This window comes from Poromitra crassiceps (genome assembly GCF_964638095.1).
Source record: "Poromitra crassiceps genome assembly, chromosome: 20".
Lineage (NCBI taxonomy): Eukaryota > Metazoa > Chordata > Actinopteri > Beryciformes > Melamphaidae > Poromitra > Poromitra crassiceps.
In genome coordinates, this window is record NC_139637.1 from 8,282,178 (window position 1) to 8,412,177 (window position 130,000).

The 130,000-nt window shown below is 43.9% G+C and overlaps 3 protein-coding genes across 3 annotated transcripts in view; all 3 read right to left on the reverse strand.

The window, feature by feature from the left end:
- Window positions 1-12,967, reverse strand: part of LOC310794824 (NLR family CARD domain-containing protein 3-like) — a gene marked incomplete at its 5' end in the record, with an annotated part of 18,061 nt that extends 5,094 nt beyond the window's left edge. Inside the window, 3 exons of the mRNA XM_083656878.1 lie at window positions 6,181-6,227; window positions 6,383-6,474; window positions 11,474-12,967. Coding sequence (XP_083513004.1) covers window positions 6,181-6,227; window positions 6,383-6,474; window positions 11,474-12,967 — 1,633 coding nt within the window. The remainder of the gene's footprint in view (window positions 1-6,180; window positions 6,228-6,382; window positions 6,475-11,473) is intronic.
- A 43,086-nt stretch (window positions 12,968-56,053) lies between these two features.
- Window positions 56,054-111,117, reverse strand: LOC310794825 (NLR family CARD domain-containing protein 3-like; the record flags this gene model as incomplete). Its single annotated transcript, XM_083656879.1, has 12 exons — window positions 56,054-56,563; window positions 73,616-73,775; window positions 89,942-90,115; window positions 90,652-90,788; window positions 91,373-91,456; window positions 92,070-92,132; window positions 92,765-92,812; window positions 93,445-93,610; window positions 93,706-95,503; window positions 95,892-96,075; window positions 97,151-97,165; window positions 111,097-111,117. The coding sequence occupies 12 exons, from the start codon at window positions 111,115-111,117 to the stop codon at window positions 56,054-56,056; spliced, it is 3,360 nt and encodes a 1,119-aa protein (XP_083513005.1).
- Window positions 111,118-129,811: 18,694 nt separating this feature from the next.
- The window catches only part of LOC310794826 (protein NLRC3-like), a gene marked incomplete at its 5' end in the record, with an annotated part of 55,096 nt that continues 54,907 nt past the window's right edge, over window positions 129,812-130,000 (reverse strand). The window contains one exon of the mRNA XM_083656880.1: window positions 129,812-130,000. This exon is cut by the window's right edge and continues 332 nt beyond it. Within this exon, the coding sequence (XP_083513006.1) occupies window positions 129,815-130,000 (186 nt within the window). The 3' untranslated portion in view covers window positions 129,812-129,814.

Consider the following 130,000-nt stretch of genomic DNA (forward strand, 5'->3'; position numbering starts at 1 on the left):
GGTTACAATTTGTTATCTTTTATTTGTCACTTAGCATTAATTGTAATAGAATGGCACTGTTACTTGTATTCTATCATGATTGATTGAGCATTAATGAGTTGTTGTAAGTGGGTAGGTTACCATAAGCCTATGGCTTCTCACCTATCCTTTTCGGTTGTTTTTTGTTAAACACTCGAAATAAAATCATTCATTCATTCATTCATTCAAGGTGGGGAAGGCCGCTGGACCGGACGGCATTCCTCCCTGAGTTGCCAGGTCCTGCTCTGAGCAGCTTGCCCCTGTGATGACAGATATTTTTAATATGTCACTGCAGCGTCGCATTGTTCCAAAAAGTTTCAAGGAGTCCATTGTAGTCCCAGTCCCAAAGAAATCTCCTGTTACATGTCACAATGATTACAGACCCATTGCATCAACATCAGTGTTTATGAAATGTCTGGAGCGTTTAGTGCTGGACTACATTAAATGTCAGATTCCTTCTACTCTTGATCCTTGGCAGTTTGCTTATAGGAAAAACAGATCAGTTGAGGATGCAGTCTCTATAGCTTTGAACTCTGTATATGAACATCTGGATAAAAGTAAAAGGAGTTCACCCACAACAGCCAGATCCTTGTTAACTTTTATTGCTGTATTATTGAGTGCACTTTATTCCTGCACTTTAAAAGTGAGCTGGATGACTCGGGCTTTTATCCACAGATGTACCTGTCTAATTTTATTGTTTTATTCTCTTATTTTACCTTACTTACTTTTTAAACTTTTTTATTGTTTGTCTTTTTATGTGCTCTTTTATGTTGTCATGACTTGTCATATATGTGTCTATGTTTTAAGATCTTGCACCCCAATTCCAATGTAGTTTCGACTGCAAATGGTAAATAAACTGACTGACTCTGACTCTGGCGCCACTTGGGCTCCGTTCGGAGCCCAAGTGGCGCGTGGGTCGGACTCCGTTTCAGACTGAAAACATAACTTGTCTGAGATGACAGGTTGAGAGGCGGGTCATAGTAGCATGTTGATGATTTTATTTGACAATTATGGGGACTGGATTGGGCTTTGGCCAATCCTGGCGTGTTCCACCCCCAAATCGAGTGGGATTCAGGGTGTTGTGGCGCTCTCCTCGGGAAGAGCCAGGTGACGCCAGGTTTAGTGGTTGAGTGGAGCTCAGCGAGCCGCAGGCAGCCAGCTGCCGGAGCGGAGAGTGCAGACCGTCGGCCTGGAATCTCCGAGGTGCGACCCCTGACAACCAGGCTCTCAGGCACGTGCCATTAACGCTATTGTGGTAAATACAATATTCCTGGAATGCGAGTTTTAACGAGCCAGTTACATTTCTTTGCATTCTTAGGCATAACCGTTTTCTTTATTGTGTATATCAACATACAAATGGCCAAGTTAGTAGTTAGTTTATGGGATAGGAATTCTGCCAGATGACAGGCACTAGGTGCCATTTTCTCCTTCATTTAGAAGAGAAAATTATGCTGAAATTAAGATTTGATTGACAGCTGCCATGTCGTGATATGATTGGATGAAATGGGGTAGAAATTGTATAGTACTATGTGACTTCAGCAAACTTTAGTTTACGGTTATGAATGAAATCTTGAAAAATGAACTTTTGATGTGAAAGTGTGAAAAACTAAAGAAATTCGATTTTTGAGATTTTCTTTGGCATACATAGGTGCACTGCATACCCAGGTATTTGAGCTAAAATAAAATAAAAGTTATTTTTGGGTTCAGCTCGACTTTAAAGCCCCATTCAGCAACTTCTCCAAGTTTTGCTATTGGGGAAACTGCGCCCTCTGGGTGCAATAGTCTGTATCAGTATCGCCATTCAAAGTCAACAAAACACAGCGCCAGAAAGCTCTATGTACATGTGGTGACATTGAGTACTCACCACATGATGAAATAATAATCCATAGTTACGTGAAACATCATTTTCGTATCAAATCCGCACCGAGTTACTTCCTTGTTTTACTGAACACAGCGCTTCCGCTGTACAGCGCATGCGCGGTATGCCGCTCATGCTGTCTACGGGACGCAGGCACAAAATGCTTAGTGCCAGGAGAGGCCTTTGGAGGGCGCTGTGTGACCAATAGAGGCGTCATTTTCCCTCTTAGAATACACAGGACCATCTTATATTAAGGTGAAAAAGTTACTGATGGGGGTTTTAAAGCTCCCCTCCTGTCAGTTACTCCTCCCTGTTTCACCTTTTATGTTCTATGAAAACGTACACGTGCACACGCTGTAACAACACTCATCACCATTTGTGCCAAAGAGCTTACATTGATAAGAAGCAAAGACTAACAGTTTGTTCCACTGCAACATAATGACTGGAGGCGCTGTTGTAAAAGAAGCAGAACAGTCCTCGATAGGTCCTCTGACAGATCAGGTCGTTAAGTTTATTATGTCTGAGGAGTCTATTTAATGAGCAACTTTCAAGTGATATAGGACAAAAGCTGGTTATGACAACTATGATGTCACTCAGTGGTGATGGCTAAGTAGGTGGGCCTGAGTAATGTCATCAGTGATGTCACTCAGTGGTGATGGCTAAGTAGGTGGGCCTGAGTAATATCATCAGTGATGTCACTCAGTGGTGATGGCTAAGTAGGTGGGCCTGAGTAATATCATCAGTAATGTCACTCAGTGGTGATGGCTAAGTAGGTGGGCCTGAGTAATATCATCAGTGATGTCACTCAGTGGTGATGGCTAAGTAGGTGGGCCTGAGTAATATCATCAGTAATGTCACTCAGTGGTGATGGCTGAGCAGGTGGGCCTGAGTAATATCATCAGTGATGTCACTCAGTGGTGATGGCTAAGTAGGTGGGCCTGAGTAATATCATCAGTGATGTCACTCAGTGGTGATGGCTGAGTAGGTGGGCCTGAGTAATATCATCAGTGATGTCACTCAGTGGTGATGGCTAAGTAGGTGGGCCTGAGTAATGTCATCAGTGATGTCACTCAGTGGTGATGGCTAAGTAGGTGGGCCTGAGTAATATCATCAGTAATGTCACTCAGTGGTGATGGCTAAGTAGGTGGGCCTGAGTAATATCATCAGTGATGTCACTCAGTGGTGATGGCTAAGTAGGTGGGCCTGAGTAATATCATCAGTGATGTCACTCAGTGGTGATGGCTAAGTAGGTGGGCCTGAGTAATATCATCAGTGATGTCACTCGAAATGTTCACAACAGCATGGGCTTCAGGAAAGCCCTTTGAGCCTGTATGACATGACACATTTAGTTCAGCTTCTCCTTATATTTACGCATCTACTTCTTCCTTTCTTCTTTCACAAGCAAAAGACCAGGCAAGGCCCGACAACAGCAGGGCCATTTGCAACTATTTTTTATCAGATATTGGCAAACACTGCTTTGTTTCATGTATCTGGTTTATATGCACAGTCCTATGGTCAGTTAGGGAAGCTGGCTCTATTGAAATCTTCAAAACTACACTCAAAACCCATTTATTTTCCCAATCATATGGTTGTGTTTGATGGTGTCATTCTCTGGAAACATTTATTAGCGGTTGAGTATATATAATCCTGAATTGCTGAGCGGGCTGTCTCAAGCCAGCAATATCAGTATAAACTTAGACTTAGACCTAATTTAATAATATGGCATCAGTCGACCCAGTAGCTTAGATAGAAAATCTAATAGCTGGTGAATAAACTTAGTCCTGAACTGCTGAGCGGGCTATCACAAGCCAGCAGTATCAGTCTAAACTTAGACCTAGACTACCTAGACCTGAATTAGCAGTATAGTATTAGTCATCCTAGTAGTATGGACAGAATATCTAATATCCGCTGAATAAACTTAGTCCTGAACTGCTGAGCGGGCTGTCTCAAGCCAGCAGTATCAGTATAAATCTAGACTTGATTTTGTAGTATAGTATCAGTTGTCCCAGCAGTATAGGCAGAAAATTATTAGCTGCCAAACTTAGTTCCACCTCTGCGCAGATTCCTTCGTACTGGCTCTGCCCTCTTCTCTCTGTCCTCCTCAGGTGTCCTTCACTGGCCTGACTTGCACCCCCGCCCGCCCGTTGACAGCCACCGCAGCCCTCGATCCGATCGCCATCGTCCTGGCCACCTGTTGTCACTCTGGCCCATCTACCCACTACTCCTTCGCTCCCCTCCTTCCCCGGCCTCATCATCACCACCGACCCCTATCCTCCCCTCCTCTCATCTCGGTCGATGCCACCAATGCGGACTCATGGATCCCTCAGATCACCCTCGTGGAACTCCTGATCATTTTCCCCCTTTTCAGCTAGCTAATTAGCTAGTATTCCCTGAACGTACTAACACTTAAAGAGTCAATTTTCTATTTCTTTTTGGAATCTACCTTTTTACACTTTCAACTTTCTTCCCTGATCTTAGGATCATTTAAAGACTACATTTTCATATTGCTTTTGTTGGACACCTATTTACATTTTCAATTTTCTGTTCTTTTGTAAATTTTATTTCTATAATGTGAAACTCTGTAAATGGTTAGCCCGGCATCTTCTTGGCCTGTCCCGGAGGGGGGTCCCCAGAGGGGGTCCATAGTTGGGCCCTTACAGTACATCGGCCCTCACAAGGTTCCTCCTCAGCCAACAAGTCACTGAGGCAATCCATGTGGTGCGCACTAGACCTGAATTAGCAGTATAGTATTAGTCATCCTAGTAGTATGGACAGAATACTACTAGGGGGGGGGGGGGGGGCATCGGTGCTCTGCATCACTAGTAGAGGGATGCCGGTAGGTTAGAATAGCTTAGGTTAGGCGATAGATTAGCTACAGCCTAACTGTAGGCTGTAGACCTAGTGTTCAGGCTAAAATCAGACTAGAGCAGAATAGGACAGGGCAGACTAGGCTGTAGATTAGCTAGATTCCCTGAGTTCTAGTTAGTTCTGGTTAATGGCTAGAGTAGTCAGATTGTCTGATTTGCTCCCCCCTTTTCCTGCTCTCTCCTCTCTCACACTCTAAAGCATGCCACTCATTCTACTCTAAAGCATGGCATCCCCTCCTTTCCCTGTTCTCTCCTCATACTCTCTCTCATACTCCCCCTGCTCTCCCTCCCCACCTCCTCCCTTTCCTGAACTATCCTCCCCCACTATTCTAAAGCATGGCACCCATTCTATTCTATACCATGGCACCCATTATCTTTCCCCCGTCCCCTGCTCCTTCCACACCTCTCCTTCCCTGCTCTCTCCTCCCCCACATTTCCCATTCCCTCCCCACCTCCTCCCTTTCCCTGCTCTCTCCGCCCCCACATCTCCCGCTCTACCTCCCTCCTCCCCTCTTCTGCTCTCTCCTCTTTCTCCCTTCCCCACCTCCTCCCCTTCCCTGCTCTCTCCTCCCCTTCCCTGCTCTCTCCTCCCCCACATTTCCCATTCATGTGGGAAATTGACCTCATCACTTTCCTGCTCTCTCCTCTCACATTCCCCCTGCTCTCCCTCCCCTGCACACTCCCCACCTCCTCCCTCTCCTGATCTCTCCTCCCCCACTATTCTAAAGCATAGCACCCATTCTACCCTAAAGCATGGCACCCTTTCTATTCTATATTTCTATATTTCTCTATCATATGATTGTTCAATGTGTTTTCCTTACTACGGTAATTGCTACTGTTGTGTCAGCTAGAATTAGCTAGACATATTTTCTGTGAAGTCCTCTGAGACATGCTTGTGAATTAGGGCTATACAAATAAACTTGACTTGACTATGGTCTCATGCAGTTACAGTAACATATGTGCTATACTAGTTGACTGTTGTCTTTGCAATGTGTTCAAGTGCACATTTTTGGCCGCGACACAGGAGACGTGAGGTGATGCAACAGTCGGCATTCTTTGTCTTTTGAAGTTTTGGTGGTGTGTTGCAGCCTTAAGATATCCGCTGGAGAAAATAAAATCCATGCACAGATTTACCTCCTATAGGTCCACAAATTTCACATATATTATTAAGCTCCGCCAGCGCCACACAGCTTCCGGCTCGCCGGTTGCCAGCGCATCCCAGAGGGGCGGTGCTTATAGTAAAAATCTTTTCTAAAAGTATTAATATTGAACATGTCACGTGTCTAATTTGCACTATTCAACACTGCATTTTCTCAGTGTCTCAGAAACACACTCGCCAAGTTTGAAGTCGATCGGACAAATGGCTCTCGAGATGTGTGATAAACAGAGAACATACAGACAGATGGTCGTGCATTTATTAAGGAGATAAACACTTACACTTCCTCACTCCTGGTTTCAACCTCTGGACTCCACCATGGTCCACACTGTGGGGCAAACAAAGTCAGACCAGAGTATTCTATTTGAGGACAGAAACAAAACCTTCCCTATGAAGGGTTTTCCATATAATGGGAACCGTTCATTATTTATGGAAGGGGTCACTGGAGGAAATAGGGGAGGGTGATGCTTTTTAAATATATACCTGAGAGAGTCCAGTCTCCAATGTGGATCCTCCAGTCCAGCAGAGATCAGCTCCACTCCTGGGCCTCCTGGATGATTGTAGCTCAGGTCCAGCTCTCTCAGATGGGAGGGGTTGGAGCTCAGAGCTGAGGCCAGAGAAGCACAGCCTTCCTCTGTAAGCAGACAGCCTGACAAACTGCACACACACACACACACACACACACACACACACACACACACACACACACACACCCCCCCCACACACACACACACACACACACGCACACGCACACACACACACACACACACACACACACACAAATGAATCCATGTCAGATTTGATTAGTAGCCTACTGTGAAATTAGTTGTGATAATGCCGTCAAATTCTAGCAAAACGGTTACTGCCTCATACAGTTGGCTGGTCAGCTCTGTGGTTATGTGCTGCAGTTTGAGAGTTCTCTACTCACTGTCTGACAGAATATTAGAAGTCCTTTCTACTTTTTCAGGTTTCAACAACTGAGGCAGCTCAGAGAGGAAAGAATGAAATGCCCTCATGGAAAGTCATTCAGAGGGGCTATGAAGGGCTAAATGTTGGTATCACGGCCTGGTTTAAAAAATACATGGACAGAGAAAATCACCCACAGGTGTTTGTCTGCTGATAGTAATCTGTATGTAAAGCAGGATGTAAATGGCCATCTGTTGATCAGGTTAAAGAACAACAACAATGCTGGCAGTTGTTTGGGAATGTTTGATTGGTGTGCTATGGGCTAAAGCAGGGATACTCAACTGGCTTTGCCCTGGGGCCACTTTTTGAACCACCAAGCAGAATGTTAACAAGCATTATACCATGGTCTGGGTGAATACTCGATTCTGATTGGCTGCAAGGTGTCCATTAAGTAAGGGTTAATGTACGACGAGGTGTACATTATCACTTTTTAAGGGACGACGCGAGAGGCGTGAACCGTCCGAGGCGAAGCCGAGGATGGTTGCCTCCGCGAAGTCCCTTAAAAAGTGATAATGTACACCTCGAAGTGCATTAACCCGCTTATACCATGGTCACTTGCCAACAAAACAATAAGACCAGTCATTTATATTTCCATGTGTAATAAATAAAGCAATCTAAATGGCTAAATGTCTGTTATTCATACTGTAAATCAGTCTTCCACGAAATAAAATAGTCCCTCCCACTATTCCACCACCCTCCGTTTTAAAGCCGACTCAAACGTTAACTTTATCACAGGAATGCGGGTTTAACGATGTTTTGCGTTCTACATTAAATGAAGACATTACCGTTTGGCAGCTTGCTTTATTTTGTATGATAGATACGTATTGGCCAAGTATATTAACATTTAAGAGCGATCGAGTTTCAGGAAGTAACACAGAGCAGCGGGGGCTGTATGTGGTGACATGCAGAGAGAACTCTCTGCGTTAACGTCTGCGGGTCTTATAAGACGTAAATGGCGCGAGGCAGGAGTAGAGTGAAAACTATCTGCTTTCAGTATGTTGGAGTCCAGGTATGTTTTGTACAAGGACGTCTCTCAGTGTGTTGCTGTTAACTGCCCATTGCGTTGTTTTCTTTTTGTTGATCTCGTCTTTTTCCTCTTTGACTTGATTTGTGCATAGCGGGTGGACCCCTTGATTTGTATCAGTGATAAGAGGCAGCGCGCGCTCTCCCAGAGCGCCTGGCTGCTGGTTGCTGCAAGTTGTAAACAGGAGGTTTGACAGTTGACAGCTGAGAGCCCGGTTTCTGTCAGCTGACCAGAACAGAGCCGGCTTCTCTCAGGAGAGGGAATCTCCGAAACGAAAATTCTCTCTCTCTCTCTCTCTCTCTCTCTCTCTCTCTCTCTCTCTCTCTCTCTCTCTCTCTCTCTGTGTCAAAGGCCGGGCTCGTGCACGAGCGAGGGAAATCTCCTCTTTCTCGCCGAGAAGAGCCTGATGACGCGAGGTTAAAAAATCTCCGAAACGAAAATCAAAATTGTAAATAAGAGTTATTTTTGATAAACTGAGCACACAGGGGTGATTTAAATACTTACTTTGACCGACTCAATTTTTTTCTCAAGTTCCAAAATTGTCATATTAACCCTTAACGGGGGTATAGAGCTCAAACTGCTCTCCTGACACTGATGAAACTATGGCGCATTGATATGAACGGTGAACAGACCATTTAGCTAGGTGTCCATTATCACTGTACAATATCACTTTTTAATGGACACCTTGCAGCCAATCAGAATCGAGTATTCACCCAGACCATGGTATAATTTGTGATAATGTACAGTGATAATGTACACCTAGCTAAATGTTCTGTTCACCGTTCATATCAATGCGGCAGGATTACGACCACGACAGAGCCGTTTGAGCTCTATACCACCGTTAACGCTTAATATGGCACTTTTATAAGTTTAGAAAAAACATTAGTCGGTCAAAGTTAGCTTGACTCTAGAATTGTGCCAGGTGCAGGCACTAAGCGGCCATTTTATCCAATGATAGCCTAATCTTGAGCAGCCGAGGGGACTATTTTGTCTCGCCGGGTCTCAACTCATATTCAAGGTTATGAAAACTAGATTTTGATTGCAAAATGCATGGAAATATAAATGAATGGTCTTGTTTTGTTTCTTTGCCAAGTGACCATGGTATAAGCGGGTTAATGCACTTCGAGGTGTCCATTATCCGAAATTATTGGAATTCGCGGCTTCGCCTCGGACGGTTTACGCCTCCACGTCGTCCAATAACTTCTGATAATGGACACCTCATCGTGCACTAACACTTACATAATCAGAGTGAGAATGCAAACCCAATATCCAGTGTATTGGAGGTACTGTACAGCAAAAGGTAGAAATTCAGTTTCTTCAATTCCGTTCAGTTCTCAAATTTGTTCAGAGTAAACCCTCTTCCCAAACAAATCAATAAAGGATCTATCACCAAAAGAAAATTAACCTACGTATCCTGTGTGCACAAAGCCGACCTGTTTGGTTACATTTATATCATATAAATTAAGTAGGCTACATATAGTAAGTGCCTGGGTGGCAAGCAGGCTGCAATACTTGACAATTTAGCTGGAGCTCAGTCAAACTTTATTTAACAGAAGGGATGAGGAACCGCTGCGTGGGTCCTTAGTAAAATCACTGAAACAGGTGCTCTTTGGTGAGGGTGGAGAGAAGCATGAGAAAAAGTTCAAGTTGGATCCTTGTAAAAGTCAAAAAATGGAGTAGAGTACAGGAAAAACTTGAAAAATCCAAGGCCACTCTGTTTCAGGTAGAAAAGTTAAAAAGCCTTGATTGTGGCATGGCTAAATCTTACACAATTAAACAGACCAACGCGTTCAGCTACAGAGAGCCTTCATCAGGGTAGAGGCCCAACACTGAAATGCATGGCATTTCATGACAATAGAAGTCATCCCCAAATCTGCCAGAGGAGGGGATAGACTCAAACATCTCCTCCAAAGAGAAACTTTTTGGATTGTAACCCTAAAATCAACCACCTTCCCTGGTTTGAATGATGATATTGATTTCTCTCCATTTCTCTGAGTCAGACATTGTTTTTTGTTATTGAGATATTTTGCTCAGTTAAATTTATTTGGTTCCTCATCCTGTAGCTTCCTGGGAGGTCTCTATGGCCTCAAATGTGTAGGCTGCACAATTGTTGCTGGTACTGTATTTAGTTCCTCCTGTCAGGTTGGAGTGTTATTCCTCCAATTCCCTTGCCCTGAGCCTGACCCGGGGGATATGTGAAGTGTACCCTTTCAGACATGAGGCATGTTGCTTTCATACATGTGGAGCATGTAAAGTAGGGTGTAAAGTAGAGAGGGGGCGGGGGTGGGGGGAATTTGGACATGACCACACAATGGGGAGTTGTGAAAACTGACCACACAGCTGTACTTCACTGTCTGAGCATAGCCTTAAAGCAGCTACGAGCAAGGTTTTCGATTGTTATTAAACAGTCTAATTTTAATATCGGGCGAACCTGTCCCTGATACAAGGGCTCGAGGTTGTCTCACCGCCAGATAGTAGGAGGGTCACGTGAGCTCGCATAGCTCACCAAAATGTGTTCATACATACATACACCGCCATCTGGATGCCCTCTAGATACTGTAACTTCCGAATTCCAAGGCATGTCTGAAAGCGGCTTATGGTATCGCCGTTCAGTCACCCAAAATACAAATTCTAACAGCGCCAGAAACACTCACATGTACATGTTTTGACTTGTGTACTCACCACGCGATGAAATATAAACAGTGTTGGGCGTGTTACTGTAATTACTTACTTTTTCAATAACAAAGTAATATAAGGCGTTACAATTTCCAAAACAGTAATTATATTACAGTTACTAATCCAAGAAAGGCTGCATTACTGCGTTAGATCATTGCCCGCCAGAATGCAGTGTTTTCTATGTAAAAAGAGAAGAAAAGAAAAAGTAATCCTCACAATCTCAGGTAGACCTGTCACGCAAACGCACACATACGTCAGAGCGTGGTTGTGCACAACACGGGATGCCGGCTACTTCACAGGCAGGAATTATTTCCTGTGCCTCTCTGTGGTGTATCTGAGTGGGATCAGGGACCCGACCCGAGACCCGTACGGGTCCGGGTCCATATTTATTATGATCAATTAGGGTCCGGGTCGGGTCCGATTCTATCACTATCTATTCTATCATTATGTGTAATACCCGAGTAGACCTGTGAAGACCTCTATAAAGGATTGAACATGTTGAATCTGACCAAACATCTCCAAACAATTCCAAACAACGGGGCACCAAACAAACATCTGTGTTTGTGTTTGTTGGAGATGGTTTGATTGGTGTACCATGGGCTTAAAGGATACTGACCTGAGACTCTCCAGTCTACAGTGTGGACTCTTCAGTCCAGCAGAGAGCAGCTTCACACCTGGATCTTCCAAGTCGTTGTTACTCAGGTCCAGCTCTCGCAGACTAGAGGACTGGGAGCTGAGAACTGAGGCCAGAGCTTCACAGCTTCTCTTTGACAGCTTACAGCCACTCAACCTGGGGAAGAATTAGCCATGAACAAGAAATTTGAAAATAGTTTTTTCTGTATATTGCATTTCATATTGAAGACATCAAGTTATGCATGCACCTACAGAGATATATTGGAGGCTTTGACCAGCGGCAGCAGCCCCAGGAGAGCCTCCTCTGAAGCAGAGTATTTCTTCAGGTCAAACACATCGAGCTCTTTTTCTGATGACAGTAAGATGAAGACCAGAGCTGACCACTGAGCAGGGGAGAGTCTGGCTGTGGAGAGACTTCCTGAACTCAGGTGCTGTTGGATCTCCTTCACTAGAGAACGGTCATTCAGCTCATTCAGACAGTGGAACAGATTGATGCTTTTCTCTGAAGAGGGATTCACCTTGATCTTCTTCTGGATGTACTGGACCGTTTTCTGATTGGTCTTCAAACTACTTCCTATCTGTGTCAGCAGGCCTCTTAGGAGAGTCTGATTGGTCTCTAGTGAAAGACCCAGGAGGAAGCGGAGGAACAAGTCCAGGTGTCCATTTGGACTCTGTAAGGCCTTGTCCACAGCACTCTGGTAGAGGCGTGTTAGTTTAGATTTGTCTCTTGATAGTGTTGACCACCAGGATGTTGATTGACTTTCTGACAGGAGATTGACACCAGTGTTGATGAAGGACAGAAAGACATAAACTGCAGCCAGAAACTCCTGAATGCTCAGATGGACAAAGCAGAACACAGTGTCCTCGTTCAGCCCACGCTCCTCTTTAAAGATCTGTGTGAACACTCCTGAGTACACTGAGGCTGCTCTGATATCAATGTTACACTTTCTCAGGTCGGCTTCATAGAAGATTAGGTTGCCTCTCTCTAGCTCCTCAAAAGCCAGTTTTCCCAGAGAGAGAATCATCTTGCTGCTCTCTGTATTCCAGATTGGATCTGTTTCAGCACTCCCATGATACTTGACATCCGCCTGTTTGGACTGAACCAGCAGGAAGTGGATGTACATCTCAGTCAGGGTCTTGGGCATGTCTCTTCTCTTTCTGGTTTTCAACACAAGCTCCAGAACTGTAGCAGTGATCCAACAAAACACTGGTATGTGGCACATGATGTGGAGGGTTCGTGAAGTCTTGATGTGGGAGATGATTCTTCTGGCTTGCTTCTCATCTCTGAATCTCTTCCTGAAGTACTCATCCTTCTGTGAGTCAGTGAAGCCTCTCACCTCTGTTACCATGTCAATGCACTCAGGAGGGATCTGCTTGGCTGCTGCCGGTCGTGTGGTCATCCAGAGGCGAGCAGCGGGAAGCAGTTTCCCCTTGATAAGGTTTGTCAGCAGCACGTCCACCGAGGTTGACTCTGTAACATCAGTCACAATCCTGTTGTTCTGGAAGTCCAGAGGAAGTCGACACTCATCCACACCGTCAAAGATGAACACAACTTGAAACTTGTCAAATCTGAAGATTACTTTGGTCTCAGGAAAGAAGTGATGAAGAAGTTCCACCAAGCTGAACTTTTTCCCTTTCAGCAGATTCAGCTCTCGGAAAGTGAATGGAAATGTGAACTGTATATCCTGGTTGGCTTTGTCTTCAGCCCAGTCCAGAGTGAACTTCTGTGTTAAGACTGTTTTCCCAATGCCAGCCACTCCCTTTGTCATCAATGTTCTGGTTGGTTCATCTCTTCCAGGTAAGGGTTTAAAGATGTCTTCACTTTTGATTATTGTTTCCGGTCTCACTGGTTTCCTGGATGCTGCTTCAATCTGTCTCACCTCATGTTCATCATTGACATCTCCACTCCCTCCCTCTGTGAGGTAATGCTCTGTGTAGGTCTGATTCAGAAGTGTTGGGTTTCCTGCTTTAGCAATCCCCTCAAACAGACACTGGAACTTCTCCTTCAGACTGGATTTGTGATTACGTTGGCACACTCCAGCAAGAGTTTCTGAAAGGACAAATTACATCAATCAGTGGATGTTGCTGTACATATGAGAAGTGTAAATATTAATATGTGAATGCATACTTTTCCTAACCACATGGCATCTATTCTGCTCATCACTGGTGGACAAACAGGTCCTGACTGTGTGTGCTACCCATTGACAGTAAATATAGTGGACCACCTTAGCTATATGTTTTTGACACGGCAAAATGAAGCTCACTTCCCGATATTGTTTGATTTCGTTTGATTGGATGAATGGATTTTCCTGTTGCATTGTGGGAAATCTGTTCAAGCCTGGAGCCGGGAAAACAGGAAGGGGCGTGAGCGTGGACGGGACTTGGGGGAGGGTTTCCTCCTAGCCACGGCATCCATCTTGTTCAAGTTGTTTTCCCAGCTAGTCGTTAGCTTGGCTAACAAATGTTGCTAACGTTAGTTGCTATTGCTAGCCTTGCTCCATTGCTCTCACAGTGAATACAGTAGCCCGAAGAAAAACCAGAGTATTATTTCCTCCAGACATCGCGCGGCGTCACCAGCCTGCCGCTTGCATCTTCCTATCTTCCACAAAATCGAGGTAATTTTATTTTCTAACATAACACTAATTGCATAGCATGACATTAACGCTAGCTACATGTCCATTTGTCATTACAGGAGGACTAACGTTAGAGTAGCAGAAGTTAACATTATAAAACAGTAAACGTTAAACAGTATTGCATGCTGCACAGATTCGGACGTAGACGGAAAACAAACGCAGTTCTGTTTACCAATACCTACCTCTTTGAGATGAGGCAGAGCATATACTCATCTATATCTATCTAGCTAACGTTAAATCAACTGTATCAATCAAGAGGGGGAACAAGGGGGTTAAACTCCTCTGGATAGTTTATCCACCTCTGCATTTACAGTATTTACCAATCTCACGTAGTGTTGGGTAAGCAAACGTTAACGTTATACAGTGATTAACAGTGTCATTCGTTTCTTCAAGGGGTGGCCGTCCAGTACCAGTGATGGGACACAACAGAGGATCAAATGATTTGTGAAGATTAAAGCTATGATATTCTGTTCTCCTGAGATTATAACGCCAAACTACATGTTACTGCTGATCAGTTGTTTCGACATAGAAAATTGCAATAACACACAAGCCAAATGCTGACATGAGAGATTTGCTTTGAACAAGTTGTAGCTAGTAGCCTATCTCCCAGTGACCGGAGAATATTGTTATATTTGCTTGTTTTAATGCTTTTGTCAATAAACATTGTCAACAAAGATAGCCTTGTTGTATATTATCATGTATCTGAATGTCGCAAATATGATCGCGCAGAATGATCCCTTAGTTGTCTGGTCGGAGGCAGGTTGGATAAAATGATCAGATGTGATATAAAGATTGTTGATGTCGAGTGAACACGAACTACGAACCGAAGATTCGACCAGAGGACATGACGATGGAGAAACAACCGATCAGCAGTCTGCTTCAATCAACGAATGCTTTATATTTATTGAAATGAAATATGGTGATATCTGGTGGTCTGAAATTACTCTCTCTAGCTAGGCTAACTGGCTCATATTATGTCATATTATTGTAACATCTGAATCAGCGTTTCATAACTTTATAATAGCCTAACGTTACTGTATAGCCTGGACGACGTTAGCTAATGCTACCCATCCCTCCATTGGTGTATGCTGCCTTTAGCTTGTGGTATTATGGTACAGTAATATTGTCTAGCTGTCTAGCTAGACAGACAAGTTTATCTGAATTCAGGGTGACAAGATCCCTGCTGCTAGCTCATCTGCCTTTCTGTGTCACAGAGTATCGATACTCGATCTAGCATGTTTACAGTATCTTAACAGACTGCATTGCTACACCATGCAAATATATTTCGATATAATTCAAACAGTTCCTTTCCTATACCATGGTGGGCTGGACTGTATGTATTGCTGTGAAAAAGTTACATTTGATTGTTTCAAGTGTTACACGTTATATTTTTAACTGAGCTTTGCGGAATTACCTCAACACAATTGTGTATCAGCTTTAAATGTCCAATATATACAGCATTAAACAAACGACCAGCAGCATTCAAATGTGCAAAAACGTTATATTTATTGAAATGTGGTGATCATGTCACAAGTCACATTACATAACAACTGGCTCATATTATGTCATATTATTGTAACGTCTGAATCAGCGTTTCATAACAGCCTTACGTTTATAGCCTGGATGACGTTAGCTAATGCTACCCATCCTTCCATTGGTGTTACACGTTATATTTTTAACTGAGCTTTGCGGAATTACCTCAACACAATTGTGTATCAGCTTTAAATGTCCAATATATACAGCGTTAGACAAACGACCAGCAGCATTCAAATGTGCAAAAACGTTATATTTATTGAAATGTGGTGATCATGTCACAAGTCACATTACATAACGATATAGCGTTAGGTGTTCTTTTGATCAACAGACCTCGGGGGCTCTATACTGTTGCTACGTTGCTAGCTAGCTAGCCGCAGATCAGCTCTGAAGCCCCAACTTCAGAGCTGCCCGTCCACTAAAACCCGATTTTGATATAGCGTTTTAGGTGTTCTTTTGATCAACATACCTCATCACGGGGATCTATACTGTTACGTGTGTCTACTAACATCATTAAAATATCATAAGGGTAACGCTGTTTCTGTTATTTTACTTTTAATATCTGGCTACGTTGCTAGCTAGCTAGCTAGCCTGCCTTGGCAACTGGTTGGAATCATCTGGTTTCCTGTGGCTGGTGTGAATCAAAGAAAATCCCGCCCCCAAAGTTATAATTTTTATCGGCTCTTTTACTCGAAATGGGACCATAATTTAGAAAACGGAGCCCAGGAGAGCATGAAAAAGACTTGAAATTGTTTATTCAGACCATAAGCTCATTCGGAAAATGTTTATTTAAGACACAGAACGAGAGAGAAGTCGGCTCATTTTTACATTGGAGCCAATGTACGTGTCGTCACTTCCGGACCTGACGTGCGCCCCCCTGCGGACTTTTCGAATTAATGGAATTCCAGAACTGGCTTCATACATTCCCTAGTTCACTTGCCCACTGGTGCTACCCAATGTGAAATGCATCTGTGGTGGCATTTGTTCTTAAATAATACTGTGTTCAGCATTATACACCCACATGAATAAATCAATAATTTTAGCTGATGATTCATGAGGATTGTGAATATTATTTTGCAATCTGGAATTGAATCAATCTTTCTTGAGAAATGTCTATATTTAAATACCGGAATCATATATCTCCCATTTTGCCACCACTTCCTCCCTCCATCATGTTAAAGCTGTTAAAGCCTCTTACTGCTCTGCAGAGAGTCAGCCAGCTCCTCCTGCTTCATTCTCCTCAGGAAGAGCAGTGTGATGTTTAGAAAAGCCTCCTCCTCCTCCCTCGGACACTCTAAGCATTCTGGGTAATCTGGACTCAGAACCAGCTGGACTCTCTTCAGCTCCTTCTTCACAAAAGTGACAATGTTCTGCTCAAGCAGCTGCAACAGAATAACATTTGAATTAAACATTCTGAAAAATAATAATAATACTGTAATAACATCAGATACACTTGTCTAAAGAGTGCAGCTTGAAGACCTCATCAACCAACAATCTTTATTTTACCAGGCAAGAAGTTAGTTAAGAACAAATTCTTATCTACAATAATGACCAGGAAGTAGGCAAAAGACCTCCTGATGGAACAGGGTTTGGGGAGAAATAGTCTCAACGCCAGACCCATGAGAGTTGCTACGCTGATACACTACGTTACTGCATGCTGCAGATCTCTCTCTGGGTCTGGGACACTCCCCTCAGCCAGCTGGGGACGGAAGTGAACCGTTCACTTGGCCAGTGATTGGCCAGTGGTGGATTCAGTCTCCACCACTCAGTAACGACTTTGCAATCTGCCATCAGACGACACAGGAGTAGTGTCCTCTAGACTAGAGAGAGTGGCGTCAGCGGAGGACCAAAATGTGAGACTCATTAGCCAATGACCAAAATGTGAGACTCATTAGCCAATGAACAGCCAGGAATGGGTCTCGCGCTACTTTTGCATGCTAAAATAAAGCTGATAATGTACAATTTGATTCAAGGGGGGGAAAACCCTTTCAGAGTACAACACAAACTGTTTATTTTGCTGCAACTCGACAGTGCTGCTTAATCCAGGACCTTAATTCCTGGAACTCTTGAGAGTAAGAAACTGGTCCATTGGAGTGAATGGAGATGTCGGGACTCTTCTATCTAAATGGCTCTGCACGGGAGGCGCAGCCCATTTTTCAAACCGCTCTCTCATTGGTCCTATGACCTGTCACTCATTCAATTTCAACCCGCCTAGACCCGCCCTCAAACCCCAGCAGTGGCTGTGAAGTGGCACAGACTCATTTGTGTAGTATGCGAAGCGCAGCGATTCAACGTAATATTTGAGTCTTGGGAGAGACTAGAGGAGAAACAACAACAACAACAACAACAACAACAGACTGTTATAAGACCAGAGTAGTTGTTTTGTAATTCAGTAGCTGCAGTAAAATGTGTTGTACATTTACACACCATAAATATGGAGTCTAGGTCTGTTTGAAGCTCCTGGACAGACTGACCACTGGGAACCTCTGACCTCTCCTGGTGGACTCTGGAGAACACATGAAGTATTAGGTCATATAATGTCACACACGCACACACACACACACGCACACACACCCAGATGCACGCACACACACACAGATGCACGCACACGCACGCACGCGCACACACACACACACACACACACACACACACACACACACACACACACACACACAGCCGATACGATAACCGATAAATATCTGCTTCTCCTGGCCGATAACGGATACAATAACCGATAATTATTTAACATCTTTGTATTTAAAGAAATACGTTCTTAACCTGTATTTTATGCAAAACTGGGGTGACAAAAGACAGATGTGTTGAGCAAAGATGGATGATTTAAAAGACTATTCCATAGCTCTGACCTAACCAAATCTAACTGACATCACTACTGTGAACACAAAACAAAGAGCACTTCTGATATAATATATATGATTGTTTTAGTAAAGTATCACTCAATTAAACAATACAAAAAATAAAGGCTTTTATTGAACTGAACCGCTTAGTCTGCAGATAAAACACAATGACAAAAGGCATGCCTAGTAATTTAGACTTTTATTGTCATGTTACTGATCTGTTTGAATTTTGCATTGGGGCCAGTTCTATTGAAGTGAATGGGGAAGACATGGAAAGATTAAAGATGAAAGAAAAGACACTATGTGATGTTGACATATTTTTTTAATGTAATGTGTGTGTTTGTTTTCCTTATTATTGGTCTCCAAACAGATGATGGCTCTGTCCAGTTCTGCATATATAGCTACCCTACTTAACCTTGTCTTTAAGCACTTAGAAGGCAGTGGAAACCATGCCAGGCTGCTCTTTGTAGACTTTTCTTCAGCGTTCAATACGATCCAGCCTCACATTTTGGTTGAGAAACTTGTACACCTTTTTTGTTTAGACGCGGGTCTTGTTGGATGGATTCTAGACTTTCTTACAAATAGATCACAACAAGTAAGAGTAAACGGAACTCTGTCCAGCTTCTTAACATCCTCGACCGGCTCACCACAGGGTTGTGTCTTGTCTGCCTTCTTGTATATTCTGTATACAAATGACTGTTTTAGTCGTCATGCCGACAGATTCATCATCAAGTATGCTGATGATTCCATCATTGTCAGCTTGCTTGATGAGGATGAGTATTAGGCGTGTTTATGCCCAAAAGTATTGTGGAGGTGTGGTAATGCCTGTGGCATGTGGTCTCCTACCTAAAGTAATCTAATGTTACACCACAGACCTGTATGGTCGGGAATTATGTAGCCTAATAAAACCATGACAAACAAATTCTCATTTCTAAATCAAGGTGTGTTTTTTCTGGAATGCAGGCTATAGTTGAAACTCAACGTGGCATTCCGAGGAGAGAAGAGTGTGTGCAGGCGCGAGGAGAGTGACATCCAGGCCATGAGTAAATGTATCCAAGCAAGGACTTCCTGCACTGCACGGAGATGTAGAGACTGTCTGCGCTCAGGCGTACGTCTGCGTTTGCGCTAAGACCAGCTATTTCCTGGCGTTAAAATTGAGAGCACCCAAGGCGATTTCTTATTTCTTATAGGTGTTATTGTAAGTCGCTTTGGATAAAAGTGTCTGCCAAATGACGTAATGTAATGTAATGCGATTTTTTTCGAACACATTGCGCTGTAACGCCTATTTTGGAACGGACAACTCCCAAACCTCTCTTTGTGCTCGGCACATACCGACGGTATCTTCCCCACAGCGCTAAATGACACTTGCGCGAGACACATGATAGGGTAGAGGCCCACCGACATGCCCGGGCCACGCCTACACCTGTGTCATCACAGCGCAAAACTGGACGGTGGAGGCAGACAATAGCTTAAGACGCTGGGAAGATAGCAATAAGAGGCGCGCAAACGCAGCGTAAAGGCAGCGCAAACCATAGTGCCGTACAACGATAGGGCCCTAAGGGTCTGATCTATATGTATTTTTACCCTGTATATATACTTGATGGTTATGTAAACATAATTTGTCTACTGTGTGTCTGTTGTTGTGCATCTGTGGCTTTTATGTAACTTTTATGTATCTTTTCTGGAGTCATGTGACTATCACATGACGGGTGTATTTAAACATGGCGTCTTTGTAACAATTTTTATGTCTGACGGCGGGGACACACCGGTACGCGGAACTTGCGCGCATGCGCCGCGCAGCGCACCTCCGCGCAGAAGTCGCTTAAAGTGTCCACACAGAGAGCACAGCTCACTTTGCGCACTCTGCTCGTCCGTTATATATTTTGCCCCAGATCTACTGTCTTCGTTATCATGGGTAGTAAATGACGACATAAATATACAAAGTAATATGTTTGGGATAACTGTTAATGGCTACCTTCGATGTTATAAAATGCAATTGCATCATATTAAGTCTGTTCTCCTCCCGTTTTCCCAGTGCGTGCTGTTGTAGAGAGAAGGCGAGTCCTAGCTCTCTACTTGTTGCTCCACAGACAACGAGCCCCTAGAAGCCGCTCCCCCTCTCCAACTGCTCTTTCTCTCTTTGCACACTTCCAAAGGGGCAATCGTAAATAAACATTATTTCACTTTGAAATTGGTTTTATTTGACGAATGTCCGGTTTGGAAGTTCCTGTCTGCCCTGATCTGATTTGTTCTGCTTGACAGAGTCGCTCACGGGCGCAGATGGCCGCGCAGGAAAATAGAAATCCAGGCTGAGTTGCGCGGCATGAGCGTCCGCTGAGCTGAGCGTGAGCTGCGCGGTGCGCGCTGCACGCAATTCGGTGTGGACTGACAGATCTGTTAACATGGTGTCCTAATGAAAACTGGCTGTTTACAAGGTCGCGCCACTCAGCTTATGTGCAGGAGTCGCGTGCGGTGTGTTTTCACCGTGAGGAAGAGCAGTAGCTCGAAACGTCAATGTTGGATGGCTAAATAAAAAGGTAATTGGAGCTCCAGTGTTTCACTTTGTACTGTTTTTTGGTTCCTGCACCTGCTTTACGTTTTTTGGATGTGCGCGACTGCCTCCAATACTTTTTGGTTTAACGTAATGCCAGCTCAGATGTTTCCCCTCAATAGTGCAATAGTGTTGTTATTAGGGCTGTCAGCGTTGCGATTAAGGGCCGACCGTAACGCGTTATTTATTTTTAATCGTGTTAATCGCCTGACGCTATTTTGTCCCTTCATCGCACCCGTACTTGTAGTCAAGCTGGTCGCAGCCGTTTCCTGTCTCCTGCCTGTGCAGGCATGGAGGATAAAGACAGCAATATGCTTCTAAATGGCTCATTTTACTTAAAAAACTCCCAAATGGCACAGTGGACAAGTCAACAGTAGTTTGCACCTTGTGTAAAACGGAATTAAAATATCACCGAAGTACATTGAGTTTGAGCTATCACCTAAAAGCTAAGCATACCGGAGCAGCTAGCGGCCAGCTAGCAGCCAGCTAGCTAGCGCGAGACTCATCACTCATTCCTTCTTCAGAGTCTCGGATGCGCGGGTCCTCTAACCACTGGGAGGTCGGCTCCAATGGCTTCACGCGATATACACATTATCAATACACAGTTTCCAATACCGAGCCATTATTCACATGGAAGTGCCAAAGTTTTTAGCTCAGACACACCCTTCTTCGGCTGTGTCTCAGCCGTTTACATTTAATAAAGGTTTAAAGTTATGCATAATTAAGGGCGTGGCCCGGTTGAGTGACAGGCGGCCATACTGCCACTGGATAGTGCTTTATGGTTAGTTGTTGTCTGAGCTCTGGTCGTGTTTGTGGTGTTGCAGTCTTTTTGTCCATTTGATCCTGCAGCTGTAGCCTTGTCTCCTGCATACAAAACCATTGTCTGACACATTTTAATCTCATCTGTTTTGGAGTCTGGTCCATCTGGTTATGCCAGCGAGCTAATCCAGCGCAGACCGCACTGACCGGCTGCACTCCTGTGTTAGTTAGCGATAATAACAATACGACGTCCAGTCGGATATTCTCAAAATAAAACGATTCTGCACAAGTATAAAGCACACAGAAGCCATTGAAAACATTTTATTTTGCTATTTCCCTGCCTTTCTGTGTGTGCATGATGCGGGGGGAGAGATTGACAGCACGCTGTGGCACACACACTCAGTCATAGCGTGATCAGTGTGAATCTGTTTTTGACAACTCAGAAGTCAGCGCCAGACAGCGCCCGGCACATCCCCCCCCACCCCACCACCCCAATTTCAAACACTCAACAGATCTACATGAATCACACAAATGATCTATTTTGGATTAAAAACTGCGAATTTCGCCGAAAGGTGACAAGTTTGCTGCACCCCTGCTTACCTTTGCTCAGTAGGCTGCTGTCCATCTTTGAAATGCATAGGATGATGCATAGACCAGTCACTCTTCATGGACACACAGCTGGGTACAGGGGAGTCTGCTCTCTCCTGCTGGATCCTGCTAAGGATGGGGGGACAACAAAATCTAGGTTTTAAAAGGTGGGGGGACATGTCCCTCGAAACCCTAGTGAAAATTTCGCCTATGTGATGCTTTTAAATGTCTATTTTATCCTCTTCTTTTATTCTCTTATTTTCTTGTGTCGACCATCTTATGTGAAGCACTTTGAATTGCCTCTATCTGATTTGATGCAAACCCAATGCTGTGGCATGTACGGGTAACAGAAGATGCAAGGTACCAGTAGAGGGTATGCTTGGTGTCCAAACTACAGTATAAAGACAAAGCTGTTATGAAATGTCTATTTTATCCTCTTTTTTTTTTTTTATTATGTCATCCTCATCATCATTTTATGTGAAGCACTTTGAACTGCATCTGTGTATGAAATGTGCTATACAAATAAACTTGACTTGACTTGACTATGTCTGTTCAGTAGAATCAAATAATAAACTTCTGTTTATTATTCGTCTGTTTTCAGTTCTTACCTTTGCTCAGTAGGCTGCTGTCCATCTTTGAACACAGGAGGATGACCCATAGACCAGTCACTCTTCATGGACACACAGCTGGGTACAGGGGAGTCTGCTCTCTTCTGCTGGATCCTGCTAAGGAAGATAAAACAGCTTGGTGGCAGTGAACATGTTAGAGAAGCAGGGTTTTGACCAGTAGGTTGCCAGTTTGAATCCCAGTACCAACTTTCAAAGTCAGAGTGAATGATTCTTTCTCCACCCTGTGCAACTACCACCACTCGACCTTGAGCAAAGATCTCAACCCCCAGACGGATCTGGTAGCTGCTCAGTGACCACCAGGGGGCTAGCTCAGGGTTTGACCAAGGGGCAAGCCTACCACCTTTCCCCTGAAGATGCGGAAGTCTTTGTTTAAGCTGTAATTCCTCGAATGGCCACTTGAGGCAGCACTCAGAAGTCCCGTCGTTCCTGTTAAAATGCCCCAACAGTAATTAAACATCTTTACAGCCTGGACCGAAACATGGTTTTGGTCTATATAGCTAATTTCACCTTTTCATAACAACTGTAGGGGGGTCAATTTTTGCATAACTCAGCCGTTTACATTTAACTCATTGAGTGCCAATGACGACTATAGTCGTCAATTCAAATAGTAACGTTGAGTGCCAATGACGACTAAAGTCGTCAATTGCGTTTTTTGACGGTGGGACGTGGATCAAAGCCTGATCCATCTCCTGTGAAAGTATGGTGGATGTTGAATGTGTAAAAGCTATTTTACGGACCCATTAGGTGGCGACAGTGCTCTCCAGATTACAGAAAGGCGAGGAAAAAACAGAGAAGAAGTCATGGGGAAACGGAAATCGCAACGGTATGCATCGATATGCATGAAGCATAACGTTAGCTGTGCCTGCAGCAGCCAATCTGCTGCCACAATTGAGCCCCTCCGTGTCCGCTGCGATAGCCCATCCGCATGATTAGTTGTGGAGTTGTTATTATTCTCAACTGGAAGCGATGGGAGCCGGTGACAAATACACGCGAACGCTGTAAAAAAGCTGGATGTAGCGCACTTTTCAGTACAGAGCAAACGCAGCAGAGAGCCACCAGAGACACTCCCACGGAGGTGGGGTTTGCAGTTGAGCGGGGTGGGGCACGCAGGGCAGGATACAACACTGACCCAGACAGACCCAGACAGCAGGACAGGATTGGCAAACACAAGCTAGAATATCTGATGCCCACCAGCAGTAAATCAAGACCAGCAAGAAGCTGCAACCAGCAGCGCACGCAGGGGCCAGCGCTGCTGGTTGCAGCTAAAAAATATTATTTTGCCAAACAAAATTCCTTTGTTTTCACTGTTTTATTGAAGGAAATTATTTTTGAGGTGTGACTACATCAGAAAATATTAGCTTCAGAGTCAGTCATGTGCTTGAAATGCTTCATTTCACAAAAGGCTAATTATCTCAGCTTCTAGTTTGAAACATCTCTTTTTGGTGAAATCAACCTATCTTCTCCGGCTCATAACTAAAGAACGGAAAATGATATCAATAAACTTTTTTTTGCTGATGATAGAAGAGAGTCTCATCGTTCTTTGGGCGTGTGCGGTGTTTACATAGTATTATAAAACGGCTCTCTCAAATCAAGCAATCTGATTGGTTCACAGCCATGGTATAAATACCGTATACCACTCTCATAACCCATGGCCATTGATTATTATTTGAAGAGCCATGACGCATGATGGCGCAACTCTCTTACTAAAAGGCTTTGGTTACCTCAAATGACAATGTAGAAAAAACAAAATGGCGGAGACAGCTGTCAGATCCTTGTGAATCGATCTTCGCTTATAACTTTACTAATACTTCGCAGAAAATTATGTTTTGTACAAGAATAGACGCGGGCTAATGTCTTCTTTGCAAAAAAAAGGCTGTTAACCCCGCATTTCTAAATAAGACGTAACGTTAGTTGGTGTCGGGCTTTGCAGAAAGCTCTCAGCTTCTCAGCAAGCGCCAGGATTGGCCAATGTCAACTTCAGTCTCCAGAACGATCCAATCAAATCACCCACACGTCTATCTTCTTGCTAGAGGTCCCGCCTTACAGTAGTGTTTCAACTGACTCTATCAGAATGCCATGCCAGTCGGACTTATAGTATTATTATTATTATTATATTATCATACTTGGAAACCGTTCTATAAGATACGGCCTGCGGCCTCGTGGGATAACAGCTGATCAGCGGGATATATATGCCACATGGCCACACTGGCTCTCATGCTATATTGCTTAAATATCACACAATATTCTGTGGGCCTCGAGAAATCACTGAAAACGTTCTGAAACTCTGGCACTGGGAGCATCCGTTTTCCAAAAGTGGCTGGCACTCAATGAGTTAATAAAGGTTTAAAGTTATGCATAATTAAGGGCGTGGCCCGGTTGAGTGACAGGCGGCCATACTGCCACTGGATAGTGCTTTATCGTTAGTTGTTGTCTGATGAGCTCTGGTCGTGTTTGTGGTGTTGCAGTCTTTTTGTCCATTTGATCCTGCAGCTGTAGCCTTGTCTCCTGCATACAAAACCATTGTCTGACACATTTTAATCTCATCTGTTTTGGAGTCTGGTCCGTCTGGTTATGCCAGCGAGCTAATCCAGCTCACGAAGCAGAGACGCAGACCGCACTGACCGGCTGCACTCGTGTGTTAGCGATAATAACAATACGACGTCCAGTCGGATATTTTCAAAATAAAACGATTCTGCACAATTATAAAGCACACAGAAGCCATTGAAAACGTTTTATTTTGCTATTTCCCTCCCTTTCTGTGTGTGCATGATGCGGGGGGAGAGATTGACAGCACGCTGTGGCACACACACTCAGTCATAGCGTGATCAGTGTGAATCTGTTTTTGACAACTTGGAGGTCAGCGCCAGACAGCGCCAGGCACATCCCCCCCCCACCCCCACCCCAATTTCAAAAACTCAACAGATCTACACGCAGGCCCGCCGCACGCCATTACGCAGAGTACGCAGACTGCGTAGGGCATCATGTGACTGAGGGCACCAATTTTTTTTTTTTTTTTTTTTTTTTGGTGCCCTCAGTCAGGCCACTCACTGAACAGCAGGACAGGCGCCGCCTACTGGTTTACTAGTGTTTTTATTACTTTATTCAGGGTTAAAGTGGGTGCATCTCATTGTAAAATTGGACTCGGCCCAAATTGGGCTTCAAACGGCCCAAATCTGTCTTCAACCGGCCCAAATCTGGCTTCAACTGGCCCAAATCTGGCTTCAAACGACCCAAATCGGGCTTCAAACGGCCCAAATCTGGCTTCAAACAGCCCAAATCTGGCTTCAAACGGTCCAAATTGGGCTTCAAACGGCCCAAATTGGGCTTCAAACAGCCCAAATTTTTCGCCGCCGCCCTTCGGACGCCGGCACGCACGTTGGCCCGTATCGGCCTGGCCTCCTTGGTATCTAATGCCCGGCCTAAATTATGATCCCAGTCCGCCCCTGCTTGCATGTACAGTTTAACAATCGCTTGTTTGCTGACATGTACAGTAATTCTAACAATTGTTTGTTTGCCACATGTAATGTAATGTGAGATACACTAGTATCCTTCATAATTAATGAATTTGCAGTCTTTCGTTTGACAGTTATTGAAAGTTTTGCGGGGGGGGGGGGGGGGGCACCACAAAACAATTACGCTTAGGGCACCCAAATGGCCAGCAGCGGCCCTGTCTACACGAATCACACAAATGACCTATTTTGGATTAAAAACTGCGAATTTCGCCGAAAGGTGACAAGTTTGCACCCCTGCTTACCTTTGCTCAGTAGGCTGCTGTCCATCTTTGAAATGCATAGGATGAGTCATAGACCAGTCACTCTTCATGGACACACAGCTGGGTACAGGGGAGTCTGCTCTCTCCTGCTGGATCCTGCTAAGGATGGGGGGACAACAACATCTAGGTTTTAAAAGGTGGGGGGACATGTCCCTCGAAACCCTAGTGAAGATTTCGCCTATGTGATGCTTTTAAATGTCTATTTTATCCTCTTCTTTTATTCTCTTATTTTCTTGTATCAACCATCTTATGTGAAGCACTTTGAATTGCCTCCATCTGATTTTATGCAAACCCAATGCTGTGGCATGTATGGGCAACAGAAGATGCAAGGTACCAGTAGAGGGTATGCTTGGCGTCCAAACTACAGTATAAAGACAAAGCTGTTATGAAATGTCTATTTTATCCTCTTTTTTTATTTTCTTATGTCATCCTCATCATCATTTTATGTGAAGCACTTTGAACTGCATCTGTGTATGAAATGTGCTATACAAATAAACTTGACTTGACTTGACTATGTCTGTTCAGTAGAATCAAATAATAAACTTGTCTGTTTTCAGTTCTTACCTTTGCTCAGTAGGCTGCTGTCCATCTTTGAACACAGGAGGATGATGCATAGACCAGTCACTCTTCATGGACACACAGCTGGGTACAGGGGAGTCTGCTCTCTTCTGCTGGATCCTGCTAAGGATTGATAAAACAGGGTGGTGGCAGTGAAACTGTTAGAGAAGCAGGGTTTTGACCACCAGTAGGTTGCCGGTTTGAATCCCTGTAACAACTTTGAAAGTCAACTTTGAATATGTAACTCTTTCTCCACCCTGTGAAACTACCAACAATTAGACCTTGAGCAAAGATCTCAACCCCCAGACTGTTCTGGTAGCTGCTCAGTGACCAACAGCAGAAGGCTGTTGGTCACTGAGCAGCTCTGGTATGAATATATATAACTATGGATGTGAGGCAGAGCAATGCTGCAAAAGAAAATATGTTCAGCAAAACCCTTCTGGAATCTGGATAGTTAATTGTAATAAAAGAAGAAACTAAATCAACAGAGTATCATGACTTATTTCCTCTGTTCAGTAGAATCAAATAAACTCATCTGCTTTCCGTTCTTACCTTTGCTCAGTAGACTGCTGTCCATCTTTGAAGTGAAGAGGAGGATCCATAGACCAGTCACTCTTCATGGACACACAGCTGGGTACAGGGGAGTCTGCTCTCTCCTGCTGAACTGGCCTTCAACACAACAGAGACAGACAGAGCTTTGACTCTGGATAATGAAGGGTTAATGATGTCACTGCTGAGCTGTAATGATGTCACTGCTGAGCTGTAATGATGTCACTGCTGAGCTGTAATGATGTCACTGCTGAGCTGTAATGATGTCACTGATGTCACTGCTGAGATGTAATGATGTTACTGCTGATCTGTAATGATGTCACTGCTGAGCTGTAATGATGTCACTGTTGAGATGTAATGTCAGTGCTGAGCTGTAATGATGTAATTGCTAAGCTGTAATGATGTCACTGCTGAGTTGTAATGATGTCACTGCTGAGCTGTAATGATGTCACTGCTGAGCTGTAATGATGTCACTGCTAAGCTGTAATGATGTCACTGCTGAGTTGTAATGATGTCACTGCTGAGCTGTAATGATGTCACTGCTGAGCTATAATGCTGTCACTGCTGAGCTGTAATGATGTCACTGCTGAGCTGTAATGATGTCACTGCTGAGCTGTAATGATGTCACTGCTGAGCTGTAATGATGTCACTGCTGTGCTGTAATGATGTCACTGCTGTGCTGTAATGATGTCACTGCTGAGCTGTGAGATAGAGAACAGTTATCTCATCTTACCTCTTAGCTTTGGTCCGGCTGTCATGTTCCTCAGACAGAGAGAGCCCCTCCTCTCTCTCCTCACACTGACTCATAGTGGAGCCAACAACACCTTCACACAAACACACCAACATGCTGTTAGCCGCATTCAGTCATTACTACAAGCTTTTATTACAGGATACATTTACAAAAACATACACAGCTAACTTCATCTAGCTAATTTCATTGGTAAAATAGCTGTTGAATTCAACATTGCTATAATCAGAGCGAAATATAAACACATATTGCATAATTGCACCTCAAATTAGGTCAACAAACACTTTGATGATGTCAACTCGGACAAACTGGAGATCTGAAATGATACCCGAATTTCTGACATGTAATTCCGACCTCGAACAAGCGTTCAAATCATTTTTTACAGGTCAAAACTAATTTTTCCAGTGTTCCAAGTTGTCTTGAATGCGGTATTAGACTCAGGGGATTGGCAGCCATCTTGGATTTGAGGTCAAATCTGACTTCCCTCCAGATCTGAAAATAAACCTTATGGTAGGATATTCACTCACTATGTGAGAAATGTCATGCTTTTCTCAAAAAGTGCACAACTGTTATGAGCACATTTGAACATTAGACCCATGGGATCAGCGGCCATCTTGGATTTGAGGTCAAATCTTACTTCCCTTCCCTCCACATCTGAAAATAAGCATTATGGTATTCAATAACTATGTGAGAAATGTCATGCTTCTCTAAAAAAAAAACAGTGCAAAATTATTGTGGTTATCCACTGTACTATTTTTATTTACCTTCAACTACCAACCAACTCTTTTTTGTGGCAATTTCATCTCCATATTTGCAACAGTCAAATGTTTAGCCGAACATCGATTGCATCTCAGCCTGTCCCAGAGGAGGGTCCCCAGTTGGGCTCTATGTTTGGCCTCTAAGCTGCATCGGCCCTCACAAGGTTCCTCCTCTCCTTTAAGGTGAGGCAATCCAGGGGCTATACATTCACAGGTGGAAAGGTTAGGCTGCAGATTAGCCGTGATCGTATAGTGTTCAGGCTAAGATTAGACTAGATTAGAGTAGGACAGGACAGGGCAGACTAGGCGGTAGATTAGTTCGATTTCTTCTGTGCTAGTTAGTTCTGGTTAAGGTTAGACTAGTCAGAATGTCTACAGTTGACTGATTGAGTAGCAGCTGTGCCAAAGGGCGATAATCCAGTACTATCGTTTGTCGTCTATTCAGTGGCATCATAACGCCAGGTAATTATAATATATGATAATATGATAATTGGCAGTACCAAATTTTAATTTTGCTTAATATATGACCCATATTGTGATATACATTATGTTTCTAAATTCTAAACTGACCCCTGTGACTATTCGTGATACTGATTTCAACCATATCGCCCAGCCCCAGACAGTATACCCTGTCTATAATATACCCTGTCTATTCTGCTCTCTCTCAGCTCAGCTATGTATTTATCTATGTGTTTGCCAGTGTAGGAATTTAGCCAGGGGCCACACACACACACACACACACACACACACACACACACACACACACACACACACACACACACACACACACACACACACAGGGCAAAAATGCCCCCAAGAAATCTCAGATTAATTCCCCTAAGAAACATGATCATGAGGCAAAAATTGCCCCCAATATTTTGATAATTGTATTTTCATTCAATAGATTTAAATCCCATCTGTATCAGACACTCAGCACCTGCAAGCTGGATGCCAGAAGACAACGATGAAGAACACACACAAACAGCGCTGTTGTTCACACTACACTTTAGCAACTTTATGCATTAATTACTATTTTTAAAGTGCCCCCAAAATGTTGTTAAAGCCCCCAATTTTTAGACCGTGAGGGCAAAAGTTGCCCCCAATATATTTCTTTAGAGAGTGAGAAGACAGACGCTGCTTATTCTCCTCTGTCAGTTCTGGGTGTGCTCATGTGATATGAGGGTGTGGCCTCATAACTTCGTGTCTAGTCTACTCTAACATCATAATGGTCTACCTGAAAGAGTACTACTGTCTGTCCACTAGATGGAGACATTAACCACATCATCTACAGTGAAGTAAACTGCAGAGCAGCACACAATAATGCATGGAGGAGTAATTTAGATGTTATATCATTATATTATATACTATATGTAGATGATTTGATAATCGCATGTCATGTTTGTCTACTGTGGGCCACCGTAGTGTTTACATGCTAAGCCTATCAGCGTGCCTCTAGCCCGGTGTGTGTCTGAGTACCGGTAGCGTGTAGCCAGTTCGATATCACATGCCAATGTGTCTGCACGCAACTCTCGCTATTAAAACTAGTAATCAGTTCACAGTGTGATCCTTGACTCACACACCACACATGAAGAAGAGTTTACATGGTGTCAGAATAGGTACGAACTCATCGCCTGTGTGAGTATTTTTTTCGCCTGACAACCTGTTTCTTTTTGCCGGGGAGAGACAAGACGATAGTCAGACAACATGGCGGACGGCTTTCGCAGACTGGACCCCGTTGTTTTTGATGAAAACGTTGCAGAAAGCTGGCGAAACTTCGAGACGGAATATGATATTTTTGTTGCAGCAGCACATTACTTACTTTTAAAAATAGACTAAAGACTTTTATGTTTACCGTCGCTTTTAACTGCTGACAGCTACTATGCAAACCCAATGAGTCCTCTATAAGTTTTAGCTCTTTCTGCAACTGCAGCCTGTTGCTTATTGCACTTTTTATACTCTTTTTTTTTTAAGTTTTGTTGTGATGCTTTTAAATGTCCATTTTATTTCTTAATGAAGTTGCTTAATGCACTTTTTATACTCTTTTTTTTTAGTTTTGTTGTGATGCTTTTAAATGTCCGTTTTACTCTCTTCTTTTCTTTTCTTTTCCTGTCAACCATTTTATGTGAAGCACTTTGAATTGCCTCTGTGTATGAAATGTGCTATACAAATAAACTTGACTTGACTTGACTTGACATTATGACAAGCCTGCGAAGACAAAGGCTTATATACTCCTTAACCTCACTGGACCAGAAGCAGTTGAGCGGGAGTGTTCATTTGTTTATGCAGCGGAGGTGCGTGCACCCGGGGACGGCAGAGCAGTGCTTGCCCGTGCGGAGTCCAGGGAGGACCCCGGAGTGTTTGAAGAGGAAGTTTCGAGAGATCTGCAATCCCCAAAGCAACAGGACAATGGAAAGACACAAATTCCACTCGAGAAACCAGAAGCAAGGAGAGAGTATCGAGTCATTTTTCACTGATCTGAAGATGAAAGCAAAAAGGTGCCACTTTGGAGATTTGACTGACGAGCTAATCTGTGACCGGATTGTGTGTGGCATTATTAGTGACTCTTTAAGAAAATCTCTGCTGAGAGATAGTGAACTAACACTTGCCAAAGCAATCTCACTCTGTCGAATCCATGAGATGACAGAAGAAAATAGCAAGACGCTAGCCACACAAGCCACCAGTGTCGATGCAGTGAGGCCATTTCAAGGCAGAAAGCACCAGTCAAAACCACAGCCATTCTCCCAGGCCATCACAAGATGCAACAACTGTGGAGGTAGTCATGCTGCTAAGCGGGAAAAGTGTCCAGCTTTCGGACAACAGTGTCATCATTGCAACAAGCTAAACCACTACAAGAGCTGCTGCAAGTCTAAACCACGCAGCCAAAGCAGTACAAACAGAAAGCCTTACAGACAGTCTGTGCATGAAGTGACAGTGGAGCAGCCCACATATGAAGATGAAACGTTTTATGTGGACGGTGTCGAGGTCGATAACTGTGTTGACTGTGTCAATTCATATGCAAATGAGAAGGACGAAGGATTCGTCACAATACATATAAATGGCAGGTCAACAGAAATGAAAGTGGACACAGGAGCAAAATGCAACGTTATGTCACAAGAGACGTTCAAACATGTGGCTGACGGCGAGCAGCTTGTAAAGCAGAGGAAAGCTACAAACCTCGTTGCTTTATGGTGGAACCAGAATTGAAACACACCACACATGAAGAAGAGTTTACACTATATAATTCAATGACGAGTGATAATAGACCCTTTTCACGTGGGCCATTTTGTGTGAAAAAGGCAGAATAAACACAGGTGCAAGCAAAACACTAATGAGGGTTTCCAAATTCCAATGGAAGTTTGAAACCCTCATTAGTGTTTTGCTTGCACCTGTGTTTACCCTGCCTTTTCCACACAAAATGGGCCCCGTGAGAAGGGTCTATGAGAGTGCATCTAAAATCTGTCTGACGTCACAGTCTGCAATATCAAAATGGTGTCTGACTGAAGAGCGACATGTGACAAGAAGTTCTTCCATTTTACAATAGCAAGAGATGATATATATAGCCTCAACGCATTGAGGCTAACTGACAGCAAACTCACAGGAGTCCATCAACAGCCACTTGAACCACAATCAACTAGTTTCCTAGCACGAGCGCATTGTTCTAATTGTGTTCACTGTAATGCTATGATCAGATGTGAGTTTCCACACTGGAAAAAAAAATCTTTTTTTCTCAAGAGTAGGATTTATTCAAAACCAACATTTTGTTGTCTATCTTTGAGAGAGAGAGAGAGAGAGAGAGAGAGAGAGAGAGAGAGAGAGAGAGAGAGAGAGAGAGAGAGAGAGAGAGAGAGAGAAGACAGACTGCTTATTCTCCTCTGTCAGTTCTAGGTGTGTTCATTTGATAGTCTAAATAAGCAAATAGGCTAACAGTTTTAACAGTGTTAACAGTCTCATTAAAGAGTTAAATTAGAGTAAAAGTGTCAGTAAAGTACTGTTACAACAGCCTACCTTTACCTGGAGAAGATAATCTGCGCCACACCGAACAAGGAAATGATGAACTCGCGGAGGGCGGAGAGAGAGAGAGAGAGAGAGAGAGAGAGAGAGAGAGAGAGAGAGAGAGAGAGAGAGAGAGAGAGAGAGAGAGAGAGAGAGAGAGAGAGAGAGACTAGCAAAAGGTTTGTGAGCGGTTGTGACAGGAAAAGGATATGGAACACAACCACAAGCTTAGGCTCCGCCCTCTGCACATCTTGTACATCAGACACTATAGCCTTAACCTTGCTTGCAAGATGAATAACCTCGCGAGATCAAAAGAGATTCTCTCGACGTTTAGTGAAATGTGGAGCTAAACCGTCCATCTGGCAGCGTCAGGTTAACATAGCCTAGGCCAGTGGTTCTCAAACGGGGGTCCGGGGACCCCCAGGGGTCCGTGGCACTTTGCCAGGGGGTCCACGAAAGGTTTTCAGGAAAATAAAAAAAATATTTATATATTTTTTTGCAAAAGCTTCATAGTTCAACAAAAATATTTTATGCTTTAAATTTAAAATGGTTCATGGATTAAATTCTAATCTAACAAACCTATCAATTTAAAAGTCAAGCACGTTACCATGGAAACAATTAAGCTTAGCCCAAAATCACAAATCAGAATGGGGGGGTCCCCAGTATATTTTCTATCTTGTAAGGGGTCCTTCGCTGAAAAACATTTGAGAACCTCTGGCCTAGGCTACTGTACAGATATCTTCAACTCCTTTTATCCTATTTTTAAACTTTTAAACTTTTGTCACCTAGCCTATGTACATATTTGTTTGCAAGACCGAAATGTTTACATATCTCTCTATTATAACAGGCTAACATTATAGTTTATATTATTGTTATTATTGTTACTATTATAGTGTAGCGAATCGATAATTCGCCAAGGAACCGGAGACTTGAAGTTGGTACAAGGCTTTTATTCTCTGGCTTCACAATAGCTCCTAGCAGCTAGCTTCGCTGCTAGCTCTACATGCAACCACTCCAACTCCCTCTCATAGTTAGACTGACTTCCGCCCCGGCCGCTGGTCACATATACACCCCTCACCCTAGGAACACACCCACACATATCAGTTCCTAGCTACACACGGAAACACCACAATACCTGCAATTACCTGGATCGCTACATTTCCCCCACCCAACTTTAATGTCGCTCCCACGCGACACCCACAACCCACACATATCCCCCTGTACCAAAACACAACACCCCACAACATTTTTCCATCACCACATCAATTTCCCCACATAGTCTCTTATTTTTCAGCACACTTCTTTTCGCATTCCACCACCACCGTTTACATTTCTTACTTCCCAACAACAGTCTTTTCTTTTTTCCACACCCCCCATAATGTCTAGTTTCCCATTAGGCACTCCATAATGTCTAGTTTTTCATTATTTCCTTTCTTTTCCCCCATTCATTTAACACAACCCCAACATTTACATCATTTCTTTCTGACCTTTTCCCACTTCACTTCAACCACCATTTCCATCACCCCTTTTTACAGCTTCTGTCCCACCTGAAGCACATTACAGTCAACACAGCGAAGACAGTAGTCCCGCACATCCTCCTTGTGTTTGCCCCAGTAGTAAAGTTCACTAACCCGGCGGAGTGTCACTTCAGGCCCGAAATGACCCTTCCAGCCGCAGCCCCCGTGCGTCCCCCGTAGCACCAACCCCCGCAGGTAGCTGGGTACAACCCTCTGGAACCCCCTTTCCCCTTGGCCCCCTCTCCGGGGGCGCGCGCAGCAGCAGCTGGGCTCTCTCGGACTCGGCCAGAGCAGAGAGAGCACAGTCTGACATTTCCGCGGCTATCAGTCCGACTTGGAAGCACTTTCTCTCGGCCAGTCAAACGGGAGAGTCTGCTCTCTCATGCACCCGCGGGGGCGCGCGCAGCAGCAGCACACAGCAGCAGTGAGAGGCGGGGGCTTTCAACAGTCTGACATTTCAGCAAACAAATCTCGTCGCAGTTTAGCGGACATGTAAAATATAACGCTATACTACGACGTGACAACGTGACAAAGCTTCTCTAAACATATCGGCTAATATAATATCGTCACTGTGTACAAGCAATGCCAACTTTTCAGGAAATCAAGTCAGCAGAGCAGAGCAACTGGCTCTGTCTGTGTGTGTGTGCTCCTCGGGGGGATTTGCATTGGAACAGTCTGTGAGGAGGAGAAGAGCTCTGCCCTGCATTGCCTGCGCCCTGAGAGGAAAAATCAGAGGTGCTGCAACTTTTAACAAGAATCACGAAAAGCCCCAAAACGCAAATTAAAAACGGATTTCATTGCGCGGTTTATCTCTAGTTAGACGAGGGAATTACGTGGAGAAATCTTGCATTGTGTTACCCCAGAGCGAGAGGTTTGTCCTCACTGTGCTGTGTGCTGCGAGCAGCGAGCCTCTTTTAACGTAAGTTTAGACAAGCCACGCACACACACATGGGACAAAATGGGACAAAAATAATAAAATTTCTAGTTCGCCACTGAATGGCCAAATTGATATCACTTTCAACCATTTTGAGCAACACTCTTTCCATACAGACCACCAGCGTTGGCTAGTTGTTGATATTTATAAAAGATATTGCCCCTCAAATAAATTATTTTTGAGGCGGTAGGCAAACTGTAATGGCGTCCATTTCCGAAAAAAAATCTTGACTTGAACACAGCCAAAGAGTTTAGTATAGACAAGAGCATATGTCATTTCTTGGTTTTTTCCATAGGTATTTTCAAATCACTGTTCTGATACATATCTGGGGGGTTAGTCCCCCTTTAACCTCGCTGGACCAGAAGCAGTTGAGCAGGAGTGTTCATTTGTTTATGCAGCGGAGGTGCGTGCACCCGGGGACGACGGAGCAGTGCTTGCCCGTGCGGAGTCCAGGGAGGACCCGGAGTGTTTGAAGAGGAAGTTTCGAGAGGTCTGCAATCCCCAAAGCAACAGGACAATGGAAAGACACAAATTCCACTCTTGTAAAGCAGAGGAAAGCTACAAACCTCGTTGCTTATGGTGGAACCAGAATTGAAACACACCACACATGAAGAAGAGTTTACACTATATAATTCAATGACGAGTGAGAATAGACCCTTTTCACGTGGGCCATTTTGTGTGAAAAAGGCAGAATAAACACAGGTGCAAGCAAAACACTAATGAGGGTTTCCAAATTCCAATGGAAGTTTGAAACCCTCATTAGTGTTTTGCTTGCACCTGTGTTTACCCTGCCTTTTCCACACAAAATGGGCCCCGTGAGAAGGGTCTATGAGAGTGCATCTAAAATCTGTCTGACGTCACAGTCTGCAATATCAAAATGGTGTCTGACTGAAGAGCGACATGTGACAAGAAGTTCTTCAATTTTACAAGAGATGATATAGCCTCAACGCATTGAGGCTAACTGACAGCAAACTCACAGGAGTCCATCAACAGTCACTTCAGACTGAGCTTGAACCACAATCAACTAGTTTCCTAGCACGAGCGCATTGTTCTAATTGTGTTCACTGTAATGCTATGATCAGATGTGAGTTTCCACACTGGGAAAAAAAATATTTTTTTCTCAAGAGTAGGATTTATTAAAAACCAACATTTTGTTGTCTATCTTTTAGAGAGAGAGAGAGAGAGAGAGAGAGAGAGAGAGAGAGAGAGAGAGAAGACAGACTGCTTATTCTCCTCTGTCAGTTCTAGGTGTGTTCATTTGATAGTCTAAATAAGCAAATAGGCTAACAGTTTTAACAGTGTTAACAGTCTCATTAAAGAGTCAAGTTAGAGTAAAAGTGTCAATAAAGTACTGTTACAATAGCCTACCTACCTTTACCTGGAGAAGATAATCTGCGCCACACCGAACAAGGAAATGATGAGAGAGAGAGAGAGAGAGAGAGAGAGAAAGAGAGAGAGAGAGAGAGAGCGCGCGAGAGCGAGAGAGAGAGAGAGCGCGAGAGCGAGAGAGCGAGAGAGCAAGAGAGAGAGAGAGAGAGAGAGAGAGAGAGAGAGAGCAAGAGAGAGAGAGAGAGAGAGAGAGAGAGAGAGAGAGAGCAAGAGAGAGAGAGAGAGAGAGAGAGAGAGCAAGAGAGAGAGAGAGAGAGAGAGAGAGACTAGCGAAAGGTTTGTGAGCGGTTGTGACAGGAAAAGGATATGGAACACAACCACAAGCTTAGGCTCCGCCCTCTGCACATCTTGTACATCAGACACTATAGCCTTAACCTTGCTTGCAAGATGAATAACCTCGCGAGATCAAAAGAGATTCTCTCGACGTTTAGTGAAATGTGGAGCTAAACCGTCCATCTGGCAGTGTCAGGTTAACATAGCCTAGGGCTAGGCTACTGTACAGATATCTTCAACTCCTTTTATCCTATTTTTAAACTTTTGTCACCTAGCCTATGTACATATTTGTTTGCAAGACCGAAATGTTTACATATCTCTCTATTATAACAGGCTAACATTATAGTTTATATTATTGTTATTATTGTTACTATTATAGTTTTGTGCTAACCTTTCGGTTATAAATTGTGTTACTTTTTGTTTTGTTGCACACTTGCTTTGGCAATGTAAACTTATGTTCTCCATGCCAATAAAGCCTTTTGAATTGAATTGAATTGAATTGAGAGACTAGCGTCAAATGAGTAAAAGCTTCAAAGTAAAAGCATGATAAAGTTAGAGAGAGAGAGCGAGAGCGAGAGACAGAGCGCGCGAGAGAGAGAGAGAGAGACACTAGCGTCAAATGAGCATGATTGTTTTGCTTCAGCAGGAATTGCACTTCCGGTTTAGTGATTTTGCCTTCAAAGTAAAAGCATGATAAAGTTGTTGTTTTTTTACCATAAAAATTGAAGTAGAAATTGAACTATGTCCAACATAATGAACATAAGAACACTAAGATGAACCTCTAGTTTAATGTTTGAATGAAAATAGACCTACAAAGGAGACGGTGTGTTATTTGTTGAAATGCTTTCTACACTAATAACAACATTTTGGCAAGTGTAAAAAAAATTAAATGAGAATTATATGGTCGATTCATAGTATAGGACGAATCAGCGTGACGTCACTTGCCACCCAGAAATGCGGAACCCCACGGCAGTTAATAGTATGAGTTGTGCCAAACAAACATTAAAGGAACACTCCGCCCATTTTCAACCAGCTTTGTATCATTAGAACATCAGTAGTATATCAGAAAACTGTAAACGGTTTTGAAGTCTGTCATTTAATTTGACAGTTATTGAGTGTTAAGGTCCACACTAACTCAAATTAATTACTCATTAACTCAAATCAACTCTCAATAACTGTCAAACTATTCATAATTCATCTAGTTTGACAGTTATTGAGAGTTGATTTGAGTTAATTAGTTATTAATTTGAGTTAGTGTGGACCAGTGATGTCACTGGTCCACACTTTAACACTCAATAACTGTCAAATTTAATGACAGACTTCAAAGCCGTTTACAGTTTTCTGATATACTACTGATGTTCTAATGATACAAAGCTGGTTGAAAATGGGCGGAGTGTTCCTTTAATATCTCAAAAACTATAGTGGGCATTAGGGATGCAGGGGTTAACCGGTTTGACTATTAACCACGATTTAAAACGTCACGGTTATATAACCGCAGAGGCTCCGCTACACCGAGTGTTTTGTTTCACAACAGTTCGTCAGTTTAAAACTCCCGTGAAGAACCTGTCTCTCTCGCTTCGTTTCCCGCACGGACTATTTAGCGGAGGCACCAAACACAGGCAGCTGCCATGCCATGTCTCCCAGTAGTAGTCAGTCGGTAGCCTAGCCATGGACGCCAGCACCAAAATAAATGTTGCAATACATGTCCCGCAAGGTTTCTGAGATTAGGGGAAAGTCTGAGCTGGTGTTACGTTAAACCAAACATGGGGAGGAGGCAGCGGATTTGTTTACCGTTAACATACAGTCAATGACGTTAACGTTAGCTGTTGTGGCTAATGTTAGCTAGCTGGCCATGGCCTAGCGTACATAGTTCAACAGGCAGCGGTCCTCGAGCTCGTTGTGACCAAACATCCCCGCATTTAAAGCACTTCATGCTCCCAGAGCTGGCGTAAACCATAGAGAACCTCATGCTTTACACAAAAAGAAACATCAAGGGTTTGTGTCAACTCCAAAAGCAACCCGCTAACGTTACATGTAGGCCTAATAACGTGAAGCTAACGTAGCTAGCTGCTTGGCAGTCATGATCTGACTGAGACAACGAAAACAAATGCGCACATTTACATAACAAACACCAGTCAACACCACAGAGTGTCCTTTCTTTAATCTAGAGGGAGCATTTTCCAGTAAAAAGTGAAATGACACATGATGGCTTATAGTGAGGCTTTCCATGCCTGCCCCATCATCACTTCAATAGAACTGACCCCAATGCAACATTCAGACGGCCCATTTAGTTGCCAGTAATGGCTCAATTCCACCACATTTTACAGCCCTGCACAGCCCGTCACCACTCGGCTCTACTTGCTTCAACCCGATGGACGTTCTGCTTCGACCGCCCTTCATCTGCCCCCGCCCACACCTGGTCGTCACAGCGACCGCATATCTGCCCTCCACCCATGTTCTGAAATAGGCTATAACATAACGTTACAATTAAATCCATACACAGAACTTTTAAACTGTTTATGAAATACTGGTGCCTCTAAATCACCTACAGTGTGTGTGTGTGTGTGTGTGTGTGTGTGTGTGTGTGTGTGTGTGAGAGAGAGAGAGAGCAGTGCTGGCATGATCACAGTCCTTGATCCTGGCCTGAGCAGCCAGCTCATAGCATCACAGCATGTTGGGCGGGTGTTACAGTGTACATGGGCAAAAGTGACAATCGACCAGGAGAATGGATATCACTTTGTTGTTAGTCAAAACTCACACGCGCTGCACGAGGGACGGGCGCGAGGGACGGGGGTTGCACTAGAGTGAAGCCTCTACCCCCGCGGCCTCTCACCAGGCAAAACCGCGGCTTCACCAGGCGCCTGCGGCCTAGCGGAGCCGACGCAGCACTAACTACACAAGCGCTTCAGAGCAGCGGACTTTTGGACAATTGAAACCACCGCGCCGATTTTATTTCACCAGAGGCGAAGGCAGCAAAACAAAAGACTGATAGAAAAGCATAATAGAAGAGAAAAGAAGGTAAACTGGTATGCAGCGCTGCATTGACAGTCAGTAGGATATAGAGAGTAAACACGATTCTGCCTGACCAATCAGTCGCCTACAATGTTTTCACGTCACGGTATGGACCCGGGTTGGCAGAATAGAACCCCGACGAGGCAGGTACTAAAAGTAGCCCAGCTCAGCCCCAAATCAAACCGAGCTGGGCCGGTTTATACCGGTGGGATGAGACCAAAAGTCGAGTCGAGCGGAGCGGGACCGCGCTACTAGCTGCGGTGGGATTGGGCCATTAGATGCCAATAAGTTACTATGCCTTTTGTGTTTTTTCTGCAGACTAAGCAGCTATAGACTTTCGCTTCTATAAAATAATAATAAAATATTTTTTGTATTGACTATTGAGTGATACACTTTACTAAAACAATCATATATCAGAAATGTTGTTTGTTTTATGTTCACAATAGTGATGTCAGTTAGATTTGATTAGGTCAGAGCCACATCTGAGTACATCTGCCCTTTCTTTCTTCTTTTTTTAATCCGAAGGCAGCAACTGTTAACACATTGACTGCCAGCCGTTTTTTTTTTGCTGTAGGTAGCTTCTGCCAGGCCGTTTTTTGAGGATTCTGGCTCATTTTAAAAGAGCCGAGGATTCTTTTCTGCTTGGAGTTTGTGAACACAAAGTTCAGAAAAGTACTAATAGAATGTGTGCTTTCTCTGTCTAAAAGAGTTAGTTTGTAGAGTTAGTAGTTATGTAGATATTAGCCGTTGAGTACAGCATGGTTTCAGCTGTCTGAGAGTGAAAGCTGAGATAATCGCAGTTTTGTGAAATTCAATCAAACAGGCAGAACAGTCACTTTAACCATTTATTTTTGGCATCAGTGAGAGATCAGACATCCAAACAATATAGTTCCGAACGCCCTCTCCTTCAACTCCTCCCTCCGTGGGCGTGTCTAGTGGCTTTCAGCCTGCGTTTGTCACAAGCGAGTGCTCTGCTGCTGCAGCTGCTGCAGCGAGTTCGAGCAGCCTCCCTCCCTGGCAGCGAGTTTGAGCAGCCTCCCTCCCTGGCAGCGAGTGTGGATAGGGCTCACTCGTCTCTTGGGTTTGAGAGCCCCGATGAAGCCCCGTGCGACTCTAGGCTTATGCAAATTTGCAATCCCCCGTGTGCTGCTGCTGGCGCGGCCCGAGAGCGGCGAGTCTGGTGACTGATGACTGTAAAATCGGCAAGCCATTTACTTGAGAATGGAGGAAGCAGCCGCGGGAGGCGGCTGCTTTTGGTTGACTTTCTCTCTGTCGGGAGGGCACCGTCGCCACCTAGCTGGTCGGTAAAATAGATTATACACATTCAATACTTCCAATATCTCCATAGGAGACGCGGGGGGCATTGATCCACGTAGCACCGTCAAAATTTTTTTTTTTTTTTTTTTGACGACTCAACTCGTCGTTGGCAGTGAACAGCTGGATTGTGTTTGACGACTCAACTCGTTGTTGGCAGTCAACGTGTTAAGATTGTGGGGGAAATACAATAAAACCTCTATTTAAAGAATGCTCATGTGATTTTTATACGTCCATAACAATAATCGTGAAACCGTGATAATCGTGGTTTTTTCTCAGACTATAATCGTACATCAAAATTTATAATCGATGCATCCCTAGTGGGCATAGTGGGTAGGCTATATTAATGCATGGTCAGTGCATGGTCAGTGTCAGACGCTCTGACCATGGTCCGGATCACTTAGTGTGTGGTCGGTCAGGTGGTCAGTGTGGTCTGTCACGTGGTCTGTCAGTGTTCCTTCTTGTCTTAATGCATGGTCAGTGTACAGACGCACTGACCATGGACCACTTGATGTGTCATATAGAGATTATAGAGATTGGAAACATCTTGATAGATAACATTATTACATTCCCTCAAATAAGTCGTCAAACGACTGTTATTTCTTTGTGACAAGCAACTTTTTTTCACAGAGTTTGATGAGGAAATGCGCAGAGCACGAGCGCCGCCCGCAGGCAGACCCTCGGCCAAGTAGGCTACATTACCCAGCTGCATCAGTCACGTTCTACACCGGACCTTGCACCCATAATCATTTCAGCCGGGCTTCAAAAATAAGGTGGATAAAAAGTAAAAATGTAAAAAAAAAGACATTCATGAGTGAAACAACAACAACAACACTGGCAGGTGTTGGACGGCAGGCGGACAGGAGAGGCATCGCAGCCCTCTGGGATACCAATCAACCAGCCAGACAACCAACCAACCAACCAACCAACCACACAGCGAGCCAGTCAGCCAATCAGTAGGTCAGTCAGGCGGGCAGAGAGTCAGACAAAACCCAAAACAAAGATGGCCACCACCACAGGAAGCCGCGTTTTGGAACGGTTTGGTGTTTTTTGATTGAGTTAGCGGGACAGGAAGGAAGGAGCAAGAGACACAGAGGGACAAGTGTTACCAAAGGTTACCATGGTTCACCAAACGTTACCAAGCAATTTCATCTCCATATTTGCAACAGTCAAATGTTTAGCCGAACATCGATTGCATCTCAGCCTGTCCTGGAGGAGGGTCCCCAGTTGGGGTCTATGTTTGGCCTCTAAGCTGCATCGGCCCTCACAAGGTTCCTCCTCTCCTTTAAGGTGAGGCAATCCAGGGGCTATAAATTCACAGGTGGAAAGGTTAGGCTGCAGATTAGCCGTGATCATATAGTGTTCAGGCTAAGATTAGACTAGATTAGAGTAGGTCAGGACAGGGCAGACTAGGCGGTAGATTAGTTAGATTTCTTCTGTGCTTGTTAGTTCTGGTTAAGGTTAGACTAGTCAGAATGTCTACAGCTGACTGATTGAGTAGCAGCTGTGCCAAAGGGCGATAATCCAGTACTATCGTTTGTCGTCTATTCAGTGGCATCATAACGCCAGGTAATTATAATATATGATAATACGATAATTGGAGTACCAAATTTTAATTTTGCTTAATATATGACCCATATTGTGATATACATTATGTTTCTAAACTGACCCCTGTGACTATTCGTGATACTGATTTCAACCATATCGCCCAGCCCCAGACAGTATACCCTGTCTATAATATACCCTGTCTATTCTGCTCTCTCACAGCTGTATTTATCTATGTGTTTGCCAGTGTAGGAATTTAGCCAGGGGCCACACACACACACACACACACACACACACACACACACACACACACACACACACACACACGCACACACACACACACACACACACACACACGGCAAAAATGCCCCCAGGAAATCTCAGATTAATTGCCCTAAAAAACATGATCATGAGGCAGAAATTGCCCCCAATATTTTGATAATTGTATTTTCATTCAATAGATTTAAATCCCATCTGTATCACACTCAGCACCTGCAAGCTGGATGCCAGAAGACAACGATGAAGAACACACACAAACAGCACTGTTGTTCACACTACACTTTAGCAACTTTATGCATTAATTACTATTTTTAAAGTGCCCCCAAAATGTTGTTAAAGCCTCCAATTTTTAGACTGTGAGGGCAAAAGTTGCCCCCAATATATTTCTTTAGAGAGTGAGAAGACAGACGCTGCTTATTCTCCTCTGTCAGTTCTGGGTGTGTTCATGTGATATGAGGGTGTGGCCTCATAACTTCATGTCTAGTCTAGTCTAACATCATAATGGTCTACCTGAAAGAGTACTACTGTCTGTCCACTAGATGGAGACATTAACCACATCATCTACAGTGAAGTAAACTGCAGAGCAGCACACAATAATGCATGGAGGAGTAATTTAGATGTTATATCATTATATTATATACTATATGTAGATGATTTGATAATCGCATGTCATGTTTGTCTACTGTGGGCCACCGTAGTGTTTACATGCTAAGCCTATCAGCGTGCCTCTAGCCCGGTGTGTGTCTGAGTACCGGTAGCGTGTAGCCAGTTCGATATCACATGCCAATGTATCTGCACGCAACTCTCGCTATTAAAACTAGTAATCAGTTCACAGTGTGATCCTTGACTCACACACCACACATGAAGAAGAGTTTACATGGTGTCAGAATTAGGTACGAACTCATCGCCTGTGTGAGTATTTTTTTCGCCTGACAACCTGTTTATTTTTGCCGGGGAGAGACGAGACGATAGTCAGACAACATGGCGGACGGCTTTCGCAGACCGGACCCCGTTGTTTTTGATGAAAACGTTGCAGAAAGCTGGCGAAACTTCGAGAGGGAGTATGATATTTTTGTTGCAGCAGCACATTATGACAAGCCTGCGAAGACAAAGGCGTATATACTCCTTAACCTCGCTGGACCAGAAGCAGTTGAGCGGGAGTGTTCATTTGTTTATGCAGCGGAGGTGCGTGCACCCGGGGACGGCGGAGCAGTGCTTGCCCGTGCGGAGTCCAGGGAGGACCCGGAGTGTTTGAAGAGGAAGATTCAAGATTCAAGATTCAAGATTCAAGATTTTTATTGTCACTCCATGGTACAAGTATCACGTGTGAAATTCTTGTGCTGTGGACTCCGTTTACAACATAGTGCAAATAGTACAAATATAACAAATATAACAGGGCATATGGGTGCAAAAACAACAAGAGACACAACAAGCATAAGGCAGTATAGTGATAAGACAAGTCAGAGACAGTGGCATATTCACTGCACATAGGTGCACGTGTCGGGTGCATACTTTAGACGTGCTTAAACATTTTAAATTCTGCGTATTTGACATACAGGTGCAAATAACATATTCCTTATTAAACATACAATTAAACTCTGCATTTTAAATTCGGCGTATTTGACATACAGGTGCAAATAGCATATTCCTTATTAAACATACAATTAAACGTTAGACATACGTAATGGTAGCAGCTACAGTACGGTACAGTGCGGCTACTACACTATTTGTGTATGTTAAGGAGTCTCGTGGCCTGCGGGAAGAAACTGTTCCTCAAGCGATTTGTGCGTGCTTTCGGAACCCTGTATCTTCTCCCTGAGGGTAGCAGGGAGAACAGGCTGCTGGAAGTTTCGAGAGGTCTGCAATCCCCAAAGCAACAGGACAATGGAAAGACACAAATTCCACTCGAGAAACCAGAAGCAAGGTGAGAGTATCGAGTCATTTTTCAGTGATCTGAAGATGAAAGCAAAAAGGTGCCACTTTGGAGATTTGACTGACGAGCTAATCTGTGACCGGAGTGTGTGTGGCATTATTAGTGACTCTTTAAGAAAATCTCTGCTGAGAGATAGTGAACTAACACTTGCCAAAGCAATCTCACTCTGTCGAATCCATGAGATGACAGAAGACACACAAGCCACCAGTGTCGATGCAGTGAGGCCATTTCAAGGCAGAAAGCACCAGTCAAAACCACAGCCATTCTCCCAGGCCATCACAAGATGCAACAACTGTGGAGGTAGTCATGCTGCTAAGCGGGAAAAGTGTCCAGCTTTCGGACAACAGTGTCATCATTGCAACAAGCTAAACCACTACAAGAGCTGCTGCAAGTCTGAACCACGCAGCCAAAGCAGTACAAACAGAAAGCCTTACAGACAGTCTGTGCATGAAGTGACAGTGGAGCAGCCCACATATGAAGATGAAACGTTTTATGTGGACGGTGTCGAGGTCGATAACTGTGTTGACTGTGTCAATTCATATGCAAATGAGAAGGACGAAGGATTCGTCACAATACATATAAATGGCAGGTCAACAGAAATGAAAGTTGACACATCAGGAGCAAAATGCAACGTTATGTCACAAGAGACGTTCAAACATGTGGCTGACGGCGAGCAGCTTGTAAAGCAGAGGAAAGCTACAAACCTCGTTGCTTTATGGTGGAACCAGAATTGAAACACACCACACACGAAGAAGAGTTTACACTATATAATTCAATGACGAGTGAGAATAGACCCTTTTCACGTGGGCCATTTTGTGTGAAAAAGGCAGAATAAACACAGGTGCAAGCAAAACACTAATGAGGGTTTCCAAATTCCAATGGAAGTTTGAAACCCTCATTAGTGTTTTGCTTGCACCTGTGTTTACCCTGCCTTTTCCACACAAAATGGGCCCCGTGAGAAGGGTCTATGAGAGTGCATCTAAAATCTGTCTGACGTCACAGTCTGCAATATCAAAATGGTGTCTGACTGAAGAGCGACATGTGACAAGAAGTTCTTCCATTTTACTATAGCAAGAGATGATATAGCCTCAACGCATTGAGGCTAACTGACAGCAAACTCACAGGAGTCCATCAACAGTCACTTCAGACTGAGCTTGAACCACAATCAACTAGTTTCCTAGCACGAGCGCATTGTTCTAATTGTGTTCACTGTAATGCTATGATCAGATGTGAGTTTCCACACTGGAAAAAAAATAATAAAAAAAAATCTCAAGAGTAGGATTTATTAAAAACCAACATTTTGTTGTCTATCTTTTAGAGAGAGAGAGAGAGAGAGAGAGAGAGAGAGAGAGAGAGAGAGAGAGAGAGAGAGAGAGAGAGAGAGAAGACAGACTGCTTATTCTCCTCTGTCAGTTCTAGGTGTGTTCATTTGATAGTCTAAATAAGCAAAAAGGCTAACAGTTTTAACGGTGTTAACAGTCTCATTAAAGAGTTAAATTAGAGTAAAAGTGTCAGTAAAGTACTGTTACAATAGCCTACCTTCAGCTGGAGAAGATAATCTGCGCCACACCGAACAAGGAAATGATGAAGTCGGAGGGCGGAGAGAGAGAGAGAGCGCGAGAGCGAGAGAGAGAGCAAGAGAGAGAGAGAGAGCAAGAGAGAGAGAGAGAGAGAGAGAGAGAGAGAGAGAGAGCAAGAGAGAGAGAGAGAGAGAGCGAGAGAGAGAGAGACAGAGAGAGAGAGAGAGAGAGAGAGAGAGACTAGCGAAAGGTTTGTGAGCGGTTGTGACAGGAAATGGATATGGGACACAACCACAAGCTTAGGCTCCGCCCTCTGCACATCTTGTACATCAGACACTATAGCCTTAACCTTGCTTGCAAGATGAATAACCTCGCGAGATCAAAAGAGATTCTCTCGACGTTTAGTGAAATGTGGAGCTAAACCGTCCATCTGGCAGCGTCAGGTTAACATAGCCTAGGCCAGTGGTTCTCAAATGGGGGTCCGGGGACCCCCAGGGGTCCGTGGCACTTTGCCAGGGGGTCCACGAAAGGTTTTCAGGAAAATAAAAAAAATATTTATATATTTTTTTGTAAAAGCTTCATAGTTCAACAAAAATATTTTATGCTTTAAATTTAAAATGGTTCATGGATTAAATTCTAATCTAATAAACCTATCAATTTAAAAGTCAAGCACGTTACCATGGAAACAATTAAGCTTAGCCCAAAATCACAAATCAGAATGGGGGGGTCCCCAGTATATTTTCTATCTTGTAAGGGGTCCTTCGCTGAAAAACATTTGAGAACCTCTGGCCTAGGCTACTGTACAGATATCTTCAACTCCTTTTATCCTATTTTTAAACTTTTAAACTTTTGTCACCTAGCCTATGTACATATTTGTTTGCAAGACCGAAATGTTTACATATCTCTCTATTATAACAGGCTAACATTATAGTTTATATTATTGTTATTATTGTTACTATTATAGTTTTGTGCTAACCTTTCGGTTATAAATTGTGTTACTTTTTGTTTTGTTGCACACTTGCTTTGGCAATGTAAACTTATGTTCTCCATGCCAATAAAGCCTTTTGAATTGAATTGAATTGAATTGAGAGACTAGCGTCAAATGAGTAAAAGCTTCAAAGTAAAAGCATGATAAAGTTAGTAGAGAGAGAGATCGAGAGACAGAGACAGAGCGAGAGACAGAGCGCGAGCGTGAGCAGGATTGTTTTGCTTCAGCAGGAATTGCACTTCCGGTTTAGTGATTTTGCCTTCAAAGTAAAAGCATGATAAAGTTATTTTTTTTTTACCATAAAAATTGAAGTAGAAATTGAACTATGTCCAACATAATGAACATAAGAACACTAAGATGAACCTCTAGTTTAATGTTTGAATGAAAATAGACCTACAAAGGAGACGGTGTGTTATTTGTTGAAATGCTTTCTACACTAATAACAACATTTTGGCAAGTGTAAAAAGAATTAAATGACAATTATATGGTCGATTCATAGTATAGGACGAATCAGCGTGACGTCACTTGCCACCCAGAAATGCGGAACCCCACGGCAGTTAATAGTATGAGTTGTGCCAAACAAACGTTAAATAAAGGAACACTCCGCCCATTTTCAACCAGCTTTGTATCATTAGAACATCAGTAGTATATCAGAAAACTGTAAACGGTTTTGAAGTCTGTCATTTAATTTGACAGTTATTGAGTGTTAAGGTCCACACTAACTCAAATTAATTACTCATTAACTCAAATCAACTCTCAATAACTGTCAAACTATTCATCATTCATCTAGTTTGACAGTTATTGAGAGTTGATTTGAGTTAATGAGTTATTAATTTGAGTTAGTGTGGACCAGTGATGTCACTGGTCCACACTTTAACACTCAATAACTGTCAAATTTAATGACAGACTTCAAAACCGTTTACAGTTTTCTGATATACTACTGATGTTCTAATGATACAAAGCTGGTTGAAAATGGGCAGAGTGTTCCTTTAATATCTCAAAAACTATAGTGGGCATAGTGGGTAGGCTATATTAATGCATGGTCAGTGCATGGTCAGTGTCAGACGCTCTGACCATGGTCCGGATCACTTAGTGTGTGGTCGGTCAGGTGGTCAGTGTGGTCTGTCACGTGGTCCATCAGTGTTCCTTCTTGTCTTAATGCATAGTCAGTGTACAGACGCACTGACCATGGTCCGGACCACTTGATGTGTCATATAGAGATTATAGAGATTGGAAACATCTTGATAGATAACATTATTACATTCCCTCAAATAAGTCGTCAAACGACTGTTATTTCTTTGTGACAAGCAACTTTTTTTTCACAGAGTTTGATGAGGAAATGCGCAGAGCACGAGCGCCGCCCGCAGGCAGACCCTCGGCCAAGTAGGCTACATTACCCAGCTGCATCAGTCACGTTCTACACCGGACCTTGCACCCATAATCATTTGACAGCCGGGCTTCAAAAATAAGGTGGATAAAAAGTAAAAATGTAAAAAGAAAAGACATTCATGAGTGAAACAACAACAACAACACTGGCAGGTGTTGGACGGCAGGCGGACAGGAGAGACATCGCCCCCCTCTGGGATACCAATCAACCAGCCAGACAACCAACCAACCAACCAACCAACCAACCACACAGCGAGCCAGTCAGCCAATCAGTAGGTCAGTCAGGCGGGCAGAGAGTCAGACAAAACCCCAAAACAAAGATGGCCACCACCACAGGAAGCCGCGTTTTGGAACAGTTTGGTGTTTTTTGATTGAGTTAGCGGGACAGGAAGGAAGGAGCTAGAGACAGAGAGGGACAAGTGTTACCAAAGGTTACCATCCCTTAGCAAAAAGAAGTTTATACAAGTGTACAATTAGTATACTTTAGTATACTTCTTTTAAACTTAAAATGAGAGAGTATACTTTCAGTTTACTTTTTATATACTTATCAAATATATACTTATAAAAATGTTACTTAAGTATACTTACACTTGAGTATACTTATACTTAAGTGTACTTACACATTATCAAGTATACTTACATTTAAGTATACTTATACTTAAGTATACTTACACAGTACACAGTATACTTACACCCAAGTATACTTACACCCAAGTATACTTACACCCAAGTATACTTATACTTAAGTATACTTACACCTAAGTATACTTATACTTAAGTGCACTTACACAGCACACAGTATACTTACACTTAAGTATACTTATACTTAAGTGTACTTACACAGTATACAGAAAAGTCTAAGTATACTTGGCTTGTACTTGTACTTAAACTTGTGATTGAGATACACACAAGAAAAGTATAAATAAGTATTCTTGCCTTATACAGAAAGTATAAGTATACTTGGCTTGTAGTTGATTTGTTTTATTTGAAGTAGGCTACAGCAGTTCTGCATATAAAATGGAAAAATCAGGATATCACAATAAATCCCAGAGGCTTATTTCCATGTGGTCCCTTATAGTCGATAGATTATAGCCGATTAAATACTTTTTCAGACATATCGGTTTCTTTGAGGTAGTATACACCATACACATTTGGCTGATTTTATTGACAATTCTCCCATATATGAGAGTAGCAGACTTGATGTATACTGGCTGCTAAGGCTACCAGAATATATGGAGTGCTTGAGTGATGTCACTCAGCACACAATTGCTCAACATCACATCACTGATGACATCACTCACTGATGACCACCACTGATGATGTCATAGATGTGATGATGCCATAGAGATTGTGACATCATCAGTGATGATGTCATAGACATTAATTCATGAATGAAATCATCAGAGGGACAATTGAAACAGAGAAACAAACAGACAAACAGAGCCCATGCTCCCTTTTATAGGCACAATTAAAGCAATACAACTGTGACTTTTGCTTCGCTGGAAATTATGGTGGTGTCCAGACATGGTTTCCAGAAGTACACAACCTGCCTATGACCATCCCCTGATCACAACCCACCGCCATGCAAATATTCAGTACAATGCCACCTGGGATGTGGGTGTCAGGTGTTTTCCAGGACTTTCCAAGTGGTTCCAGGACTTGATGAAGTGCCCATGACCTTCTCTGGATCATAACCCCCTGCCATGCAAGATTTCAGCCCAATCTGACCTGGGGTGTGGATGTGAAGTATTTTCCAGGTGGTTTCCAGGATTTTCCAGGACTTTCCAGGTGGTTCAAGGACTTGGTGATGGACCCATGACCTTCCCCAGATCCTAACACCCCGCCATGCAAAATTTCAGCACAATCCGTCCTGGGGTGTGGGCGTAACGTGTTTTCCAGGTGTTTTCCAGGATTTTCCAGGTCTTTCCAGGTGGTCCCAGGACTTGATGACATGCCCATGACCTTCCCCAGATCACTACCCCCCTCCATGCAAAATTTCAGCCCAATCCGAACTGGGCTGTGGGCATGAGGTGTTTTCCAGGTCGTTTCCAGGATTTCCCAGGACTTTCCAGGTGATTCCAGGACTTTCCAATCTGCTCATGACCTTCCCCAGATCATAACCCACCTCCATGCAAATTTTCAGCCCAATCCGACCCATAGTGTTAGAATAGAGACAGATACACATATAGTGGTATGGTCAACATTCACTACTTTACTCAGCTGAACGGATAGCTGAGTGGATAAGACACAGGACAATGTGCTGAAAGGAAGGGGCCCTGAATTCGAATCTCACATGGTCATACTTTTTCCTTAAACTTAAAGTATACTAGTAGTATACTTACTTAGTATACTACTAGTATACTGAATTAGGCCGATTTAGTGCCAATTTAGTGTCAAGAAGTATTAGGCAAGTACACTTGGAGTATACTACTAGTATATTTATATTAGTATACTTGGTGCATAAAGTATACTGAATTGGGCCAATTTAGTGCCAATTAAGTTCTAGAAGTATTAGGCAAGTACACTTGGAGTATACTACTAGTATATTGATATTAGTATACTTGGTGCATAAAGTATACTTGGGTATATAAGTATACTTGCATAAAAGTACACTTGGTCTTTACTTAAGTTTACTTAATAAAATAAACTTGAAGTATACTTCTTTTTGCTAAGGGATGGTTCACCAAACGTTACCAAGGGTTACCATTCATTACCAATATGTTTACCAACAATTACCATGGCTTACCATTGATAGCCAAGGATTACCATGGTTACAGAGTGACAACATTAAGAGCAGAGTTAAAAGGAAGGTTAGGTTTTGGATATACAGCCGCTAGTTCAAATGAACAGCAACGTTTAAGTTTAATGGTGAGAAATGAGTTGTCACTCATTAGGTTTGTTGTGTGTAAACTCATATTCCAATTGTTCTAACATATGAAGTAATCCACTGTCTTCAATTGGTATTGTAAAAAGAAGCTATCTGGATATTTATGATTAAACAGCGTGTAGAAGTTGAGTTATATGAGGAAGCCATCGTGCAGAAGATGAGCTTCTACCAGCTCAGATCTCTTTACATGGTAATGGTAAGTAATGGAGTCACTGCGTTTGGCTAGAGCTGCTGGTCAGTCCTCGGCTCTATTGCTGCTAGATCTGTCAGACACAGTTAGCCACCTAATCCTCCTCTCCACACTCACTGAGCTTGGTATCTCAGGATCTGCCCTCTGCTGGTTGAGGTCCTACCTCTTCTCATATCACTGTTATGCTGAAGACACCCAGCTCTCCCTATCATTCCTGCCTGCATGAGGCCACTCACATTACAGGCAAATCCAATTTGGTGATAAAGTCATTAATCATCATTATCTTGATTGGTTTCCCAAATCTGATTTGGGAGTGTGACTGCACTGCCACAAATCAGCCTATCTGCATGGGTTGCTATGGTAACGACGTGGGCGTCAGTAAATACGTATGTTGGTGATGTGGTTTTCCTGCGCAGAAGCATTTGATGACGAGTTGCGAGTGACGTTCAAATCAGATTTGGTGGATCTGCGCGTCCGCACTGAAGACACATCAGTCAAAAGCACATTTAAAGCAGATTGGAAACTACCTCCATATGTGGTTTGGGACAAGTGACACAAATCAGACTTGAGGCGTCCAGACTCATAAAACCAATCTGGATAAAGTCATTAATAGGTCACTAAAGTTCACAAATCAGATTTGGCCTCCTAGTCTGAACATGGCCTAGCTCTCTATCTTTAAGAAGAGACTCCAGACCCTGCAGCTCTTTAACCAACACCTTCACACTTGATGAGCATGAATGATGAAAGGATGAAAAAGGGATGATAGATACATGAATGTTAATAGCATGAATGGTGATGAATGAGGGACATGAATGATAAATAAATCCTCTGCACTCTGTGCTGCCTGGTGACACCTGGGTCCATTCAGACTCAAGCTTGGCCTCATGGCACTTCCTCATGTTGTTGTCTTCTGACTAGATCATTGCTTGTGTTGTATAAAGCTCAGATGTACGTCTCTTTGGATAAAAGTGTCTGCTAAGTGAATTTTTAACCTTGTAACATTGTAACACTGTAAATTGTAACCTTGTAACACTGTAAATTGTAAGATTGTAACATAGGAGTGTAAACAGAGCTCTTATTATTGAGTCACTAAAGCTCCTGGTTTAAAAAAAGAGGCAGAGCTTCATCTTAATCTAGGGGGAAATCAGGAGACAGTGATGTCAGGGTGAGCTGAACCTGGAAGCATGGCACAGGGTCAAGGGTCAATTCACTTTCTATTCAGCCAGTTAAGCTGCTGGATTCAATCCACAAACTGAGAACAAAATCTTGAAAAAGGTTCATACATGCTGTCTTGAAAGAAATCAATGAGATATTTGACATGACATGATATGACTGAAGGAAGGCAGAAAGCAGCTTGATTAGTTGATGCAGTCGTAGCACTTCATTGCTACTGTGCAGCCTTTTGCACTAAATTATCAACTGAACACTCAGCACTTTGTATTGTTTTTATAACTTTGAATCATGCAGGGAAGTTTTGCTGATCGTGCCTCTTTAACAGCAACACTCTTCATATTCCTCGTCTGCTGACTTGCTTTGTGTTGAGTGTGAAGTCTTCAAACTAAATAATCAATTATAGATTTATCGGTTAAAATTAGACCTTTGCAGCTCGGACTCAGCAGGGAAATAAAACAGAATATGAGCACATCAAATATGAAATAAAAATAAAGTTTCCTCAGTTGTCAGCAGCAGAGGGAGCCAGAGAGCTGTTGAAGAAGATGAGAGACTGTGATGCTGACAGACAGACATCACATAACTACACATTTACTCATTTACTGTGTAGTCATGTGTTGTTATTTTAGTTTCCCTAATTAAGGTTTCTCTTTTAATTTAATTTAATCCAGAGCAGTGGTTCTCAATGTGAGGTATATATTTTACCGCACTGGACTCTGTCAGTTCTCTATCAGATATAGGGGTGTCCAGATATGGAACAATATTTATCATCTTGTATCCCAGTCCAAATCTCTCAATCATTTCAAACACAAATTTAAGATCTATCTGATGAACCTAACTTAATTCTACTGCCCACATACACCCTTTCACACACAGCACACCCACACTTTTTTATGTTTTTCTTTTATTCAGTTTTATTTCTGTTTTTAATTTATTGATTGTGTATTGATAAGAGGTGACATCATGTTTACAAGCTCTCTCGGGTTTTTTAGATGTTCACCTGCACAATATGTAGGCAAATGTTTATGTTTGTTATATTATGTTTTAAATGAGTGCAAATAAATAAACTAAAAAAAAAAAGGTCCGGGGGGACCACCAGGGGTCTTTGAGGAGGTTCCAGGTGGTCCCAAGCAAACTGATAAATTAAATTTCCAAGAAGTGAACACAAATAGATGTAGAAGAATGACTGTTTTGATGACAGTTTCTATATATCTCTACAATACAGACACACATACATCAATGGGTCCAGAGAAACAACTGACTAGATCTTTATACAAAACCAAGATGCAGGAAACTTTGATTCCAACTGTGTAGTTTACCACGCCCATTGTTCCATTGTTATTGTCACATGACCCCACAGCTTCACTTCTCCCTCCCTAGAGAGCTCTCACACACACACACACACACACACAAACACACACACACACACACACACACACACACACACACACACACACACACACACACACACACACACACACACACACACACACACACACACACACACACACACACACACACACACACACACACACACACACACACACACACACACACACACACACACACACACCTCCATAGAGAGTTGCGCGCTGCAGTTTAATCTGCCGAGTGTGGGAAAAAAACAGAGTGGATGGACCAAACCACTTTGGCGCACATTGCGGGGGTGGGGGGTGTCAACAGCCTATCAGAATGCGGTTTGTGTGGTGGCCACGTGGGTCACTTGTAAATCTGACCAATCAACAACCACACACGTGAATATCAAGCGCTAGACAGAAGAATGGACGCATTGCAAAACGTTGTAAAATGTGTCTCTAATCTTGATATGAAACAGTTAGAGATGAGGTGTAGAGGCTCTGCTGTGCTGTGGCAACATGTTGGAAGTTAACTGAAATCATTTGACTCCTCAAATCATCAAACTCACAGTTTTTACCACAACAATCAGCAAATGAATCAGGATGATTTCAGCCACAGCTGCACACGCACACACACACACACACACACAGACGAGCGCGCGCAGACACACGCAGACACACACAGACGAGCGCGCGCAGACGCACGCATGCACACACACACACACACACACACACACACACACACACACACACACACACACACACACACACACACACACACACACGTTTTGTATTAAATAATAGTGAAATAAGCAGAATGGGTCAGATTTGTTTAATAGCAGATGTTGATACTTATATGCACACTACACACTCATCTCTTCATGACCTCATATCAACAAGATATGATTTGATTTGAGGAACATTGTAATCACATGTTAAGTCAAAGTTACCGAATATAAAAAGTATAGAATCAAATGTTTGAAACCAACACGATCAAACAATGTGAATTTAACCTTAAATTGTTGGAAACATGAGAGATGTTTAGTTTGGTGACATGAATAAAATACAAACATAACAAAGGTCCAAAAGAAAGAGATTTTAACCTGTCAATCATCAACAACAGACTGTGTGTGTGTGTGTGTGTGTGTGTGTGTGTGTGTGTGTGTGTGAGATCCTGTACAGAGTGAAGCATCATGTCAGCAGCTGTGTTTGGTCACAGTGTTTCTCTCTCACTCCTCTAACACAGAGACACTGAGGCTTCATAAGGCCAGTCTAACCTAAACCCAGGGTACAGAGGTTCAGTGAAGGTGCAGTTGAACGTGTGGAGATGAATCAGTTTGTCAGAGGAAACTTTGTAGAAGGACAGAGAGCCAGCAGGCCAGTCAAGATACACTGCGACTCTGTTAGAGCGAGAGGAGGGTAGAGGTATGTCTGTGCCTCTCTTATTGTGACAGGCTCTGTAACCATCATCACAGCAGTACAGACTCCAGGACTTTTCATTCCCTCCAAGCATGCTGTCACCACCCTCTCCTCTCCTGCTGATTCCTCTGTAAGTCACTCCTATATCAACCGATCCTTCCCTCTTCACCTCCCAATAACAGCGACCAGTCAAACCATCTCTACACAGCAGCTGAGGCCTGCTGTCAAATCTCTCTGGGTGATCAGGATATGGCTGCTTCTCTCCCCTCGTCACCTTTCTGTTGTCTTCAGACAGGAGGAGGTGTCTCTCTGCTGTGTTTGGGTCCAGTGTGAGTTCACAGGCATCTGATGAGACAACAAGACTCAATACAGAATCTCTTTTGATTCTAATAGAGCTGTTTATTATCTGTTGATTTATGAACACTTTGACCTTTAATTTCTTCACACTTTCATGGTGACACATTCTATCAGCCATCATCTTCATTCACAGCAGGACTGAATGAAGAGATGTCACAAGCTGCTGTGAGGGACTTTCCATGTCAGCAGTTGACTGTTTAATACTTTATTTAGCTGAAACAAAGGAGGCTATTCTGATGTCTCTGTCAAAGCATAACACTGCTTTTAACACCATTGATATCATTTATATAGTCAAACATGTTCAAGTCCAAACTCTACTTCAATCTGCCTTTTCTCATGTTGATACCAGAGTAGGACACACACACACACACACACACACACACACACACACACACACACACACACACACACACACACACACACACACACACACACACCACATACACACACACACCTCACATCACCCCCCACATACACAGACACCTCACCTCACCCCCCACACACACACACACCTCAGCCCCCCCCACATACACACACACACACACACACACACACACACACACACACACACACACACACCTCACCTCACCCCCCACACACACAGACACCTCACCCCCCCCCCACATACATACACACACACACACACACACACACACACACACACACACACACACACACACACACACACACACACACACACAAACACACACACCTCACCTCACCCCCCACATACACAGACACCTCACCCCCCCCCACACACACACACCTCACCCCCCCACATACACACACCTCACCCCCCCACATACACACACACCTCAGCCCCCCCACACACACACAGACACCTCACCCCCCCCCACATACACAGACACCTCACCCCCCCCACACACACACAGACACCTCACCCCCCCCCACATACACAGACACCTCACCCCCCCCCACACACACACAGACACCTCACCCCACCACATACACACATACACCTCACCCCCCCACACACACACAGACACCTCACCCCCCCACACACACAGACACCTCACCCCCCCACACACACACAGACACCTCACCCCCCCCCACACACACAGACACCTCACCCCCCCCCACACACACAGACACCTCACCCCCCCCACACACACAGACACCTCACCCCCCCCACATACACGGACACCTCACCTCACCCCCCCCACACACACAGACACCTCACCCCCCCACACACACAGACACCTCACCCCCCCACACACACACAGACACCTCACCCCCCCCCCACACACACAGACACCTCACCCCCCCCACACACACAGACACCTCACCTCCCCCCCCACACACACACCTCACCCCCCCCCCCCACATACACAGACACCTCACCTCCCCCACACACACACACACAGACACCTCACACACACACAGACACCTCACCCCCCCCCCCACATACACAGACACCTCACCTCACCCCCCCCCACACACACACCTCACCCCCCCCCACATACACAGACACCTCACCCCCCCCCCCCACACACACACACACACAGACACCTCACCCCCCCCCCCACATACACAGACACCTCGCCCCCCCACCTCACACAGACACCTCACCCCACACACACACATCACCCCCCCCCACACACACACAGACAGCTCACCCCCCCCCCCACACACACACACCTCACCCCCCCCACACACACACACAGACACCTCACCCCCCACACACACACACACACACAGCTCACCCCCCCCACACACACACACAGACAGCTCACCCCCCCACACACCTCACCCCCCCCCCACACACACACACAGACAGCTCACCCCCCCACACACAGACACCTCACCCCACCCACCCACACACACACCTCACCACCCCCCCATACACACACACACACACAGACAGCTCACCCCCCCCCCACACACAGACACCTCACCTCACCCCACACACCTCACCCCCCACACACAGACAGCTCACCCCCCCCCCCCAACACACACAGACACCTCACCCCCCCCACACACACCTCACCCCCCCACACACACACACCTTACGTCAAGTTTCATGCTATTCGGCATAGCACCACCTACTGGCAAACACAGAAAGCGCTTTATCTCGATAACCGTTAGTCCGATCAACTTCAAACTTGGGGAAAGCGCTTGGGGCAGGGGTGGGCAACATGTTTTTCCTGAGGGCCATACTGACTTACATCAAGTAAGTGAAGGGCCACACATTGGAGACCATACCTGCCAACACTCCTGATTTTCACGGGAGTCACCCTATTTTTAACCATCTCTCCTGTTGTGATTGGTAATTTCTTGTTAATCTCCTGATATAATAGTGATACAAATCCAATGGCTGTAGCAGATGAGTTTTATTAACATAATTCTGCCTTTTATTGAGTTTTTGGGGGTCGTTTTGTTTTTCTTTGAGTCCGGGCCTGGGGCCAAATGTGGCCCCAGGCCCGCTAGAAATGAACTGTTATAACAGAAGTGGAGTATTGGCCAGAATGACATGAACATTTGGACACTTATTCAGCAGGTATCTTGTATGTTGTGTTCAGGTGCAGTGTAAAAAAAAAAAAAAAAAAAAAAAAATGCAATTCCATCGTGGGCCACACCGCATGCGTGGGCTGTATTTTGCCCATGTGTGGCTTAGGGGGACCTGATAGAGTGCAGTGCTGAATTTGTGCAATTGGCATAGCGCCACCTACTGGCAACACAAATTTTGTTTATCTCGAGAACCATTCGGCGGATCGACTTCACACTCGGGGAATGCGCTGAGGGGGACATCACGGATTTCAGTGCCGGATTTCATGCAATTCGGCATAGTGCCACCTACCGATACCTTACACACACACACACACACACACACACACACACACACACACACACACACACACACACACACAGACACACACACACACACAGCATAATACCAGCAAACTAGATTATCAGGCCGCATAGCGGCCTGATAATCAAGTATGTTATATATCCTATAATAAAATTGCCTAGATGGATGGGCGATTTGATTTAGTTTTGTGTCACGAAAGTGACATCGCCCGATGTCACTTTGGTGACGTTCAGTTCCCAAAAAATACCCTTAGACCTCAGGGGCCGGTTGCACCAAATGGTCTTAACTATGCCTGGTCGTAACTCCTACGTCGGTCTTAGTTAAGACCAGTCTTTAGAGTGGATTTACGCCTGTTGCACCAACAGGGCTTACGTCTGGTCTTAACTATGCTGGTCGTAGCAATGCGCGTCCATGTGAATTGCCAGGGAATGCCCCCTGATTGGATGATGTTGCAAAAATGTGCCTCGCGACCTGCTTGGAGCGCACTGTGCCACTACGCTCTATCAGCCACTACTGTATGTGCATCACTACACTACACTCCTCCCACCCTCCCTCGCTCCGGGGGAAAAATGGCGGCGATTGAGCCAGACAGACAGTCTGAATGAAATTGAATGTAACATTCCCAATTCTATGTATTAAATTCAAAAAAATTAACGGCAACATTTGGGAAGGCTAAGCCACACAACTAGTTTGTTGTAATCTAACATCATGCTTCAAAGACGGAGAACTGGCTGTGTTACGACGATGACGGTAAGGACTCAAAAAGATCTCCGCTGATAAGACACGGAGATCTCTGTTACAGGCAGGCGCTACGCCTCCTTCTGACCAGGCGTAAGAGTTACGCCTGGTCGTAGTGAAAAGAAGGCTTAAGCCGTCTTGGTGCAACCGGCGTAGCTGTTAGGTCGTAAAGTTACGACCAACTTAGCTTAAGACCAGTGTAAGACCAGTTGGTGCAACTGGCCCCAGGGTGTTAATATCCCTATAATATTCCTATAGGGGTTGACAGTGTGTCTGTGACCTGAGGGTGTTAATATCCATATAATATTCATATAGGGGTTGACAGTGTGTCTGTGACCTGAGGGTGTTAATATCCCTATAATATTCCTATAGGGGTTGACAGTGTGTCTGTGACCTGAGGGTGTTAATATCCATATAATATTCCTATAGGGGTTGACAGTGTGTCTGTGACCTGAGGGTGTTAATATCCCTATAATATTCCTATAGGGGTTGACAGTGTGTCTGTGACCTGAGGGTGTTAATATCCATATAATATTCCTATAGGGGTTGACAGTGTGTCTGTGACCTGAGGGTGTTAATATCCCTATAATATTCATATAGGGGTTGACAGTGTGTCTGTGACCTGAGGGTGTTAATATCCCTATAATATTCATATAGGGGTTGACAGTGTGTCTGTGACCTGAGGGTGTTAATATCCCTATAATATTCATATAGGGGTTGACAGTGTGTCTGTGACCTGAGGGTGTTAATATCCATATAATATTCCTATAGGGGTTGACAGTGTGTCTGTGACCTGAGGGTGTTAATATCCATATAATATTCCTATAGGGGTTGACAGTGTGTCTGTGACCTGAGGGTGTTAATATCCATATAATATTCCTATAGGGGTTGACAGTGTGTCTGTGACCTGGGGGTGTTAATATCCCTATAATATTCCTATAGGGGTTGACAGTGTGTCTGTGACCTGGGGGTGTTAATATCCCTATACTATTCCTATAGGGGTTGACAGTGTGTCTGTGACCTGAGGGTGTTAATATCCCTATAATATTCCTATAGGGGTTGACAGTGTGTCTGTGACCTGAGGGTGTTAATATCCCTATAATATTCCTATAGGGGTTGACAGTGTGTCTGTGACCTGAGGGTGTTAATATCCCTATAATATTCCTATAGGGGTTGACAGTGTGTCTGTGACCTGAGGGTGTTAATATCTATAATATTCCTATAGGGGTTGACAGTGTGTCTGTGACCTGAGGGTGTTAATATCCCTATAATATTCCTATAGGGGTTGACAGTGTGTCTGTGACCTGAGGGTGTTAATATCCCTATAATTTTCCTATAGGGGTTGACAGTGTGTCTGTGATCTGAGGGTGTTAATATCCCTATAATATTCCTATAGGGGTTGACAGTGTGTCTGTGATCTGAGGGTGTTAATATCCCTATAATATTCCTATAGGGGTTGACAGTGTGTCTGTGACCTGAGGGTGTTAATATCCCTATAATATTCCTATAGGGGTTGACAGTGTGTCTGTGACCTGAGGGTGTTAATATCCCTATAATATTCCTATAGGGGTTGACAGTGTGTCTGTGACCTGAGGGTGTTAATATCCCTATAATTTTCCTATAGGGGTTGACAGTGTGTCTGTGATCTGAGGGTGTTAATATCCCTATAATATTCCTATAGGGGTTGACAGTGTGTCTGTGATCTGAGGGTGTTAATATCCCTATAATATTCCTATAGGGGTTGACAGTGTGTCTGTGACCTGAGGGTGTTAATATCCCTATAATATTCCTATAGGGGTTGACAGTGTGTCTGTGGTGCTTAAACCCAAACCCGTTCGGAGCCCAAGTGGCGCGTGGGTCAGAGTCCGTTTCAGACTGAAAACATAACTGAGATGACAGGTTGAGAGGCGGGTCATAGTAGCATGTCGATGATTTTATTTGACAATTCTGGGGACTGGATTGGGCTTTGACCAATCCTGGCGTGTTCCACCCCCAAATCGAGTGGGATTCAGCGTGTTGTGGCGCTCTCCTCGGGAAGAGCCTGGTGATGTGAGGTTTAGTGGCTGAGTGGAGCTCAGCGAGCCGCAGGCAGCCAGCTGCCGGAGCGGAGAGTGCAGCCTGTCGGCCTGGAATCTCCGAGGTGCGACCCCTGACAACCAGGCTCTCAGGCACGCGCCATTAACGCTATTGTGGTAAATACAATATTCCTGGAATGCGAGTTTTAACGAGCCAGTTACATTTCTTTGCATTCTTAGGCATAACCGTTTTCTTTATTGTGTATATCAACATACAAATGGCCAAGTTAGTAGTTAGTTTATGGGATAGGAATTCTGCCAGATGACAGGCACTAGGCGCCATTTTCTCCTTCATTTAGAAGAGAAAATTATGCTGAAATGAAGATTTGATTGACAGCTGCCATGTCGTGATATGATTGGATGAAATTGGGTAGAAATGTTATAGTACTATGTGACTTCAGCAAACTTTAGTTTACGGTTATGAATGAAATCTTGAAAAATTAACTTTTGATGTGAAAAAGTGTGAAAAACTAAAGAAATTAGATTTTTGTGATTTTATTTGGCATGCATAGGTGCATTGCATACCCAGGTATTTGAACTAAAATAAAATAAAAGTCATTTTTGGGTTCAGCTCGACTTTAAAGCCCCATTCAGCAACTTTTCCAAGTTTTGCTATTGGGGAAACTGCGCCCTCTGGGTGCAATAGTCTGTATCAGTATCGCCATTCAAAGTCAACAAAACACAGCGCCAGAAAGCTCTATGTACATGTGACATTGGGTACTCACCACATGGTTACATGCTGCTATTCCGACATGCCTCTACTTAGACATTGACGTCTAATTGTCGGAGTGGTGGCATTTCCATTTTTTTTCAAACGTGCCACTACTACGACAATTTTTTTTCCATTGTCGCAGTAGCGGCACCTTACTTTTTTTTCAAACATTCCCCCATTCCGACATGAGGTAATTAATATAAATGTCATTACTAGGCTATTATCATCACAAGTTGCATTGCGAGTTTTCGCCTGCGACTTGAATTGATAACCACTGATTTCCATAGGCTATAGGCTATTTGTTTATTTTACAGGGGCAGCCAGTCAATCCAGGCTCGTTTTGATTTGAGACGGGAGGATCACGTTTTCCTGGCACAGCCACAATACGAAAGTTTTCCCTATAGCAATTTGTAACATTTATACAGGCTAGAGAAGCATCTGTCGGCCACGTAGTGATATAACACTTATTATTTCGTTTTATTTTTTCTTCGCCCATTATGCTTGCGGTGCACTGTTTCAGCACCATGGAGCTGTCAGGTAATTTTGATTAGGGCGATCACTAACTATTCATATGAGTGTTCCTCCGCATGTTCTGTTTTGATCTAAAACAGTTAAAAACACGCACATCCAAGTCGCATCCGACAGGTGCAGAGGAAATTAACTATATATTTGTATGTGTTATTTTCCATTTATATGACTGGATTGTGATAGAAAAAAAGGTCAAACTGTTTTACACCGGCTGTCTGTTTTTAACCTGACGCTGCCAGATGGACGGTATAGCTCCACATAGGTTTCACTAAACCAGTCGATCTGGGTTTGAAGTCACCAGACCCGCTGACGGAGGCGGGCACTTTGTCCAAGCTACTTGGCAGGTGATTGGATGACCCATCTGTCTATCACCGCTGGTGGGTGTTAACTTTAACCAATCAGATCGCGGAAGGTGCCTGTGGATGATCTCCGTGGTATTCATTGATTGAGTCCTCGCGGTCGTAAAGTCACCTTCGAAGCATTTAGTTAGATTATAACGAACTAGTTGTGTGGCTTAGCCTTCCCAAATGTTGAGGGTCGTTTTTTAGAATTTAATACATAGAATTGGGAACGTTACATTCAATTTCATTCACTGCCTGTCACTTCCGCGGCAGCAGCCATGTTGACGAGTGAAAAGAACTACAAAGACCATGTACCCACTACTTGCCCAGACGAGCCAGAGCCCGCCTACGGCCGCCGCTGATTGGTCGAGCCGGCATGGCTCGACCAATCATCTTAACTGCCTGTGCAGGTCCAGACCGTCACGGAGAACCAAATGCAATGTGAGTTCACGTGACGGGCGGTTTACCAGGCTAGTCTGTTTTAGCTTGCGGCTCTTATTTATCAAATACAATAGCCTAATACCAAACTCAAAAACACATTAACTGTAGGCTAAATTCTAACTTCATCAAATGAACGGAACGGATACCCTAACATGACAACGAAAATATATAGGAAACGAAAACAAATAGGCCTGCTTTAATAATTAATAATTAATTAATGGCTTTCTTTAGCGGAGAAATCACCTCCACCGACAGCTAATAGGTGGCGGCCAGCAGTTTCTCACCAGTTCTTACTTAGTCTATACTTTCCCTGCGGCTAGGCTATATCAAGCGAAATTAAACAATATATTTGAATGGCTTTACAGAACTTGTGCATGGCTGTGGGTTATATAGGCAGAGGCGATTTGTGCTGCGTGAATGTTGCAAATATTGATCTCACTCTCTCTCTCTCTCTCTCTCTCTCTCTCTGAAAAATGTAGGCTAATATGTTGCTGCTGCTGCTGCCGCTGCGCAGTCACCAACTTATAATTTATTTTTACTGTCAGACTCGAATGTGTGCATATATCTGAGCCTATTAGACTCGAGCTTTCCCTCATGCAGTCTTTCAATGAAGTCTCACAACCTCGAGATTTTGCTGTTTGCACTCGCCGACTCGCCCCATGAGCGGGGAACATAGGACCCTTTTTCGGGAGCGGGGAACATAGGACCCGGGGAACATAGAACCCGGGGAACATAGGCATGACCCCGTTGCGGGCATGTAGGCTATGTTGGCGAACCTAAACTGTCGGAATGGCGGTACTAAAATGTGTCGTAATAGGGGCACGTCGGGCATGTCGTAATAGAGGCATGTCGTAATAGGGGGATGTCGTAATAGAGGATTGTCGTAATAGGGGTATGTCGGAATGGAGGTTGCCCCCCTCACCACATGATGAAATAATAATCCAAACGTCATTTTCGTATCAAATCCGCACCGAGTTACTTCCTTGTTTTACTGAACACAGCGCTTCCGCTGTACAGAGCATGCGCGGTATGCCGCTCATGCTGTCTACGAGATGCAGGCACAAAATGCTTAGTGCCAGGAGAGGCCTTTGGAGGGTGGTGTGTGACCAATAGAGGCAACATTCTGCCTCTTAGAATACACTGGACCATCTTATATTAAGGTGAAAAAGTTACTGATGGGGGTTTTAAAGCTCCCCTCCTGTCAGTTACTCCTCCTTGTTTCACCTTTTATGTTCTATGAAAACATACATGTGCACACGCTGTAACAACACTCATCACCATTTGTGCCAAAGAGCTTACATTGATAAGAAGCAAAGCCTAACAGTTTGTTCCACTGCAACATAATGACTGGAGGCGCTGTTGTAAAAGAAGCAGAACAGTCCTCGATAGGTCCTCTGACAGATCAGGTCGTTAAGTTTATTATGTCCGAGGAGTCTATTTAATGAGCAACTTTCAAGTGATAAAGGACAAAAGCTGGTTATGACAACTATGATGTCACTCAGTGGTGATGGCTAAGTAGGTGGGCCTGAGTAATCATCAGTGATGTCACTCAGTGGTGATGGCTAAGTAGGTGGGCCTGAGTAATGTCATCAGTAATGTCACTCAGTGGTGATGGCTAAGTAGGTGGGCCTGAGTAATATCATCAGTAATGTCACTCAGTGGTGATGGCTAAGTAGGTGGGCCTGAGTAATGTCATCAGTAATGTCACTCAGTGGTGATGGCTAAGTAGGTGGGCCTGAGTAATGTCATCAGTGATGTCACTCAGTGGTGATGGCTAAGTAGGTGGGCCTGAGTAATGTCATCAGTAATGTCACTCAGTGGTGATGGCTAAGTAGGTGGGCCTGAGTAATGTCATCAGTGATGTCACTCAGTGGTGATGGCTAAGTAGGTGGGCCTGAGTAATATCATCAGTGATGTCACTCAGTGGTGATGGCTAAGTAGGTGGGCCTGAGTAATGTCATCAGTAATGTCACTCAGTGGTGATGGCTAAGTAGGTGGACCTGAGTAATATCATCAGTGATGTCACTCGAAATGTTCACAACAGCATGGGCTTCAGGAAAGCCCTTTGAGCCTGTATGATAGGACACATTTAGTTCAGCTTCTCCTTATATTTACGCATCTACTTCTTCCTTTCTTCTTTCACAAGCAAAAGACCAGGCAAGGCCCGACAACAGTCCTAAGGTCAGTTAGGGAAGCTGGCTCTATTGAAATCTTCAAAACTACACTCAAAACCCATTTATTTTCCCAATCATATGGTTGTGTTTGATGGTGTCATTCTCTGGAAACATTTATTAGCGGTTGAGTAAATATAATCCTGAATTGCTGAGCGGGCTGTCTCAAGCCAGCAATATCAGTATAAACTTAGATTTAGACCTAATTTAATAATATGGCATCAGTCGACCCAGTAGCTTAGATAGAAAATCTAATAGCACAATAGAACAAACGTAGTCCTGAACTGCTGAGCGGGCTATCTCAAGCCAGCAGTATCAGTCTAAACTTAGACCTAGACTACCTAGACCTGAATTAGCAGTATAGTATTAGTCATCCTAGTAGTATGGACAGAATATCTAATATCCGCTGAATAAACTCAGTCCTGAACTGCTGAGCGGGCTGTCTCAAGCCAGCAGTATCAGTATAAATCTAGACTTGATTTTGTAGTATAGTATCAGTTGTCCCAGGAGTATAGGCAGGAAATTATTAGCTGCCAAACTTAGTTCCACCTCTGTGCAGATTCCTTCGTACTGGCTCTCCCATCTTCTCTCTCTCCTCCTCAGGTGTCCTTCACTGGCCTGAATTGCACCCCCGCCCGCCCGTCGAGCGCCACCGCAGCCCTCGATCCGATCGTCATCGTCCTGGCCACCTGTCGTCACTCTGGCCCATCTACCCACTCCTCCTTCGCCTCCCCCCCTTCCCCGACCTCATCATCACCACCGACCCCTATCCTCCCCCCCAGCCTCATCATCACCACCGGCCCCTATCCTCCCCTCCTCTCATCTCGGTTGATGCCACCAATGCAGACTCATGGATCCCTCAGATCACCCTCGTGTCATTTTCCCCCTTTTCAGCTAGCTAATTGGCTAGTATTCCCTGAACTTACTAACACTTAAAGACTCAATTTTCTATTTCTTTTTGGAATCTACCTTTTTACACTTTCAACTTTCTTCCCTGATCTTAGGATCATTTAACTCATTGAGTGCCAAGGACGAGTATGTTCGTCAATTCAGATACTAACGTAGAGTGCCAAGGACGAGTATGTTCGTCAATTGCGTTTTTTGACGGTGGGACGTGGATCAAAGCCTCAGGCATCTCCTGTACAAATATTGTAGCTATTGAAGGTGTATAACCTATTTTACGGACTCATTAGGTGGCGACAGTGCTCTCCAGATTAGAGAAAGGTCCGGAAAACAGCAGGAAAAAGCCCCGTGATGAAAGAGAAACCGCTCATGCTGCAGCCAGAGCCATATAGATTGCTCTGTCTGGAGCTGACGTTGGCTGCAAACAGCAGTCAATCCGCGCCCACAACTGAGCCCCTCTGCCTCTGTCTGTCTGCATAGTTTCTCCACACGTGTCGCGCTGGGAGCCGGCGCACAAAAACGGAGCACTCCGAAAATAGACTGGGTGCGTGTTAGGCTGTGTGTTAGTGTGGGGAGGAGTTTGCAGCTCAGGGGGGGAGAGGGGGGTGGGGCACGCAGGGCACCACACAACTACACCACGTCACTACATCAGAAAATATTATCTTCAGAGTCAGTGAATGTGCTTGAAATGCTTCATTTCACAAAAGGCGGAATAACTCAGCTTCTAATTTGAAACGCCTGTATTTGCTCAAAACAACGTATCTTCTCCGGCTCATAACTAAAGAACGGAAAATGGTATCAATAAACTTCTTTTTGCTGATGATACAATAGAGTCAGCTCGTTCTTTGTGCGTGTTCGGTGTTTACATAGTAATATCACACAATATTCTGTGGGCCTCGAGAAATCACTGAAAACGCTCTGAAACTCTGGCACTGGGAGCGTCCGTTCTCCAAAAGTGGCTGGCACTCAATGAGTTAAAGACTACATTTTCGTATTGCTTTTGTTGGACTCCTATTTACATTTTCAATTTTCTGTTTTGTAAATTGTATTTCTATAATGTGAAACTCTGTAAATGGTTAGCCCGGCATCTTCTCGGCCTGTCCCGGAGGGGGGTCCATAGTTGGGCCCCTACAGCACATCGGCCCTCACAAGGTTCCTCCTCAGCCAACAAGTCACTGAGGCAATCCATGTGGTGTGCACTGGGGGTAGGGGGGTGCCGCTGTGTCCCGGCCTGGCCTTCTCTCCCACGCCTTATGTGTGTGGGGGCGGGGGCCGGGGTGGGGGGCATCGGTGCCCTCCATCACTGGTAGAGGGATGCCGGTAGGTTAGAATAGCTTAGGTAGGCGATAGATTAGCTACAGCCTAACTGTAGGCTGTAGACCTGTTATAGTGTTCAGGCTAAAATCAGACTAGAGCAGAATAGGACAGGGCAGACTAGGCTGTAGATTAGCTAGATTCCCTGTGTTCTAGTTAGTTCTGGTTAATGGCTAGAGTAGTCAGATTGTCTGATTTGCTCCCCCCTTTTCCTGCTCTCTCCTCTCTCACACTCTAAAGCAGTGGTTCTCAACTGGTGTAGCCTCAGGACCCACTATTTTCCTTGTCATGAAGTCGCGACCCAAATTTCAGATTTTTTTTTAAACCACTCTAATTTATTGCACAAAAAATAGCGCATTAATTTAATACACAATGCCTTCATGCAATGTTATAAACCTCAAATGAACAAAAAAGTGCAACAGAAGTGCAACTAGGGCTAACAACCAATTGAAATAAGGCAGACTTGAATTACAGGCCTATATGTTTTTGAATTTAAACAAGTCAAACTGGTCATGCTCAGAAAGTCTTATTTGAACTGTATGAAATATGAAATAAAAGGCAGATTTATCTTGAATTACATGCCTATATGCCTAATAATAATAATAATAAAACAAGTTAACCTGGTCATGCTAATCCAGTTTCAATAGTCTGAATTTAACTAATATGACATAAAAAGGAATCACAGGCAGGCTATATGCTTTTTAGTTAAACTGGTCATAACTTTTAATTAAACTGGGGCCATGCTAATCCAGTTTCAATCATCTGAATTGAACTAAAATTAAATATGAAATGAAAAGGCAGACTTCTCTTGAATTACAGGCAGAGCATATGCTTCAGCTTGTTAAACAAGTAAAACTGGTCAGGCTAATCCAGTTTCAATAATCTGAATTTAACTCAAATGAAATATGAAAAAAAAAAAAAAAAAAAAAAAATTGGACAATGTCCGCGACCCAATCAAAACGGCCCCGCGACCCACCTTTGGGTCGCGACCCACCAGTTGAGAAACGCTGCTCTAAAGCATACCACTCATTCTACTCTAAAGCATCGCATCCCCTCCTTTCCCTGTTCTCTCCTCATACTCTCTCTCATACTCCCCCTGCTCTCCCTCCCCACCTCCTCCCCTTCCTGAACTATCCTCCTCCCCCACTATTCTAAAGCATGGCACCCATTCTCTTTATCTTTCCCCCTTCCCCTGCTCCTTCCCCACCTCTCCTTCCCTCCTCTCTCCTCCCCCACATTTCCCATTCCCTCCCCACCTTTTCCCTTTCCCTGCACTCTCCTCCCCCACATCCCCCGCTCTCCCTCCCTCCTCCCCTCTCCTGCTCTCTCTTTCCCCCTTCCCCTGCTCCTCCCCTTCCCTGCTCCCCCATATTTCCCATGCCCTACCCACCTCATCACTTTCCTGCTCTCTCCTCTCACATTCCTCCTGCTCTCCCTCCCCTGCACCACCTCTTCCCTCTCCTGATCTCTCCTCCCCCACTATTCTAAAGCATGGCACCCATTCTACCCTAAAGCATGGCACCCTTTCTATTCTATATTTCTATATTTTCTATATCTCTCTATCATATGATTGTTCAATGTGTTTTCCTTACTACTGTTGTGTCAGCTAGAATTAGCTAGACATATTTTCTGTGAAGTCCTCTGAGACATGCTTGTGAATTAGGGCTATACAAATAAACTTGACTTGACTATGGTCTCATGCAGCCACAGTAACGTACGTGCTATACTAGTTGACTGTTGTCTTTGCAGTGTGTTCAAGTGCACATTTTTGGCCGTGACACAGGAGACGTGAGGTGATGCCACAGTCGGCATTCTTTGTCTTTTGAAGTTTTGGTGGTGTGTTGCAGCCTTAAGATATCCGCTGGAGAAAATAAAATCCATGCACAGATTTACCTCCTATAGGTCCACAAATTTCACGTATATTATTAAAGTCCCTGGAAACCAAAATCCACAAAAACGTTCTAACTATGTTATTTAGGGTCTTATGTTAGTAATTATGTGCCTCCGAAATTATTATGCATTACTTTCAACCCAAAGCCTTAAAATCGACACTTTTCTACAATATTCTACAAGATACTTCCTCATTGAAGAGAGCAGTGCGCGAGGTGCTAAAATGCAGGAGCTTATGACGTCATAAGCTCTATATAACCTTTGTACACGCGCGCAACCCGCAGTCCCGCACATTCTGCCTCCATCTCTCTTCAGAGTTCTAGTGGTCCCACACCTTTTTGCAGCTAGCTAACTACGCATTGCGTCAACACAAAGGCTCTTTTAAGAACCAACATCTATCTATCTATCTATCTATCTGTCTATCTGCGAGTTTATCGCTTAGACTCGTCGGCGGTGTGTAGGAACCTTGAGAGGGAGAGCTCTCTCCTCTGCCTGCTGCGGCGCTGCTGTGTGAGTGTCAGTGTGTGGGTGCGCGCGTGCAGACAGATAGACAGATGACCGTCAGTCAGTACGCTATGCGCTGCGCGGAGCAACCTTATTTTTACAGTCTATATGGGAGCAACGCGCGAACACACACACACACACACACACACACACACACACACACACACACAATCTCTATTTACTTCTCTCTCTCTCCTCTGTCCCTCTCGGAGCAGAGGAGAGAGGTCTGAGAGAGGGACATTTCCCTGCTGCAGACGGGACACGCCCACACAGTCCGCGGGAGAAAATACACTCTAAAATATTATTGATTCTCATGAGTTTTGCCATGACTGTCAAACCTAAATTTATATACTTTGCAACGTTCATCATCGTTCAAATTTGGCTGGTGGCTTAGTAACATAGGGTCCTGTGATGTGATGAACTCAAAATGCTAAATAATAATAAAATATTTCTGGTTTCCAGTAGGGATGTTCATCAATTATCGAAAATCGATAATTGATCGTTAAGGATTGGAATCGATCCTGTGGCATTTGGATCGATTTTTTAATTATTAAAAAAAAAAAAAAAAAAAATTGGACTAGGTTTGGGTGGAATTCGTTCCTCCTCGCCCCACTCCATTGCACAGCCGACTAACGTGAGGTGGAGCTTCATATAGTCTCTAGTTTTCTGGCTGGGCACGGGCCTTTGTGCCAACAAAATTGTTTTAAACATGGGAAATTCACACCGGCATGCGCCGGGGACAGCAATGTTGGAGAGGAGACACATTGAAATAAAGAGTTCATTGAGGAGAACACGTTGTCTTTCGTATTTTCTGCCATAGGCATTCATTTTGTAAAAAAAAAAAAATTGAAAATTGAAAATTTTCTAAGTATTAACACGTTCACTGCCAACAACGAGTTGAGTCGTCAAACAGAATCCAACCGTTCACTGCCAACGACGAGTTGAGTCGTCAAAAAAAAAAAAAAAATTTTTTGACGGTGCTACGTGGATCAATGCCCCCCGCGTCTCCTATGGAGATATTGGAAGTATTGAATGTGTATAATCTATTTTACCGACCAGCTAGGTGGCGACGGTGCTCTCCCGACAGAGAGAAAGTCAACCAAAAGCAGCCGCCTCCCGCGGCTGCTTCCTCCATTCTCAAGGAAATGGCTTGGCGATTTTACAGTCATCAGTCACCAGACTCGCCCGAGAGCGGCCGCGCCAGCAGCAGCACACGGGGGATTGCAAATTTGCATAATAGATTATGGGTGAAACACACTTTGAAACGCCCGCAGAAAGGCCAGAATCGCACGCATTCCGAAAACCCAGAAACGAACGAGCCTCATTCTCATACTGTAGGCGGGGACGCTTTCGCGCTGCTGCGGTGGGGGGTTCCAGAAATGGACTGGGTGGGCAGCATAAAGCCTAGAGTCGCACGGGGCTTCATCGGGGCTCTCAAACCCAAGAGACGAGTGAGCCCTATCCACACTCGCTGCCAGGGAGGGAGGCTGCTCAAACTCGCTGCCAGGGAGGGAGGCTGCTCAAACTCGCTGCCAGGGAGGGAGGCTGCTCAAACTCGCAGCAGCAGCAGCAGAGCACTCGCTTGTGACAAACGCAGGCTGAAAGCCACTAGACACGCCCACGGAGGGAGGAGTTGAAGGAGAGGGCGTTCGGAACTATATTGTTTGGATGTCTGATCTCTCACTGATGCCAAAAATAAATGGTTAAAGTGACTGTTCTGCCTGTTTGATTGAATTTCACAAAACTGCGATTATCTCAGCTTTCACTCTCAGACGCTAAAACCATGCTGTACTCAACAGCTAATATCTACATAACTACTAACTCTACAAACTAACTCTTTTAGACAGAGAAAGCACACATTCTATTAGTACTTTTGTGAACTTTGTGTTCACAAACTCCAAGCAGAAAAGAATCCTCGGCTCTTGTAAAATGAGCCAGAATCCTCAAAAAACGGCTTGGCAGAAGCTACCTACAGCAAAAAAAAAACGGCTGGCAGTCAATGTGTTAATATGATCGATAATCGATAATTGATCGTTAATTTTCACCGATTATCGATTTTGGAAATTTTTCAAAATGAACATCCCTAGTTTCCAGGGACTCCGCCAGCGCCACACAGCTTCTGGCTCGCTGGTTGTTCGCCAGCGCATCCCAGTGCTTATAGTAAAAAATCTTGTCTAAAAGTATTAATATTGAACATATCACGTGTCTAATTTGCACTATTCAACACTGCATTTTCTCAGTGTCTCAGAAACACACTCGGCAAGTTTGAAGTCGATCGGACGAACGGCTCTCGAGATGTGTGATAAACAGAGAACATACAGACAGACAGTCATGCATTTATTAGGGAGATACACACTTACACTTCCTCACTCCTGGTTTCAACCTCTGGACTCCAGCATGGTCCACACTGTGGGGCAAACAAAGTCAGACCAGAGTATTCTATTTGAGGACAGAAACAAAACCTTCCCTATGAAGGGTTTTCCATATAATAGGGACCGTTTGTTGTTTATGGAAGGGGTCACTGGAGGAAATAGGGGAGGGTGATGCTTTTTAAATATATACCTGAGAGAGTCCAGTCTCCAGTGTGGATCCTCCAGTCCAGCAGAGAGCAGCTCCACTCCTGGGCCTCCTGGATGATTGTAGCTCAGGTCCAGCTCTCTCAGGTGGGAGGGGTTGGAGCTCAGAGCTGAGGCCAGAGAAGCACAGCCTTCCTCTGTAAGCAGACAGCCTGACAAACTGAGCGCGCGCGCGCGCGCACACACACACACACACACACACACACACACACACACACACACACACACACACACACACACACAATTAATCCATGTCAGACTTGATTAGTAGCCTACTGTGAAATTAGTTGTGATAATGCCGTCAAATTCTAGCAAAACGGTTACTGCCTCATACAGTTGACTGGTCAGCTCTGTGGTTATGTGCTGCAGTTTGAGAGTTCTCTACTCACTGTCTGACAGAATATTATAAGTTCTTTCTACTTTTTCAGGTTTCAACAACTGAGACAGCACAGAGAGGAAAGAATGAAATGCCCTCATGGAAAGTCATTCAGAGGGGCTATGAAAGGCTAAATGTTGGTATCACACCTGGTTTAAAAAATACATGGACAGAGAAAATCACCCACAGGTGTTTGTCTGCTGATAGTAATCTGTATGTAAAGCAGGATGTAAATGATAGTAATCTGTATGTAAAGCAGGAGGTAAATGATAGTAATCTGTAGGTAAAGCAGGATGTAAATGATAGTAATCTGTATGTAAAGCAGGATGTAAATGATAGTAATCTGTATGTAAAGCAGGATGTAAATGATAGTAATCTGTATGTAAAGCAGGATGTAAATGATAGTAATCTGTATGTAAAGCAGGATGTAAATGATAGTAATCTGTATGTAAAGCAGGATGTAAATGATAGTAATCTGTATGTAAAGCAGGATGTAAATGATAGTAATCTGTATGTAAAGCAGGATGTAAATGATAGTAATCTGTAGGTAAAGCAGGATGTAAATGATAGTAATCTGTATGTAAAGCAGGATGTAAATGATAGTAATCTGTATGTAAAGCAGGATGTAAATGATAGTAATCTGTATGTAAAGCAGGATGTAAATGATAGTAATCTGTATGTAAAGCAGGATGTAAATGATAGTAATCTGTATGTAAAGCAGGATGTAAATGATAGTAATCTGTAGGTAAAGCAGGATGTAAATGATAGTAATCTGTATGTAAAGCAGGATGTAAATGGCCCATCTGTTGATCAGGTTGAAGCACAACAACAATGCTGGCAGTTGTTGGGGAATGTTTGATTGGTGTGCTATGGGCTAAAGCAGGGATACTAAGACTGATAGGTAAGACTGAGTTACTCTTCCTCCCAGGGAAAGACTGCCCTCTAGCAGATCTCTCCATCTCCATCAGTCCCCATTACAGCCAGTCTCTTTTTGAGGCCAATGCGGAAGTTGCCATACTCTCAAATGGCCAGTGGGGGGTACAACTTGTGTGGCATCATCCCGGGAACGTCCATTCAACTCTATGTGAAACGAGCCAACTTCTCTCGCGGTCGCTGTCTTAAATAAACACTTTACAAATGAGTTTATGGTCTGAAAAAACAATTTCAAGTATTTTTCATGCTCTCAAGGCCCCAGTTTTTTTAATTATAGCCCCATTTCGAGGAAAATAGGCGATATACTTCGGATATTGGGGAACAGTAATACTTCCGCCCGTTAGAGGCAGCAATGTGCCGCAAAGGCATCTAGTCTGCGGAAAGTACACGAATAAGAAAACCTAGCAAAACAATGCTAGCAATTAGCAAGTCATACTTTAGCAAATTATCAGAAAATAGCGTTACTTTATGATATTTTAATAATGTTAGTAGACACACGTAACTGTATAGATGGCATACATGTAACGTGACGCTCATAACATGGCGGACCATTTAACGTTATCTAACGGTATGTAAAGTAGCCTAACGTTAAATGGTCTGTCCATGTTATACAGTAAGCGTCATAAGGTTATATGTTAACATGACATAACATCACAAGTTTTTGCAGACGTCGTTTGTTCAATTTGCTTTTCTGTATGGTATTGGACATTTAAAAATGATACACTTGTCGTGAGGCATCCGCCAAGCTCAGCAATTTGTCATCCTTATTTTAAAACATACTTTATCAGATCGATAGAACTCAACATAGCCTAAGGTCTTGCACGAATATGTCTACTGGTAAATTAGGCATATATAGATAATCTACCAAGCAACACTTGATACAAATATAGGTAACCATTTCACAGCAGTCCAGCCTACCATGGTGGAAAATTAACCATTCTTTAAGTTTGAATTATATCAAAATATATGTTGCATCGTGTAGCCTTTGTTTATGTCGAATTGTTACAGATAACCATATTTCAATAAATATAAATCATTCGTTGATTTGAAGCAGTCGGTTGGTTCTCCATCTTCTTCCTGGTCATTTTGTCCAAGCTGGTTCACTCGACATCAAATATCTTTATATCACATCTTATTAACAACCTGCCTGCTCTGACCAGACAACTATAATGGGCTCGTTCTATGATATTTGCGGTACATTCGGGTACATGATTTACTTTAGTACATAGCCTACACAACAAGGTTATTTGTTGGCAATGTTTACTGACAAAAGCACAGTGGCAGATACATACCAAATGGTTCAAAGTAAATCTATCAAAAGTCTCAAATCTGTCAGCATTTGGCTTATGTTATTGCAATATCTTAGGTTGAACAACTGATGGTCAGCAATATTCTCACAGTAATATGCACATGGGAATCAAAACGTAGCATTAATTTTCACAAATAATTTGACCAGGGGACAATGTGCCTCTGTTGTGTTGTGCTGTTCCTGCTCCACCATGGTACTCCGGCGGCCATCCCTTGAAGAAACAAACGACACCGTGTTATATTAATGACTATAACATAACGCCACCAAATGTCCGTTAAAATAGGCTATAGCAACGGTGCTCACCACCTTGCTCAAACGTTAGCACACGATGCTAATCGAGCTAGCGTTAGCTTACAAACATGAGCACCAAGTGCGCGATCAAATCTACCTCAGTTGTAAAGTTTAGAGTTTGCCCAGAGATAAGTATAATAGCAGTTTACCTTGTGGAGGGTTAGCAGCAGCTAGCAGGCTGGAGGCTTACACCAGGCACAATGCACCAGGATCACACCACACCATGGTCTCTTGGCCAGGCCCCGGACAAGACGGTGGTCGGCTGGCTGGACTCCTACTCGCCCATACCTTCGGACTAAAAGTTATTATATTTGTTGTCCTGGACCATTTCACCACTCCAGCCAGCCAGCGAGCAAGCTAGCAAACAGAAGCGAACAACAAGATGGCAGTCAGTTCAAGCCTGTGAGACAAATTCGGAAACTCCCCCGGCAGCCGCTAGGGGCAGCCGCCCCCTCCTTCTGCTTCTTCTTCTACTAGTATTTTAACAGCCCTCTCTCCCCGTACTTCCGTGTAGAATTAATCCATTCAACCAATCAACGATGAGCAGGAAGCGGGGATTCAAGCCTCATTTTGTTCCATCAAAACCCAATGGGTGACGTCACGTTGACATTGTCCAGTTCTATTATACAGTCCATGATCTCCATTGACAATACCACTGTACTTCCATCCCAAGCAGCTTCGCTTCGCTTCGGACGGTTTACGCCTCCACGTCGTCCAATAATTTCTGATAATGGACACCTCGTTGTGCATTAACCCTTACATAATCAGAATGAGAATGCAAACCCAATATCCAGTGTATTGGAGGTACTGTACAGCAAAAGGTAGAAATTCAGTTTCTTCAATTCAGTTCAGTTCTCAAATCTGGTCAGAGTAAACCCTCTTCCCAAACAAATCAATAAAGGATCTCTCTCCAAAAGAAAATTAACCTACTTATCCTGTGTGCACAAAGCCGACATGTTTGGTTACATTTATATCAATATAAATTAAGTAGGCTACATATAGTAAGTGCCTGGGTGGCAAGCAGACTGCAATACTTGACAATTTAGCTGGAGCTCAGTCAAACTTTATTTAATGAATGAATGAAACCTTTATTGCCCCTCAGGGAATTTGTTATGCACAGGGAGAGCCCAAAAAGAACACAGGCACACATAAAGCACAACATATAAAAATAAAAATATATAAGCATAAAATACATACATCATAAAAAAGCATAAAATTGCATGATCAATAAGGCACAAGGTGCAAGGTGCAAATTCAAAGTGCTAAGAAATCAAGCTATGAGCTAAAGCTTGTTAAGCAGCTGAATGCTGCGTGGGACGAAGGATTTAATGCCTTGTTTAGTTTTCATCCTGGGCATACAGTACCTTCGCCCTGAAGGCAAGAGTGCATACTCAGACCATAGGGGGTGCAGTGGATCACCTATGATATTTTCCGCCAATTTCCTGGTGTTCTGATCTGACATGATGGTAATATTGCACATTGGTTCACTAGTTATCTTACCTCCTAGTTTAGCGACCCTGTCTAATTTATTCTTGTTCTGCACACTTAGTGCTCCTCCCCAACACTGAATACAGAAAGTCAGAACACTCTGGATGCAGGTCTTATAGAACAGTATCTGCAAGGTTCTGTCCACTTTAAAACTTCTAAGTTTCCTTAGGAAGTAGAGACATTGTTGGGCCTTTGCAGACCTGGCATTGGTGTTGGCATTCCATGTGAGTTTACTATCAATAATAGTGCCCAGGTATTTGTACTCCTGTACTATTTCAATTGGTAAATTATTTATAGACATGGGGGACAGAGAAACCGGGTTTCGTCTAAAATCAAAGACCATTTCTTTGGTCTTTTTTGTGTTTAAAATCAGTGAGTTATCTGAGCACCAGTTATAGAAGTGGTCAATCACAGCTCTATAACTGGTCTCGTCGTCGTTCAAAAGGCCGATCAGGGCTACATCATCTGCAAATTTAATCATTGTACAATAGTCCAGGGGCCGGTTGCACCAACTGGTCTTAACTATGCCTGATCGTAACTCCTACGTTGGTCTTAGTTAAGACCATGGACTTACGCCTGTTGCACCAACACGGCTTATGTCTGGTCTTAACTATGCTGGTCGTAGCAATGCGCGTCCATGTGAATTGCCAGGGAATGCACCCTGATTGGATGATGTTGCAAAAAATGTGCCTCGCAACCTGCTTGGAGCACTGAGCCACTACGCTCTCTCAGCCACTACTGTAAAACACCCTCCCTCCTCCCACCCTCCCTCGCTCCGGGGGAAAAATGGCGGCGATTGAGCCAGAAAGACAGTCTGAATGAAATTGAATGTAACGTTCCCAATTCTATGTATTAACTTCTAAAAAACTAACGGCAACATTTTGGAAGGCTAAGCCACACAACTAGTTAGTTATAATCTAACGTCGTGCTTTCAAAGACGGCGAACTGGCGGTGTTACGACGATGGCGGTCAAAAAGGTCTCCGCAGAGATCTCTGTTACAGGCAGGCTCTACGCCTCCTCCTGACCAGGCGTAGGAGTTACGCCTGGGCGTAGTGAAAATAAGGCTTAAGCCGTCTTGGTGCAACCGGCGTAGCTGTTAGGTCGTAAAGTTACGACCAACTTAGCTTAAGACCAGTGTAAGACCAGTTGGTGCAACCGGCCCCAGATGACTAATTAAGTCGTTAATGTACAGTATGAACAATAGAGGCGCAAGGACGCAACCTTGTGGCACCCCGGTGTAAGTGCGGATGACAGATGATTGTCCTCCATGGACGTGGACATACTGTTGCCTCTCAGTAAGGAAGTTGTATATCCACCTTATGAGGATGTGATTCACACCCATGCTGCCCAGCTTCTCTGCCAGTCTGTCTACCTGGACAGTGTTGAAGGCAGATGAGAAATCGGCAAACAGTACGCGCACATACGACGACGGGGTTTCCAGATGTTTATAGACTTGGTTCAGAAGTGTTACTGTAGCGTCCTCCACGCCCCTCTTTGCTCTGTATGCGAATTGTAGAGCGTCCATGTGAACACTAGTTTCAGCTTTTAAGTGAGATAAAACGATTCGCTCGAAGCATTTAATTACTACTGGGGTCAGAGCTATCGGTCTAAAATCATTTAATTCAGTGGGCTTTGATTTTTTAGGCAGTGGGATTATTTTTGATGTTTTCCATGACCTTGGAATGACTTGGGAGTCCAGTGAAGCCTGAAAGAGTCTGGTGAATACAGGGCTTAACTGTTCACAACACTTCTGCAGTGTTAACAGAAGGGATGAGGAAGCGCTGCGTGGGTCCTTAGTAAAATCACTGAAACAGGTGCTCTTTGGTGAGGGTGGAGAGAAGCATGAGAAAAAGTTCAAGTTGGATCCTTGTAAAAGACAAAAAATGGAGTAGAGTACAGGAAAAACTTAAAGTTAAAAAGCCTTTATTGTGGCATGGCTAAATCTTACACAATTAACACTTTGAGTGCCACGCCCCTTGGGCAAAAGGTTGCTGTACTGTGCCACATAGGCCGCAATGCATTTTAATATAGCCATATCATTTTTTGTGTTCCTCTTATATGGACAACCAATAGCCTTTATGAAACTTTGAACCCTTCTGTTTCATTTAAAAAAAAAACTGTGTTTATAAACCGTTCCATTTTGGAAATACACCCCTCTGAAAAAGAGTGTTTTAGACCGAACACAGCATGCTGAACTTAGTTTCTGAGATAATCACATCTTTATGTTAGAAAGGCGACAGAATGAATTCTGCTTTGAGTTGAACAAAATGATATAGCTGAAATGAAAGCTTAGAATGTCTAGTTTACCTGCGGGAAAAAGTATGTCAAAAGAATGTTTTTTTTTTTTTCTACAAATATTAGTATGCAGCTTGGTCCAACATCAAAATGCTCACTTTCACAGCGTCATGCTGGATATTGAAGTCCATATTTCCACAAAGAAAGAAGATATCAACTTTTTTTTTTTTCTGGATGAAACTACACATTCTAAGCTTTCATTTTTTGTGTAACATTATAAAAATATTCAAACACAAAATTTCCTGCATTGTTTTATTTTCTTGAAAAGAACCTTCACAGGAGTTGGAAATGAACACATGCTGTATATTGGAGGCAAAAAAAGGTCACGAGCGATGACATCATCACTGCTGACATCACTGGACACTTGTACCGATGACATCATCCGAGCCTATGACATTGAGGACAGTTATGACATCAGCATCACTGTTATAGAAAATATTATTGTCTTGTACTATAAACAATGGGCCGTGGCCTCTCTGGGCGTCCCCCTGTCCGGACAGCCATATTCAGATGACCTGTGTGGAGTTAGCACAAAACATACAGATCTTTTATAACTGCTGCTTTGAGATGTGGGGGCGAGTCTATAGTACTGTAGTACTATAGAATAGGATAGAATAATCTATAAATAACTATCTATATATAATAATATATAATAATATAATATATAATAATAATATATAATAATAATATATATAATAATATATAATAATATATATAATAATAATCTATAAATAACTATAGAATAATAATAGTACTGTTATCTAGTCTCTTTTTGAGTATCACTCACAGTGATTGTTGTATAAAGATACAACAATCACTGTGAGTGATACTCAAAAAAGCAGGGGTAGAGGCAGAGAGGCACATGGTCACATTGCGGGCAGACAAATCTGGTCTCCTTTCGGTGTCCCTTCGCTGCGCAGTGCGCACATTTCCGATTTGCCTTGCTCTTGGTGGGCGGGACTTTCACCGGCTGTGGCACATGACCCGCAAAGTCTACATTCTGCCTCACTGAAGCTGACCGTTGGCGTGTGTGTCTTGGCGTCTTTCCTGGAGGAAGAGGAGGTGGCTCGTCTGCCGGAGGAGGGGGGGGGCAAGCAGATGTCGCCTCCGTCCACGATTTCACCACAGACAGGGTGAAGTCTTTGAGGACTTTGCAGCTGGACGTGGGGTTGCATTTCCTGTACAGAGTAAATGCATTGCTCATTGCAATCTGCATGAGGTAGACCACGAACTTGGAGCTCCATTTGGACGTCTTCCTCACAAATGGATAGTAGGAGATCTTCTGGTCAAGTCGATCAACCCCACTCATGTACTGGTTGTACTCGACAACACATGCTGGCTTGCTCTGCAGGACCCGTTCACTTTGCCCTTTCTCTTTCACCGCCACAGTCTTCATGACATCCTGGTGGAAGGTGGAGATCATCCTGACGATGCGCTTGTCCCGCCATGCCAGGAACATCACCCCATCGTCATGACGAGCGAGTCGTTCACCTACTCGCAGATCCGACATGGTCACCTGCCGGATGGACGCAGGTTCGCCCCTCTTCACCCGGAGTGTCCCAGCTGAGTGCATCTGGAGGCTGAGGAGACGTCGGCTCACGGTCCCGCTGTTGTAGAAATTATCCATCCAGAGACGGTAGCCATATCCCTCAAGGCCGGCAATGAGGAACTGCACGGTGTCCAGTAGGGTGCTGTGAATTCCACAGTAGGGTTTCATTGCATAGCAATACCCGTTTTCTGAATCACACAGAATATAGCTCTTTATTCCGTACTTTATCGGTTTTGCCGGATTGTACACACGGAAACGTAGCCTCCCCCTCCACAACAGCATCCCTTCATCCACACTAATGTTTTGTGAGGGCTGGTACATTTCCTTGAACTTGGAGAGGAGCAAGTCAAGGATGAGCCGCACTTTGTGGAGCCGGTCGGTGGCATCGACCCTCTCATTGTCACAGAAATGGAGAAAGCGCCATATCAGCTGGAACCTGTTGCGGGACATTGTCTTCCTGAAGTATGGGGTCTCCATCGCCACATCAAGAGACCAGTAGTCCGCAATCTTGGGCTTCTTGACAAGGCCAGTGAGGAAGAGGAGCCCCAGGAATCGCTTCAGCTCTCCCACAGACAGCGGTTGCCAGGCGTTTACCCGGGTGTAGGGCATGTGCAGCTGATCCAGCACGGCGATGCACTGTTTAGCATAGATGTTGGTCTGCTGAACAATGATCTGCAGCAGCTCATCACAGAGGAACAGCTCCAGGAAATCTGCCGGCTTGTCTGACTGTAGTGATGCAGCCGCATTCCTGGGACCTGGCATTGCTGTGAAGGGGAAGACTGTCGGGCTCCAGTCTGGCATCGTATGCCAGCGTGGAGAGTCCTCCTGACGAGGCTTGCCCGCTGAAAAATGAAATAAAAGGTTTTTCTTCAGACAATTGTGATATGTAAAAAAGCTGTCTTTTTTCCAATAATTAGAAGCCTTGTGTTGACAATAATAATAATAATAATAATAATAATTGATATTATTATTATTATTATTATAGATGAGCTGGCTGCATACGTGACATGAATTTCCTGTAAAGTATCTATAGATTCTCACCTCTTGAAGACCCTCTCTTCCCAACTGCAGATGCCCGCACGCGCTCAGTCGTCACCACCTCCTCCTCCTCCTCCTCCTCCACCACCTCCTCCTCCTCCTCCTCCTCCCCTGTAGTCAAAGTGAGTTTATAAAATATGATACATTCTTGAGGGAAAAAAGTTTATGTTTTCAATATCAGATGAATAATTGTAATTCTAAAATGGCTTATATCTCACCTTCGTCACTGGACTGCAAGCGGGCACGACGAAAGCTGGCGGGAGCACCTGCCTCTTCATCGTCAGTCCCCTCCTCAGAGCTGTGCTGCAACTCTGAAATTTTATATTTTACATGGTATTAGTAGGCTAATTCAGGATTGTTATTCTTACCAAGCTTTGTGTTGACAAAAATAAATTGATGAATAAGTGTGTGCGTTTTTTTTTTTTTTTTTTACATTATTACCTCCAATGGTTTGTTTACTTGCTGGCCAGTGATGCCTGTTCCTATATAGATACTGTACTGTAAGTCACATGTTTAGATTGTTCTCATGGTTTCCTTTTGTCCTGACAAATACATGGTGGATGAGTTGAGTTCCCTCCCCCTCCCTCCCCTGATATGTGAAGCGCTTTGTGTGTCTAGAAAGGCGCTATATAAATCCAATCAATTATTATTATTATTATTATAGATGTAGCTGGCTGTATACGTGACATGAATTTCCTGCAAAGTATAGGTTCTCACCTCTTGAAGAAGACGCCATTGCCACATCCCCCTCCTCTGAGCCTCTCTGAGGCGCCAGATCAGTCTCCTCCTCCTCCTCCTCCTCATCAAACTCGTCAGAGTCTGTAGTCAAAGTGAGAGTTTATAAAAATAAGATACATGATATGTGTTTTCAATATCAGATGATTTTTTGAAAATCGATTCATCTCACCATCGCTGGAATCCAGGTGGGCCTGACGAGGTGGTGGATGCCAGTCACCATCCCTCGTGTTGGATTCCACAGGATCCGATGAAGGATCGGATGAGGGGTCCTCGGAGTCAGTCTCCGGAAGATCTCTCTTCCTCACGGCACGGCAGAGGGCCTGCTCCAGCGTAAGCTGGCCAGCTCCGGGCCTAGGCCGTCTGCGCCTGGGCATACTGCTAATCTACACGCCTACACCTGGCTATAAACTAGCTAAGAGACACACAGACAGAGACAACTACACACACACACACACACACAGACAGACAGACAGACACACCGACACCAACACCAACACCGACACTTATTTTTTTTGTTTTTTTTCGTTTTTTTTTTCACAAACACACTACTAACTAAGAGCTAATCTACTGCTAAACGCTAACTAACACACGCGATCTCCCACACACACACACACACACACACACTGTGTGTGGTTTGTGTGTCTCACGACACACAAACCACTCACCAAACACGCCAAACACTCAAATCTACTCACCACACAATCTCACAAACTGATCTAAATATAATCTATCGCTAATGACTATGCTAAATACTCGCTAAATACTCGCTATGCTATGGATATGCTCAAGAGGAAATAAACGGACCGAGAGGAAGGGAAGAGAAGGAAGGAATGGCCGATTGTCGCGCTCTCAAGAAGAGAAAGGCAGCGCCCTGACGCAGGAAGGGGGGGGGCAGCACTGCATCGCGTCAAGATTGCGCCGATTTACGCATCCGATTCTTGTAGGGATTCATGTTGAATACTTGCCCAAGGTCCTAAACGATCTAAAAATTGAATAAAAGCAATTTCGAAAAAAAGACGCCATACGGCGTCTTTGGCACCCAAGCGAGATTAATAAAAAGACGCCGTACGGCGTCCATGGCACTTAAGGTGTTAAAAAGACCAACGCGTTTCAGCTACAGAGAGCCTTCATCAGGGTAAAAAAACGATTAAAAAAACGATTTAAAAAACGATTTCAGACGGACAAGCCCGTCTTTTATTGTCACACGGTTACACATCAACACATGCACGGAGGGCCACAAACACACACATGCTGACGGTGGCCGGTGAAATTTGTCCTCTGCATTTAACCCATCCTGGCTTTGTCCTTTCCTCCGGGGGGCAGGCCAGGAGCAGTGGTCGCTTTCTCGTACAGCGCCCGGGGACCGACTTCGGATGTTGTCGTCACTGGTCTTCTGCATGTTTTTAATGGGGGGGGGGGTTATATACGGAGGAACCCCCCTGGGGGAGCACGGGGAGAACATGCAAACTCCACACAGACAGAAAGGCCCTTACGACGAGATACCCCACCTGGGCAGTAGGCACTGAAGATATGGGGGGAACACAACCACAGCGCCCGCAGTGTCCCAGGTGAGAATCGAACTCAGGACCTTCTGACTGCAAGGCGTAGCTGTTAGGTCGTAAAGTTACGACCAACTTAGCTTAAGACCAGTGTAAGACCAGTTGGTGCAACCGGCCCCAGATGACTAATTAAGTCGTTAATGTACAGTATGAACAATAGAGGCGCAAGGACGCAACCTTGTGGCACCCCGGTGTAAGTGCGGATGACAGATGATTGTCCTCCATGGACGTGGACATACTGTTGCCTCTCAGTAAGGAAGTTGTATATCCACCTTATGAGGATGTGATTCACACCCATGCTGCCCAGCTTCTCTGCCAGTCTGTCTACCTGGACAGTGTTGAAGGCAGATGAGAAATCGGCAAACAGTACGCGCACATACGACGACGGGGTTTCCAGATGTTTATAGACTTGGTTCAGAAGTGTTACTGTAGCGTCCTCCACGCCCCTCTTTGCTCTGTATGCGAATTGTAGAGCGTCCATGTGAACACTAGTTTCAGCTTTTAAGTGAGATAAAACGATTCGCTCGAAGCATTTAATTACTACTGGGGTCAGAGCTATCGGTCTAAAATCATTTAATTCAGTGGGCTTTGATTTTTTAGGCAGTGGGATTATTTTTTATGTTTTCCATGTCCTTGGAATGACTTGGGAGTCCAGTGAAGCCTGAAAGAGTCTGGTGAATACAGGGCTTAACTGTTCACAACACTTCTGCAGTGTTAACAGAAGGGATGAGGAAGCGCTGCGTGGGTCCTTAGTAAAATCACTGAAACAGGTGCTCTTTGGTGAGGGTGGAGAGAAGCATGAGAAAAAGTTCAAGTTGGATCCTTGTAAAAGACAAAAAATGGAGTAGAGTACAGGAAAAACTTAAAGTTAAAAAGCCTTTATTGTGGCATGGCTAAATCTTACACAATTAAAAAGACCAACGCGTTTCAGCTACAGAGAGCCTTCATCAGGGTAAAAAAACGATTAAAAAAACGATTTAAAAAACGATTTCAGACGGACAAGCCCGTCTTTTATTGTCACACGGTTACACATCAACACATGCACGGAGGGCCACAAACACACACATGCTGACGGTGGCCGGTGAAATTTGTCCTCTGCATTTAACCCATCCTGGCTTTGTCCTTTCCTCCGGGGGGCAGGCCAGGAGCAGTGGTCGCTTTCTCGTACAGCGCCCGGGGACCGACTTCGGATGTTGTCGTCACTGGTCGGATGACGATGACGATCTGATCTTCTGCATGTTTTTAATGGGGGGGGGGTTATATACGGAGGAACCTTCCTGGGGGAGCACGGGGAGAACATGCAAACTCCACACAGACAGAAAGGCCCTTACGACGAGATACCCCACCTGGGCAGTAGGCACTGAAGATATGGGGGGAACACAACCACAGCGCCCGCAGTGTCCCAGGTGAGAATCGAACTCAGGACCTTCTGACTGCAAGGCGACAGCTCTACCACTGAGCCACCGTGCCCCCGTAGAGGCCCAACACAGAAATGCATGGCATTTCATGGCAATAGAAGTCATCCCCAAATCTGCCAGAGGAGTGGATAGACTCAAACATCTCCTCCAAAGAGAAACTTTTTGGATTGTAACCCTAAAAGCAACCACCTTCCCTGGTTTGAATGATGATATTGATTTCTCTCCATTTCTCTCGAGTCAGACATTTTTTTTGTTATTGAGATATTTTGCTCAGTTAAATTTATTTGGTTCCTCATCCTGTAGCTTCCTGGGAGGTCTCTATGGCCTCAAATGTGTAGGCTGCACAATTGTTGCTGGTACTGTATTTAGTTCCTCCTGTCAGGTTGGAGTGTTATTCCTCCAATTCCCTTGCCCTGAGCCTGACCCGGGGGATATGTGAAGTGTACCCTTTCAGACATGAGGCATGTTGCTTTCATACATGTGGAGCATGTAAAGTAGGGTGTAAAGTAGAGAGGGGGCGGGGGTGGGGGGAATTTGGACATGACCACACAATGGGGAGTTGTGAAAACTGACCACACAGCTGTACTTCACTGTCTGAGCATAGCCTTAAAGCAGCTACGAGCAAGGTTTTCGATTGTTATTAAACAGTCTAATTTTAATATCGATGCCTCACATCTTACCTCTAATAGTAGACGAGACCAACGCAGAGTAGTCTCGCTTGAACACCGAGTGAATCGGCCAATGTTGTCTTGATGATTAGTCTGTCTGCGGCCGGGGCAGATCAGGAAGTGAAATTAAACGGTTTGCGGCAGCCACTTCGGCCATAACCACAAAATAACAAAATAACTTCCAAACAAACTGTTAGAATATAACGAGAGATGTTCGCGAGAGTAGCAAGCCCCTGGATGTAGCGAGTATGGCGTTCTCCTTGTTTATGGTATGTTGCTAGGAAGAGCGAAACGGTTGAAGGCAGGCAGCTGCCGTAAAACGTTTCATTTCACTTCCTGGTCTATCCGGCCCGCCGGAAGACAGACACAGACTCTATAATCATCAAGAGAGCAATCTCCGATTCACAAGGCTTTGGTCTCAGCTACTATTATAGGGTAAGATGTGATGCATCAATATTACATTCAGACTGTTTAATAACAATTGAAAATCTTGCTCGTAGCTGCTTTAAGTGAATCGCATTGACATTCAACAAACTATCATGACATGCAGAGTCTGAAAACAAGTTGCCAAAAATAGATAATGGGCGATAACTGCTAACGTTCACGGCATATAATCGTTTGCGCATAACGTTAGTAATTAATTAAACAACCCTACAACTCACGCCCAGATGCATCGATTTCCTCGAGTCTCAAGCGCTAAAAATAAAACAGGTCTTTGCTATGTTCAGTCCTAAAATGCGTCAACCCCACTAGAATTATACAGAATACAGGAAGCTAGACGTTTTTACCTTCAAAATAAAATCAATGTTGTATTGCTTAGTAACAAGAAATCAGAACGGTCGACTCACTACGGGTTAAAATTGACTTTTCGAAGGGAGCAGATATTCTTCCAGTTTATCTCTGTTCTGTATCTTTCGGATAACACACACAAAAAAACATTACATGTGCATTTACTTCATTTAATTGCCATTATTGCGAAGGTTATACCCTGAAGTTTCCGTTTATACTGCCTAACTTGACGCTACTTGGAATTTGCGGTTCTGCACGTGAATCTCACAAACGCTGTGTAAAATCAAAGGCATGAACGCAACCAGATCCAGATACCCTACCTAGTGATGTCCAATACTGGGAAGCAGGACGACCCTTGCGTCCAAAAATGCTCATTAAATGTGTATGATGTGCGAAGCTATGCAGAAATGAAATAAGATCAAAGCCCTGAGCATTTCAATCCAGCAACATGTAGCCTGTTGGCTGACACACACGGAGCATGTTTGAGCATCATTTGGAAAAACTGAAACGGCATGATGTTTTTTTTGCTCGCTCATTCACATAATAATCTGCCACGCTGGCTTTCTGTCTCCCTCCCTCTCCTCATGCACTCACTGAGCTGGCTACTTCACGGAGCTCTTGTCTCCCCCAGACAATCCGTCCCTGATACAAGGGCTCGAGGTTGTCTTACCTCCAGATAGTAGGAGGGTCGCGGGAGTTCGCATAGCTCACCAAAATGTGTTCATACATACATACACCGCCATCCGGATGCCCTCTAGATACTGTAACTCCCGAATTCCAAGGCATGTCTGAAAGCGGCTTATGGTATCGCCGTTCAGTCACCCAAAATACAAATTCTAACAGCGCCAGAAACACTCACATGTACATGTTGTGACTTGTGGACTCACCACGCGATGAAATATAAACAGTGTTGGGCGTGTTACTGTAATTACTTACTTTTTCAGTAACAAAGTAATATAAGGCATTACAATTTCCAAAACAGTAATTATATTACAGTTACTATTCCAAGAAAGGCTGCGTTACTGCGTTAGATCATTGCCCGCCAGAATGCAGTGTTTTCTATGTAAAAAGAGAAGAAAAGAAAAAGTAATCCTCACGATCTCAGGTAGACCTGTCACGCAAACGCGCACACATACGTCAGAGCGTGGTTGTGCACAACACGGGATGCCGGCTACTTCACAGGCAGGAATTATTTCCTGTGTGGTGCATCTGAGTGGGATCAGCCTCTCACTGAACGTGCTCCTGTGTTTGACCAGCACGCCGTGGAGTGGGTGAGAGTCATTGTTCATGATGGAGCGTAGCCTGGTCAGCGTTCTCTTCTCCGACACCGCTGTCAGAGAGCTCAGCTTCAGCCCCACAATGTCCCTGGCCAGTTTGTTGGTTCAGTTTGTTGAGTCTGTTGGCGTCCGCTGCCTTCAGCCTGCTGCCCCAGCACACGATAGCATACAGGGAGGCACTGGCCACCACCGACTCATAGAACATCCTCAGCATGGTCTGGCAGACGTGGAAGGACCTCAGCCGTCTCAGGAAGTAGAGACGGCTTTGCCCCTTCTTGTAGAGTGCTTCAGTGTACTTAGCCCAGTCCAGTTTATTGTCAATGTATACTCCGTGGATTGAAACAGGGGTCATCGGTGCCGGTGTTATGATCAATTAGGGTCCGGGTCCGGTCCGATTCTATCACTATCTATTCTATCATTATGTGTAATACCCGAGTAGACCTGTGAAGACCTCTATAAAGGATTGAACATGTTGAATCTGACCAAACATCTCCAAACAATTCCAAACAACGACAGCCAGCAACGGGGCACCAAACAAACATCTGTGTTTGTCAGAGAAGGTTTGATTGGTGTACCATGGGCTTAAGGGATACTGACCTGAGACTCTCCAGTCTACAGTGTGGACTCTCCAGTCCAGCAGAGAGCAGCTTCACACCTGGATCTTCCAAGTCGTTGCTACTCAGGTCCAGCTCTCGCAGACTAGAGGACTGGGAGCTGAGAACTGAGGCCAGAGCTTCACAGCTTCTCTTTGACAGCGTACAGCCACTCAACCTGGGGAAGAATTAGCCATGAACAAGAAATTTGAAAATAGTTTTTTCTGTATATTGCATTTCATATTGAAGACATCAAGTTATGCATGCACCTACAGAGATTTATTGGAGGCTTTGACCAGCAGCAGCAGCCCCAGGAGAGCCTCCTCTGTGCGCGCTGTGTTTTCATACGTTTCTCTCGTGATCAGCGCTGATCAACATGTTCAATCCTTTATAGAGGTCTTCACGGGGCTACTCGGATCCTAGGACCTGGGACCCGACCGGAGACCCGTACGGGTCCGGGTCCATATTTATCATGATCAATTAGGGTCCGGGTCGGGTCTGATTCTATCACTATCTATTCTATCATTATGTGTAATACCCGAGTAGACCTGTGAAGACCTCTATAAAGGATTGAACATGTTGAATCTGACCAAACATCTCCAAACAATTCCAAACAATGACAGCCAGCAACGGGGCACCAAACAAACATCTGTGTTTGTCTGTGTTTGTTGGAGAAGGTTTGATTGGTGTACCATGGGCTTAAGGGATACTGACCTGAGACTCTCCAGTCTACAGTGTGGACTCTCCAGTTCAGCAGAGAGCAGCTTCACACCTGGATCTTGCAAGTCGTTGTTACTCAGGTCCAGCTCTCGCAGACTAGAGGACTGGGAGCTGAGAACTGAGGCCAGAGCTTCACAGCTTCTCTTTGACAGCTTACAGCCACTCAACCTGGGGAAGAATTAGCCATGAACAAGAAATTTGAAAATAGTTTTTTCTGTATATTGCATTTCATATTGAAGACATCAAGTTATGCATGCACCTACAGAGATTTATTGGAGGCTTTGACCAGCGGCAGCAGCCCCAGGAGAGCCTCCTCTGTGCGCGCTGTGTGTTTTCATACGTTTCTCTCGTGATCAGCGCTGATCAACATGTTCAATCCTTTATAGAGGTCTTCACGGGGCTACTCGGATCCTAGGACCTGAGACCATATTTATTATGATCAATTAGGGTCCGGGTCGGGTCCGATTCTATCGCTATCTATTCTATGATTATGTGTAATACCCGAGTAGACCTGTGAAGACCTCTATAAAGGATTGAACATGTTGAATCTGACCAAACATCTCCAAACAATTCCAAACAACGACAGCCAGCAACGGGGCACCAAACATACATCTGTGCTTGTCTGTGTTTGTTGGAGAAGGTTTGATTGGTGTACCATGGGCTTAAAGGATACTGACCTGAGACTATCCAGTCTACAGTGTGGACTCTCCAGTCCAGCAGAGAGCAGCTTCACACCTGGATCTTCCAAGTCGTTGTTACTCAGGTCCAGCTCTCGCAGACTAGAGGACTGGGAGCTGAGAACTGAGGCCAGAGCTTCACAGCTTCTCTTTGACAGCGTACAGCCACTCAACCTGGGGAAGAATTAGCCATGAACAAGAAATTTGAAAATAGTTTTTTCTGTATATTGCATTTCATATTGAAGACATCAAGTTATGCATGCACCTACAGAGATTTATTGGAGGCTTTGACCAGCGGCAGCAGCCCCAGGAGAGCCTCCTCTGCACGCGCTGTGTGTTTTCATAGGTTTCTCTCATGATCAGCGCTGATCAACATGTTCAATCCTTTATAGAGGTCTTCATAGGGCTACTCGGATCCTAGGACCTGGGACCCGACCCGAGACCCGTACGGGTCCGGGTCCATATTTATTATGATCAATTAGGGTCCGGGTCGGGTCCGATTCTATCACTATCTATTCTATCATTATGTGTAATACCCGAGTAGACCTGTGAAGACCTCTATAAAGGATTGAACATGTTGAATCTGACCAAACATCTCCAAACAATTCCAAACAACGACAGCCAGCAACGGGGCACCAAACAAACATCTGTGCTTGTCTGTGTTTGTTGGAGAAGGTTTGATTGGTGTACCATGGGCTTAAGGGATACTGACCTGAGACTCTCCAGTCTACAGTGTGGACTCTCCAGTCCAGCAGAGAGCAGCTTCACACCTGGATCTTCCAAGTCGTTGTTACTCAGGTCCAGCTCTCGCAGACTAGAGGACTGGGAGCTGAGAACTGAGGCCAGAGCTTCACAGCTTCTCTTTGACAGCTTACAGCCACTCAACCTGGGGAAGAATTAGCCATGAACAAGAAATTTGAAAATAGTTTTTTCTGTATATTGCATTTCAAATTGAAGACATCAAATTATGCATGCACCTACAGATATTTATTGGAGGCTTTGACCAGCGGCAGCAGCCCCAGGAGAGCCTCCTCTGCACGTGCTGTGTGTTTTCATATGTTTCTCTCGTGATCAGCGCTGATCAACCTGTTCAATCCTTTATAGAGGTCTTCACGGGGCTACTCGGATCCTAGGACCTGGGACCCGACCCAAGACCCGTACGGGTCCGGGTCGGGTCCGATTCTATCACTATCTATTCTATCATTATGTGTAATACCCGAGTAGACCTGTGAAGACCTCTATAAAGGATTGAACATGTTGAATCTGACCAAACATCTCCAAACAATTCCAAACAACGACAGCCAGCAACGGGGCACCAAACAAACATCTGTGCTTGTCTGTGTTTGTTGGAGAAGGTTTGATTGGTGTACCATGGGCTTAAGGGATACTGACCTGAGACTCTCCAGTCTACAGTGTGGACTCTCCAGTCCAGCAGAGAGCAGCTTCACACCTGGATCTTCCAAGTCGTTGTTACTCAGGTCCAGCTCTCGCAGACTAGAGGTCTGGGAGCTGAGAACTGAGGCCAGAGCTTCACAGCTTCTCTTTGACAGCTTACAGCCACTCAACCTGGGGAAGAATTAGCCATGAACAAGAAATTTGAAAATAGTTTTTTCTGTATATTGCATTTCATATTGAAGACATCAAGTTATGCATGCACCTACAGATATTTATTGGCGGCTTTGACCAGCGGCAGCAGCCCCAGGAGAGCCTCCTCTACACGTGCTGTGTGTTTTCATGTTTCTCTTGTGATCAGCGCTGATCAACATGTTCAATCCTTTATAGAGGTCTTCACGGGGCTACTCGGATCCTAGGACCTGGGACCCGACCCAAGACCCGTACGGGTCCGGGTCCATATTTATTATGATCAATTAGGGTCCGGGTCGGGTCCGATTCTATCACTATCTATTCTATCATTATGTGTAATACCCGAGTAGACCTGTGAAGACCTCTATAAAGGATTGAACATGTTGAATCTGACCAAACATCTCCAAACAATTCCAAACAACGACAGCCAGCAACGGGGCACCAAACAAACATCTGTGCTTGTCTGTGTTTGTTGGAGAAGGTTTGATTGGTGTACCATGGGCTTAAAGGATACTGACCTGAGACTCTCCAGTCTACAGTGTGGACTCTCCAGTCCAGCAGAGAGCAGCTTCACACCTGGATCTTCCAAGTCGTTGTTACTCAGGTCCAGCTCTCGCAGACTAGAGGACTGGGAGCTGAGAACTGAGGCCAGAGCTTCACAGCCTCTCTCTGATAGCTTACAGCCACTCAACCTGGGGAAGAATTAGCCATGAACAAGAAATTTGAAAATAGTTTTTTCTGTATATTGCATTTCATATTGAAGACATCAAGTTATGCATGCACCTACAGAGATTTATTGGAGGCTTTGACCAGCGGCAGCAGCCCCAGGAGAGCCTCCTCTGAAGCAGAGTATTTCTTCAGGTCAAGCACATCGAGCTCTTTTTCTGATGACAGTAAGATGAAGACCAGAGCTGACCACTGAGCAGGGGAGAGTCCGGCTTTGGAGAGACTTCCTGAACTCAGGTGCTGTTGGATCTCCTCCACTAGAGAATGGTCATTCAGCTCATTCAGACAGTGGAACAGATTGATGCTTTTCTCTGAGGAGGGATTCACCTTGATCTTCTCCTGGATGTACTGGACCGTTTTCTGATTGGTCTTCAAACTACTTCCTATCTGTGTCAGCAGGCCTCTTAGGAGAGTCTGATTGGTCTCTAGTGAAAGACCCAGGAGGAAGCGGAGGAACAAGTCCAGGTGTCCATTTGGACTCTGTAAGGCCTTGTCCACAGCACTCTGGTAGAGGCGTGTTAGTTTAGATTTGTCTCTTGATAGTGTTGACCACAAGGATGTTGATTGACTTTCTGACAGTAGATTGACACCAGTGTTGATGAAGGACAGAAAGACATAAACTGCAGCCAGAAACTCCTGAATGCTCAGATGGACAAAGCAGAACACAGTGTCCTCGTTCAGCCCACGCTCCTCTTTAAAGATCTGTGTGAACACTCCTGAGTACACTGAGGCTGCTCTGATATCAATGCCACACTTTCTCAGGTCGGCTTCATAGAAGATTAGGTTGCCTCTCTCTAGCTCCTTAAAAGCCAGTTTTCCCAGAGAGAGAATCATCTTCCTGTTCTCTGTATTCCAGATTGGATCTGTTTCAGCACTCCCATGATACTTGACATCCGCCTGTTTGGACTGAACCAGCAGGAAGTGGATGTACATCTCAGTCAGGGTCTTGGGCATGTCTCTTCTCTCTCTGGTTTTCAACACAAGCTCCAGAACTGTAGCAGTGATCCAACAAAACACTGGTATGTGGCACATGATGTGGAGGGTTCGTGAAGTCTTGATGTGGGAAATGATTCTGCTGGCCTGCTCCTTATCTATGAATCTCTTACTGAAGTACTCATCCTTCTGTGAGTCGGTGAAGCCTCTCACCTCTGTCACCATGTCAATGCACTCAGGAGGGATCTGCTTGGCTGCTGCCGGTCGTGTGGTCATCCAGAGGCGAGCAGCGGGAAGCAGTTTCCCCTTGATAAGGTTTGTCAGCAGCACGTCCACCGAGGTTGACTCTGTAACATCAGTCACAATCCTGTTGTTCTGGAAGTCCAGAGGAAGTCGACACTCATCCACACCGTCAAAGATGAACACAACTTGGAACTTGTCAAATCTGAAGATTCCTTTGGTCTCAGGAAAGAAGTGATGAAGAAGTTTCACCAAACTGTACTTTTTCCCTTTCAGCAGATTCAGCTCTCGGAAAGTGAATGGAAATGTGAACTGTATATCCTGGTTGGCTTTGTCTTCAGCCCAGTCCAGAGTGAACTTCTGTGTTAAGACTGTTTTCCCAATGCCAGCCACTCCCTTTGTCATCAATGTTCTGGTTGGTTCATCTCTTCCAGGTAAGGGTTTAAAGATGTCTTCACTTTTGATTATTGTTTCCGGTCTCACTGGTTTCCTGGATGCTGCTTCAATCTGTCTCACCTCATGTTCATCATTGACATCTCCACTCCCTCCCACTGTGAGGTAATGCTCTGTGTAGGTCTGATTCAGAAGTGTTGGGTTTCCTGCTTTAGCAATCCCCTCAAACAGACACTGGAACTTCTCCTTCAGACTCGATTTGTGATTACGTTGGCACACTCCAGCAAGAGTTTCTGAAAGGACAAATTACATCAATCAGTGGATGTTGCTGTAAATATGAGAAGTGTAAATATTAATATGTGAATGCATACTTTTCCTAACCACATGGCATCTATTCTGCTCATCACTGGTGGACAAACAGGTCCTGACTGTGTGTGCTACCCAATGTGAAATGCATCTGTGGTGGCATTTGTTCTTAAATAATACTGTGTTCAGCATTATACACCCACATGAATAAATCAATGATTTTAGCTGATGATTCATGAGGATTGTGAATATTATTTTGCAATCTGGAATTGAATCAATCTTTCTTGAGAAACGTCTATATTTAACTAATCATATATCTCCCATTTTCCCACCACTTCCTCCCTCCATCATGTTAAAGCTGTTAAAGCCTCTTACTGCTCTGCAGAGAGTCAGCCAGCTCCTCCTGCTTCATTCTCCTCAGGAAGAGCAGTGTGATGTTTAGAAAAGCCTCTTCCTCCTCCCTCGGACTCTCTAAGCATTCTGGGTAATCTTGGCTCAGAACCAGCTGGACTCTCTTCAGCTCCTTCTTCACAAAAGTGACAATGTTCTCCTCAAGCAGCTGCAACAGAATAACATTTGAATTAAACATTCTGAAAAATAATAATAATACTGTAATAACATCAGATCCACTGGTCTAAAGAGTGCAGCTTGAAGACCTCATAAAACCAACAATCTTTATTTTACCAGGCAAGAAGTTAGTTAAGAACAAATTCTTATCTACAATAATGACCAGGAAGTAGGCAAAAGACCTCCTGATGGAACAGGGTTTGGAGAGAAATAGTCTCAACGCCAGACCCATGAGAGTTGTTACGCTGATACACTACGTTACTGCATGCTGCAGATCTCTCTCTGGGTCTGGGACACTCCCTTCACCCAGCTGGGGACGGAAGTGAACCGTTCACTTGGCCAGTGATTGGCCAGTGGTGGATTCAGTCTCCACCACTCAGTAACGACTTTGCAATCTGCGATCAGACGACACGGGAGTAGTGTCCTCTAGACTAGAGAGAGAGTGGCGTCAGCGGAGGACCAAAATGTGAGACTCATTAGCCAATGAAAAGCCAGGAATGGGTCTCGTGCTACTTTTGCATGCTAAAATAAAGCTGATAATGTACAATTTGATTCAAGGGGGGGAAAACCCTTTCAGAGTACAACACAAACTGTCTATTTTGCTGCAACTCGGCAGTGCTGCTTAATCCAGGACCTTAATTCCTGGAACTCTTGAGAGTAAAAAACTGGTCCATTGGAGTGAATGGAGATGTCGGGACTCTTCTATCTACATGGCTCTGCACGGGAGGCGCAGCCCATTTTTCGAACCGCTCTCTCATTGGTCCTATGACCTGTCACTCATTCAATTTCAACCCGCCTAGACCCGCCCTCAAACCCCAGCAGTGGCTGTGAAGTGGTACAGACTAGTTTGTGTAGTATGCGGAGCGCAGGGATTCAACATAATATTTGAGTCTTGGGAGAGACTAGAGGAGAAACAACAACAACAACAACAGACTGTTATAAGACCAGAGTAGTTGTTTTGTAATTCAGTAGCTGCAGTAAAATGTGTTGTACATTTACACACCATAAATATGGAGTCTAGGTCTGTTTGAAGCTCCTGGACAGACTGACCACTGGGAACCTCTGACCTCTCCTGGTGGACTCTGGAGAACACATGAAGTATTAGGTCATATAATGTCACACACGCACGCACGCACACACACACACACACACACACACACACACACACACACAGTGAAATCCACTGTAAATTAGGGATGCACGATATGGATTTTTTTCAGCCGATACAATATACGCTTCTCCTGGCCAATAACGGATACAATAACCGATAATTATTTCACATCTTTGTATTTAAAGAAACAAGTTCTTAACCTGTATTTTATGCACACCTGGGGTGACAAAAGACAGATGTGTTGAGCAAAGATGGATGATTTAAAAGACTATTCCATAGCTCTGACCTAACCAAATCTAACTGACATCACTACTGTGAACACAAAACAAAGAGCACTTCTGATATACCGTAATTCTTACAATAAGCGCCTGTACTCTAATTGCCGCCGGGTCTTCCCTTTACCGCCGGGTCCAAATTGAGTAACTAATGGACAGGTAATGATTCAGTATTCATAAACTACTGAGTATGATGCACCACTTTACAATAGGGTACACAAAAAGATTAACTAATGATTAACTAATACATTCACGCACTGACATTTTGGAATCATTAAGTAATGATTAACTACTCTATTCACGAGCTGACATTTAGTAATCATTAGGTAATGATTAACTACTCTACTCAGGAAATTAGATACTAATCATTAACTAATGACTACCTACTCATTAACTATGATTAACTAGTGATTGACTAATGCCAAATTTTTCATTAGCTACTCATTAACTGGCTATTAGTTAATGGTTAGTTTACTAGTAACTACTATAGTATTTGTGTACGTTATTGTAAAGTGTTACCATAGAAGGGAGTACAAAGTGAGGAATAATCTATCTAAGGAACAACTGGATGAATTTAAAGGTCCCATTCCGTGCAAAAGCTGTTTTTACTTGTAAATGCATATATACTGCTGTCAGCCCTCCCTGTAATGAGTGGTCACAAGCTCAGAACTGCCACAGTTGGATTTGTCCCTATCCAGCTTCCCCCTGCAGTCTCCTCCAAGCCACACCCCCAAACGCTCTGTTTCCCAGACGGGGTATCGGGACGTCACGAGCTTCCTCACGCATACTGCGCGCGTCTCTCTCACACAAGCTACCTGCACCATTTTGTCTATAGCCACAAAATTAACACTTCTAGCTGGAGCGACGCCAACTGTACGTGATCCAGCAACTGCAGAGGTGCATTCGGTAAGTCTGGGCATTTTGAGATGTCCTCTTTAGCGTAGCGTTGCTATCGTTAGTTGTGGACACAACCTAGCGTGCTGGTCCACAGACGCTAATCTGATTGGCCGCTGGGAGCCTGGGGCGGGCTCTCCCTCAGCGGCCAATGGGAACTGTTAGTTCTGAATATATTATAGAAACAGACCATTCTTGGGACGCAACGAGATGAGGAAGGGACAACTCCGTCACAACAAACGGGGTTGCTATATTTTCGACAAATTAATCCAGAATCATGTTTTATGGACCAGAGACACACGTTTTTAAGAGGTTACAGCTGCACGAATTGGGACCTTTAAGGCTATAAGGGATGATAAAACATTGGTGGTTCAGAGTGCAGATAAGGGGGGTGCTATCGTGGTCCTCAACCGCGACTCATATGACAGGGAAATCCAAAAGCAACTCAACAACTCTAAGTTTTACAGAAAGTTCTGTCTTTAAGACACAGGTTCACAGTCTACTCAACCAGCTCCTTGAAAAGAAACTTATCACGAAACCTGAACACGCATTTATGAAAGTTGAGTATCCAATCACACCTGTATTTTACACCCTTCCTAAAATACATAAATCATTTGTGGACACACCCCCTGGACGCCCCATAATTGCTGCTATTGGTTCTGTCACTGAAAGAATCTCGGCCTTTGTGGATAATTCTCTTCAGCCCTTAGTGACAGCCCTCCCTTCATACACAAGGAGGAGGACACCCGTAGCACCCAGTGCATCTTGGATCTCATTGAGTGTGTACAGTGTGCTCACATCTAATTGGTAAATGGTAAATGGCCTGCATTTATATAACGCTTTTATCAAAGCGCTTTACATTTACATTTACATTTACATTACGTCATTTGGCAGACGCTTTTATCCAAAGCGACTTACAATAACACACTTTTTGTCAGCAATAGAGCAATCAACTATGGAGCACAGTCTATGACAACTACAAATCCTGAAGGAACAGTGGTACGAGTTTTAGTTTAGGATTTATTTTTTTATTTTTTTATTTTTTTAATAAAGAGAGAGAAAGAAGAGAGAGAAAGAAGTTAGATCAAGAAGGGCCCAGGTGGAGCCTGAAAAGGTGAGTCTTTAGTCTTTTCCGAAAGATCGGCAGTGATTCAGCAGTCCTGACCGAAGGTGGCAGCTCGTTCCACCATTGGGGTGCCAGGGAGGAGAAGAGTCGAGATCGGGATGAGCGACTTTTGAGCGCCCGTAGCGAAGGAGGAGCGAGGCGCCCTGCACTGGTGGAGGAGCGAAGGGAGCGTAAGGTGTTTCGGGTCTGTCCAACATCATACACCCTCGCCCAGTAGACCCAGCCGAGGCCGATTAAGACCCCGACCCGCGTCCCGGGAGCTTTACAATCAGTAGGTAGTCTACATTCACCCATTCATACACCGATGGCGGCAGGCTATCACGCAGGGTGCCTACACACCATCGGGAGCAATTTGGGGTTCAATATCTTGCCCAAGGACACTTCGACAAGCAGACTGGAGGAGGCGGGAATCAAACCACCGACCTCTTTGATCCAAAGCGATTAGTGGACAGCCCGCTCTACCTCCTGAGCTACAGCCCCCTAATTATTGTTTATATGGTGCTGATTTCTTTCTTCAGGTGTCAGGAGTGGCCATGGGGTCCAAGTAGCTGCGACACGCAACTCTAAATGGATTCTCCTTTAGAGTTGCGCACGGCTTGCCCTTCTCCGTGGAAGTCAGACCCAAAGCAAGCTCGGCTGGCTTCAAACATGCACGAATCACAAAGACAAAAGTACTCACACATAGCCACGGGTGTCTTCCCTCACTCCGGTCTGGCAACGATGTTTGTTACCTTTCAGTTTACGAGTACTATGCTTATTTGTGTAGCCGGAAACGGTATCTTTCCCTTTTCAGAGACTCTTCTTCTGGGGGCGTGGCGCTGCTGTGCAGTTGAAACGCGGCCACGCCCCCAGAAGAAGAGTGGAGAAATACATATTCACGGACTTAAAATGACTTTATTTAATAAAGTCAGTGGTGTGAGTGTGAGAGGAATTCAATCAATATACAATAACATTTGTGTGTTTAAAATTAGATATTCCACTGTTCAAGATACAATGCTTCAGCATGCGCTGGGACGCGTCATCAGTGATGTTAACTGGGGTCGTAAGGTGTTTCGGGTCTGTCCAACATCATACACCCTCGCCCAGTAGACCCAGCCGAGGCCGATTAAGACCCCGACCCGCGTCCCGGAAGCAGCCGCTCACGGATCAGCCTTCCTACTCTGTCTGCAGCGTTGCCCGAGGGAAGGGTTGATCATGCCCAATCCGCTGCAATAGAGCTAGTGCTACACCGCAGTATTGAGAGACCCTTCGGTGCATGGAGGGCTAAGGCTCTGTGGGTTAATCCAGGCCGCACTCCTCCGTCTCACCAGACCCTCCCAAAAGGCAATCCTACTATGCCGTACCATAGACAAAGAGGATGCCTCAGGACCTCAAGGGGGCCTGTGCGCTGCACGTCATTCGCCTGCGGCGAGCACCTCGCTCTAGCCTGAAGGACCCCAGGCTGCGCCGATCTTTACACAGCTTTTCAGGAGGCTAATCCGTAGCATTTGTGGATTTCTCCCTCACGAGAGAGCCAGGCTGGGGTGCTAAACCCATCCCGTACCGGGTGCCGTCTCTCCGGCCCGATTCAAACATGCAAAAAAGGCAAATTTTTCTTCGCGGCCGCGGCGTGGGCCCCCCTAAAAGCTTCGCCCCCTCTCGGCTGAGAGGGTCGCTCCGCCCCTGAGAAGCGCCACTCTAGACCATACCATTTCCAAGGTATGATGGCCTTTTGGCCTGATCTTGTTTTCCTTATGTACTTTAAGGGCTCCATCTTCCCGACGGCGGTAATTTTGCGTTAGCGCCCGTTTTGCGCTGGAATAGCGCCGCGCAAAGCCCTAATTGTGGGCGTGTCGGCCCGCTGCGCTTCACGTCATCTCCGCGCACATCTCCGTATAGGCGTGTTTATGCCCAAAAGTATTGTGGAGGTGTGGTAATGCCTGTGGCATGTGGTCTCCTACCTAAAGTAATCTAATGTTACACCACAGACCTGTATGGTCAGGAATTATGTAGCCTAATAAAACCATGACAAACGAATTCTCATTTTTAAATCAAGGTGTGTTTTTTCTGGAATGTAGGCTATAGTTGAAACTCAACGTGGCATTCCGAGGAGAGAAGAGTGTGTGCAGGCGCGAGCGGAGTGACATCCATGCCGTGAGTAAAGCAAGGACTTCCTGCACTGCACGGAGATGTAGAGACTGTCTGCGCTCAGCCGTACGTCTGCGTTTGCTCTAAGACCAGCTATTTCCTGACGTTAAAATTGAGAGCACCCAAGGCGATTTCTTATTTCTTATAGGTGTTATTGTAAGTTGCTTTGGATAAAAGCGTCTTCCAAATGACGTAATGTAATGTAATGTAATGTGATTTTTTTCTAACACATTGCGCTGTAACGCCTATTTTGGAACGGGCAACTCCCAAACCTCTCTTTGTGCTCGGCACATACCGACGGTATCTTCCCCACAGCGCTAAATGACACTTGTGCGAGACACATGATAGGGTAGAGGCCCACCGACACGCCCAGGCCACGCCTACACCTGTGTCATCACATCGCAAAACTGGACGGTGGAGGCAGACAATAGCTTAAGACGCTGGGAAGATAGCAATAAGAGGCGCGCAAACGCAGCGTAAAGGCAGCGCAAACGATAGTGCCGTACAATGATAGGGCCCTAAGGGTCTGATCTATATGTATTTTTACCCTGTATATATACTTGATGGTTATGTAAACATAATTTGTCTACTGTGTGTCTGTTGTTGTGCATCTGTGGCTTTTATGTAACTTTTATGTATCTTTTCTGGAGTCATGTGACTATCACTTGACGGGTGTATTTAAACATGGCGTCTTTGTTTTTGTTTTTTTAACAATTTTTATTGGTGAGGTACATGCATATGCACAGAGGTTCGAAATCTGTACAGGTCACCTTTTTTGTTATTTTTTTTCTTTTAAACATTTTTTAACAGCAAGCAGAATAAGCATAACATAAACTGACAAATGAAAAAGTAAAAAGAAAGACATACATCTATTAGATACATAACTAATAATACAAAACAGAAAACACACACACAGTCACACACACTCAAAAACAATATTCTGGTTCGGGTTCAGCAACAACAACAATATAAATAGTTAGTCAGCAGGAAGAACAGAGAGACTGTTAAAGTAAGAAATGAAGGGCTGCCACACTTTTTTTTGAATGTCTCATTGACCCCTCTGAGTGCAAACTTCATCTTTTCTAATCTGAGGAAGGAGATCATGTATTTTAGCCAGGTGGAGAAAGGAGGTGCTCTAGGTAGTTTCCAAGCTAATAGTATTCTCCGTCTGGCTAAAAGTGTGGCGAAAGCGTCCATGTCAGTCTCATTCGAATTAAGAGGGAGAAGCTCAGCTGACACTCCAAAAATAGCCAACAATGGGCAGGGCCGCACAGTAGTATTCAAGACTGTTGACAATGTGTCAAATATTAAAGACCAAAAGGGTTCGAGCCTTGGGCAGGACCAAAACATATGAGAAAGATGGGCTTGTGGATTGCCACAGCGGTCACAACTAGAGTCAGAGTCAGGGTAAATTTCAGCAAGTCTTGCTTTGCTGAAATGCACTCTATGAACCACCTTTAGTTGTATTAGACTGAGTGGCGCACAGGAGGAAGAGGAATTGACTCTGCTTAGTGCTCCATCCCACCAAACCTCTGACAGCTCCAGCCCCAATTCTCTCTCCCATTTGGATCTTGTCTTAGCAACATTGTCTTTAGTCAGGCCCATTGTAATTTGATAGATATCAGAGATCGACCCCTTTTGGTTTGGGGACAGATCAAAGAGCTTCTCCCACGATAATTCTTTGGGGGGTCGAGGAAATGAGTCAAACTGAGAGCGTACAAAATGGTGGATCTGATAATAATGAAACTGATTTGAGCGTGGTAGATCAAATTTAAGGCATAAAGAGTTAAAACTGGAAAAAGTGTCATCATATAGATCTTTGAAACAATTTACACCCAGTCTGTCCCAACGTCTAAAAGTTGAGTCCAAAAAAGGAATAAATAAATGGTTGTTACTAATAGGCCCTAAGACAGATGCTGAGCAGAGTTTAAAATGGCGGCGAAATTGTATCCAGATCTTTAAAGTAGACAGAACAACAGGATTTGAAGAGTACAGAGAGGGAGAGAGGGGGAGAGATGAGTATACCAGAGCTGCCAAAGAAGAAGAGCGACATGATTGTGCTTCTAAATCACACCAGTTAGTTTCAGGGGATTTGAGCCAAAAAATAAGTTTTTGGATATTTGCAGACCAATAATAATGCATGAAGTTCGGGAGTGCAACACCACCAGTCGTCCTAGGTCTTTGTAAGATGATTTTGCTAATTCTAGGAATTTTTCCTCCCCATATGAAAGTGGAAATTGCCTGGTCGACTGTGCGAAAAAATGACTTAGGTAAAAAAAGAGGGAGACATTGAAAAACATACAGAAATTTGGGCAGAATGTTCATCTTGACACATTGTACTTTTCCTGAGAGCGAGAGGGGCAAGCTGCTCCAACGCTGAAAGTCTGCTTTCATGTTAGCGATCAAAGGGGAAAAGTTAGCTTTGACAAGATAAGTTAGAGTGCGGGTAATCTTTATGCCTAAATACTTGAAACCAGATGGTGACAAACGAAAGGGGATTGAGGGTTGTTTGATTTGTAAGGCCGAGTTGTTTATTGGAAAACATTCGCTCTTATGAAAGTTCAGCTTATAGCCTGAGAAAGAGCCAAACTCTCTCAGAATAGACTCAACGTGAGGGATGGAGGCAACAGGGTCCGTCAAAAAAAGCAGAAGGTCATCAGCGTAAAGAGCAACCCTGTGTTCGACTCCATAGCGGGTGATACCATGAAAACGGTGGGAGGACTTGAGCGCTATCGAAAGGGGTTCGACCGCGACGGCGAACAATAATGCGGACAGGGGGCAACCCTGGCGTGTCCCTCTGGAGAGTGGAAAATAGGGAGAATGCATTGAGTTAGTGGTGACACTAGCTAAGGGGGCAGAATAAAGCAGCCTGATCCATGAAATAAATGTGTCACCGATCCCGAATTTCCGCAAGACGGTGAACAAGTATTCCCATTCTATGCGGTCAAACGCCTTCTCCGCATCCAGTGATATAACAACCTCTGGAGGCAGAGAAGGGTCTGAAGTATGGATAATGTTTAATAGTCTTCTAATATTAGAAAATGAATGGCGACCTTTAATGAAGCCAGTTTGGTCTTCAGAAATAATCTGAGGAAGAGTATTTTCAAGACGTCTGGCCATCACCTTAGCAAGGATTTTGGCCTCAGTATTAATTAACGAGATTGGGCGAAATGACCCACATTCTGTAGGATCTTTATCTTTTTTAAGTAAGAGGGAGATTGATGCTTGGGTGAGTGTAAGTGGCAGCAGCCCATTTCGCAAGGACTCATTAAACATTTCCATGATAAGTGGAGCAAGCTTACCACAGAACTTCTTATAAAACCCTGTTCCATACCCATCTGGGCCTGGCGCCTTACTAGTTTGCATAGCTTTGATAGCCTCTATGATCTCATCAATATCTAATGGCTTATCCAGCTCGTTAGCCAGCTCGAGGTCAATAGATGGGAATTCCAGGCCATTTAAGAAATTGTCCATACACCTTCTATTGGAAGGAGACTCAGATTTGTAGAGGGAAGAATAGAAAGACTCAAAGACTTTATTAACGTCTTGAGGTTTGGAGACCAGATTGTTAGAACTGTCCCTTATCTGAGGTATCAGTCGAGAGGCTCCTTGGCGTTTGAGCTGGTGTGCCAATAGCCGACTGTTCTTGTCTCCATATTCATATGATTGAGCCTGGGAGTGCTGTAACAGATGTTCTGCTTTCTTTGTGGATAAAAAGTTAAATTCAGCTTGTAAATCTAGTCTCTTTTTATATAGTCCGGGAGAAGGATTTATGGCATATTCAGAATCAAGCTGAAGAATATTGTTAGTAAGATCTTGTAGTCGTTTTTTCTGCGTTCTATTCAGATGGGATACATGGGAAATAATTTCACCACGCAGAACAACTTTCAAGGTCTCCCATAGCAGTGAGTGAGACACTGATTCAGCTCTATTGGTAAGTATGAAGGTATCAATAGAATTAGAGATTTTTTCACAGAAATCCTTGTCAGAAAGTAGTAAGGCGTCAAATTTCCAGAGAGAGCGATCTTTTCTATTTAAAGTAAAATAAATATCCATCTGTAAGGGTGCATGGTCTGAAATTACAATAGACAGATACTCAACTAAATGAACAGACTCAAAAAGAGCTCTGTCAATAAAGAAATAGTCTATTCGAGAAAAGGAATGATGCACATGTGAAAAGAAAGAAAATGCTTTTGATAAGGGGTTCCTTAGTCTCCACGGGTCCACACACCCATTCTCACTCATAAAAGATGTTAAAGACCTGGACATTTTAGAAAGTGTTGAGGATCCTGAGGCAGAACGGTCTAAACATGGATTCACAACACAATTCATATCACCACCAAAGATAAGCTGATGTGTGCAGGTTTGGGAGAGATGCAAGAGTCTTGTTCATAAATTCAACATCATCCCAGTTGGGAGCGTATACATTGACCAAAAGCACTGGGGTTTGGAATAAGGTGCCTGTCACGATTAAGTATCTTCCATTTGGATCAGCAATAATATTAGATGATGTAAACTGAGTTTTTTTGTTCACCAGTATTGCAACACCTCTTGCTCTTACATTAAAGTTGGAATGAAATACCTGGTTTACCCAAGGTTTGTGTAGTCTAATCTGATCAGCTTTCTTTAAATGAGTCTCTTGAAGGAGCATGAGGTCTGCTTTTAGGTTTTTTAAATGGGCAAAGATCCTAGAACGTTTGATTGGACCGTTCATTGACTTGACATTCCATGAAATCAATCTGACTGAATTGTCCCTCCCACTGCTAGAATAATTAAATGTAGATGTCATAATTTAAGCTATCATTACAGGGGCTGACAGCATACATGAAGTGTTGCAGAAAAAAAGTACCAAGGGCAGAACCCAATAATATAGAAAAAGAAACATTGACCTTTCCCAGATAAAACAGAAAAAAACAAACACAAAACATAGGAGGACAAAACACACAGCGACTCCAAAAACAAACAAAACAAAACAAAACAACAACAACAACAACAAAAAAAGGGGGGGGGGGGTCCTATGTTCACCCAGAAAAAAATGGGGAACTGCGGGTAATAGGCAATAGACCTAAACCACCGGTGCATCTCCTCTCTTCGACAGGGAAGGTGGCTCAATAAAAATAAAAATATGGCAATTCTTTCATAAAGTCAAATACCCATTGATATACCTTTGTGAGCTAATTGGTGAGCTATTATATAACAAAATTGTACACTGACCAAAGTATAGTTGCATTAGAAGGTTTATCATCTTTTCGTTTTTCTTCCCTTAAAACCACACACACACAAAAAGAAAAGCACTAAAGTCAGTTGACAGCCTGTATAGTGTAAAAAAAGAAAAAAGAAAAAAAGAATACCACACATGGCAATAAGCAGTAGCATAACACAGGTGACACATCGATCAGCAATTAATCCACCCAGAGAAAGAAAAATCAGTGATAGGTCGGAACATCAGCTCTATAAAAAAAAATAAAAAAAAATCCTTGTAGTCTTTTTTTTTCTTATATATATATCTATATAAAGATATAGCTGGTTTGTTGTGCCTATTGGCTGCCTGCGTGGTGTAAAAAAAGGGGGGAAAATACAACTGCAATTCTGCATGTTGCACAGTCATTTAAACCACATAGTAAGGTAGCTCTAATCAGTTCTTAACTCATTGAGTGCCAGCCACTTTTGGAGAACGGATGCGCCCAGTGCCAGAGTTTCAGAGCGTTTTCAGTGATTTCTCGAGGCCCACAGAATATTGTGTGATATTACTATGTAAACACCGAACACGCAAAAAGAACAAGGAGACTCTATTGTATCATCAGCAAAAAAAAGTTTATTGATACCATTTTCCGTTCTTTAGTTATCAGCCAGAGAAGATAGGTCAAAAACAGCAAAAACAGGCATTTCCATCTAGAAGCTGAGATATTCAGCCTTTTGTGAAATGAAGCATTTCAAGCACATTCACTGACTCTAGCTAATATTTTCTGATGTAGTGACGTGGTGTAGTTGTGTGCTGCCCTGCGTGCCCCACCCCCCTCTCCCCCCCTCAGCTGCAAACTCCTCCTCACACTAGTAACACACAGCCTCACGCACCCAGCGTCTATTTTCGGAGTGCTTTTTGTGCGCCGCCTCCCAGGCAGCGCGACACAAAAAAGCCACACCGGACTGCAGGGAAAGGTTTGGCTTTTCAGTGTCGGCTGCTGCTTTTCTAGCGGCTAATCGTGTGAAGAAACTATGCAGACAGACAGACAGAGGCAGAGGAGCTCAGTTGTGTGCGCGGATTGACTGCTGTTGGCAGGCACCGTCAGCTCCAGACAGAGCAATCTACATGTCTCTGGGCTGCAGCATGAGCGGTTTCTCTTTGATCACGGGGCTTTTTCAGGCTGTATTCCGGACATTTCTCTAATCTGGAGAGCACTGTCGCCACCTGATGAGTCCGTAAAATAGGTTATACAGCTTCAATAGCTACAATATTTGTACAGGACATACATAAGGCTTTGATCCACGTCCCACCATCAAAAAAGGCAATTGACGACAGCTATCGTCTTTGGCACTCTACGTTACTAATTACTTTGACGACAGGCGTCGTTATTGGCACTCAATGAGTTAATGAAAAGTCAAAATGATAGTTTACACGTTTTTTTTTTTTTTTTTTTTTTTTTTAAGTAGCACTAGATGTTGTATATCCTCATTCTCAAAAAAGGGGGGGGGGTCTTAGTGCTTGTTCCATACCTAGCTCAGTTCACTTCAAATCTCACATTAGAGATGTAGGCTATCAGTCATACAGGTACATCGTCTCCTCCGCTTCTGGTGTATGATGTTAGTATGTAGACTATTTATAGATCATTCACCCCAATGGCCAGTGTAAAAAGCCTGAGCCTCAACAGGGGTATCAAAGAGATAAACCTTGTTATCCAAGAATACTCGGAGCCGAGCGGGATGTAGCAGGCTGAAACGAATATTCTTCTTATAGAGGCTGGCTTTAACATCGTTGAAGGCTGCGCGTCTTTTTGCAAGGCTTGCGCTGAGGTCGGGGAAGAGCAGAAACGTATGGCCTCGGAAAGCCATGCCTTGGCGTCTTTTTGTCATGACCCACTCTTTGTGCTGGTAATGATGGAACCGAACGATAAAGGCTCTTGGTCCTCTGTTACTCCCTCTGTCCTCGGTCGCTCTGCCCAGCCTGTGCGCCCTGTCCAGTGAGAGTGGGGGGGTGAAGGATTCAGCACCAAACACCTCGGTAAACAAAGTGACCATAAATTTCACAGGGTCTGGTCCTTCCAACTTTTCAGGGATTCCCACAACCCTCACGTTAGAGCGGCGAGCACTGTTTTCCAGTTCATCCACTTTGTCTACGAGTTTATCATTTTGCAATTGCAATGCTTTGTAACAGGACTCGAGATGAACGAGCTGGTCACTGTGGCCGGAGAGTGAAGCTTCCATTTCGGTAATACGCTGGTTTTGATCATGGATGGTTGACTTGATGGATTCCAGAGTGTTGTTAATCGGGGTTATGGCGGTGTCCAGCAGAGTTGAAACTGTAGAGACGGTGTCTTTGTGGATCGCCGCATGCAGATTCTCTAGGTCAGTGGGAAGTGGTGAATGTACGGCTTCATCAGTGCTGGTTTGGTTTAGCGTGGTCTCGGTTGAACGCTCAGTTAGCAGGCCACTATTAGCTTCCTCCGCGCCAGCCTGGTGGGGGCCGTCAGTCGGCTTGACTTTCGGTGGTTTTTTAGGACCCATAGTCGCACCTCCGCGCAGAAATCGCTTAAAGTGTCCACACAGAGAGCGCAGCTCACTTTGCGCGCTCTGCTCGTCCGCTATATATTTTGCCCCAGATCTACTGTCTTCGTTATCATGGGTAGTAAATAACGACATAAATATACAAAGGAATATGTTTGGGATAACTGTTAATGGCTACCTTCGACGTTATAAAATGCAATTGCATCATATTAAGTCTGTTCTCCTCCCGTTTTCCCAGTGCGTGCTTTTGTAGAGAGAAGGCGAGTCCTAGCTCTCTACTTGTTGCTCCGCAGGCAACGAGCCCCTAGAAGCCGCTCCCCCTCTCCCACTGCTCTTTCTCTCTTTTCACACTTCCAAAAGGGCAATCAACAACGTAAATAAACATTATTTCACTTTGAAATTGGTTTTATTTGACGAATGTCCGGTTTGGGAGTTCCTGTCTGCCCTGATCTGATCTGTTCTGCTTGACAGAGTCGCTCACGGGCGCAGATGGCCGCGCAGGAAAATAGAAATCCAGGCTGAGTTGCGTGGCATGAGCGTCCGCTGAGCTGAGCGTGAGCTCCGCGGTGCGCGCAATTCGGTGTGGACTGACAGATCTGTTAACTCATTCTCTGCCAGGGTCATTTCGTGTGCTCCCAGTGCCAGGATTTTGAGCATATTTCCTGATCTTCCAGGACCCACAGAATATTCTGTGCTAGGAATAAAATTACACAACATATCTCACAATAAAGCAGAGACTCTCTTCTTACCCCTTGTAAAAAACTGAAACTCTACCATGTTTCCTTGTTTAGTTACAAGCAGTGGAAGTTAGCTTGTTTTCACTAAAAATGCCCTCCTTGGAAGAGAAATTGGAGAAAAAGTGTTTTTTTAGTGAAGGACACCGTTTCAAGCAGAACTCTCTTTTGAGCCTTTTATTTTTTGCCTCAGTGACACATCAGACATATACAGTATTTGTTTTCCCCAAAAAATAAATAAAAAATAAGAGAATGTATTTGAGGGAGCTGTGTCGGTCCATCCCGCCCAGTGAGCGGCTACAGAGAGAGAGAGAGAGTCTGGCCCCTGGGGTTTCTTGACAGATGAGGCTTGGCCGCAGCCTCCTTGCTACAGTATTGTCAGTAAAATGGAAGAACCTCAGAATAAGTTGGAACCTATTTCGAGACATGGTCTTTCCGAAATAGGTGGTGTAGGACTACACACAGGACTGGGACTAGGACTGGACTGCGCCTCCAACGACTCAGAGTCTGAAAACACAAAATATCAAAGTATGATAAATATGTGCACAAAATCAAATAAATAATTTACTTTTACAGTTGCCATGTGGATTTTTAGCTTAGCTTGATAAAAGCATAAACAAATGGAACCAAATGAACCCTTATGTGGTCACACTCACACACTCTCTCTCTCACACACACACACACACACACACACACAGGAATAACGAGTGCTGTAACGTTACCTGCTGTCACGTTACCTCTCATAACTAACGTTAGCACAGAAGATCACACAATAGCTACGTTAGTGCTGTAAACTTTGAAATGTTTATGTGACACTTGTAGCCTTGACGCAACGTAGCCACTACCACTAGCCATCTCACAGGCAGCTGCAGGCTGCCTGTAACGTATCGATCACAATAAAACAGTACATACCTTCTGCACAACGTTGCACAACACAGAGCTAGTCGAGTCGCTAAGTTTACACAGACGGCTGTGTGTGATCATTTCATCTCAAACGCGATACAAAAAATAGGCTACTTCTTACCAGCAGTGGCACCATCGTCATCGCTCTCTCGAAGTGGCACCCATTCCTCCTCCTCCGATTCATCTGTGTCAGACGGATCAGAACGCTGTGAACCGAGCCTTTGTCGCCCTGGCGCTCCGTCGTGGAGCAACAACAAAAGAAACGCTGGCGTCTTCCTCGCCATCGTCGCCATCCGAGAACTCTGGGTCGGACTCTGTTTCGACCACAGGCTCCATCTGGACCCTGGGCAGGGGCACGGGACGACGAAGCCCCATGGTCTCTTCGATTGTCCGCTGGCGTGGACCGGGGTGCGTGCTGGAACTGGGCCCAGGGGAATCCAAGTGTGGGCCTTGAGGACGCCCAGCAGAGCTGCGGCTGCAGCCACGCCGGCCACCGCGGCGACCGCCTCTCTTCATCTGCTACTGCTAAATAGATTACTGCTAAATGGGTGACTATACTATAAATACTAAACTAGCGGGTTCCTTTTATCAGTTTGACTTGAAACAATGTCACAGGCTGGGAAAGTGTCTGATCTAATGTAAACAACCAAAACATGAAAGTACGTCCGAGTACGTCCTTGGCACAGAACGCCATTGTTAAAAGTACGTCCGGGTACGTCCTTGGCAGAGAATGAGTTAACATGGTGTCCTAATGAAAACTGGCTGCGCACAAGGTCGCGCCGCTCAGCTTACGTGCAGGAGTCGCGTGCGGGGTGTTTTCACCGTGAGGAAGAGCAGAAGCTCGAAATGTCAATGTTGGATGGCTAAATAAAAAGGTAATTGGAGCTCCAGTGTTTCACTTTGTACTGTTTTTTGGTTCCTGCACCTGCTTTACGTTTTTTGGATGTGCGCGACTGCCTCCAATACTTTTTGGTTTAACGTAATGCCAGCTCAGATGTTTCCCCTCAATAGTGCAATAGTGTTGTTATTAGGGCTGTCAGCGTTGCGATTAAGGGCCGACCGTAACGCGTTATTTATTTTTAATCGTGTTAATCGCCTGCTGCTATTTTGTCCCTTCGTCGCACCCGTACTTGTAGTCAAGCTGGTCGCAGCCGTTTCCTGTCTCCTGCCTGTGCAGGCATGGAGGATAAAGACAGCAATATGCTTCTAAATGGCTCGTTTTACTTAAAAAAAAACCCAAAATGGCACAGTGGACAAGTCAACAGTAGTTTGAACCTTGTGTAAAACGGAATTAAAATATCACCGGAGTACATTGAGTTTGAGCTATCACCTAAAAGCTAAGCATACCGGAGCAGCTAGTGGCCAGCTAGCAGCCAGCTAGCTAGCGCGAGACTCATCACTCATTCCTTCTTCAGAGTCTCGGATGCGCGGGTCCTCTAACCACTGGGAGGTCGGCTCCAATGGCTTCACGCGATATACACATTATCAATACACAGTTTCCAATACCGAGCCATTATTCACATGGAAGTGCCAAAGTTTTTAGCTCAGACACACCCTTCTTCGGCTGTGTCTCAGCCGTTTACATTTAATAAAGGTTTAAAGTTATGCATAATTAAGGGCGTGGCCCGGTTGAGTGACAGGCGGCCATACTGCCACTGGATAGTGCTTTATGGTTAGTTGTTGTCTGAGCTCTGGTCGTGTTTGTGGTGTTGCAGTCTTTTTGTCCATTTGATCCTGCAGCTGTAGCCTTGTCTCCTGCAAACAAAACCTATCTGACACATTTTAATCTCATCTGTTTTGGAGTCTGGTCCGTCTGGTTATGCCAGCGAGCTAATCCAGCTCACGAAGCAGAGACGCAGACCGCACTGACCGGCTGCACTCCTGTGTTAGTTAGCGATAATAACAATACGACGTCCAGTCGGATATTTTCAAAATAAAACGATTCTGCACAAGTATAAAGCACACAGAAACTACAGTATAAAGACAAAGCTGTTGTGAAATGTCTATTTTATCCTCTTTTTTTATTTTCTTATGTCATCCTCATCATCTTATGTGAAGCACTTTGAACTGCATCTGTGTATGAAATGTGCTATACAAATAAACTTGACTTGACTTGACTATGTCTGTTCAGTAGAATCAAATAATAAACTTGTCTGTTTTCAGTTCTTACCTTTGCTCAGTAGGCTGCTGTCCATCTTTGAACACAGGAGGATGATGCATAGACCAGTCACTCTTCATGGACACACAGCTGGGTACAGGGGAGTCTGCTCTCTTCTGCTGGATCCTGCTAACGATTGATAAAACAGGGTGGTGGCAGTGAACATGTTAGAGAAGCAGGGTTTTGACCAGTAGGTTGCCGGTTTGAATCCCAGTAACAACTTTGAAAGTCAACTTTGAATATGTAAGTCTTTCTCCACCCTGTGAAACTACCAACAACTAGACCTTGAGCAAAGATCTCAACCCCCAGACTGTTCTGGTAGCTGCTCAGTCACCAACAGCAGAAGGCTGTTGTTGTACTGAGCAGCTCTGGTATGAATATGTAACTATGGATGTGAGGCAGAGCAATGCTGCAAAAGAAAATATGTTAAGCAAAACCCTTCTGGAATCTGGATAGTTAATTGTAATAAAAGAAGAAACTAAATCAACAGAGTATCATGACTTCTTTCCTCTGTTCAGTAGAATCAAATAAACTCATCTGCTTTCAGTTCTTACCTTTGCTCAGTAGACTGCTGTCCATCTTTGAAACTAATAGGATGATGCATAGAAAAGTCACTCTTCATGGACACACAGCTGGGTACAGGGGAGTCTGCTCTCTTCTGCTGGATCCTGCTAAGGATTGATAAAACAGGGTGGTGGCAGTAAACATGTTAGAGAAGCAGGGTTTTGACCAGTAGGTTGCCAGTTTGAATCCCAGTACCAACTTTCAAAGTCAGAGTGAATGATTGTTTCTCCACCCTGTGCAACTACCACCACTCGACCTTGAGCAAAGATCTCAACCCCCAGACGGATCTGGTAGCTGCTCAGTGACCACCAGGGGGCTAGCTCAGGGTTTGACCAAGGGGCAAGCCCACCACCTTTCCCCTGAAGATGCGGAAGTCTTTGTTTAAGCTGTAATTCCTCGAATGGCCACTTGAGGCAGGACACAGAAGTCCCGTCGTTCCTGTTAAAATGCCCCAACAGTAATTAAACATCTTTACAGCCTGGACTGAAACACGGTTTTGGTCTATATAGCTAATTTCACCTTTTCATAACAACTGTAGGGGGGTCAATTTTTGTATAACTCAGCCGTTTACATTTAATAAAGGTTTAAAGTTATGCATAATTAAGGGCGTGGCCCGGTTGAGTGACAGGCGGCCATACTGCCACTGGATAGTGCTTTATGGTTAGTTGTTGTCTGAGCTCTGGTCGTGTTTGTGGTGTTGCAGTCTTTTTGTCCATTTGATCCTGCAGCTGTAGCCTTGTCTCCTGCATACAAAACCTATCTGACACATTTTAATCTCATCTGTTTTGGAGTCTGGTCCGTCTGGTTATGCCAGCGAGCTAATCCAGCTCACCAAGCAGAGACGCAGACCGCACTGACCGGCTACACTCCTGTGTTAGTTAGCGATAATAACAATACGACGTCCAGTCGGATATTTTCAAAATAAAACGATTCTGCACAAGTATAAAGCAAACTACAGTATAAAGACAAAGCTGTTGTGAAATGTCTATTTTATCCTCTTTTTTTAGTTTCTTATGTCATCCTCATCATCATCTTATGTGAAGCAGTTTGAACTGCATCTGTGTATGAAATGTGATATACAAATAAACTTGACTTGACTTGACTATGTCTGTTCAGTAGAATCAAATAATAAACTTGTCTGTTTTCAGTTCTTACCTTTGCTCAGTAGGCTGCTGTCCATCTTTGAACACAGGAGGATGATGCATAGACCAGTCACTCTTCATGGACACACAGCTGGGTACAGGGGAGTCTGCTCTCTTCTGCTGCATCCTGCTAAGGATTGATCAAACAGGGTGGTGGCAGTAAACATGTTAGAGAAGCAGGGTTTTGACCAGTAGGTTGCCGGTTTGAATCCCAGTAACAACTTTGAAAGTCAGGGTGAATATGTAACTCTTTCTCCACCCTGTGAAACTACCAACAATTAGACCTTGAGCAAAGATGTCAACCCCCAGACTGTTCTGGTAGCTGCTCAGTGACCAACAGCAGAAGGCTGTTGTTGTACTGAGCAGCTCTGGTATGAATATATGTAACTATGGATGTGAGGCCGAGCAATGCTGCAAAAGAAAATATGTTAAGCAAAACCCTTCTGGAATGTGGATAGTTAATTGTAACAAAAGAAGAAAGTAAATCAACAGAGTATCATGACTTCTTTCCTCTGTTAGAATCAAATAAACTCATCTGTTTTCAGTTCTTACCTTTGCTCAGTAGACTGCTGTCCATCTTTGAACACAGGAGGATGATCCATAGAAAAGTCACTCTTCATGGACACACAGCTGGGTACAGGGGAGTCTGCTCTCTTCTGCTGGATCCTGCTAAGGATTGATCAAACAGGGTGGTGGCAGTGAACATGTTAGAGAAGCAGGGTTTTGACCAGTAGGTTGGCGGTTTGAATCCCAGTACCAACTTTCAAAGTCAGAGTGAATGATTCTTTCTCCACCCTGTGCAACTACCACCACTCGACCTTGAGCAAAGATCTCAACCCCCAGACGGATCTGGTAGCTGCTCAGTGACCACCAGGGGGCTAGCTCAGGGTTTGACCAAGGGGCAAGCCCACCACCTTTCCCCTGAAGATGCGGAAGTCTTTGTTTAAGCTGTAATTCCTCGAATGGCCACTTGAGGCAGGACTCAGAAGTCCCATCGTTCCTGTTAAAATGCCCCAACAGTAATTAAACATCTTTACAGCCTGGACTGAAACACGGTTTTGGTCTATATACCTAATTTCACTTTTTCATAACAACTGTAGGGGGGTCAATTTTTGCACAACTCAGTCGTTTACATTTAATAAAGGTTTAAAGTTATGCATAATTAAGGGCGTGGCCCGGTTGAGTGACAGGCGGCCATACTGCCACTTAACACTTAGTTAGTTAGTTGTTGTCTGAGCTCTGGTCGTGTTTGTGGTGTTGCAGTCTTTTTGTCCATTTGATCCTGCAGCTGTAGCCTTGTCTCCTGCATACAAAACCATGGTCTGACACATTTTAATCTCATCTGTTTTGGAGTCTGGTCCGTCTGGTTATGCCAGCGAGCTAATCCAGCTCACGAAGCAGACCGCACTGACCGGCTGCACTCCTGTGTTAGATAGCGATAATAACAATACGACGTCCAGTCGGATATTTTCAAAATAAAATGATTCTGCACAAGTATAAAGCACACAGAAGCCATTGAAAACATTTTATTTTGCCATTTCCCTCCCTTTCTGTGTGTGCATGATGTGGGGGGAGAGATTGACAGCACGCTGTGGCACACACACTCAGTCATAGCGTGATCAGTGTGAATCTGTTTTTGACAACTCGGAAGTCAGCGCCAGACAGCGCCTGGCACACCCCCCCCCCACCCCAATTTCAAAAACTCAACAGATCTACATGAATCACACAAATGATCTATTTTGGATTAAAAACTGCGAATTTCGCCGAAAGGTGACAAGTTTGCACCCCTGCTTACCTTTGCTCAGTAGACTGCTGTCCATCTTTGAAATTCCTAGGATGAGTCATAGACCAGTCACTCTTCATGGACACACAGCTGGGTACAGGGGAGTCTGCTCTCTCCTGCTGGACTGGCCTTCAACACAACAGAGACAGACAGAGCTTTGACTCTGGATAATGAAGGGTTAATGATGTCACTGCTGAGTTGTAATGATGTCACTGCTGAGATGTAATGATGTCACTGCTAAACTGCAATGATGTCACTGCTAAGCTGTAATGATGTCACTGCTAAGCTGTAATGATGTCACTGCTAAGCTGTAATGATGTCACTGCTAAGCTGTAATGATCTCACTGCTGAGCTGTAATGATGTCACTGCTGAGCTGTAATGATGTCACTGCTAAGCTGTAATGATGTCAGTGCTGAGCTGTAATGATGTCACTGCTGAGCTGTAATGATGTCACTGCTAAGCTGTAATGATGTCACTGCTAAACTGTAATGATGTCAGTGCTGAGCTGTAATGATGTCACTGCTGAGCTGTAATGATGTCACTGCTGAGCTGTAATGATGTCACTGCTGAGCTGTAATGATGTCAGTGCTGAGCTGTAATGATGTCAGTGCTGAGCTGTAATGATGTCACTGCTGAGCTGTAATGATGTCACTGCTGAGCTGTAATGATGTCACTGCTAAGCTGTAATGATGTCACTGCTGAGCTGTAATGATGTCATTGTTGGATGTAATGATGTCACTGCTGAGCTGTAATGATGTCACTGCTGAGCTGTAATGATGTCATTGTTGAGATGTAATGATGTCACTGCTGAGCTGTAATGATGTCACTGCTAAGCTGTAATGATGTCACTGCTGAGCTGTAATGATGTCACTGCTGAGCTGTAATGATGTCACTGCTGAGCTGTAATGATGTCACTGCTGAGCTGTGAGATAGAGAACAGTTATCTCATCTTACCTCTTAGCTTTGGTCCGGCTGTCATGTTCCTCAGACAGAGAGAGCCCCTCCTCTCTCTCCTCACACTGACTCATAGTGGAGCCAACAACACCTTCACACAAACACACCAACATGCTGTTAGCTGCACTCAGTCATTACTACAAGCTGTTATTACAGGATACATTTACAAAAACATACACAGCTAACTTCAGCTAGCTAATTTCATTGGTAAAATAGCTGTTGAATTCAACATATTGCTATAATCAGAGCGAAATATAAACAATATAAACACATATTGCATAATTGCACCTCAAATTAGGTCAAAAAACACTTTGATGATGTCAACTCGGACAAACTGGAGATCTGAAATGATACCTGAATTTCTGACATGTAATTCCGACCTCGACAAGCGTTCAAATCATTTTTTACAGGTCAGAGCTAATTTTTCCAGTGTTCCAAGTTGTCTTGAATGCGGTATTAGACTCGGGGGATTGGCAGCCATCTTGGATTTGAGGTCAAATCTGACTTCCCTCCACATCTGAAAATAAACCTTATGGTAGGATATTCACTCACTATGTGAGAAATGTCATGCTTTTCTCAAAAAGTGCACAACTGTTATGAGCACATTTGAACATTAGGCCCAATTCCAATCTGCCCCCTAAACACTCAAGCCCTGAACCCTCAGTCCCTATAATGGCCACCATCTGAAAGTGGTTGAGTCATCAAGTGTGGAAGGGATCCACATTGGATAAATAAGAGGATTGGGACAGCAGAGCCCTTTGCACTTGACAAGATGATGTTGACTCTGGCACGTTTGGGGTTCGCTATATATTGTTTATTGTCAAGACGCTTTGAGGAATAGACTCCCTGATGAGTCTGTTCTCATCCAGGCTCTGGCTCCGAGTGGACAACAGGTCATTTAAAAATAAATGTAGCCTACTGCAAAATCTGCAACATGTGTAATTATAATTAAAATAAGCATAATAATGACATGTCACCCAACATTATACACAATGTCAATACTGTACAATAGCCTACAGATTCGGTAAAACTATTTCTCATTCATCAAAAAAGTTGTGGATTGCAATTGTAATAGAAATGATCAATGATTATTCTAGGATTGTGTAAAATAACTACTTGCATTCCTCTGATATAATATTTTTGTCTAATCTGAAATCCCTATTAATGTAATGTTTCATTGTCAATTAAGGCATTCCAGCGCACTCGCAAACACCCCGTTCGTTTCGCGCGTGTGTTGTTTTATTTTTTTGACAGATATTTGCAGCCTTCCCCGTTTTATACGTCACAACGCTATGCATTGTGGGCAATTCCCTTTCCGTAAGTGGCCATAGCTGCTCCCTTACGGTAAGGGGGCAGAAAGGGCTCACTACGAGCCCTCATTCACTTTGCGATTTCACTGTGGGACATCCCTAAGCCCTCACTCCCTTCACGTGAACGCGCCTCTAAGGGCTTGAGGCAGTAAGGGGGCGGATTGGAATTGGGCCTTAGACCCATGGGATCAGCGGCCATCTTGGATTTGAGGTCAAATCTTACTTCCCTTCCCTCCACATCTGAAAATAAGCATTATGGTATTCAATAACTATGTGAGAAATGTCATGCTTCTCTAAAAAAAACAGTGCAAAATTATTGTGGTTATCCACTGTACTATTTTTATTTACCTTCAACTACCAACCAAGGGGGAGGGGGAGTGGGGACTGGGGTAGTCGGTGCCGGGGTAGGTCAGAGTGGTTTAGGTCAGGCTGCAGATTAGCCGTGATCGTATAGTGTATAGTTCAGGCTAAGATTAGACTAGATTAGACTAGGTCAGGACAGGGCAGACTAGGCGGTAGATTAGTTAGATTTCTTCTGTGCTAGTTAGTTCTGGTTAAGGTTAGACTAGTCAGAATGTCTACAGCTGACTGATTGAGTAGCAGCTGTGCCATAGGGTGATAATCCAGTACTATCGTTTGTCGTCTATTCAGTGGCATCATAACACCAGGTAATTATAATATATGATAATATGATAATTGGGAGTACCAAATTTTAATTTTGCTTAATATATGACCCATATTGTGATATACATTATGTTTCTAAACTGACCCCTGTGACTATTCCTGATACTGATTTCAACCGTATCGCCCAGCCTCAGACAGTATAGTATACCCTGTCTATAATATACCCTGTCTATTCTGCTCTCTCACAGCTATGTATTTATCTATGTGTTTGCCAGTGTAGGAATTTAGCCAGGGGCCACACACACACACACACACACACACACACACACACACACACACACACACACACACACACACACACACACACACAAAATCTCACATTAATTCCCCTAAAAAGCATGATCATGAGGCAAAAATTGCCCCCAACATTTTGATAATTGTATTTTCATTCAATACATTTAAGTCACATCTGTATCAGACACTCAGCACCTGCAAGCTGGATGCCAGAACACAACGATGAAGAACACACACAAACAGCGCTGTTGTTCACACTACACTTTAGCAACTTTATGCATGAATTACTATTTTTAAAGTGCCCCCAAAATGTTGTTAAAGCCCCCAATTTTTAGACCGTGGGGTCATTATATTATATAATTAAATGACGAGTGAGAATAGACCCTTTTCACGTGGGCCATTTTGTGTGAAAAAGGCAGAATAAACACAGGTGCAAGCAAAACACTAATGAGGGTTTCCAAATTCCAATGGATCAACACATTGAGGCTAACTGACAGCAAACTCACAGTCCATCAACAGCCACTTGAACCACAATCAACTAGTTTCCTTTGGAAATTCTGTATACCTATATTTTGGGGGAATTTGGCTGAAAATTTAGTGTGAGCGCGCGCGCGCGCATTGTTCTATGTGTTCACTGTAATGCTATGATCAGATGTGAGTTTCTTATACATCCACACTTTTTTCCTCAAGAGTAGGATTTATTCTAAAACCAACATTTGTTGTCTATCTTTTAGAGAGAGACACAGAGAGAGAGAGAGAGAAGACAGACTGCTTATTCTCCTCTGTCAGTTCTAGGTGTGTTCATTTGATATGACGGTGCGCGCGCGGCGGCCTCATAACTTCAGGGTAAACAAGTCTAGTTTTGAATCAGAGTTTTTTTTACACGGAGAAAACTTTGACAGTTCCTCTTTTTAGTCTAAATAAGCAAATAGGCTAACAGTTTTACAGTCTCATTAAAGAGTCAAGTTAGAGTAAAAGTGTCAGTAAAGTACTGTTACAATAGCCTACCTTTAGCTGGTGAAAATAATCTGCGCCACACCGAACAAGGAAATGATGAACTCGGAGGGCAGAGAGAGAGAGAGAGAGAGAGAGAGAGAGAGACAGACAGACAGAGAGAGAGAGAGAGAGAGAGAGAGAGAACACGGCAGCAAGGTTTGTGAGCGGTTGTGACAGGAAAAGGATAAATGGGACACAACCACTCTAAAGCTTAGGCTCCGCCCTCTGCACATCTTGTACATAGACACATAGCCTACTGTACAGATATCTTCAACTCCTTTTATCCTATTTTTAAACTTTTAAACTTTTGTCACCTAGCCTATGTAGGCTACATATTTGTTTGCAAGACCGAAATGTTTACATATCTCTGTATTATAACAGGCTAACATTATAGTTTATATTATTGTTATTATTGTTACTATTATAGTTTTGTGCTAACCTTTCGGTTATAAATTGTGTTACTTGTTGATTTACCCTGAACAACATCAGGAAAATTGAGCACCTACCTGTCTGAGCATGCAGCACAACTCCTGGTTCACACATTGACTACTGCAATACTGACAGGCCTGCCTGCATGAACCTTCAAACCTCTGCAGATGATCCAGAACGATCTTCAACCAGCCCAAAAGAACATGTCACACCACTGCTCATGTCCCTCCACTGCCTCCTTGTGGCTGCTGTCCGTATCAAATTCAAAGACTTGACACTCGCTTATAAAACTGCAACAAAAACAGCGCCTGCCTACCTGAACTCCCTCATTCAGGTCTACACCCCCTCCTGCCTACCTGAACTCCCTCATTCAGGTCTACTACACCCCCTCCTGCCTACCTGAACTCCCTCATTCAGGTCTACACCCCCTCCTGCCTACCTGAACTCCCTCATTCAGGTCTACTACACCCCCTCCTGCCTACCTGAACTCCCTCATTCAGGTCTACACCCCCTCCTGCCTACCTGAACTCCCTCATTCAGGTCTACACCCCCTCCTGCCTACCTGAACTCCCTCATTCAGGTCTGCGAGTGATGTTCAAATCAGATTTGGTGGATCTGCGCGTCCGCACTGAAGACACGGCAGATTGGAAACTACCTCCATATGTGGTTTGCGACAAGTGACACAAATCAGACTTGGAGCGTCCAGACTCATAAAACCAATCTGGATAAAGTCATTAATAGGTCACTAAAGTTCACAAATCAGATTTGGCCTCCTAGTCTGAACATGGCCTAGCTCTCTATCTTTAAGAAGAGACTCCAGACCCTGCAGCTCTTTAACCAACACCTTCTGATGAGCATGAAGGATGAAAGGATGAAAAAGGGATGATAGATACATGAATGTTAATAGCATGAATGGTGATGAATGAGGGACATGAATGATGAATAAATCATCTGCACTCTGTGCTGCCTGGTGACACCTGGGTCCATTCAGACTCAAGCTTGGCCTCATGGCACTTCCTCATGTTGTTGTCTTCATTCATTGCTTGTGTTGTATAAAGCTCAGATGCACATCTCTTTGGATAAAAGTGTCTGCTAAGTGGATTTTTAACATTGTAACACTGTAAATTGTAACATTGTAACACTGTAAATTGTAACATTGTAACATAGGAGTGTAAACAGAGCTCTTATTATTGAGTCACTAAAGCTCCTGGTTTAAAAAAAGAGGCAGAGCTTCATCTTAATCTAGAGGGAAATCAGGAGACAGTGATGTCAGGGTGAGCTGAACCTGGAAGCATGGCACAGGGTCAAGGGTCAATTCACTTTCTATTCAGCCAGTTAAGCTGCTGGATTCAATCCACAAACTGAGAACAAAATCTTGAAAAAGGTTCATACATGCTGTCTTGAAAGACATCAATGAGAATCAAGACTCTATGACTGACCAATGGACAGAAGCTTGACTTCACTGGTTGAAATGAATTTGAGCCAAACCATGCACACAACTCATTTGATATTTGATAAACAATTTGTTTCTACCTGGTGCTCTCTTGCATTTTGCAATTTTATCCTTTAATCTGTTTTCAATTAATTCCTGTTAGCTTTTACTTGTTTTATTCCCTGTCAAACACTTCATAACTCTACCTGCAAAAGTGCTAAAGAAATAAAACATAATTATTAATGTATTTATATTATTGCCAAACACCACTGTCTTTCTCACTAAGCATGCGGTGTACGCCCATGTGTTACTTCTTCAGATGATATATTTGACATGACATGATATGACTGAGGGAAGGCAGAAAGCAGCTTGATTAGTTGATGCAGTCGTAGCACTTCATTGCTACTGTGCAGCCTTTTTGCACTAACTTATCAATTACTGAACACTCAGCACTTTGTATTGTTTTTATAACTTTGAATCATGCAGGGAAGTTTTGCTGCTCGTGGCTCTTTAACAGCAACACTCTTCATATTCCTCGTCTGTTGACTTGCTTTGTGTTGAGTGTGAAGTCTTCAAACTAAATCAATTATAGATTTATCGGTTAAAATTAGACCTTTGCAGCTCTGACTCAGCAGGGAAATAAAAAAGAATATGAGCACATGAAATATGAAATAAAAATAAAGTTTCCTCAGTTGTCAGCAGCAGAGGGAGCCAGAGAGCTGTTGAAGAAGATGAGAGACTGTGATGCTGACAGACAGACATCACATAACTACACATTTACTCATTTACTGTGTAGTCATGTTTTGTTATTTTAGTTTCCCTAATTAAGGTTTCTATTTTAATTTAATTTAATCCAGATCAGTGGTTCTCAATGTGAGGTCCGGGGGGACCACCAGGGGTCTTTGAGGAGGTTCCAGGTGGTCCCAAGCAAACTGATGAATTAAATTTCCAAGAAGTGAAAACAAATAGATGTAGAAGAATGACTGTTTTGATGACAGTTTCTCTGTTATCTCTTCAATACAGACACACGTACATCAATGTGTCCAGAGAAACAACTGACTAGATCATTATACAAAACCAACATGCAGGAAACTTTGATTCCAACTGTGTATAGTTTACCACGCCCATTGTTATTGTCACATAACCCCACAGCTTCACTTCTTCTCCCTCCCTAGAGAGCTCTCTCTCTCTCACACACACACACACACACACACACACACACACACACACACACACACACACACACACACACACACACACACACACACGCGCACACACACACTTCCATAGAGAGTCGCGCGCTGCAGTTTAAACTGCCGAGTGTGGATGGACCAAACCAATTTTGCGCACATTGCGGGGGTGGGGGGTGTCAACAGCCTATCAGAATGCGGTATGTGTGGTGGCCACGTGGGTCACTTGCAGGCCCGGTTCTACGGGGGTGCAAAAGCATGCATTGCACCCTTATTTTAATTGTTTGCATGCTCAGTTGAAAAGAGTGGTAAAAAAAAAAATAATAAAAAAAAAAAATCATTAAAAAAAAATAAAAAAAAATCATAATCATAATAATATAAAACATTGGTAACGAACCATCAACCATATTCTATTTGCCAGTTTTCATTCGACAGTAATTAAATAAAATATCTGCTTTTGTTCACAAACTTCACTGTCACTGTCAAGTGCACGTGACCTTGCTGCACGTTCATTGCGTGTTTTCACGTCACGTCACGTCAAGATGGCACCCGCAGTCTTTGCAACCAGCAGCATGCTAGCTATTCGATCAAAGGGAATAAATGGATCATGGATATTCGGAGATGGTGTAAACCTTTGCAACCGAACACCACCAGTGCCTCCACAACTGCAGACACTAACGTTACCGATGGCGAGACTCCAGCCGAAAAAGCTAACTTAGCTGGGGCGCCTGCTACTCGCAGCCGTGCATCACTCCCACCTGATGAGCATCCGCCTTCACCCCCAGACCAGACGCCTGTCTCGTCCCAAACACCGCCACCACCCCTCGGAAGCCAGGCTCGTCAAGTAACGTTACCGGATGACCTAGGAAAAGAAGAACCACTGCAAGTACGTTTACACAAGTACCCAGCAAGTCTATTCAGTGGAGTAAAGCGTTCATTTTGCAGTTCATGGTTTAAGAACAGAGAATGGTTAGAATATTCCTGCAAAAAAGATGCCGTGTTTTGCTACGCATGTAGACATTTCGGATTTGGCCATAATAATAATGCAGATGCCTTCATCGCGAGTGGGTATAACAACTGGCGCCATGCTCTTGTCCGTGATAAAGGACTGGGAAGGCATGAAGCAAGCAAAGAACACATGACATCAGTGGCGTTGTGGAAGGAGAGGCTTCGGAGAGAAGAGGCTGGGACGGAGGTTTGTACACTTGTGAATGAAGACCAGCTTGAGAGAAACCGCACTTATGTGAGCGCTATTTTGGACATCATTCAATTTCTAGCTGTAAACCAGCTGCCTTTCCGCGGCTCTGTTGATGCGTTGGATACAAGAGGTGAGACAAGTAGTGGTCTTTTTTTAGCATTGATGGATTACACACTTAAAAAGGACAAGGACTTAAAGAATATTTTTGATACCATCGCCAATGCCTCATACACATCAAATCATATACAAAATGAAATAATGGAACTTATGAGTAAAATCATAACTGAGGAAATTGTAAATGAAATAGGAGAAGATGGGTGGTACACATTAAAAGTGGACGGCACCAAAGACCCCACTGGATGTGAAAATATCTCAATAGTGCTTCGCTATGTGGATAAAAGCACCAACAGTGTGAAAGAGAGACTTGTTTCAATGGCAACTACTAAACAATGTGATGCCAGGTCTCTGACTCAACTCGTTTTGTCACAGTTGGAAGACATTGGATTGAATACACAGAAGATTCTAAGCCAGTGTTACGATGGGGCAAGTGTCATGTCAGGTGTACATGGAGGGATGCAGAAAATCGTACAGGAAGAACTACAGAGGGAAGTGCCTTATGTGCACTGTTTTAATCACCAGCTTGTCATAGTGCATGCCATGTCATCTGAGAACACATTGGAGAACTTCTTCAGTGTGTGTAACTCTCTCTACAAGTTCTTCAGGAAACCTACAGTAGCTGCAGTCTACACAGGAGAGAAGTTGAAGCGACTGCTTGAGCAACGGTGGACTGGCCACCTGGCCACAGTGAAAGTGATCATGAAGTCCTGTGATGACATTGCCCACCTGCTTTGTGAGATCGAACGCACACCGACCAGTGGAACAGATGTGCGAATTGAGGCCACCAGGCTTTTGAAGGCCATTAGCGAGCCCAGTTTCCACTTTATTGCCTGTATGACACATCAGATATTGAGTTTGCTGGAGCCCCCCAACAATTCACTCCAAGCAAAATCCACTGACCTCTACACTGGTGTCCAACTTGTCCAAAGTGCTCTTGCATGTGTGAAAGAACTTAGAAGTGACAGTAAGTTTGACACACTTTGGGAGAAATGCACAAAAGAGAGAGAGACGACAGAACCTTCCGCTGCCCCTCCACCGAAACGACGAAAAGAAAAGATGAGTCACTTGAGAGACTTTGTGGTGGATACACCAGTTGGTCACCGTCACCAAGATGTGGGAGAGAAGACAGAGTGCAAAAGGCTGTATTTCAGTACTCTGGATGCTGTAGTGGGAGAAATGACTGCTAGATTTAGTGAAAGAAATAGCCAACTAGTACAGGCCCTGTCTGCCCTACACCCAGAGAGTGAACATTTCATGGATGTAAACAAAGTGAGGCCACTGTTGGACTTGACAGGGACAGAGGTCAAAGAAGCGGAGTTTACTGTGGCACAGCGCTTTCTGCAGGATGAAATGGCCAAATCTGACACAAGCTGGACAACACAGGACATTTTGAAAACATACAGCAAGTCTCTGGCGGCTATGCCAACTGTCATAGAAACACTGAAGCTCAGCTTAACCTTTGGTGCATCAACTGCATCATGTGAAAATTCATTCTCAACATTGAAAAATGTGTTCAGTGAACACAGAAGGAGCATGTTGCATGGAAGAAAAGCCCATCTGATTCAGATTGCTGTTGAGAAGGACCTCGCCAAAAAGTTCACTGGAGAGTGGAAGGAGAAACTGCTGAGAAAATTCAACACATCTTCAAGGAGGCTGCAGCTCTACTGAATGAGGGTAAGAAACAGTTTTTTTATTATTATTTTATTGTATTAAGTGTTATATTCATTATTATTAGATGATTCTGTTTCCTATACAACCAGTAAGCTATATAGACCTAGATGTTGAATAATGCTATTAAAATTATACTGTACCACTAAGTGGGCCTATAGTTTATCTATTTAAAATCTAATCCCATTTTACTGTGCCCTGTGTTATTTATTATGGGCTTCATTTAACCTTTGCCATCTCTCTGTCCAATAAGGTTCTTCCGGGGCCCCCTGGTGGTGTCAGTGTGCCACTATCCTGGAAGCTTTTGCTGTGGTATGGCGATTTCTACAGGATGAAGTGGAGCAATTAGACATCAAATGGACAACACAGGACATTTTGAGAGACCCTGGCAGCTATGCCTTCTGTGACAGAAAGACTGAAGCTCAATGCATGTGGTTGGTTACAGGATGTATTCTATATAAAAAAACTAACTAAAGATGGATGGATACAAGTGACACTTAAAAAATAATCACATTTGGTCACAGATGACTATAGGGAAAGAACACACCACTTTTTCATACAGACACAGAGCTTTCTAGACAAGCACCTCTGTCTAGTTCTTCTGACACTTTATTTTGACTACAGTATTTACAGTAGAGATGTTCTGCCTGATGGTAAGGGAGTAATTAAAAAAAAAATTGACTAGCCCAGAAATGTAGCCTAGTAGAGTGTTTTGTTTAAGAAACATATTGGATGCTCCTCACTTGCTGTTTTATATTATTGTGAATGTGCTCAGTTGTCAAGGCAGCTGGCTTTCTCAGGTGATTAGTGTAGCTAAACTGTCAAGGGGCATGGAGAGATGTGGTTGGTTACAGGATGTATTCTATATTAAAAAAAACTAACTAAAGATGGATGGATACAAGTGACACTTAAAAAACAATCACATTTGGTCACAGATGACTATAGGGAAAGAACACACTACTTTTTCATACAGACACAGAGCTTTCTAGACAAGCACCTCTGTCTAGTTCTTCTGACACTTTATTTTGACTACAGTATTTACAGTAGAGATGTTCTGCCTGATGGTAAGGGAGTAATTAAAAAAAAATATTGACTAGCCCAGAAATGTAGCCTAGTAGAGTGTTTTGTTTAAGAAACATATTGGATGCTCCTCACTTGCTGTTTTATATTATTGTGAATGTGCTCAGTTGTCAAGGCAGCTGGCTTTCTCAGGTGATTAGTGTAGCTAAACTGTCAAGGGGCATGGAGAGATGTGGTTGGTTACAGGATGTATTCTATATTAAAAAAAACTAACTAAAGATGGATGGATACAAGTGACACTTAAAAAACAATCACATTTGGTCACAGATGACTATAGGGAAAGAACACACTACTTTTTCATACAGACACAGAGCTTTCTAGACAAGCACCTCTGTGTAGTTCTTCTGACACTTTATTTTGACTACAGTACAAAAATGACCCACTTCTATATCATTGTGGCAGACTTACCTTTGTTAGAGCTTTTTATTTTCATTACATTGTTGTTCGCATTATTAACCTGCATAGCCAGGCTTACTGTATAGTGTACAGACAGTCAGACACCACACTTTGTGAACTCAAGTCACAATATTTCCTGTGTCTTACAGTATTTACAGTAGAGATGTTCTGCCTGATGGTCAGGGAGTAATTTAAAAAAAATATTGAGTAGCCTAGTAGAGTGTTGTATGTTCTGAAAGATTTATGTTATAATATTATTTGCTAAAACACTTTACAGCATTTAAAGAGATTATTTGGTCTTACCAAAGGTACAATGAAATCTCCATGCTGCAGCTGCACACTTACTCTTCAAACTTGAATTATAATTGTTGTTTCTATTTGTTCTTTGGCACCTATATGTAAGGTTGAGATAATTCTATTATCATTATATGGTCCAAATATTTCAGTAAAGCACTTGAAACACTTGAAATATTCTTGCTTGGGTGGTATCATTCTACTTGAAATGATGGTAAAATGCATTATTTTTAGTAAAATAACATGTCAACGGCCTTCGGCCGGGCATCTGCACCCCCTGCTATCTAGGATGCACCCTTAGTCATCTTGTTCTGGAACCGGCCCTGGTCACTTGTAAATCTGACCAATCAACAACCACACACGTGAATATCAAGCGCTAGACAGAAGAATGGACGCATTGCAAAACGTTGTAAATGTGTCTCTAATCTTGATATGAAACAGTTAGAGATGAGGTGTAGAGGCTCTGCTGTGCTGTGGCAACATGTTGGAAGTTAACTGAAATCATTTGACTCCTCAAATCATCAAACTCACAGTTTTTACCACAACAATCAGCAAATGAATCAGGATGATTTCAGCCACACTTGCACACACACACACACACACACACAGAGACGAGCGCGTGCAGACACACGCAGATACACGCACGCGCACACACACACACACACACACACACACACAGACACAAGTGTTGTATTAAATAATAGTGAAATAAGCAGAATGGGTCAGATTTGTTTAATGGCAGATGTTGATACTTATATGCACACTACACACTCATCTCTTCATGAGCTCATATCAACAAGATATGATTTTATTTGAGGAACATTGTAATCACATGTTAAGTCAAAGTTATTAAATAGTAAAAGTTATATAAAAAGTATAGAATCAAATGTTTGAAAGCAACACGATCAAACAAAGTGAACTTAACCTTAAATTGTTGGAAACATGACAGATGTTTAGTTTGGTGACATGAATAAAATACAAACATAACAAAGGTCCAAAAGAAAGAGATTTTAACCTGTCAATCATCAACAACAGACTGTGTGTGTGTGTGTGTGTGTGTGTGTGTGTGTGTGTGTGTGTGTGTGTGTGTGTGTGTGTGTGTGTGTGTGTGTGTGTGTGTGTGTGTGTGTGTGTGAGATCCTGTACAGAGTGAAGCATCATGTCAGCAGCTGTGTTTGCTCACAGTGTGTTTCTCTCTCACTCCTCTAACTAACACAGAGACACTGAGTCACCATCAGACCACACAAAGAACCCAGGGTACAGAGGTTCAGTGAAGGTGGAGTTGAACGTGTGGAGGTGAATCAGTTTGTCAGAGGAAACGTTGTAGAAGGACAGAGAGCCAGCAGGCCAGTCAAGATACACTGCGACTCTGTTAGAGCGAGAGGAGGGGAGAGG